Source organism: Parambassis ranga, chromosome 8, assembly GCF_900634625.1.
Source record: "Parambassis ranga chromosome 8, fParRan2.1, whole genome shotgun sequence".
NCBI classification, from domain to species: domain Eukaryota; kingdom Metazoa; phylum Chordata; class Actinopteri; family Ambassidae; genus Parambassis; species Parambassis ranga.
Window position 1 is genome coordinate 17,854,606 of NC_041029.1, and position 135,625 is coordinate 17,990,230.

Sequence of the window (135,625 nt, forward strand, 5' to 3'; positions counted from 1 at the left end):
CATTCCCACCATGTTGTCTGCAGTTCAAGTAAAGGCCACAGGTGTCACTATAAACATACGTTTTCAAACTTCCATCCATCCATCATCTGAACCAGCTTCATCCTGCAGTGCAGGGTCACTGGGGGGCTGTAGCCTCTTCTAGCTAACTACAGGTGAGAGGCAGGGTACACCCTGGACAGGTCCTTTTCAAACTTTCAAACGTAATGCATTGATCAAACACTAGGGGCTGCACCCACGTATTAAGTGTGTCTGCTAAAGTTTCAACAACTCACAAACACACCAATTACCATCACATACGTTCAAACGAGCAGATGTTCAGCACATGTCTGGAATAAACTGCTGAAGCACTGTGAGCTGCTCGAAAACGTTTAAGCGACGTGTTGCATTTAGCAGCGCTGACGAAAAGTTAGAGAAAGCTGGAGGTCAGTAAAAGAGTTCAGAAATAAAAGTCAGAGATCCTTAATACAGATACGACTCAGGGGAAGAAGGAAGTACAGCAGCAGAAGTGGGCTTTAAGTGTCCACAGTGACAGCAGAGGAGTCGGTTTACAGTAAGGGCCTCCCCGCTCCTCCCGCCACTCAATCCTTCTTCCTCTAATCCAAACACCTGGAAGGGGAGGGAGGGAGGAGAGTGAACAGCAGGCCGCATGTGAGCCACTGCTCACATGCAGCCAGGGCTCAACGTGTTACAGTAACACCTTTACTGAGGCCAAGCCGGGCGGTTACATAAAGCAGCTCCACACAAATACATAGAAACTAACTGTGGCGAGGGCATGGGGAAGGACGGGGCGCGGGGTCAGCAGGTGGGTACAGCAGAGAGTTTGGACGGAGCAGATTGGAAACGTCAGCTGTTGTTTGTGTTTGTTCACTGCTTACATGCTGTGTTGGAGGGAGCCACCATAAGCTCTGCCATTGTTAACACACAGTCGGCTGCCAAACACACATAATGTGCGAGTAGTCTGCATTCAACAGGTTCAGAGGAAGTGTGGAGCGAGCAGAGGAGGCGAGAAATCCACACTACAGACGTGAAATAACAAAACACGAGAATGTAGGGGACATATTTTTGGGTCTCCAGGTGAGGTTGTGTTGGCTGTGACTGATGTATGCGTGGACAAAGGGAAAAGTTCAACACAAACAAACCCGGGCTGCATTTCTATAAGGCTTCTGCGAGTGATAAAGACGGGTTAAGCTGGGATTTCACTCCGTCTATGTGGGTCACTGAACCTGTAACGCCAGGTTTTTCCTGCCGATGACAATTAACAGTACAGGCGTATTGTTCAGACACTTGACTGCTGAGCAAATAACAGCAACACAAAAAAAAAGCAAACCCAAGCACGTCTTTGTTAGAGCCCGACCACTCTGGGATCGAATGGAAACATGCAGAGAAGCTGCCGGAGTCGTGCGAGCCTTCCTAAATCTGATTTGACCTCCTATCCTGTCCTCACTCACCCACTTTTTCTGAGAAGCCCTGTCGCTTCCAAAAAAAACTCCGCTGGGATTCGTGGCAAGCTTTTTTTTGTTTTTCCAAGCGCTTAGGCAACTCCTGCACAGACACATCTTTATTAATAGCAGCTACAGCAGGAGCCGTTGGTGCATGTTTACATTTAGGCAGGACAGAAAAAAACTGCAGAAACATGCTGAGCTGAATGTGATTAAAAACAAAAGCTTGCTGCTGGTTTTCAAGTCGGACCAGGTTACCGTCAGGCACTTAAAATAAAAATGGTCGCCATTGTCCGTGAAGCAACAGGCAGAGCTGAGGAAATGGGTGGGTCCTCGGTAAACCAGGAAAAAAAAGGCTCAAAAGAAAGAGTAGGAGGAGAGGACGGGGAGAGAGAGCACGTGAAGGCAGGGAGTGTGTTGTCTGAGAGCCATGTGCTGGGGCCAGGCGTGTGTGAGGGAAGCTGTTCACGTCACCCTGTGACTCACACCGGAGGAGGCTGGAGCTCAGCACACACACACACACCAGCCTCCATTCACACACACACACACCAGCCTCCATTCACACACACGTATACCCGTCTATAAAGGCAACCTGTACGAGTGTGCGTACAGTCTAAATACAGACATACAATAAAACACCTGTGAGTGTACTTTGAACTGCAAAGTATGAGAACGACGGACAACCCCATCCACGTTAGAGGAGCTTATGACCATCATAAGGAAGATGGGTGAAGCGGAAACAGCTGCTCTATGTAAACAACATAAATCTAAGCACGTCATTTCCATTTATCAAAGTCAAAGTATCATTAGGTGTCAACAGGAGAGGAAACAACAGAAAAAAGATCAGACTTTAGTTCCCCGCTCCAACATGGCTGCCACCTGAGCACATTTCACCTCCAGACTGAATGAAAAAGCTGAGAGCTACAGCAGGGTCACCTGTGGTGCAGCGACGCAGGAACTCAAGAGCTCTGTACACACACACGGTTAATACGTCGCTCGATATCGACCCAAACAAGACCTCTGTTCTCATACATCAGCTGTAAAATGATCACAATTTAAACATGAAGACAGAAGCAGCAGCTAAATATTTAAAATACATGTGATTAAAGTCGTCTCAGAACATGGGGCGTGATGTGGGAGCTGCAGCGTGACATTATTACGAACCCAGAAGGTTAACACTCCTGATCTGCATCCTACGTTCATTTCAGAAGTGAGGAGGGAAAACTATGAATAACTCATGTGGGCGGCAAAGCATCTGTATATGACTTCAAATGTGCGTGCAGTGGCATAAACGCCTGGCGTTCAGCACGAAGTCATTTTTAGCCCTTCATGTATATGCATGAGCGTGAGCACATATGGCATGTGCAGCCTGCCAAGAAGAACATGAGCGGGTGCAAACAGGCACGGCTGCCACTCACAGCGATGCAGTGTTTGTACACATGGTGATTTTTTTTTTTTGTCCTGTATGTATTTATTTATATTTTTATGGCGTCAGACTTTTTGCTGTTTTCGACACCCCCCCCTCCACCTCTTCCTCTTCTGAGAATGGGGAACCAGGTTGTGTTTATCATCAGAGTGCAGGGACGGCGAATGCAAACAAAGGCGTCAGGTTGCAGATTTTAAAGCCACCGGCACATGTGTAACATCTACAAACATGACCTCGACCCACACTGGACACACACACACACACACACACACCTCCTGAGCAGCTGCTCTTCAACACAGGTACAGCAGGGGGAGATCAGAAAGAACAAAAACAAAAGTATACCTCAGATAAAGAGCTATGCTGCACTTCCTTCTCGCCCTGCAGAGGCTGTGATGTCATCACATTTTGAGTGTGGAACTACTGAACCATGCAGAAAAAGCAGAACGTACGTTTGTGCAACATCGCCTGAAACGTTTGTGCGACATTTAATCAGAAGTATAACAGTGACCTGAACACAACTGTCTGACCTTTGACCTCTGACACAGGTCATCGTCAAGTCCAAGTGCAAGTTTGTGCCAAAAAGTTGTTTTATTGACCAGACGGGGATGGAAAACATGTCGACACGCCCGGATTGGATGTAGCTCTTAAGATTACAGTAAACAAGCCCCAGGCTGTTACCACACTGCACGCACATATGACCAGAGCCTCCAACTTCCTCAAACACACACACAGGTCAACAGAGGTGAAGATCATTGATTTTATTGACAACTAATCTCCATCAATCCTCATCAGACACCTGCAGCCTTCACAAATCCACATAAGACCTCGATTGTCTCATCTGGCCTCTGCAGCAAGGCCCCAAACACCGACACAACACACAGGGTCTTCTAGGGCTATGTGCAGCTTACACACACACACACACACAGACACACACAGACACACACACACCTGAGCTCACAGCCGGACATCACTGCATACATAATACATGAGAAAGTATGAGATGAGGGGCAGTGTCCTGTTTCTCCTCTAGAACTGCTGACCGATGCATCAACTCCCAACAACACACACACACACACACACACACACACACACACACACACACACACACACACCCCTCTGCTGAGTGTGCATCTACTGCAGCCAAGAGCTCTGAGTGGGCGCAGAACAGACTCTCCTCCTGTGTCCAGGTGAGCCCCGATTTAAAAACCACCTGCATTAGCATCAACAAAGCTAACCGAAGCTAAGCTAACCGAAGCTAAGCTAACCGAAGCTAAGCTTCTGGACAACAACAAACCCCTCCTGACGTGTTTCACCGTCGCAGCACAGGTCTCTGTGGTCTCTGTGGCGCTGGATCTGCACACAGTCAGGACCCGGAGCAGTGCTGCAGCCACGCGGCGCCGCCATGTTGGTGCAGGGGGAACAGCTCCAGGCAACACGGAGCTCTGGCGCCACTCAGCGGCCGCAGCGTCATCAGCATCAGGAGCTTTCTGCTAACTTAGCAAACAACTTGGAACTCAGTCTTACCGTTGCTGTGGTGGAGGTGGTGGTGGAGGAGGTGGAGGAGGTGGTGGTCTTGTGTAGAATCAATTTAATCTGAAATGAAGTGTTTTTTGGTCCCTCTGTGAAAACCTGGCGAATTTCTTCTTCTTGTTCTTTTAGGAGTTTAGCTTCTTCTTCTTCTTCTGCTTCTTTTATGAATTTAGATGACCGCTGGCAACCAATTTAAGGTGCATTTACCGCCACCTACTGGACTGGAGTCAGGCCCGGCAAATTAAAAACGCGTTTAGAAATAATAATGTGATGCACTACGCAGGCGCGTCAGCAGGGGTCAGTGACCACCATTTTTTCCAGGAGGATCAATTGTTTACTTTACTTTTAAGGTCATTTAAAATGTACTTATTTATTTAATTTTATCTTTTTTTTTCTTTTACAGATGACTATTGAATATCTGTATTTTTTTTATTTATTTTTATATATTGACATCTTATATTGTAGTTATTCCCCCCCATTTCTTAGGATCATACGTTTTCCTACAGTTAATTATTATTAGTCATTTATATACATTAAGAAAGGTGCTGTCGATTTAAGGGTTGACAGACAAATACAAAAAAAATAAAATATGATTACAACATTTTTACATATGATTATTATTACTTCATTTTTTCTCGTTTTTTTTTTGTATTTTTGCTCTGTTACATAAAATGACCTCACAAAGTGCTGAAGCATGTTACAACAAATGTTTATTTTTATCAATCACAAAAGTCAACAAAGAGCCCATCAGCCAAGGTACAGTCCCAACCCGCCCAGAGGCTGCGGGGTCACACAGCGTCTACAGGACCAGAGGAGTCTCTCCTTCTTCTCCCAGACAAACATCTCTGCCCTCAGGCCTCCCGACTCCCACATAATCCATCTTATGTTTTCCCCAAGTGTGTTGACGCATTGTTACGTTTCCTTTTAGCAAAACTCCCCGAAGCTTTAACCGTAAAAAAAAGAACATACGATCATTATCAGTGATCTGAGGGCTGACGTCAGCTGACGTCACTGAAATGTTTCAGTCGTTCCATCCAGGCTTCACAGGTCTGAACCGATGAGTTTAATACACGTTCAAAATAAAACAACTGTCAATGTGCACATTTTAAATATTGTCAGAATTCATCCGAAAATAATCTCTAAAATATTTACAACCAAACTTAGAAGCTACAGTTTTAAATTACAGTATGTTTTTTTTCTACCATTTACATCCAGAGGCAGATTAGGACCACAGTACAAAACAAATTCTTTTTCAGAGTCAGAATTAAGACACGTCCCCCCCTCAGAACTCCAAGATTAAATTCACAATATGTAATTAATCTTTTAGAAATTCAGAATTCTGGCTTTAATATCCCCTCTAAGGGTTAAATCCAGGTTTCTGTGATTCGTTTTTGTGATTTCTGTGATTTGTTTTCGTTTTTAAAATCAGAATTCTGGGAAAAAAAATTAGAATCATCATTTTTTTTTCTGCAAAATTTAAAAATAAAGTTAAAAAATGTTGGATTCATATTAGAAAAAAATTAGAACGTCTTTATCCTCAAAAGTTTAAGAAAACACAAATTAACAAAATCAAATGAATCCCAGAATTCTAAGGGGGAACGTGTTCCTGTCATCATGAACATGTGTCAATCACATGAAGGTGCAGTCGGAGTGAACCACGGTGGAACCATCATGAAAATAAATACAAATTATAAAATCTAGTCATCTAACACTGACACTGTCACAGCTATTTGTTATCTCGTCTGCACACGTACATCCCCTCCAGTCCGCCTGTTGCCGCGGTGACTCCGGCTCAGGAATGCCATCCGTCCAGTCGGGGCTGCCGCCAGCTGCTCGCGCCGTGCATCGCAGCAATGCCGGAGGTACGCAGCCATCCCAGCTGAGAGCGCCGCCGCCCACGTCTCAGGTGACACATCAGCACATACACACAGCACGTCGACAGGCAGCCTGCTGCAGGGCCTTCAGGGCTGGACACAGCAGCTGATTCCCTTTTTACCACATGTGTAAATAGGTCACTGGTGTGGGAGGTCCTCCTTTGATCGTGTGCTTATAAAGTTATTAGAACTTATGACCAAGTCAATTTTAACTCGCCTCTTGTCAGAGAAAGCCAAGGAATGGGTTCATCAAAGACTAAGACACCGACAGGAGCGTGTGATCCAGGTGCTTGTAGACTCCATTAGTGTCTGTTGAGGTGAGTGTTCTTCTACATAAAGTGCTTTGGCAACATTAAACTGTTTCTGTCTCCAGCAGCGTCCCGTCACTTCGTGAATCGTCCCAGACTAGACGTGGGTCTGAGCGGTTTCTTCTGTCCTTTGTGATACTGCCGCAGAACAAAGTCAAAGTTGGCTGTGGTGGACATGGCGTAGAACACGTTCGCTTTGTCAGGTATGAGCAGCTCTGAAAACAGAAGGAGAAGCATTTAAAAAGTTGTTTCTTTAAGTGATGCTCTTTAAGCAGCAGTCACTGCGTCCTGACCTCGCTCCTGGGAGATGACCTGCGTCAGGGTGAAGTCCTCCCAGCTCATGTGCTCCAGGTGATGCTTCTCCAGCGCTCTCTGAACCACCTGCGCAGTTTTGTCCTGACTCGTCAGCTGAGAAATAATCAGAGGAGGTGATTAGCTTATCTTTCACACAGCAGTTTGCATATGGCCTTAAACGTGGCATCTGTAGGCAAATAAACACCAACACACACTTTGCATTTTGACTTTCCTCATAATCAGTTACAAGCGGTACAGATGTGACAGATTAACCTCTTCGTCTTTGTAGCCATTAAACACAACAACGACATCACAGAAAGGTTTCCGGCCCCCGCTCACCAGGATGCTCTTGTACATGTTTCCGTTGTTGTGTCCGAGGTCCACGCTCACCCTGACGATGCACGAGTCGGCCACCTGGCGGTTATACATAGGCAGGGACGTCATGGACACGGAGCGCTTATGGTGGGAGGACAGAGGACGCTTTGGGCACGCGCCACCACCACCGCCGCCGCAGGACGAGGCTGCGAGGCAGTCAGAGGAGGAGGAGGAGCTGGAGGGAGACGGGGAGTCTGGAGAGGACGCCGCCGAGGAGCACGGGGAGGATGTGGACGAGGAGGACGAGGACGAGAAGGCCTCGGAGACGTTGTTGCAGGAGCTGTGAAAGGACTGAAGAGGGAAACAGAAAAGCATTGATGATGCAGATGATGACTGTTGTTGTGAATAGCTCACAGCTATGGATTCTTTAAAGAAGATCGTGTTCTAGCTCTTCTCAGAAACGCCTCGGGGGTTTGTCTGGTTAAAAGGAGACGACTGTTTGTGATGTGTAAACACTGATGTAACTCAGCAAGACGCAGCATGATACACACACACTGGGCTGTTTACCTGCAGCCGGATGGAACAGGCCGAGGTGGGAGAGGAGAACTCCTCCATCTCAGATCCACTGGATCCAGAAGAGGAGACGCTGATCTGGTCCGCAGGGACTTTCTTAGATCCATCGCTCATTGTCCTGAGACTGAAATCCAATTTAGCACTCATGTTAATGAATGCAGGTTCATTTAAAATTCAATATATTTCATGTTTCTTTCATGTTTTGTTCCAGCTGTGACTTCAGGGCAGCTCTGTGTGCATAAATAAATGCACCGCTTTACATAACGTTTGAATATGCAAACCCGACCCGAGCCGAGTGTGATACTCACAAGGAGAGTTTCTTTGTTAGAGAGCGGTGCCTCGAGGAAGTCGGAGAACACAAGTCCACTGGAGGCTCCAGCTGGATCGACAGTTCGTAGCTGCAAGAGAACACAGACCAGAAACTGTCAGCACAGAACCTCCTGTCAGGAGGCATGAGGAGCGAGCTGAAGGCCGTTCACACTGCAGAAAAACCCACTAACATCAGGATTTCTGTCCTTTAGTGTGAAAGCTTATGATCCACACTCACACCCAATGACTCCACAGGTGTTTACATATAATGGCTTTTCTTGTAAATACACTATTTATTAGGGATGTCCCGATCCGATCACGTGATCGGAAATATGAAATTACGTGATTTCAGACTCGATCGGAATCGGATGTTGCCTCCCGATCAGGACTCGGATATGTATTTATTAGGGCTCTCTGTGCAGGGTGGCTCTGTGTGCTGTAGTGTAGGGGTACGACAGCTGGTTTTGGTGCGAGAGGTCCTGGGTTCGAGGTCTAGATGAGCTGCTGCGCGTCTGAAATCACTTAGCGTGGCGCTCTGGACACACACACACACGTGACTTGCTATTTGCCGCATTTATAGAGAATCTTGAAAGTATCGGATCGGGACTCGGTATTGGCAGATACTCAAAATCAAATGACTCGGACTCGAGGGCAAAAAAACCTGATCGGGACATCCCTACTATTTATGACGGCTAAAAAAAAAAGAATCTGAATGTAAGGGCAACATGTGATGGACTGTGGTGCATACCTCGCCTAACAATGTGCTCCTAAGTGGAATATTATGAATTATTAGTCCTGCAGATTAAACTCCTTCATGACAGATTAACCATTTCTACGAGCACATTTCAGATTACATGACTCCAGTTATTCAAAGGGCTGAAGCGAGGCAGACAGAGACAGTTATTCTGACGTGTCCTCCTTCGACCTGCCTGCTTGGTGTCTTTGAGGACTCACCTCTCCTGATCAGTGAGCAGCTTGTGTCCCTGCAGCCAGGCGGCGATCCTGGGATGATGCGGGTGGCTGTGCTGGGAACAGGAAGCCTGCAGCGCACGGATCTGCGACAGGACATCAAACTCCTGCACGGAGCGAGAAGTGTGGTGGAATAAACAGGTGCAACACGACATGTCCTGTCCTCTGTGTGGCTGCTTGATATAAAGCGGGCCTGAGATGAGACCTTTCAGCCTAACGTGGACTAAGGAATGTGTCAAAAAATGTTCTCTCTCTGTTGACAGTGCAGATTAGGACGTGCACACCCAGCCAGCATGTCGCGCTGACAGCAGGAGGTGAGGACACCTTTGTACTTGTTTTTACAGAAAGAGCAAATAGACTGGAATGTATAAGAGGAAGCACTCACCCTCCTCCTCTTCTCAAAGTTTATGAGTCCACCCTGTCAAAGCAACAAGATGTTAGATCAATGATTCATTACACCAGAAACACACATTTTGAAGCAGTATATGAACAAAAAAAACAAATATAAGAGACAATCGTGACCCTCCTGGTTTATTCACTTGTTTAGTTAAGTAAAAGCTACTTTATTGGCCGAGCTTGGACCAGGAGTGAGTGAAAACCTCACTTAGCAGCATAACCTGAATTCAATATTTCATTCATAAATGATACCCCCTAAAAATATCATGCAAAATGTTCATCATTTATTTAAGCATCTTAGCATACAGAGCAACTATGATTAGAACTAACGGCTGTATTATTGATTTTCTATTTTGTTTGTGAATGAAAAACATCTTAATAAACTTAGATGTCGTAATGATTTGATGTTTTAAAAAAAGCTTTTCATTCACTGTACACTAGCCAGAGACATGTACCTCCACAGTGTCTGGCAGAGCCGTGTCCAGCATGGTGAGGACGGTCAGGTAGGTGCCCAGGTAAGGAACCACTCCACTGGAGGCGCTCTGAAACACACACAACACGTTGGGCGGTGCAGCCATAGCTTCCAGCCATTAGCTTCTTTATTCTGTGTTTTTTTAATCCCCACAGGGGGGTTTGAAAACATTCACACCGGGCAGGATTGAGCTGGCTGCACCACGGGTTCACATTACAGCCGGGAGAATGTGCATATGAGTCATAAAACACCGCCCTCCAGTCTATTATTACTGTCCTATAATCCTGGTGATCTGAGGCCATTTGAAACTTGTTGAGCATCCAGAGAGGCTAAACATAGGTTTGGGTCCCTGCCATGAGACACTCCACCCACACTCTGGAAATCAGCTCTGCTGTGGCTTTCAGAGTGTGGAATATGTAAAGGAACTTGTGTGCATGTTTTATGAAGCTGTACCCTTCCTTACATAACGACAACAACAAAACCACTGAGACAATGTCACACCGTGTGCTGAGCTTCCATCACACCGTGCGTCTTCCTCCTGAGGGATGGCTTACCATCTGTGTGGGGAGCGGACACCTCTTGGATATCTTTGGAGAAATGTTATCCACGGGCGTTTGGCCTCCATCCTGTCAGACACAGGCAGACAGAGCTATATTCAGTCAAAGGTTACACATGCACCCAGGCTCTGCATGGTGGCTTCGAATGAAGACACACGCTTTCCTTCATAAATCATTTATTTATCTACACATTAACTTGGACTTCCTGTTATAGTTTTGTCTTTGTGCGCCTCAAAGAACAGTACAATATGTGTTTGTGTGGCAGTGTTTACACAGTGAAAACGCTCTCACTGCTCCATTAAAAGGAGGGATTCATCCTCCCGTTACCGTGGAGCAGCTAATGCACTCGGCCGTTGTTGTGTCTTTTCACTGTAACTAGACACAAGGCGCCTGTGACGCAGTCGCCTGAAGGAGCTGACATACATGGAAAACAAGGAACACAATGTTCACATGACCTCTGTAAATATTAACTCAAAATGAATCAGTTCAATAATAATTAAGAGAGAATCAATGCGCACAAGGTGCGAAATAATCTCTGTAATCTGTAAACTGTTCCTTTTAGTTGTAATTTCAGATTTTGAAGATCTAATCTGTGTTTAAAACTGGCCTAATCCATGCTTCTATGATTCATTTAGCCCTGATTACAGGCTAAAGTATAACATCTACACAGGGGGTTGTTTTTGCCTTGTATTAACCCTTACATGCCACGGGTCGGTCAGAAATGTTCTGTCGGTTTTGCAGTGTTTTAGTGGTCAGGCTCACTGACGGTGTTTTCAGATTTGAACAGCTGCTGCGTCATTATATTCATATGCAGAGATGGCTCGAAGCAAACATGCTGACAATACTCAAAACATCTGACGGCATCTCCACAGAGGTGACTCCCCATCATCCACCTGACCACTACATGAGCACAGCAGCAGAGCAGCACATGCAGAGGAAGGCCTCTAATCCAGGTTATTTCTGACCTGATTACAGGCCGGCGACCCGTGCATGTGATGGTTAACACTGTAGACGCCTCTCACCTCCATCAGCAGCTCTCTGTTGGTCAGAACACAGTTCTCATCAGGGAAGGTCTCCCAGAGGTGATCGAACGTCGCCATGCCGTCCCTGCAGAAACACAGTGCACAGCTGTTTCATCCATGTTGTAATGATTAACACAGCGGCCGGTGGTAAAATGTGACATGTTGTTTCTTGCTTGCTCAGCTTGCAATACGGCTGCACCATAAAAATAGAACAACACAGAGTTATGCCTGACTTGTCCTTGAACTTACACCAGCTAACTGCAGGGACTCAGAATGTGGGTCACCCGGGAGCCAGACATTTGCTGACTGGCTCCATCAGTGTCGTTGAATTGCACCTGATGACGGTTCAACGGCCTCATTAAAGTCTGATTATGATGAAAAAAACATAAAAGAAAAACAATCAGAGAAGGACGCAGCCTAGGACACAAACACACCTGCTCACGGCCGCCCAGGTCTTCCTCAGCCTGTACACTGCGTTGGACTGAAGGGCCGACAGGATGGCCTTGAGGGAGGAGAAGTTCTTCAAGCGGCGACACTCCTGTAGGAGAAAGCAGCCGCAGTGAGTAACACGCTGCAGCCTGCGTGCTTTGTGTCGCCGGCTACGCTCCGTCAGACCAACCTGTGCCACTCTGATCCACTTCTCTATGACGCGAGCCCTCTGCTGTGGCGAGCTGGCGGGCAGGCGGGGGGAGGTGGGACTGGCGTCTGCAGGCGGGCTGAGCAGGGACATGATGACCTGGTTGGTGACGGCGTTGAACTGAGCGATGGTGGCTCGGATGGTGGGAGACATGTTTTCTTTCTTGTCTCTTTGGGACCACACGCAGCCCAGACACTGGTACGGAACCACTCTGACAAACAGAGCCTGAACAGAAGCGTCAGCGGTCATCAGTGTGGAATCAGTAAAAAGACATGAATGTTAAACACATCCTCTGACGTACTGAGTCCATCCGCGTCAGCTGCTCGGCGACGGCTGCATGACAGAACTCCATGAGGCCGCCTTGATCAGGACAGTGCTCACAGCCCGAGTCCTCGTCACTCGACCCCTCCTCGTCCTGTTCCAGGTCCACCGAAGCAGAGCTGACACTTGAAGCCATTCCTGGGAATAGAAACAGAACCTGTGAGCAGAACCTGTATGTAACACATGCTCCAATGATGTAGGTGTAGCATGATTGATAAGTCTGTGGCCTAAGGTAAAGGGAGATACAGCTCGATGGTTCTCTTGGTTCTGCTGGTTGATGACCTGAAGAAGGGGCCACACTGTCACAGAATGCTGCTGACCAAAAGGTGGGAGCTCTGTGACCGTTTGACCCCGTTCACACTGGGAAATCAATCCAGCTAGAGCAGGATTCGGGACGTATCTGGATGTATCCGGATAGTTTTGTTTTTTTAAATCTGAACAACACGAATCTGGATATATCTGGACGGATCTAGCCGGACTGGTTTACATCTGGCTCAGCTCTGAACGGAAATGCGGCTAGGGAATCCGGCTAACGACGTGATACTTCCAGTTCACAGGGACAGTGTCCGGGTCGTGTTCAAAAGCCGTATGTAAAGTTTATTTTCCACAGGGCTACAAAGGAATAAACGCATGCGTACACGCGGTTCTACCGCAGCCTGAACGGACTCTGTATATTACGAGGCGCCACCTAGCGGTTTGGAGGACAACAAACAAGCCGGGTTAAGCTGGGTTGAGCGCGGACACGTGTGTGTGATTTTCAAATAGGTCTGAACGTATCCAGCTTGAAGGCGATCTGGATTCAATCCTACTCTAGCTGGACTGACGTTCTCCAGTGTGGACGGGGCCTTTGACAGTGATGATGATGATGCTGTGAATCTCAGAGCTCCACAGCCACTAATATAACTGTCAACATTAGAGAACGTGCTAAAATAATAACTGCTCTTTCTTAAATAAAACTTTGGCCTTGAACTCGTCTCTGATGTGCGGTGAAGGCTTCACCTTCTTTCTGGAACCTCTTGAGCAGAGCCTCGGCTTGTCCGGCCAGCGAGCAGAAGTTGGGTTGGATGCGCATGCGGTCATGCACCGCAGAGCTGATCCTCAAGTGATCCAACAACAGCCTGAGCGCCGAGTGCAGGGGAGGGTCCCTGAAGTCCTCGCTGTACTCGTCCAACCATGTCTGGACAAAGGCCAGCAGCGGGCTGGGAGGAGGCAGCGGAGGAGTCGTTACATTTTAACCACACACTTCAAGCCAGGCTTCACTGACCTTTAACAGTTTGACTCATCAGTCCTACCTCCGGCAGCATTCGCTGTCATCCAGACCTGATGAAGCGAAGTCTCTGTAAGGAAATCACAGACAAACACTTTTAGTTTTCTGTGTGTATATTTCTGGATGATGATGATCAGCCTCTGACCCAGACCTCAAATCCTGCCGGCCGCAGTCCAAGCCTCCCTGTGCATAATTGTTGCTATTGAAAGCCTCCTGATAATGAGCACCTGCTGGGTACTCATTACTACATCAAAGCTGGAAGGAGACGGCTGCTTTGTCAGGAAAAAACCACCAATGAAAACCATCCTTACACAACGCCGTGGCTTTGGCGTGTGCAACAACAAACAAGCTTGTTTTCCCTGAATCACATAGGAAAAAAAAAATGATGGCTCCGCAGCTGCAGCGCTTCGTGTGTCATCTTATCAGGCAGAAAGAACCAGAGAAACAGGCTGAACCAGGGAGCATGGTCAGCACCCAGATAACAGACTGGAGCACTGTGTGGAGACTGTGAGAAACGTCTACACACCAAACACACCGACATACACTGAGCACCAGGCTGACGCAGCGCCTCACTCCTGAACATCTGTGCTTTGTTTACTAGTATTTAGCAAATGTTGAAGCACTAAGCTAAGCATTAGCATGCTAGTTATGTGCTGTGTTAGCATTAAGCTCAATTCAGCTCAGGTTTAGCCTTAAAGGAGCTGCTAGCATGACTGTAGACTTGTACAGACTGTACATGTTTACAAATTTGAAATCTAGAACACTGTAAAAAGTTGCACACTACTAGGAACGTAAATTAGCAACATTTGATTGGCTAATTTACCAAGCTAGCACTAATGGAAATCTGCGATATCAAATCAACGGCTGCTAAATTAATCCAATAAATATACGGATGGCTTCTGTTGGATACTCAGGGGAAATAAAGACTTTTTGTGTAGATGTGTATGAGGCAACATGTGCTAACAGGTGCAGCTTCCACCATTTCCACAACTTTTTATATATAATAATAATAATAATAACTTATATAGCGCTTTTCTAGGACACTTAAAGACGCTTTACAGATGCATTATTCATTCACACAGTAGCAGTGGTAAACTACAGCCACAGGGGGAGACTGACAGAGATGAGAGAGACTAGGGCAGAGCTGGGATCGAACCGCCAACCTTCCGATTATTGGACAACCCTGCTCCACCCCTGAGCCACTGCTGCCCATTTCACAGTAAATAAAAGGCAAACTATGTGCTAGATTTCATAGGTGGAGCTTAGGAAGATCTTCAGACATTGCTAGGCTAGCAGTCTTAATGCTAAGCTAATGCTAAGCTAAGCCAGCAGCTAATGGAACCCACAGAGTGAGAACAACATCTCATGCTAACACTTACAGTGTATTTCCCAGCATGTAAACAGACACAGATGAGCACAGAGTGACTGTACCTATGGAACAGCAGCTCGATGAGCTTCTCTGTGCTGGTGAAGGTTCTGTACGTGGACAGGAAGATCCTGCTGTAGTCCTGCTCCGTGCACCCGGAGGCAAGGAGGTGGTTCACAAGAAGGTCAAGGGTCGCGGCCTTCAGACGTCGCACCTTGCAGGTTCGGTACTGGACGAAAGCGCTGCATGGACTCTTCTCGTCGGGATGTGGCGAGGAGGGGACGGGCTCGCGACGCAGAGTGACGCCATAAACGGCGCCGTCCTCGACCTCCTCACCCCACTCCTGTACCGGGTTCTGTGAACAGCAAAGAGAGCAATGTTTGAGGTCAATACAAAAACACTGAGAGGGCGGCTGCAGAATGTGCTGATACGGGTCATAGAGGCCAAGTGACACACACACACACACACACACTGAGGCTGGCACTGATCCCTCAGGAACCACAACAACATGCTCACAACCAGCATAACTCTGCACAAACAGGTTAGTGTATGATCATAACGTCAGCCATCATCATCATCATTTTTTTATTTCTCTGAATTTTATGGACACATATGAATGTTTATGGACAAAACACAGGATTACCAAAAGGTCAGTGCATCATCACTGGAGACCAAAACAAAAGCAACATGTCAGGAGAGCCTCAGGTTTCCATCCCTGGGATTCATTAACAGGAGCGTCGGTGGTCAGTGCAGCAGCAGCAGCAGGCGTCAGGGTCAGCAGGGCTGGTTTGATCTCAGCCAGAGCCGTCAATCATTCACACAACAGAAACCCCCCCAGGGTCCTCGAAAGGACTCACACACAGGGAACGAGCACCTGTTCAGGTGATTTGTACAGTGTGTTGCATAATTCAATGAGTACACAGACACACACTCGCAGGATGTTTCTGAAGGGAAACGTCACAAAGTCAAAGCACCAGATTCATAAAGTGTTTGTTTCCCTATCATCAGGATGTCGGAGTGTTTATACAACAGCAGACGTACGTGGGGCTTTAGTTTCAGACGTGATCCTTGGAAACTGGAGAGTCCAAGATTTGATGAATCATTGGTCTATGGAGCCTGTCCTAAACTCTGAGGTCGGTACAAGCACTGAAATCAGGAGGTCCTACATTTCCCAAGATGCAACTTGATTGGATCTGATTTTAAACTGATATCTGCAGATTATCACAGTGTTTCAGCAGCTTCACATGTGAACTCTGTCCCTTTAAAACACAATAACCCCGGGCATCAATAACAGCTCTGTGCATGACTCCTACCCGTCCGATCAATCCGGCTTATTACAAATGGAACAATTGATCAAAGTGCCCTTGGATAACATTCAATATGTTTTACAGCCCCACTGGAAAAAAAGGCCTCTCATCATGTAAATGATTATTCTCAGGTCAGCGTGTAAAAAGCAAAGTTCTGTGTGGAGCGCTGCACAAACCTCTATTGTCCTTCAGAAACTGGACCGAACGAACAGAAACAGTGAGCTTTGTGTTCTGCTCGGTGCCGCTGGTGCCAACAAGCACATGTCAATCACAATAAGAACATTTATTTCCAGAGATTTGTGGGTTCTGGAGGTAAGAACGAGGCCTGAGGGGTCAGGCTGCTGACTTTCAGTCTGTGTGTCTGATTCATTCATATTACAAACCATAGCTGCATCAAACATCCAATAAATCATAAACAATAAGTCATTTTTCTTCTTTAGGCCCAATGAATATCCTTATATTGAATGTTTTTACACATCACTGGGATCTTTAATACTAAATACATTAGTTTCTTTTCATAACACATTAATAGATATTATATAAATTATTGTTTTCATACAAAGCAGCAGGTAATCTGCCCTTTAAATCAGATTGTATGAGTTTTTAAAGGACATTTTTGGCTGTTAATCTGGATTATAACAGCATAAACAGGTCTGCTGGGACTCATTGATCAGTGTGTGCTTTAATCTCGTCTCTTACCATTGTTAGCTCCCATTTCCCCATCTCGTTTAGGAAGAGCTGCTCCTCATGCTCACAGGGATTAGACTGAAAATAAAACTTCCACCGACTCGAACACTCCGTCTAAAGCTTCTTCTCATGTAATTTAAGAACAAAGCGTTGTGTTTTTTTAAGTTTAGCACAGACCCTCCGTTATAAGAGCTGCAGGCTGCTTTTAAACCGCACAGAGTTCGCGACATGAACCTCCACAGAACAGAGACCGGCTGCTCCCATGAGCCGCTGCCGGATCCCGCTGCTCTGTGTGCGGGGAAAAGATCCGAGTCCACCGATACCTGCGCGACGTTCTGACCGAAGACCAGCGACTGAAACTCGGATTTATACCGACTCTGTGGAGGGAGGTGTGTCTGTGTGTGTGTCTGTGTGTGTGTGTGTGTCTGTGTGTGTGTGTGTGTCTGTGTGTGTGTGTGTGTGGGGAGGGGAGGGGGAGCTGCCCGGAGAAGAGTGTGTGTGTGTGCGTGTGTGTGTGTGTGTGTGTGTGTGTCACTTTCTTAAAGCAACAATTTATTGAAAATATATCTATTAGCCTTCTTATCAATGATTTACTGCAAAGATAACAGCTTAATGTATAATAAATAAAGTATAAAATAAAGCTAAACAAAGCTAGTTAGCTTAGCTGTAAACAGAGAAAGCAGCTAGCCTAGCTCTGGCTCTGGCCACCTACTAGCATCTAAGATAACACTTCAGGCTACATTACATTACATTATTAGTTTAAACGTTTGTTTAACTGTTTAAAAATATTTAAAAATTACCAACAAAACGTTTACTTTGTCCCTGATAATTAAAATGACCATGCTAACCATGCTAAATACCACAGGACGGGATAGTGTGGTGTTTTTTTATCTTTGTTATGAAAGAAAAGAGAGAACAAGGCAGTTTTACCAAAGTTTGTTTTAGCTTAGCATAGTAGACCTATTACTATCTGTTAATGCTATTTGAAGCTGCAATGCTAACCAGCTAGCTGTGCCGTTGTGTCATACCACTTTGTACCACAAGGTGGGATAGTGAGTCATTTCCGTGACTTTTCTGTTTTCTTTGGATTGTCTGATCAATCATCAGGTGTCTGTATGTAAAGTTATATAAACAAACAAACAAACAAAAATCCCTGTAGCCAAAAATATGCAACATTATGCAAACGCTAGCAACTGCTTAGCTTAGCCTAAAAACTGGAAACCAGAGGGAACAGTTAGCCTGCCTCCAAGAAAAGACGGCAACATGACATCCCCCAGGATCGCAGGTTTGTAATTAGTACAAAAAGTGTATCTTCTGGTAAGACGACCAGCTGAGATGCTATAACAGCTCCCCGCTGGCTCGATCGATCTTTTCATCTTGTAGGTCACTTCAATAAAAGTCCACACATGCTCGTCTAGATCTAGCATTCAGACTAGTTACAATCTCACAGAACAGGTCCGGCTTGATCAAACATATCTTGACCTGAGATCTGAGGTGAGCGGAGAATGCTCAGTCTGCACATACTGTACACCATGCTAATCCATTAGCATTGCAGTAAAGCTCAGACAGTGTCTGTGTGATGATGAAGGGCCACTTAATATACAAGAGCAGAGAGGAGAGGAAAACATACACGGTAGGGTTAGCCTGTCCAGCATCACATGACTGTCCTCTGTAGTGATGTAGCACTGATGAGAGGCCACAGGTCATGTTGAGATCATGGGAACTGCAGCTTTCTATCTGCTACTTGTAGATTTTATATTTATTGTTGCTCTCTTATTAAAGCCCTCAGACCAGGATGGCCCGTAGTGTGAGTGTGTTTGTGTACGTTTCAGGCAATAACCTCTCAAAGTGACGTACTCTGAGCCTTTCCAAGAACGTTTCTGTGGATGGTGGTTCAGCATGTTGTATCTAATCCTCCTGTTCCTTTACAAATGATGTAAAACCATCCCAGGCTTCGCGTCATGGCCGAGCATGCACATGATTGGATTACAAGTAGGCGTGTGTGTCGCCTCACAAGGGGCATGTTCAAATCTTTTGTGGCTACAGAAGCAACTGACACAAGTTGCGTTCAGATTTCCTCTTTGTCTGAAAACATTTGTGCAGATTGAGTTTCCACTTTTTAGCCAGAAGAGATGCAGCTTTACACCCTCTGACGCTTTTGGGTGCGGTTCTTCCACTGAATCCTTTTCATTGTTGGTGTTTTATAAGCCCAAACTGTAAGCATAAATCTGGCCAAATGTAGTCCTACACACGTCATCTCTTTTAATATCTAGTAATACTTAGGATGAAGGACTTTCCTGAAGGAGCTAGCCTTAGCTAGCCTGTCAAATTTACAGTGCCCATAGAAACAATAACACAAGAGTCCACAGCCATGCTAGCAGCAGCTCCCTGAGATGGTACTTTATTGCTCAATTAAACTTAATGCTGACATGCTTCTTGAGTTAAAGTTTAGCAAATCTAATATATGTCATATACACAAACTGTTACCATGTTAGCATGGTAACAGTTGCTAAGCAGCACTAAACCAATGCGCAGAATTATCACAGAATGCTAGTCTGGATGTTTCAATAACATCCAAGCGTTTAACAAAAAAAATCTTACTCGAAGATAAGATAAGATAAGATAAGATCAGATAAAACGTTATTAATCCCAAAGGAAGTTCTTGTGCCAGAGGTATCAAGTTACATTAAATGCAGTTAAGTACAGAGTATAAGTGTCACTATGATCCAAATCAGAGTACAATACACAGTGTGAGCACAATATATAATGCATGATGCAATATGTGATGATATGACGTTGAGTCTGTTGGTGTCGGCCGTCTTCATCCTGCTGTCCCAGCACACTACAGCGTAGAAGATGACGCTGGAGACCACCGAGTGGTAAAACATCTGCAGCATGGTCTGGCAGAGGTTGAAGGACCTGAGTCTCCTCAGTAGATACAGGCGACTCTGTCCCTTCCTGTATATTGCCTCTGCGTTTGTGGACCAGTCCAGTTTGTGGTCAATGTGGACACCCATGTATTTTTAGCTGTCCACAATGTCCACGTTGGTCCCTTTGATGCTGACCGGGTCTGGGAGTGTCTGGTGCTTCCTGAAGTCCACCACCAGCTCTTTTGTCTTAGTGACATTCAGCTGCAGGTGGTTTTGCCCGCACCACTCCACGAAGCTGTCCACCACACTCATGTACTCCGCCTCCCGACCTCTACCCACATGCTTTAACAGTAATGCTAACATTAGCATGCTAACATGCATACAGTGACATTCTTAAAGTATGCCATGTATAATAAGTGTGACCGGTTATTAACCTCTAAACTCAGGATTGGCTGGTGCTAATGGGAATGACGTTCGTTTTGAAGCACAGCAGTTCATGCTTCAGTGTTCATGCTTCAGGGAATGCACGGCATTCCAGTGTTGGCAGAATTCAACCTTAGAGGAAAACAAAACTATAGAAGAAATGTTACAGTAGTTTTATCTGCACCAAACTGAAAGCTGGACTGACTCCTTAGAGCCACACGATCTGGTGTTTCCTTAGTAAAAGCACTACGTCTGCATACCGTCTATGAAGAGCCCTTCAGCTGAAAAATGCCTCATGAGCATCATTCCACTGAATATTTCCATCATGGGATCATCCGTCAAGGTCCATGAGCTTCAGTTATATAAGTGATCAAGTCAAAACAGGAGCATCAAACTTAACCCCAGTTAATTCCTTTATGACATCTCATCACAGTTATAGAAGGACAGAATTGCCCTAGATTCCCCACCTGCATCATAAAGCAGGAAGTTTTAAAGCAGGTCAAGGAGTGAAGAAGGCTGACATACAAAACATTACAGCAGGAGGCAGGAATGCAGACAGACAGCACCGAAGAGAAAAACCTTAAAAAAGTCACAGGACATGTAGCAGTGATGAGGCTCAGACATGATGAGGTGTAACTCTGGAAGCAGGGATGGCAGGATCACTTGTTGACGCACCAGTCGGTCTCAAGCACTATACTCGGCTTCCACGAATGACTCAGGTGTTCACCATGGAGACCGACCACTGAAGGCCTCTGACATAAAACGGCTAAGAAAACAGCATCTTCTGTGACTGCAGGCCTGAGAAATGTGCTCAGTGTTCGATTGTAAACATCATGAAAACAGGTCATATTCCCAGAGGGCGCCGTGGTTACCGAGTACACGGGAGTGCACAGAGAATGAACGGGAGGTACGGCATGGGAACAGAGGTGGAGGAAGCACTGAAGCTTGGTACTTAAGTAAAAGTACAAATACTCAGCAAAATATATACTCAAGTAAAAGTAGAAGTGCTGCATCAACAATCCTACTTAAGTAAAAGTCTTAAGTACTTTTAAATGTACTTAAAGTATTCAAAGTAAAAGTACTCACACACTGAATATATATGATTGATTTCCATTCCAAAGGATCTGAACAGGTTAAAATAATCAAAGTAAAATGGAGCATGTGTAGTTAATGTCCATGTTCAGTCCAGAAGCAGCTATGGACAGGTCTGTGTGTCATGAGGCAGGCTGTGGGCATCAAGTGAACAGAGAGGCTGCTGATAACAAACAGGCATTCAGCATGTTTACTGTGTCAGTGTTCCTGCTGTAGATTCATGTGATGATTCATGTTCATCAGTCATTAATGGATGGACCTGTGTTAGCAGACAGCAGCTAACTAGTTAGCTCACTGAGCCAGAGCACCGGCATCATGACTGAGGCTCATTATAGAAACACAGCTGCAGCGTGACACCACCTCCATGCAGAGTCTGACCTCACATCAGTCCACACTGTGTTCATCACATGGAACAAGGAACTACAGACACTGGAGACATGTAGTGGAGGAGAAAGAACAGGTAACAGCTGCAGCATGGAGTCAGAGGAGAAAGGATGCACTATTATTTTTACTTAAGTAAAGTAGAAATACATAAGTTTTTGAATTCATGTCAAAAACTGTGCTGGTGAAACATTTGTAGTACAGAAGTGTGCATGCTGTTGTCAGCTGATTCTGAGGACGATGTCGATAGTAATCTGAGTTGTGTGCGTTTGTCAGGAGACACTTACATAAAGCCTGAATCAGAGACACACTGTGGAGATAAGAGCTTCCGGACTCACATCCACAGACTGGAACACATTGAACACATCACGTTAGATCACACACTCCCTCTGCTGGTCAAAAGCAGAACAGCAGAATTGTCAGGAAGTGGTGTCTGACTGTTTGACTGTTCATAAAATTAAATAATAATAACTCACGTTGTATAAAACTATGTTTATTCAAAAACAGTCCAGCTCAACATACATCAGCACCAAAATATAGCTCTATACATTAGTTACAGTATACATCTGCCTTTTGATCATATTCCTCATGCTGTGGTCGTCTTCAGGCGCTGCCTGCCTGGCTTGGCCTGGTTTGAATGGCTTTGGTAACAATAAGGTTAAATATTTATTCCAATATAAAATGAGATTACACATTTGAAAAAAGAAATACAACAGTAAAAGACATTAAACAACCTGTACCTTCATGTTAGCACAAAAGCAAACAACATGCTCAAAACAAAAAATCTACAACTGACTAAACACTCTTTGGATGAATGCTGACTTTAACATAGAATCCACCAATATTCAAACAGACTTCAGATTAACCTACTGATGAGGGGCAGTGGACCCACGTTCAGCTCCGACATGCTCATCATTGGGTAGAAACAAAACAACAGCGCCACCTGTGGGCTCCTGGGGACTGAAGGCATTTGGTTCTTGTTGAAGTAACAACAGTTACAATTGTTCCTCACCCCTGGCTCCCATCAGTGGAGGGGGGGGGTTCTACTGGGCCGGCTCGGTCTTGTTTTTCTTATTCAGGATGCTGCGGAGTTTCTCAGGCATCAGGTAGGGTCTCTCTGGACTGCCGTCGTTCCTCTCCAGATCCTCCACTAGAAAAAAAAAGATTGAATGAAGAAGCATGAGATGAGCCGGGATCCAAGACGTGTTGGAGCCTAAACTACAAATATTAATAATAAACTTCACAGAAACCGTCCAGGTCTTTAGAAAAGAAATGCAAAAAGCTTTAATCCAAAGTCTAAACAGTTAATAACATGCGTCCATTTTGTTTCAGTACACTGACAATTTATTTACCCAGCTACACTCTGAGTCTGCTCTGACACCAGAACCCTGCCGTGGTTATTTACACTCAGTGTGGACAGAAATTAAAGTGCTTCACTGTGGACACTGGGTTAATGAGGAAGCACCACAGACCGTGTGGTGGGGACTGCATCGACTGGAAACGACTCGGGTCGTTAAAGAGTTAACACTGTAAATTAGGCACACGATTGGCTTCAAGTTCCTGTTGGCTAGTGGCAGTGGGAGGAACTGTTACATTATAAATGCAACAACTGAGACTAAAAAAACACATAAAACAGGGATTCTAAGCATCGTGCATGAAGAGATGAAACATTTCTGAATAAAATCTAGCAACGTAACCCATGGTTACCAGTAAAACACAGTCGGGTGGAAATGTCCCTAGACTGAATAAACTGTTGTATCTGAATAAGAAGATCTACCTGGCACTGATAGGGTTACTTTATGGGTAAAGGCTGTTCAAGGTCAACCTGTCGCTTCAACACAACCTCCTCGACATTAACCATGCAACACATGACACACACACACTGGATTCTTATGGACAGACGACATATGTTCAGGTAACTTGCTAAGCTTCACAACTGTTTTTCTCCAAATCAGATATTTTGGTGTGATGGAATTAAGGATCAGACCCACTGTGCGTCCCAGTGGCCGTGACGGTGAGCCAGCTCCAGCAGACATCGCCGCTGTGAGTGGAATGCAGCCGTCATTCCAATCAGAGGAATGACGGCTGCATTCCAGACAACTCGGAGGCCAAGATCGTCCCAAAACAGTGTGATGTCATTCCCTGCTACAGCTTTCTACTTCTGAATGGAAGTTGTGGGAGGGGTTAAGCAAGCAGTTAAGTTTTTAGTTCCAGGTTTCCTTGAGGACGTTACCACTGGGACAAATAAAGGTTTTCCTAATCTTAATCTTTCATTTACACCAGAAGCATCACGGAGGAGCCACGAAGCGCCGCAACAGCCGCGGTGAAAGGCTAGTTTAGTCGATGAGAGGATTTACACCAGACGCACTGCTCTGCAAGAGAGATGTGCTGGTTCAGAAGAGGATTCATTCATGGAGTAGGAACATTTTATATGAGATAACATGAGAAAGGCAAAGGCAGGGAGAGAAGCAGCAGCTGTTCTCAGGGTGGAAGCTGCCCTGTGTGCACGTGTGTTGATGGAGACCCAGCCTGACACCTGTACAGAGGACAGGAACCACCACCACGTGACGTTGCTCTGTAGACGCGATAGAAATGCGTTCTGTAACGTTTCTGGTGTAAATCTGCTGAGAGTGATTCGTTCAGTCTGAAGGTTGCATCCACCGGCTGTAACTGACTGAGTCCCGCCACTTTAAGGCATCGTTCGAGTAAATGAGGTGTTGGAGAATTCCCTGGCAACAGCATGTTATGATCATCCTTCAACAGATTTTGCTGTGCCTTTAATTCAGAAAAAAAACTTGGAGTAGTCTTTGCCCCGCCCCCTTTCCCCTAAGCTGCATCCTCCTCCTGTGGTTCTTCATCCTGTGGTTGCTGAGCCGGCGACACAGACGGATCTTCACCCGTGTTCTTCCACAGAATCTCACGAAGAGTTGAAGACATGTAATAAGGCTGTGCAGCAGAGCCGTCATTGCGCTCCAAGTCTTCACCTTATACACGTGTGTGTTTGTAAAACATAAATTAAGGTTAGGAAAGTGTTAAAAGGGAAAGGGGATGGTGGTGAGAGAAGGGGGGAAAAGAGACAAAAAGAGAAAGAAAGTCAAACAGCAAGCAAGCAAAGGCACCGAGTTAAAGTTCATCACCAAGCAGCAACAACGTTCAGGTAAAGCCAGTTATTTTAAAGTGTGGCGCATTATAGTCATGCAATTTAGAATTAGTGGCAGCCCAACACCAACAGCAGAGTGAGGAAGGTCAGCGCGGTACATGTCTCACTTCCTCTGGGTAAGATCCAACACTGGTGGAGACTTCACAGAGTTGGATATGGTGTAAATGAGGAGGCGTCACTTACAGAAGCAGAGGAACAGAGTGTCCACACACATGGCGTACACGCTGAAGAACCCATGGGCGATGAGGTACGAGCCGATCACCACCGTCTGTTCAGGAGAACAAATATACAGCGTTTCACATGTATGTAGTCAAAGAATCCAACAAGAGAAAGCTCATTTGTCCAATAGCGTATCTGTCCCATACAGGGGACATCTGAATCTAAGTTCTTGTCTCTCTGAGACTCACCAGGATGGGAACCCAGTAGTAATGGAGATGTGGAGCTGTATTCTCGAAGGCCTTCACTCTCCCAGAGAAGAAGAAGAAGGCAAAGATCCCTGTGGAAGCAAACACCCAGAAGACCACAGTGCTAAGTCTTTCTTTGTAGACAGCTGCTAAACAGTGTAATTTAAGATATTCAAGAAAAACTCAATGTTTACACACGTTACAGCCATATTACGGATCATTATAAATCATCATTATGGGGTTATAGTAGTGTCAGATCAGGTGCCGCTCTTCTGTGACCCGTGTGGGCTTAATTCAAAGTGTGCTTTATTCATAAATGTGGTCAGATAAAGAGTAAGAAACACACTCACCTACAAGACCAACAATGAGCAGTTTGCCTAAAAATAGGAGAAAATCTGTCACTTTATCCAAGACAGCAACCCTGGGGGACAGAAACCAATGAGTTACTCATCGGCTGTTTAGGTCTGTTTGTAAAGGTCTAATCAATACGCTGAAGGTCCACACTCACCTGATCATGTTTCTCATGAGCAGGAAGAAGGCATCTCTGGCAGAAGTGCAAAAGTTTTTGCCATAAATCGCCACCTACAGGCCAAACATACTCATTACATCCCACATGTTGAACTGTACAGACTGCATCGTTGTCACTCATACACACCATGATGTAGGCGTTTCTGTTAAGGAACTTGATGAATTTCTCCAGACACCAGAAACAGCACTTCAAACAGCACAGCAGGAACTTCGCAAACTTATTTTGGGCACCTGTAACCAGATTAATGGAGAACTGGAAGTTAACCGGTCAGATTTCATTTTACATTTTTGCATTCATTTTATTTAATTAAGGAATCAGAAGAAAAACGGCGCCACTACAGTGCTCCATACCTTTCAGCTTGTGGTCCAGGTACTCCAGCAAAACCCTGATGATCTGGATGATTGAGAGGATGAGGGAGCCGAACGCCAAAGTTCCTGTGTGATACCTGAAACAACATACAAGCAGCTTTGAAGCAAAGATGCTGATAGAAATACACAAACCAATCGGTAGAAGTAATGTCACAGATGAAAAGACTTCCATCACACACACCTGAGAGATCTTCCCAAGGAGGAGAACACTGGGAAGGCCGGGATGTCAGCGGGCTTGTTGAAGGCCCAGTAGTAAGAGGCGAAGGCTCCGGCTAAGGTCATCTGTCCCAGAGCCGTGACGAAGTTGGCACACCAGAAGAAGAGGAAGACGTTGTAGAACTGCAGGCCGATCAGGTATTTGTGGTAAACCGTCTCTCCTCCGTAGAAGGCAAAAAGGCACTGTGAGTCCGGACACTCCTTCTTCATGGGACTCGTCGTGTAGTTCTGAGCATGAGAGAGAGAGAAACCCAAACGAGGTTATATTCAAAATGAGAAACCCCAAACATCACTTATTGAAGCAGAACGAGTAACACAACAAATGAAAACTTACAGCTGGGTCGCAGGTTCTCCTCGAGTGTTCGCATACAGTCTCATTGAACACTTTGTAGACAGGCTCATTGGAGGTAGACAAGAAACTGATTGGCTCCGTCAAGGACTACAATCAACAGGATCAGTTCCATCCAATAAACTACGAGCACATTTCCTGTGCACAACATCAGTCAATCCCCACAGAGCTCCATGTAGAAAGATCCTAGAAATCAGCATGTTTACAGCCGGCTAGGTGGCTGCTGACTCATCTCAAATCCAAAGAACGGTCGTCCATCTTTGTTTACATTTTACAAGTAATAACCCTGCCTCCTAAGGTTGATGTGAACATGTTACTTTTTAAAATGAGATCCTCGCTCAAATATCATACCGCTATTTGTCAAAGCAATACGACTTCGGTGTCACAAGTTGCCTCATATATCAAAGTTAAAAATCAATTTGCAATACAACACGGTGGTTTTTCCCATAATCCCCTGCAGCAGCAGCAGCAGGTGGTTCAGACCGGTTTATGTGCTCCAGTCTCAGAATGTAAATGAAAGGATACACAGCAGTCACTGCCCAGTAGGCGATGACCATGGCCAGGAGGACAAAAGTGAACAGAGGGTAAAAAAGGGAGCACATGACATGTCCAACGGCTCTGTGAACAGTTAATACACAAAAACAATCATTTATCTTCAAGCATGTTTCAGTTTCTGGATCTCTGCCATTATAATCATTTGTATTGATCCGTTTCTCTCTGCTGTGAAACACTGACCTGCTGGCCTCTTTAATGAGAGCGATGGCGAGGAGGATTCTCTTCCTGAGGAAGATGAGGAGAAGGATGATGATGACCTCCACAATCGCCAGGATGATCACTAAAAACCAGACAAAGAGGTCGTATGAGTCATGAAAGGAGTCATGCAGGTAAAGGACTCTGTGGTGTGTGTGCTCACTGAAGGCCAGCCAGGTCTGTCTGATCTGCAGGTAGACTGCGAAGTCTGTCTGGAAGCCAATCTCCTGTAGGGTCACATCAGCGCCCGGCTCTCCCTTCAGGGCAGCATACTCCATGTAGCAGTGGAAGATACCTGAGAGAAACAGGAAGGTAAGCAGCAGAAGTGTGGTGTGCACGATGGTGGGAAGGAAAAATATGACTTCTCATGAAAGTGTAACATTAGAAGCATAAGAAGTGGGTCATCTGCGGGGGAAAACATTAGGAAGTCTTTTCCACAGTTTAACTTTGATGGAAACTATGTGGAAGTTCCTTTGCTTTAGTCGGTCCCTGCATAACTTGCCAGGTTCTCTCCAACTTTCTCCCTCACTCTAAGTGTGCTGGACCTTTAACTGTCCATTCAATTGGAGGTTTTATAAAGCAGGAACCAATGGAACATTCTAGGGCAGCCTGCGCCTTTGTACACGTTCACAAAGGCTGTTGGTACACACCCAGTATCTTAACGCCCTCCCATAGGGTTGGGTGTTTGTTTTGCTCGCTGTGCCTAACAAGTGCTCTTTTTTTACTGTATGTGTAAGTGTTGCTATCAGCAGCAGCAGTTGTGTGAAGCATGTTTGGATGCTTTCACTGATACTGGATCAGGACCTTTCTGGGCCAAACGCTCAAAAGCACAGGTATCAGAGTCAGTACTGGTGAAGCAATATGGGAACATGTGTGTTCCTACCATTTAATCTCTTCATTATGGTTCAACAGACAAATCCAGCAGAAGGAAGTAAATGTTCTATACACACACTGAAACTGAAAACTCCTCCCGTCCCCTCGACTGTGTTTCAATATGTATTTGCATAAATATGCAAAACTAGGCTTTGTCAAGAGATATGCTTCTAAAGAGGTTCAACTGTAAGATGATTTACAGCCAGTGGTGGAATGTAACTAAGTATTTGTACTTTACTTAAGTAAAACTATAGTGCATACTTGATACTTTTACAGCTGTTACCTGTACTTTCTACTCCACTACACTTTTTACGTCTGTAGTTACATTTATGAACACAGCTGTGCTGGACTGATGTGAGGTCAGACATGAAGATGGTGTCGTGCATTAGCTGCATGCTGCTGTACATTTCAAACATTTCTGTACTAAAATGTACATTAACTACACATGGTCCATTTTCATTGATTTCTTTGATTATTTTAACCTGTTCAGATCCTTTGGAAATCAATCATATATATTCAGTGTGTGAGTACTTTGAATACTTTAAGTACATTTAAAAGTACTTAAGACTTTTACTTAAGTAGGATTGTTGCTGTAGCACTTCTACTTCTACTTGAGTATATATTTTGCTGGGTAATTAAGTACCCAGCTTCAGTACTTCCTCCACCTCTGTGTACAGCAGCTGCGCCAATTTTCCATCCAGCCACTCAAAACTACACAATGACTCCAAAAGACCACACACCAAAAGATAAGATTCAGATTTAAGATTAAACTTTACCGTATCCTATCACCACTATCACCATGGCGATCATGACCCAGACCATGATCCCTGCCAGGTAGCGCAGGAGGACGATGAAGAGCAGGCTGGTGAGCATGGCAATGACCAGCCCTCTGAGGAGGAAGCACAGAGTCAGCGAGCCGTGGCACCAAAACAAAGAGTGAAAACATGAAGTGAGAAGGTTTCTAACTTACAACAGGATCCAGTACCAAGACTGCGTGTAATCCTCGAAGATTTTCATCACCACCTGACGGGCCTCAATCACCACGGTGGCATTCCTGTGGAGGGAGACGTGGCAGGTTGGGACAGGCCACAGATGTTTTCCAGCTGTGACACTTTTTTCTTGTACTCACTTTACTCCATTCACAAGATCCTTGGCCTCCCGCATGGTTCCAGTCCCATCGTCGAAGTGAGAATTGTTTCCAACCATTATCACGCCTCCTTTCTGGCCCAAAGCTGGGAAGCACCTACGGGTAACTGAAGGGGGACGGAACAGGATGCAACACAAGCAGATATTTCACAGAACACATTTCTGAGTTTTCTTTGTATTCTGCAAATATACTCACAGGACTTGCTGGGGGTCAGCATGGCAGGACAGAGGCCCAGTTTAAGGATCTCTGGTATCCCCTGAACCACAGCATATCAACACAGACATTAAGGCCTATAGACCCACTTGAATGAACGTTTTTTATTTAGATTCAGCTCACCATCGTGTTGGTCACTCCTTCCTTGCAGAAGCTCTTGTAGTAGTCGAAATCATTTTTGTTAGTGTAGGCTTTGACCAAAGTCATGAACCTGTCCGGGCACTTCTCCACACACATCTGTGGATCAACAGTAGACGAGTTACAGAGGATGAGCAAAAGCCAACAACATGAAGAAGGCAGAAAGGGAAAGGATTACCACACAAAACAACAACAACTGACAAGAAGAGGGTGGAGCAGCTCTCACCTGTGTGGTCGGACACTGGAACTCCAGCAGCACCATGGGACTGGCGCACTTCATGATGTTGAAGTAGAACAACAGTCGTTTCGTCCTGTGGAAGATTGACACACAAAAACGGTCAGAGGAAGAAAATACATCGGGAAAAACCAGCGTTCCACTGAAAGGCTCTGAACGGTGTGTCTGACATGTCAACATACAAGCACTGTAAACATCTGTTGTCTAAAGACATCACAGCCATTTCACTTTAAGAGACGATGAGGCTGTAGCCTTTAGAGCGATTTATCAGCATCATCGGCTGCATGTAAAGCAGTGGGCAGATCGAAACACAAGTTAAAACTGCTCTCTAACTCGCTTTAAAATGAAGGAGTCAAAACTATACTCACTCAAGTGGAGTGCCAGCCTGCCCACAGAACTGGCCACGACTGTCTGTGGGATAGATCGCCTTCCTGGGGTCACCCTGGGACCAGGCTGAGAACAAAGACAGAAAAGGAAAATGGCTACAACTGTGGAGCTAGCTTTTAGTCTGTGACTAAAACTGGTGTTTCCTTACCAAGTATTCCCACGGCAATGTAACCCAATATGGCAACGATGAAGAGGATGCAGCACACGATGTCTGTGCAGCTCCTGGAGTGAGAGAAAGTGAAGTTGAAGGAAGATATTTGCAGCACAGAGCGCTGCAGGCAGGAGTACAAGTCTCACCTATTGTGGATGGGACCCTTGAAGGCTGGATCATACTTTCTCGGCTCTCCTGTGTAAAAGGAAAGAAATGCAGTGAGCTCTTACTGTCGCACTGCTCGCTGTTCATTTATTCATGTTAAAACAGAAGCATGTGGTGCCAGGTTTTTGAAGGGGGATGTTATTTAAAGTTAAGGAGCTGCACGCCCCCCCATCTTCCTCCCATTCTTAAGTCAGATGACTTTCCCCTCAAGGCCGGACACGCCTGGCAACGCAACGAATTCCTCCCTGGTGACTAAGCAGGAGCAAACCCCTGTGAAAGACACCAAATTACAAAGCCACCACGAGGGCACTGAATCATTTATGGTGGTACTTTTACTCTGACAAGCCAAGAACGTCACGTGGACCAGTTGAGATTGTATGAGGCTAAAATTGAGCCTTTTCTCAGTTTGCAGCAGGGTGTCTGAAGAAGGACCTTTATACTGACTGTTACTCTGCACAAAGTGCTTGGACTTAAAAAAACTTCTATGAATGCCACAACATGCAGCATTTAGCATCGGCACCTCGGAGTCTAGACGAACGTATGATACTTCCTATGGCGTCTTTGCATATAAATTATGTATGTGGTCAGTGGGGTAATGCTGCAGCATGCATTTACCAGACCGGCTCTTAGAGAAGTCACTACTTCCTGTCCTGAGCATGGGTGTTGCATTTCATATACAGGGTGTGATCTGGCACAATGTCTCTCTCTATTTAGAGTTTCTTGGTAGACTGATACATAAATACATAATTTTTTATATTAAATACATAAATATAAACAAAAACATGAATATAAAAACATCAACATGCGACTACAGCAACCACACACACACATCTTCAGATATAACTAACCCTGTTCCTTCTGTGTTTATCTACATATGTGCAGGTGAACAAAACACTGATAAAACAGCGCACACACCTGTGTAATCAGCCACACACACACACACAAACACCCTTTTCCAACCTGTGGCATGCTGATACAGCTGCTCCAGTTTCACTCATAACGACTCTCACAGCTCACTTTAAAGCCTGGAGAGAAGGTAATGCCAGAAACTAAAGCAAACAGCGCTGTTACCGTGCTTTCCGTAATACTCTCCATCCTCAGGCATGTTGAAATTCCTTTCTGAGCCCAATACTGAAACGAACACAGAAGCCTTCTTCTCTTTCCACAGCTGTCCTCGTTTTCTCCCTCTCTCCTGGAACAAATGGTTGAGAGCGAGGAAGACACAGGTACTTTGGAGGGAGAAACCCGTCCGACCTGTCCCTGAATAGCCTGTGTGCAGCCAGCACAGCTCCACCTAACCTCACACACTTCCCCCCACTCTGTCGATCCTGAAACAACCATCTCCCTAATCTGCGCTCCACCTGTGCATCTCCCCCCGTCTCCTCCCACTCTCAGGAAATACCACTTTATGTCTGTGTTTTTTTTTCTTCTTCTGTGGTTTCCGTCACAAAAACATCACAACAAATATGCTCGTACTGCAGCAAGGCTGAAAAGAGGTGTGGAGATCTGGGTGGAGGGAAACTCAAGCTGTCTATCAGAAACATGTTTACAGGAAAACAAGGAGGAACCTGCCACCGGTGGTGGTTTGTGTAACTGCAGTGGAGGAGTAATGGTTAGCTTTAAGTGAATGTCTATTATACTTGCAGTAATGTGACACCTTCAAAACGCATGCATCTGTTCGTTCTTGTAGGGTCATGGTGGTATGACACTGGAATAAAATGAAAGACATTCATTCTCGGCATGTTTTCGACCTCTCTCTGTTCTGCGTTCCACTGCCAAAAGCAATCAGAGCATGTAAAACGAATTCATCTAACAAAGAGTCCACAGACGGACAAAATGTTTTTTACAGACATACATGAAGGAAGAACAGGAGCTGGAATGAATGAAAGTTTCCATTCTGTTCCTGTTTTATTAATGTGACTGCATAAAGGGAATTAGTACCACTGTGAGTCCTGTTTCCATTTCATTTCACTGTAACTGATACCAGTAGTTTCGGAGGAATTTGATTTGATGCATGTCAGCAGACCAGCTTGTGTGATATGTGGGACAGGAAGTGAAGTAAAGACACCACATTTTCTTGTGGTGTGCAGCAGTCTGAACCTTTTGAAAGCTCTTAAGTGCCACTAATCAAATTTCCATGAAGCACCACTCTGCAACGAGACAAACTGAAACCAGTAGTGGTGTTTGCCACGTGTGTGGGAGCCTCTGACAATCCTGAGCTTCCCTGCATTTGCAATCTCTGCAAAACATTTCACACAGGAACCACTCTGAGAACCTGCCCAAGACAGCTGACTGCAAACCTTAATCAGTGATAGCTGCCAAGATGGAGGATCATCTGGGTCACTTTAAAGGGAAACTTATTTCAAACCTACACCATATTTTTTTGCATCTTTCTTTTGGTCCGAATGATTAATACGTTTGCAGCCAACAGCTCAGAGGTCTGAGAACATTAGAAGTGTGAACCACAAACAGGAAATTTGTCAGATAATTAACGGTATTGAGTTTCTTCTGTAGTTTTACTGGCAGTGGCAACCTGACATGGCAACAAACAAAGTGGTCTGCAAAGTGCAGCGTACAGGGTCCGTACAGGGTCCGCACAGGGTCCGCACAGGGTCCGCACAGGGTCCGCACAGGGTCCGCACAGGGTCCGCACAGGGTCCCACTGTTATGTGCTCTGCTCTTCTGTTTGAAAGGGACGGTGTGTTTTGTTGAGGGGTGTGTTTGTAGTCCACACTGAATAGACTGCTGTGAAATGGTAACATGGCACAGCAGACAACTGACATCAGACACACCTCTTAAAGCACAACGCAGACATTTAAGGACCAGCTTCGTTTGTGGTTGGTGAGCATAGGAGCAAAAATGGTGTAAGAGAAGGTTTTTATGTCGGCTTCAAAGCATGATCCCTGCTGCTTAACTCATCCCATGAGATTTCAGAGCATCATGGATAGGAGTGGTTTCCATGATGATGTTCAACACTCAGCCTGTCCGTGGCTTTCACAGACACTTTTAGGAGCCACTTGTTTCACCGTGATTAATTCAACCAAATAGATGGGAAAACAGAGCCCAGTTATACTTATCCGTCAGGTCAGCACAGTAGGCTGCCCTCCCTGTGTGCCTCCCACATGTCTTTCATTACAGTAAGAGGGTGTGGAGACAGTTCAGATCTATTTATGGTGTTATAAAGGAAGCAACCACACACAGAACTGCACAAAGTATCCAACACTAAAACCTTTTGGGAAATATACGCACAGAGTTTCATCCATCTGTCTCTGGACATCTGCAACGAAAATGTTGGACATGCAACTTTCTCACACAACAGCTGGAAGACAGGACACATTATCCTTCAGCACAACTATGTGTAATCTCTTGAGAAGTCCTGCTCATAGTTCTAATAAACTTGTAACATCAACCGCTTATCTCTGCACTTAGGACACTGTTGTGACTAACACACATCAAGCCACACCAGGATCTATCCAAGTCCTCCAAGAACAGCAGGTTACATGAGTGAGTCAGGATAAAGACAGGAAATAAACAGTCTGAAGGCTGATCTCCCCCCATATGTGGGCTCAAAATCCCAACTGTGATCTATTATAAAGGGCATTACATGCAGCATTTGAGAGCATTAAGCAGCAAGTACAGTGACACTCGTCCTATGTCAACATCTACATTTTCCCCTGAGTTTGTATTTCTGCCTCTCATTTTGACTTTAACAGCACGCCAGCCTCCTCTAATGCCGCCTCTGTGTTCTGGACTGGAAGCAAGCTGGCGAAGCAACAAGACAAATATGCAGAATCACATGGTCCAGTTTGGTTTGTGGGTATGATCAAGCACACGTTAAGTGGAAACGGATGGCTGCACTGGCTGAGAAACAACTGCACAGTATGGAAACAAACAAAGTAAAGTCTGCAAATGAAGTAAGAACAAAGTCCTACGAACGGTTGGAGAGTCCTGGGATCGGGTTTCAAACCAGCCTTCGACTAAAAATGGCTTATAATTACATCTGATCTGCACCAGGGCACGGCTGCTGCCGATCCTGTCATTGAGGTTTCTTGATGTATCTGCAGCCTGAAATTACTCCAACATGTAAAAACGTCGCAGATCCTGCAGAAATATTCAGTCTGAAGATGCACTAAAAGGTTTTTAGAGGTGTCCATTTGTCAACTGTTTTCTCCATCTGTGTTTAGTCCTGCACATTCTAAAACACCACACCACACACACACAGTATGCTCTTCCTTTCTTGGAGTGCTGGTAAAGTGAGTCAATTAGCAATCATATGCCAGGCAGAGTGGAAATGGGTGTGTGCACGGTCAGATGGAGGAAAACTCCCTGAAAGCCAGCACACATTGTTGTCAGCATCCTGTAAAAGCAAAATGTGTCCAAGAAAAAATACAATTTAAAAACAGAACGAGTCATTTGAGTGTGTGGTTGTGCAGAGAGCGGAATGGTTTCAGCTTCCTTCCAGTAAATTAACCCGTTATTTTGTCCCTCCACTGAGGGAATCCTGCTCAGCAAAGAGCAGCCATAATTACAACAACATTACACATAATTACAACCATACCAGGTACTTGGATACACCACACTGCAGCCTGTGCAGGACAATAACCCTCATGTAAAAAGCCACTTCATCTGATTGAGGTATTTTCTAATAAGCTAAGTTCTATACATAGCTGGGCGTCAGCTGAGCTCCTGCTGCCTTCCATCCATACCAGCCTGAGGAATGTGGCAGCAACTGGACAAGCACCAGATAAACATGGACGATGTTTAGCTGTGGGAGCGTTGATCTACGAGCTAGCTGAGATTCAGGTACATCTGCAAGTTTAAAGGAGAGAAAGTGACACCAGCGAACTCACAGTCATAGAAAGCGCAGAAGAAGAAAGGTCAAAGTCTGAATAATGTCCACTGGAACGACCGTGTTCCGCTCATACGCAGTTATAGGCTGGAACTAAATTAGCATAACACAACTTAACAATGAGAAAGTCTCATGGACACAGGCTGAAGTGAACCAGGCTTTAAATAATTACCATATTTCGGCTTCTCCTCCAGTTCCATGCTTGCGGAGTGTTTCTTTCTGACCCAGAACGCTCACAGGCGACGGCTCACAGCATAGTTCCAGCCTCCAGGCGGATTTTCGTCCAGCGGTTCTGTCAGTTTCACCACTTCGCTCAAGTCCGCTCCAAAATCTGGATCCTGCCAACATTTAAAGGGGTGCCCACACAGACGAGGGCAACGGCCAATCAGAGAGCAGGAGCGCACGATTGACAAGCTGCGCAGCCAATCAGAGCGCGTCAGTGTGTATTCCTGTAGACTGCGGTTCATTTCTAGTACCGTTAACTGACACAGCTGTCCAGTGAGGCGTTATAACGAGCTGATCATCAATCAGAATGCAGCAGATGTAATTGATCTGAACAGGTAAATCAAACAAAGACGATTTGTTTGACTTAGCCCTCCATTGATCATTTTACAGTGGGATAATTGTTCCTTTTTGGTCAAGAATGCTGCAAAGTAATGGCAAAGCACAAGTTTTACATCAGCTGGATGAAATTCAAGACAACATTAATTATAAAAGCAATCTATTCATCCATAATTCAACCTACAGCCTGAACATTGCCTCGTCTGACTGCACTTACTGAGTCACGACAGCTGCTGCTGGGCCGGGCAGCAGTGGACGGATCCTTTATACAAACAGGAGGAATGTGTAGACTGCTGAATATATATAGTGTTGTTTATATTTATGTAAACAATGTAATTTAATAAAAAAAATATAATGGAGATAATGCAGCTCTAGATCGAAGGGACACTCCTCCACCCTTACACACCATGATTCATGAGGTCAGCATGATGTCATCAGGACTTTCAGCTCGAGCTTCTGGTGAAGTTTATGTGAAACTGCAAGTTGGAAATTCCTGGTTTAAGATTTGCCACAACTTTACCTGGGAAAGTTCAGTGTCAGGAAGTCAGATAACCCCATCAATTCCAAGATGGCCGCTCCATGAATCAACATGTTAAATGGACAGCTTAGGTTACACAGACAGTAAACACATATTTTTTGTGTGTTTTATAGCAAAATATTTGCATCTAAAATAATGGTGTGGAAGAACTAAGTTCAAACACAAGTAAAAGACAGGTAACTACAGTAAAATAAACAATGAATCCATGATGTCTGCGGTGGCCAGTGCCATCTTGTTTGCTGTCGTGTGCTGGGGCAGCGGACGCAGACAGACTCATCAGAAGGGCCGGTGGGGGGGTGGAGCTGGACTCTTTGACAGCAGGGTCAGACAGAAGGATGCTGCGGGGGATCCTGGAGAACCGCTTCCATCCTCTCCACAACATGCTGCTGAAGTGTAGGAGGACTTTCAGTGCCAGACTGATCCCTCCTCGATGCACCACTGAGCCCCACAGGAGGTCATTCCTCCCTGTGGCCATCGAACTGGACACCTCCTCCCTCTGAGATCAGACAGTCTGATCTAACACCCTGTCTTATTTATTATAGCCATGTTGGACGTTATTTAATGCTGTTTTATTTTAATTGCTCACAATATTCCAGTTCTATTATATTTGACTACCTTTTTGACTTTATTTGTTTAGAATTCTATTTTTATACTATTTTATTTTACCTTATTTCATATTTTCTCTCTGATAATATTTCTGATCATGCATGAAACATCTGGAATGTATTGGAATTTCCCTCTGGGATTAATAAAGTATACTTGATTCTGAAATATTAGGTTCTTCGTGTGTCTACACTGGAATGGCAGTGTTGTTGGGGAGTCACTCTTCCTTCCTCGATACTTTTTAATTCTGGGAACGGAAACACAAATAAGGCCAACACACACACACACACACACACACACACACACACACACACCCCGCTAATCAGCCAATCAGAGGCCTCCAGGCAGCCATCTTTACTGATGCTGAATGCACACAAACAGAAAGTTAATTGTTTTCATGTGTTAGTCTCAGATTTTATACCTGCTGTGTCCACATAGGCATCATTGTTGATTTCGTACAGGAACTTTCATACAGGAGTTGTTTACAGAGCTCCGCGGTGACGCCACCAGACTACGTGATGACGTGTTCTGTTTTGACGTCGAGTCACACTGCACCGGAGAGGCACCAGGGAAGCTAAGTCGAGGGTTAGCGGTCACATTAACACAGGTATACGCTGCTCGTGTTGTTGTCATTGTCGTTATAACGCTTGTTTTCAACACACACTGCAGACGCTGTACGTTGTTGTTATAGCTGTTCGACAACTATCACGTTTTTACACGCCAAATAAGCAGCTAGCTATCGCAAGCTACGAGAGCTAGCTGAACGTTACCTAACGCCACACAAGTTAGCCGGTTAGCTTAGCTCGGTTACAACAAGTACAACTTTCTGGGCTGGTCGGCTTACTGCAGTAGATTATGTTAGATAGAAATGTCTGACTTTGGCTAAAGACAAGTAGCAAAAAATAAAATTCTATGATCACACATAAATATTAGCTAGTGCTGTGCTACTATTTATATTTTTGTCACAACCATTAAGTCCCATATTCATTTTATTCAATGTACAGCCACTTATGAGCTCCATCACTTTAGTTCCAGTTTAGTGAGATAATAAATACATTGCCATTACTTCCACTATAAGCCACGTTATACTCATTTTACGAATTGAAACCTACTAGTTTAATAGAATCACAGGAGTCTGTTGTGTTTATAATTGTTATATGTTCTCAGACTAGTTTCCATCATGGCTTTGAGAAGCGCTGTGTGCCGTCTGTTGGTCAACCCTCACAGATGTCTCATCGCCTCCAGAGCACAGGGAACGGCAGCACCTGCCAGACACGGTTAGTAATAACAGAGCAACTGCACAGATGTCATTATCTTAAACGGAGAGTTGCACCGCTCACACTGACATGTGGTCATGCAGCCGTCATCTGACAGTACACACTGGTGCTGGCTGCACAGCTTTTACCCTAACCCTAACCCTCAAACAGGAAAAACCATAAAGTTATTACTGATCTAGTGCAGTCAGGAGATTCTAGAATCGGAGGAACTGTTATTTTTTTACTTTACATTTCATTCAATTGCAAATAATCAGTCGCAAATAAAATCCTGCCGCTTTGTGTACAGTGTTGTTATTTTTTTCATATTTTTACAGATGTGGAGAAACGTGAGCAGAAGCCTAAAGCACGTAGGTGTTGACATTGACTAAATTCTTTAATTATAAATAAAATTTTAAAATTCTTGCCAGATCATAATTTTTTTAAATATGTCTGACAGCTAAGGTCGAGTTCAACTGGCGGGATGCCCTGGACCTGGAGGGCCAGCTGACAGAGGAGGAGGTCATGATCAGGGATTCCTTCCGGACATACTGCCAAGAGAAACTCATGCCCCGCATCCTGATGGCAAACAGAAATGAAGGTGAGAGAGTCATTTTTCTGCATTCACATCAAATGTATTGAGTGCAGTTCTTTATCTACCTTCTTCAAATGTTTTTAATGTAAAGAAATAAACTCCTTTAACACACAGCTAATTGTTATTTTTATTTTCAGTGTTCCACAGAGAAATAGTGTCTGAGATGGGAGAGATGGGGGTCCTGGGCCCAACTATTAAAGGTCAGTTAAATCACACCAGCACCACAGATGAGGGTTTATTTTAGCATTGCAATGCTGTAAATATACAACTAAATTTCTTATTGCCATATCATGGACTTTGCACTTTTGTGCACAGCACCTGTGTGTTGATTGTTGTTGAGAAATCACTGTGTGTCTGTGACGAATCACAAAGTCACAAAGGTTTAGACCTACGTTTTGTTGTTTAATGCTTGTACCTGTTGTTAAGGTTATGGCTGTGCTGGAACAAGCTATGTGGCCTACGGTTTGATTGCCAGAGAAGTGGAGAGAGTGGACAGTGGATATCGTTCAGTCATGAGCGTGCAGTCATCCCTGGTCATGCACCCCATTAACGCCTACGGCACAGAGGAGCAGAAACAGAAGTACCTTCCCAGGCTGGGTAAAAGGAGAAACTAACAAAAGACATTTATTAAAACAATCTCTTGCCAGTGACTCACTATAAACTCTCACTCTTAGCTTGTGGAGAGATTCTGGGTTGCTTCGGCTTAACGGAGCCGAACCACGGCAGTGACCCCGGCAGCATGGAAACCAGAGCCAAATATAATCCGTCCAGTCGCACTTACTCTCTCACTGGCTCAAAGACTTGGTGAGTGGTGTTCAGCATATGTAGATGTAATACCATCAGCTGTCCACACAGTGGAGCTCTTCTCAGCTAAGTCCCAGTCTGAAACTTAACACTACGAACTATGACATTGTGTAATGATTCAAAGGGTGTAGCACATGTGTTCGCCTGATAAAAACAGTAAACTATATCGTAGTTCATAACACTTTTGTTTTTTAGAAGTACGAATAACCTTCCCTCTCTTTCCACCTTCAGGATCACCAACTCCCCTGTTGCGGACATTGCTGTGGTCTGGGCTAAATGTGATGATGGGAAGGTCCGGGGCTTCATCTTGGAGCGTGGCATGAAAGGCCTCTCCACACCTAAGATTGAAGGAAAGTTTTCCCTGAGAGCCTCAGCCACTGGAATGATCCTCATGGATGAGGTGGAGGTTCCCGAGGAGAACCTGCTCCCTAACGTCTCCGGCCTGGCGGTAGGTGAAGACAGAAGATAAATGTTGTTATATATACTGATGGAGTAAGGAGAGTTCATCACACCTCTCTCGTTGATCGTAGGGTCCTTTTGGCTGCTTGAATAACGCCCGTTATGGTATTGCATGGGGTGCTCTGGGTGCTGCAGAGTTCTGTTTCCATGCTGCTCGCCAGTACACCTTGGACAGGTCAGATGTCTTTGTAGAAGTTATACAAATATTTTAATTTTCCTTTTATTGTAGTGGAGTTTTTTTGTTTTCATTAAAAAGTGTTGTTCTTGTTTTTTTGTGTTAATCAGAATCCAGTTTGGTGTACCCCTGGCAAGGAATCAGCTGATGCAGAAGAAAATGGCCGACATGCTGACAGAGATCACCATCGGCCTACAGTCCTGTGTGCAGCTGGGCAGACTCATTGATGAGAAAAAGTAAAGGAAACATTATCTCCTAACTGTAGTAGAGATTTATTAGAAATGGGTTAATATGTGACAATGATTTTCTAAGGGACCCTTTTTAAAAAACCACACCCTGATCTCTTTATGTGATATTGAGTTCATCAATCAGTGTCTCTCATGAAGTGCTGTAAGTTTCTAGTCTTGAACCCTATCTGGATGTCCAGCCAAAGAAACATTTTGTTGTCCACACAGAGCAGCCCCAGAGATGATTTCCATGCTGAAGAGAAACAGCTGTGGTAAAGCCCTGGACATTGCCAGACAAGCCAGAGACATGCTGGGAGGAAATGGCATTGCAGACGAATACCACATCATCCGCCACGTCATGAACCTGGAGGCCGTCAACACCTACGAAGGTGAGGATGTGGAGGGGGGCAGCAAACCTGCTCAGTTTGATTTTATGTTCCACACACATTGGGTGGATTGATACAGATGATGTGCATGTTAACTTGCTCCATGCTGGTTGAATAGTTTTGTGAGAGAGTCCATCAATCCTTGGCAGCAGTCAGCTGGGGACCAACTGCACATGAGGTAACCCTGCTCACTTGTCTCTCTCTCTCTCTCTCCCAGGTACTCATGATATCCACGCCCTGATCCTGGGCCGAGCCATCACAGGGCTGCAGTCCTTCACGGTGGGGAAATAGATCCGATCCGCAGCGCAACAGGACTCTGCTGTCAGAAGTCACGAGCAGTTTTCAGATCATTTCTATATGAAGTGTCATCTGTATAATGGAAATGAATGTTTTCATTCATTTCAATAATTTATCACTGAGTCTGGACTGTTGTAGTGTAATGAATACAGAAAAGGGCTATTTTTCTACTCCCAAAGATTATTCCTATGTGACTGTATAGACTTCATGAACCAGGTCAAGATATTGAAATTATATAGCTGCACAGCATAAATTCCCACTGTGTGTTTGAATTGAAGCCTTTTTTTATTGTGCATTTTAAAAAATGTACAATAAAAAACATCCACGACACACAAAGTAGAAGCCTTTTTGTTTTAATGTACAATCGATGTGAGATGATATGTGTACTCTGGTGATTACTTTCAGCACTTTACAGGCTCAAACACTAATATGTGCTAATGTTGCATGGTTTTGCAGAGGTCAAAAATGTTTGTGAGAACTTTTAATAAATGAAAAATGAAATCAGAACGTCTGCAGAACTTAGTGAAGGTGGATTAAGCCACTAATGAACGGTATTGGTGGAAAAGTTCAACTAAATAAAGAATGACAGTTTCAAAACACCATCAAGGATGAGTTGGCACACAGACCAAAATATTATTGTTTTATTATTTGTCATGAAAAGATGTCATTGACGGACATTTCTATATGATGACAGCGTGCCAGGTCATTGTTATAAAGCTGATTTACAGATGGTTGATAGATTAAGATTAAGATTTGCTTTATTAATCCCCTTGGGGAAATTAAGGAAATGTAACGATGTTAAGCTTAAAAACAAATCCAGTGTTTTTTGGGTCAGTACAAGAGGATTCCCTGTGCTGCTCAAACTTCTACTGATTCGTTTTGTTTACATTTACATTACAGGTAAATACTCTGTAAGCTCCGCCCTCTTTTTCCTAATTACGTTCACTTCTGGATCCAAAATGATCCAAGATGGCGACCAGGAAGAAGCTTCAAGACGGGAGTTAACAAACGAATGGGTGACGTCACGACGGATACGTCCGCTACGTGCAGCCTTCACACAAACGCAGCAGCCTGACAGGCCGATCCTGAGCGTGACGTCGACGTTGCCAGCGTGGAACGCACGTCGTCGTGCGGCTGGTCCGGGTCAGGAAGTAAACTGTCCGGTTCAGACTGCGAGCTACAGAAATAAGGCGAGCCGGTGATGTACGTGTGAAGATACAACATTTTTTAAAAAATACGCATATTCGAAGCCTCTCTGAAGCGTCACGCGGCGTTAGTTCGCCATTCATTCTCTGCGTCCGCTTCGCAGAGCCCGGTCCGGTCCGGCTGTCAGTGCAGCGAAGGTAGGTGAACAGAGGGGGATGTTAGCTAGCTCTGGTCTTCACACCGGTGTGTCCGCTGAAGGAAAGACAGCCGGTGACATTGTGCTTGTGTGGGGCGAGGAGACAGCGGACAGACCGGTGTGGGGCGAGGACAGACCGGTGTGGGGCGAGGACAGACCAGTCCTCCCTGTTGACAGCAGCAGTGCACCTGCCAGAGCCACGTAGGACCACAGCCATATCAGACGCAAACATGACATTATGACTGCTGTAATAGAGTAGAAATTACTCATAATAATTCAACAAATATTCATTCATAATAATGTTTGCAAAGATATGAATAAAATAGGAACTAAACTAAATATAACCAAAAAACGTACATAATAATAATAATAATAATAATAATAATAATAATAATAATAATAATAAAGAAAAGAACAAACTAACTATCCATGTCAAAACATCCTGCAGAGGTTTAAGATGCTTTGGATATTTATAATATTTTGCTGGGGCTGGTTTATCCTATGACAACAAACCCACTCCTCTGTGCTCACTATTCATAAATGAGTCTTGGTTAAATGGGTCTGGCTCAGCATCATAGAGTCAGTGTGTGATTAAGAGACAGAGACTAATGAGCCTCGATGCACAGAAAACTGTGACGCTTGGAACAACCTGTGTGATATCTTTTTTTGTACATTACTGCCGCCCCAGACTTCAGAACATTTTCTCATTTATTCACAATATTTACATCAAAATCCCAGCAGAGAAAATGTAACGTGTATCTTAGTGTGTGGCCTCGGTGCAGCAGCTGTCCTTTGGAAACACACAAAGCGAATGTGCAAATGAAGTGTCCACACCTATTTGAATGCTCCATGTGATATAGGAAACGTCTGTACTCTGTAACATGCAATAGGCGTGGTCAGCTTTTATGTAGCGCTGGGATGCAGCAGTTTAGAACGAATACATACATCTGCCAATAGATACATGCATACACTTGCACATCTGCAAGCCAAAACAGATGTGGTGTGGTTTTGAGGGGTGGGGGTAAAGTACATTAGTTCACTCCCCACGACACAGAGATAGCAGTCCACCGTGTGAGCTGTCCCCGGGAAATAAATACAGCTGGAAATGTCCAATTTAATGAGTTTATTTTAGGTCTTTAGGTCCCTGTATCTGTCTTTCTCTCTGTCTTTTAGTGCAAGTAGGGCTGCAACAAACAAGTATTTTGATACTCTGATACTCACCGATTATTTTTGCAATTACTCGAGTACTGGGATCATGCATAAATGTCATAGTTTCTCCATAGATGTGGCTGAATCTAGCAGCGGGTGGATACCTGCTTTGGGCTGCTGCAGTGTCATTGCTTCAGCACGCGACCGCCTCCATGCCCGGCGCCGTGTGTGTGCGGCTCACCTGCGTCTCGAACCCAGGACCTCCTGCACCCCCAAAACACTGATCATCCCGCCACAAGACAATCATCCCCGATGACGCCGCTAAACGAGTCATCGAGTACTAAATTAGTTGTCGATGCATGTTGCCCTTGAATGTTACTCGAGTACTCGTTGCAGCCCTAAGTGCTATGAGTGCTGTTTGTTAGAATCTGTGCAGTGTTGCCCGGCCTACACCTGTAGCAAATCGCTCTTCAATGTTTCTTTTCATAAGACAATGGTGGACTCTGCGTTGGTTCAGGTGGGAAAAAATCTGAGCGATGCCATGAGGATCCTCGGAGATGGACAGAGGTAAGAGGACTGTTGCCCATATTCTTGTTATAAATTATCAATTACTCTCTGATCACCTGAAAAAATCTGTGTATTGGTGTTTAGGGAGCTGCCGCCAGGAGCAGAGAGGCAGTGTTTTAGCAGGAGCAGTATCCCTGGACCCCTGCAGGGAGAGTAAGAGACTTTTACAGACACCTTTACTTAAAGTTTCACCTGAACGCTTCCATCGAGGACCTGCTTAAACAAACAAACTAACCTGTTATGCAGATATGTTCAAGCTAATTTAATCCTGGCGCTGGTTTGCAAGGACAAGATAAACATTAGTTTTATTAAATAACATGTTCTCCTGTGCAGCGGTCAGGATGTTTCCACTATACTGCACCTGGTTCACAACCTCATACACGAAGATGAGGAGGAAGAGGACAAGCCCAGTCAACAGTAAGTTAATCAGCAGTGTTACAAGTTTAGGATTTTCCTTTCAAAGTCTGCATAGAAACCAAAAGTTTCCTATTGAAAACACCATTCAAAGAGTGAATGGACTCAGTATGAAGTGTATGAAGAGGCTGTTGTGTGTCTCCAGTAGGATGCAGAATGTGGGTGAACAGGGTCACATGGCGTTGCTGGGTCACAGCCTGGCAGCCTACATCTCTGTGCTGGACAGAGAGCGACTGCGGAAGCTGACCACCCGGATCCTGTCTGACACCACGCTGTGGCTCTGCAGGCTCTTCAGGTATCAACCCTGTGAAAACCACTGAAGCAGGTCACATGGTGATGTTACAGAGAAAAGCAGCGTCGCAGCTGTTATAGATACACTCCCCAGAGAACTGTGACTCTGTGACTATGAGTACAATAAGCTTCCTGAAAGTGAACCCTTAGATAAACATAACGCCTTCAGTGGCTCTTTGACTTCCTCAAACTGCTCATGAGTGAAGGCTGCATCTGTAAGATAGGACAGGAAGTAAAGTGTGTAGATTGTAGAGTGATTCCAAACGTTGCTCACCTCTACTCGGCCCCTCAGGTATGAAAACGGCTCCGCCTGCTTCCATGAGGACGACAGGGATGGCCTTGTAAAAGTGTGTCGGCTGGTCATCAACACCCGCTATGAAGAATATGCCTCAGAGGGCTACACAGTCCTGAGCTCCAAACAGCCTGTCATCTATCAGAGCGCCTCCTGCAGGCCTGGTCTGGGACAACACCTGTGCTGCCAGGTAGTTGTTAAGTTACAGTGCTCTAGTTATAGAAGTAAATAACAGGACATAGAGCGTGCTTCTCATGTCAGTCTCTGTGCCATCAGCTCGGCCTGCCTCTCTCCAGTTTGTGCACAGTGCCGTGTAACACCGTCTTTGGATCCCAACATCAAATGGTAGGAAAATAAAAAACAGATACATGCCTCACATGTAGCTTAAACGAGTTTGACTCAGAGCCTGTTTGTCCCCGGCAGGATGTCGCCCTGTTAGAGAAACTTATCAAAGAGGACGTTGATGCTGGGAAGCTCCCTTTGCTGCTGATCGCCAACGCAGGTGAATATTGCACCATGTGTGCATGTGGTACAAGAGAAGGGGTTTAGGTTGGTAGATGTATTTAAGTATGTGTGTGTGTTTTTTTTACCACAGGTACCCCTGCAGCAGGTCATACAGACAAGCTGGGTCGTCTGAGGGAGCTGTGTGATCAGTACAGCCTGTGGCTTCATGTGGAGGGGTGAGTCTGTGTGCTTATATTAGCTTTCCTGATCTACTTCAGTGTACAGATCACATCAGGTCATATATGTATGAGTAATCTATACTTTTTTAGGCTTTTCATTTATATATCATGACGTGTTTTTTTCTTTCTACAGTGTCAACCTGGCAACCCTGGTGTTGGGTCAGGTCACCTCTGCTATTGTGGTAATTTCCTTTTTAAATATTGAAATGTCTGTTTAGTTGACATAACCAGTCATCACACAAAAACAGATAGAAGCTGTTATAAGATTGAGATTATATATTATAATAATAAGAGTTAAGCATCAATGTTTCTGACTCCACAGTATCGGCAGCTGTATGTTTTTGAGCCGTTCCTTCAGTGTCATTGTCTCATGCTGCCTTTCTTTTGTAACGTGTGTGTGTTTTTGTGCATGTTGTTCGCTTATATTCTAGGCAGCCACTAAAAGTGACAGCATGACGTTGACCCCAGGCCAGTGGCTGGGTCTGCCTGCTGTGACCGCCGTCACCCTCTACAGACATGAAGACCCAGCACTGGTTGGCTGACTTGTTGTAAATATTTTTTCTGTGACCTTCTCCAGGCTTGTGGCCTGTTTTGATCTACCTGTCTCTCTGTGTGTGTTGTCTCTCAGTCTCTGGCAGCAGGTTTGACATCCAGCCAGCCTGTGGAGAAGCTGCGGGCGCTGCCTCTCTGGCTCTCCCTGCAGTACCTCGGTCAGAATGGAATCGTCCAGAAGATCAGTCATGCTACTGCTCTGGTGAGCACTGCTTTCCTCTTAAACAGCAAACTGTCACCTCTGATACAGTGTTTTACCAGAGATATTTGGACTTCTCAGGAAAAACACACATGTCAGCGACACACATTTGACCTTTTGTATGTCTCCCTTCCAGAGCCAGCAGCTCCTTCAGAAGCTGAAGTCTCTGACCTCCATCAAGACATCGGTAAGCCCTCTCCTAATGTTCTGCCATTAAAAATAACATCTTTATAACCTGCACATTCATATACACTATGATGACCTCATGTAAATCTGGGTCATTCAATATACAAGACGTAAGAAGGTACCGGAAGTAAGTTAACTTCAGGCCATGAAGTCATAAACAAGATGGTTTCTCTCAGGACTCTTTGATCAGATGTCCCACAGTGTAGCTGAGGCTAAATGACCCATGAGACCCAAGAGATCAGTATCACTAGGTAACATGACATGACTCACACATGTTCAAAGACGACACGTTTGTTTTTATAGGATGTGCTTGAGACAGAGCTCTCTCTCATCGAGGCTTTGAGAATGGTAACATCAGAGCTGTGTTGATACTGAAGCAGACGAAGGGCTTGGCTTAAAAGCTTGTTCACTAGCATCCACCAAAGATTTGTGCAGAGTATTAATACGATGGAAATTGAACCTGATGTTGAAGCTGATGCAGTGAACAATCAGATTGTTGTTGGTGAGCCACAGTGGTACTCAAGCTCGACTGAGTATCACTGTGTTCTGAAGATGTGCATGAGTCTTACGGAGTGTGTGTATGTATGTGTGTATAGCTGTAGTTATAGTCAGTGTGGGTTGCCTTGGTTCCAGGGCGTGGTGTCGCCGATCCCGCCCATCTCCGGGGCTTCTCTGCGGGACGTTCTGGGCTCTCTCATGCTCTCTATTGTAGGTGGGACCAAGCCTCTGCCCGTTTCCCCCTCACACCCCAAATCCTCCTGCCCCTCTGTCCCCCTTTTCTTCCCCTTTTCCTTTCTTCCTGTCACTCTTGACCATTTTCCTTCACCTACATCAGCTCAGCGGTGTTTGGGTCTCCATTGGCTGATGGACTGTTCACTTCTTCCTAATTGTTTAGGATGTGGACCACTCAGGCATGTTCTTTGAGGTACTTCAAGGAATGCCTCTCCACCCTCATTATGTTTTTGTTGCCTTTGGAAGAAATGACAAGGGTCATGAATAATTAATCATGTGCTGCTGTTTCACATTATTTGATCCAAATACCTGCAAACGTCATTCAACCAAGATCTATTTTTGAGACCTGCCATGATTTGAATATTGTGACGTAGTGTCAAAAGGACTCATGCTACCGTATAGGTACTGGTATCTTGCAAAAGTGGTCCACGATGACACAACATCATCATCATCACTATCAAAATGGCTGGATGGCAGCCATTGCCGGTGGAGGAACACTCCTGTGTGGAAAAAGTCCACCAGCAGACCAGCTCCCTGCCTGTGGATCTGGAAGATCTATCCGGAAGATGTCAAAAAAATGTGTTAGCCACACTAAAAACTGAAGAAAGGGATGGCCTTTCTACTGATTTACATACCTGGAGACGCTCCACATACTTCAGATTTTTCAGGTTTTCTAACTTGACAACACAACACATGCATGTGGATTATTCATGACCCTCACATCCACACCCCCAGAAACAGTATCCTTCATTTCTGCCCCACCTAGGCATGATGCTTGCCTTAACCTCTCACCTGGATGTTAATGAGAATGGGCTTCACTGTAGATTTTATCTTCTGTCTGATCCATTTGGAAAATAAAGAAATGTTTGGAGGGTCAGCATAGCTCATTTAGGCTCAGATGTTATTATTATAATATATTATTATAATAATCCGGAACATGTAAAAAAAACAAATACAACAGGTGTGTCCAGGTGCTGCGGGTATTAATAACCTGGGTGCCTAACCTGGTTATTAGACGCTTTTAGATGATTAGATGCTTTTGTAAAGTTTTGCAGTGGTAATGGAGTCGATGATTTGTTAAGTGTCAGCTCTCAGGGCTGCTCCATACCCCTAATACTCAGGGCACCACCACCATACAGAGCACAGACTGTATGTGACATAATGTTTCCCAGCGCCATATTGCAGCTTCAAAAGTCATGGACACAAAACAAAAAACGTGTTCATTGCACCATTTCTTTCAGCTGATGATAATCACGTTGCATGTGACAGAGTAGATCACATATGTTTGATAATTAATACCCCCAATGCCTTATGTGTGTTCTGTGTGTCCAACAGGTGGAAGATGAACTGAACTCTCCTGTAGTGCTGTTTAAGTTTTCACAAGAAATGAGTGCTGGTAAGAGGCTCACCCTACAGACACAGCAAAGACTTCTGACCGGCTAGCTTAGGGTTGGTTATTGAAGGATGGACCTCTGGCCTCCTGGCAAACTTTTGCTACTGTACTGAAAGATCCACTGCCACTTCCAGTTTATCTTGGCATAATAACATCCTTGTTCCTCTCCTGTGGTGTTGTTAGCATCCAGCGGGGGTTCGGTGGAGGGCTTCTGTGCTGGAGAGAAGGAGGTCCTTGATGCCTTCAACAGATGGGTGCGTGTGTTTCCCTTCTTCAACATGCACACTGTATTTGTGCCTGTGCAGCAGTCACCGTTGTGTCTGCTCCCCTTTACTCAGGAATCGAAGAGTGGAGGCTGTTACTTTGTGTTTTCAGTGTGCTTTTTTATTCTCGTGTTGGCAGCTTGGTGAACAGCTGTCTCAGCTGGTTCCATCCAGCGGTGTCGACGTGGTGGAGCTTGAAGATGAGGGCACCTGCGTTCGCTTCAGCCCCCTCCTGACTGCTGCAGGTAACATGAAGGCACATTTTATTATTGTTAATGTTAGAGTGATAAACACGAGCAGGAAAGTGTCAAACCTTCTCCCTTCTGTACAGTTCTGGGAACCCAGCAGGAGGACGTGGAGGGCCTGGTGGAGAAGCTGACGGAGCTGGTGCTTATGATGAGCTCCACCATGTGTCTCAGACAAGAGTTCAGAGAGGAGGCCCACCGACATTCGCCTGTGCTCAGATACATAGACGACCTCGGCTGGCCCGGCCTGGGCGTCGTGCGGTAAGCCTGGACAGACGGTGAGCTGAAGGTGGATTCAAACACTGTGATGTGATGCATGTGTTGATGTTCAGGTACGAGCCAGAGACTGAAGGAATGGATGAGAGCAGGAGGAAGCAGGAGCTGGAGAAAATAAACATAGAGTTGTTGAAGAAACTGCAAGAGCTTGATACTGACATCATCTTCTCCACAGGTTAGTGTGTGCATCAGTGTAGGACACCGTGTGAGACACTTTATAATGTTTCTCCTTCCTTTTCTCTCCACCTCACCCCAGGCCCAGAGTTTGACACTGAGGAGGACTGCATCTTTGTGGGCATGGTGACCGAGGATGTCGATGTTTCAGAACTGGTGGATACAATAGCTGCCCTGGGGAGGGACATAGAGGAGAGTGGAAGGGTATAGACCACAGTCCGCACGTATACACCGGTGTTGCAGCTGCGCTGTGTTCCTAAACAGACGTGTTTCTTTGCTGTGTAGCTGTTGGAGAACATGACAGAGGTTGTGCGGAAGGGCATCATGGAGGCGGAGCTGCAGCTGCAAAAGGCCAACGAGGAGAAACTCATGGAAGAGGTCTGTGTCCCGGAGGTGTTGCTGATCTATCTGTCTGTTCAGATGTGACCACTAAAATGATCTGATCTCCTCTGTATCTGTGTTCTAGGGGATGCTGAGGCAGCTTCCTCTGGTCGGCTCCGTGTTAAACTGGTTTTCTCCAGTTGAAAGCGCCATAAAGGGAAGGACCTTCAACCTGGCTGCAGGTACTGTTTGTTGCAGTCTAATGGGACAGATATAGCCATAATGATGCCCAGCACGCAAGAGATCCTTGAAATGGAACATGACGGTTTGTGTCTTCAGGTTCCCTGGATTCCACAGAGATGACATACTCCACCAGGGCCCAAGCAGGCCGGCCGTCCGGGCAGGACACTCCCACTTCCTCGTCAAAGAGACTGCCAGGTAGGAAGCACATGCCAGACACTGACTGACTGTGTGTTTGTCTTTCTGTGGAAATGTTTGCTTTAGCGGTTCCTTAAGAATCTTAAATGTCTTTTTGTCTCACAGGTCAGAGGTTATTCAGGCGCTCGGGGGCAAACTCCGACTCTGTGAGTGAAACCAGCTCCATTGGACAACCTGAGGAGACAACCGGGCAGGAAAGCCCCACCGTGAGCGACAGCATGGAGCCTCCCACCCCTCACACTGCAGACCACATCCTACCAGACACAACCCAGGTGTCACCTGCACAGCCTGAGGCGGCCGTAGAGGAGGAGGAGGAGGAGGAGGAGGAGGAGGAGGAGGAGGAGGAGCCTGAAAGCCAGGAGACGGAGCCGAGTCAGAGATAAGACCATCCCCCCCGCAGGTGCTCCCCAGCCGTCCTCTGAATGGAACCAGCCTAACATGTTTAAAAGAAAGGTGTATGACAATGTGAATCTAACTCTTCCAGTTCTGAAGGGGATGTTTGCCTTATTGTTTCAGGAGAACAAAAAAATCACCCATCAATAGAGTCAGTGGATTAATCTTCATTTAGTAACACTGTGTTTTAATATGTTTTGATTCGCGGAGTGGAGAGCACAGTGACATGCAGCACTGCTTTGTGTTGGATGACACTAATCTGTGTTTGCTGATGACTATAATCCTGCTGGATTATAGAGCAGAAGAACAGCCATATTGCACACAAATATAGCTTTAAAAAAAAAGAGGATTGATTAATATGCTGTTCATTTGAACACATAACTGGAAACCGTGCAGCTCCATATGAAAGTTAAATGTTTAAATTCCTTACTGTAAATACTCAACATAATATATATACTGTACGTAACTCGCCCAGTTCCACACTGAAGTAATTTATATGTATAGACGGATTAGATTATCACTGTGTAATTATTAGAGGAAAATGGCTACTGATACTAACTTCAGACACTCCCTTTGTGTGTGCACTACCCAACCTACTGTACGATGATAGTTCATCAGAGTCACTGCCAGGACAAAATACAACCTTACATAAACGTTAGGTGGGATTCATACAAAAATAAAGTCACAAATTTTAAAGAAAAAAGTCACAATATTAATTTGTATTACTTTTAGATTTGTAAAAAAACCTTTCACAAGCTGGTTATACCAGTAATTTAAGATAAACAGTAATACTGTTGGTTATTAATTAAGACAGACATACAGCTGTAGGCCAGTTTGTTAGAATACACAAAAAAGTCATTGGATTATAATCTAATGATTATAATCTACAAAAAAATGTGTGTTTTTGTAATAGATCACAGACTGTATACATAGTTATTATGTTGCATAACATTTTTGCTCCTATTGCAGTCATCCTAAAATACAGATGTGTCTGTATACATAGATATAAAGAGGCTCTCTTCATTGGTCCTGTGATGCTGTGACTTTTTTACTTAAAATTGTGAATTTATTTTAAATTTAAAATCAAAACATACAAATCCCTGCTATATATAGCTCTGTGAAGCAAAATCAGATTCTTAGAGTATTATTACATTTTCCATTTTTATGAAAGCATTTTTTGTTTTACTTTTGCTATATTATTATTGGCTCTATAAGAGATAGAACATTTCTTTTCTTCTTTCTCTGGTCAGAAATAGTCATAAAAATACATTTAGTGTTGCTGTCCCACCTAATGCAGACAAACAGTTCTATGAATATCATAAACACCCCCAATCACCGTGTAGTCTTGGCCTGTCTGATAATCTATAAAAAAAACTGTAAAGATAAAATTCCAATACCAACATATAAGATTATATTTTTATACCTATAGACACAGTATAGGCGTACAGATAAACTCTGTGTGGCTTTGACTTTGCTCACACATTAAAATATCTTATGGTTCTGCTACATGTGCTGCAGACCGCCCCCTGCTGGACAAACTGTATGATGACACCAACCCTAAATTATCCCACAGCATCATGTTCTGAAGAATAAAAAACAGGTTTTATATATATATCAGCTAACAGTTACACCAGTGCCCATGTATCTGACAGGCCTGTGTAAAATGACCCACAATGCACTGCCCAGGATGACGTAGTAACAGTCTGACACCGGTGTGTCTGGGGTGTCAGATTGTCAGTGTGACAGGAACAAACCTGTATGACCGCTGGTACTGCAGATGTTGTTGGGGCCTTATAGTATCTTGGTGCTGGAACCTTGACGCCCGGAGTTTCTCAAGGTTTCTGCTCACCATGTAGGATCGAAGGCGTGAATGAACATTATGTTTGGGCAGAATGGTTTGAATATGCTACTGTGACGGTGTCTCAATGTAAAAAGAACTGAAAAATGTCTCAGAATGAAGGGGGCCGGATTTGTCCTTAAGTGGACGGACTGTAACATATAGGTTAAATTTGATGGGTGATAAGGATGAAGTAATTGCACTTGTTCTGTAGATAGTTACCACTGTTCTTTTACGGTGTAAATGAAGCAGAGTCTTCTTTAATGATTATTTGTGTTACATGGTTCTAATGCAAAGATAAATCAATACGTTTCTATCTTTCAAATGTTTGATGAAAAACTTGATTTAATACGATGACTTGAGGAGTCTGGATGTTTGATTGTAATTTAATCAGCAGAATCTTTTATTTCGAATGTTTTTTTACAGCCTTTTTGTGTAAAATCTGTCGGCCACGGCTTTGTATGGTTCAGGTAAATTCTATAAGTACCTCTTCATGTGGTTTCTAGTCTTCCTCTTTACAGTAGGGTGTTGGCCATTGAACAATATGAAGAATATTGCCATTTTTCAAGGCTTACTTGGTCAGAATACATTCTTCACTACGTTTGTACCTGCACCTGAGTACAGTTGAAGGTATTTGTGTTAATGCTTCAGCTTATCTGTAACAGAGAAAAAGAAGAAAGTAATCTGTATAAAAACTTATTACATTGACCAGCCATCAGACTTTATATGATCAAACCCATACCAATAAAAATGCTGCAAGTATAATGGCACCAGTGGTGTGGAGTCACATTACAGCATCAAAACAGACTTATTGTACATGCAACAACTTGTAATTGTGCACGTTTGTCAGATTAAATTCATGTGACAACAACCATTCATAACGCACAAGCCCAAAAAATCCATGCAAACCATGCAATGTTGAAAATAATCAGACGTTCTCGATGACAGTTTTAAAGCAATAGCATGATAAAAGAGGGTTTATTCATTTAAATACAAATGAATCACATCTAACTGATGATCTAACAGCAGTGGGTCTCTGTGCCTTGTGTTTGAAGGGTTCATTCAAAACCACAAAATACTCTGAGACGTGTCATTTCATCTGTTTATTGATCTGTTGAGGTTCCTTTAGCCTAGCGTGCATGAATTATTATAAAGCTGTGACACACCGTTTGTGCCCAGAAGGTGACTGAAAATAATTCATGGATGATAAAATGAAAAAGGGAAATATTGAAGATAGTTATCAGTGATTGAAATTGGACTGTTGAAAACATATTTTGTATTAAATCATAAACTCAGCAGGTTTCTGTTGTACTGTCATAATTTACCTCATTAGTGTGGATGACAGCGGAAAAGGTCTGATAATTGAATTAATACAACTGTTTCCATGTGTTTTCTGTAAGAGTTGAGTTCACCTTTGACCTCCAAAATTAACTAATTATATATATATATAAAAGTTTTCCTACAAGATAGTTTTCAGTACAGTTTTTTTCCAAATGTATTTTTTAACTATTTATAACAACGCTTTCCACGCAAAATAATCAATACAAATAAATAATAATGACTTAAACGGGCTTTATTGATCCGCATCTAAAAGTAAATCAAACATTGAATCGAATCTGCGGATGCTAAATAAATGTCACAAACTTCCCGTGTTAACCGCCTCTTCTTGCTTTTTGGGGGATGTAGTTTTCAGCCCCTCTTGAGTGCATTCAAAGGGAACGTCTTCCCCTTTTGAACAAGACTACGTTTCCCAGAAGTCTTCGCGAGGTGTACGTCGGTCGAGGGGACGCATTAGCTCATGCGGGCTGTCTCTGGGAGTGCTGAGTCGAATATCCTCTCTGGCGTCTGGACCGACAGAAACCGGCTGCTGTGTTCCACCTGAACCGGAGTTAAACCGTTTCATTCCGAGTTGGGACGCTCTCGATCACTCCCAGGGGTGACCACAACATCGGGGTTTGGGTGGACACTTACGTGGACCAAGAACTGCGTAGCTCAAATCTCACATTAGTGAAAATCCAAGACCCACGATGGACCCGAGAGACACTGCCCCTGATTCCTGGGAACAAGAGGACGATGTGGAGGCCACAATCGACGGACAACTTGAAGCAGCTTTCACAAACCTAAATGTGAACGCTAAACCGTTTGTGCCCAATGTTAATGCCGCCGAATTTGTTCCGACTTTTGCCGTGAAAGCACAGTCGAGAAATCTGGATTCGCCTGGTAAGTTCACAGTCACGTTGGGGGAGCTACGGTGGCTAGCAGCTAGCTGTAGCCTGGGCTGGGTAGCTGCTAGCACACTAGCGACAGTACAGACACGCGTTCCTTGAAGCGCGACAAACTAGCTAGCTACTTGAAGCAAAAACCATCTCAGGCGAGCTGCAGTGTTCACAACAACACATCTATCGTTTCCATACATCGTAGACATGCGACGGCACGTTTGTATTTAACTTATTAGGCACTAGCGTAACTGTGTAAAAAGTCATCAAGACAACCGGCATTAGCTTGTCGCAAATGTAGCGGTTGCTACCTAGCTAGCATGTTCGTTAGCTGGTGTGGTTTCACAATTGAACGGTGTGTCCCGGAGTGTTCAGCTGACGCGGTGCAGTTAAGTAACGGCTGCTTCTGGAGAGTAAATATAAACAATCAACAGACATTCATGTTTTTTTTTTTCCATCGTTCAACTTTCACCCGGACCATTAAAAAGCTAAAGTCGTCAGTGGAGAGAAATGAGTGTTTGGTGTGACGTGGATGTTCTGACGCACTGCTGGTCAAGAACAGAGCAAAATGTGTCACTGTAAACCACGTGAGGGCCCAGGACTACAGACCTGGACGAGGCAGCAGTCACAGGAAGCGGTCTTCATTTTTCCAGCAGCAGGTTCTGGCCTTCAGCTGTGGGGCAAACACTGCTCAGCTGATATTCATACTGACATAATCCATATAAACTGGTGTGTCCAGTGTATGCAGCTGCTTGACATGTTAAAATCATTACAGTACCTGGCTCAGTGTCCTCTGAAGATAATCTGTTATACCCACAGACGGTTCAGAGGTTCTGCACTGTTCCTTTAACTGTGTGTGTCTGGTGCTGGTGGGCCTGCTGTGTTCCATCCAAACATTAACTCAACCATCACTTCTCTTACAGTTGCTGTTGAAAAAATATCCTCCATGGAGGTGTCGGAATGCACCGGTATGTATAAAGTCTGTGTTTTAAGCTTCCTCTGTTAACCGCTCGCCTCATTGTCCTGACATGTACACACCTTCACTGGACCCCCCTTCTGTAGCCTTGTAGTGGTGTTGGCCTCACCTGGTGTCTTTTCTGCAAGTTCAGTTGTTGTTACCAGGAAGTCGGCTCAGTGCTGTGGTTCTCTTAGAGATGATTATCGGGCTCTTTTGTTTTGTGTCAGCCCTTCTCACCCTGTCACATTCAGAGGGACTGTGGTGTAAAGACAAGGAGACACCACAGTACTACTGAAGTGGTAAAATGATGAAGTGCAAAATATGGTGCAATATATTTAATAGATTGTTAGAAGTTATTGCAAACACAGGCTGAAACATGCGAACCAAGGTGGACTCAGGTTTGTGTTAAAGGTAGGGTAGGAGACTTTTTGGTAAATTAGTGTAACTTCTCTAGGGCTGCAGCAAACGAGTATTTTTGCGATTACTCAAGTACTCGGATCACATGTAAATGTCATAGTTCTCCATAGCTACGGCTGCATCTAGCAGCAGGTGAATACCTGCTCTGGACCGCTGCAGTGTCATTGCTTCAGCCCGCGACTGCCTCCAAAACCGCACATGTGTGTGTCACCAGCGTCTCGAACCCGGGACCTCTTGCGCCCAAAGCGCTGATCATCCCGCTACGCCGCAAGAGAATCATCCCCGATGGCGCCACTAAACGAGTCATCGAGTACTAAATTAGTTGTTGATGCATGTTGCCCTCGAATATTACTCGAGTACTTGTTGCAGCCCTAATGGACAGTGTCTGCCAAAGATTACCGCTTCTACCACTGCTAATAATCAGCATTGTTTTTGTTTTGGTAGCATTTTAGTCCTCCCCAGTCTCTTTTGCAGTACAAACTCTGTGACTAAGTAAGAAAACTGATGCCCCATTAATGCTCAGAATAAAAAGTGTCTTTTTAGGTGACAAAAAGTCAGTGGGACTAAAAACACTGTGTTTGTGTGACTGTACAGCACCCGTGGAGAACGGTGACACAGAGATGACCACAGAGGAGCCATGGGACCAGAAAGAAACAGAACCAAGCGAGGATGAGCCAGGAGGCGGCGACCGGGGGCCAGAGGTGGCAGCAACACCTGAGGCGGCTACACCGGAGACGATGGAGGAGGAGGAGGAAATGCCAGTACCCAAGGTTCAGCCTACACAGCCAGACGCCCCCAAGAAGGAACACATCAACGTTGTGTTCATCGGACACGTAGGTCAGTGCAAACAACACGAGTCCAGCGATGGGCTGTCGCTAGCATTAGCTGTTAGCAAACTGTATGTATGTCACCATATAAGTGACTTTAATATAAACCATCCTGTTTTGGCAACATATTAATGTTTTGACTCTCTCAGTTATCAACAAATGAGGGTACATGAAGTGATTTAGTGCCTGTCTGTGCAGTTAATGTGGAGCCCTGCCCACTGGGTGTATATCAGAAGAGGCTTATGATCAGTTGAGGCTGCAGGTTTAGGATTTTCTGTGTATAAATGTATGTATAGTATTGAGTTCCTTCCTCTCTGACCTTCATTGCAATGTGTACAAAACAACCAAGCTGACACACTTCACCTTCACTCTGTCATCAGCGCTGAAGCCTGAGGTGAACTCACTAACACCCTGTTATTACTCAACGCAGCCATTTTTAAGGTGGTAGCATGGTATCAACTATTAACAACAGATCATTCTCAGTGAGTAGCAGCTTCACCAAAAACAGCCTGTCGGCAGCAGGCTGGACTCCTGACACCTCAGAGGGTTCTTGTGGATCGGTGCACAGGACCAGAGCTGTTTGACATGTTTGATCTTATTTAATCCAACTTGTTGTGTTGCTTTTCCAGATGCTGGCAAATCCACTATTGGTGGACAAATCATGTAAGTACATGTCCCCGTCATGTCTTTTTCCTTGCTCTTTGATAAACTCATTCATTGATAGAGTAGAAGTACTTTATTCATTCCAAGCTGGGGGACTGATGTGAAGTTGATGTGCTGTTAACAGGTATCTAACAGGCATGGTGGACAAGAGGACCTTGGAGAAGTATGAGAGGGAAGCCAAGGAAAAGAACCGAGAAACCTGGTGAGGTCACATTGATGGCTCTGGACCATGGAAACGCTCTGTCCTGGTCTTTATGTGATGTGCTGTTATACAGGATCACAGTAATGTTGTAGTGACGCAGACCTACATGTGACAGTGTGTTTATCCAGGCCTGTGCTGGCCTCTGTGATAGCACAGTTGTTGGTGTATGCACCGACCATTTAAAGATGTCATGTTTTGTCCTCAGGTACCTATCTTGGGCTTTGGACACCAACCAGGAGGAGAGGGACAAAGGCAAGACCGTGGAGGTGGGCCGAGCATACTTTGAAACAGAGAAAAAGCACTTTACCATCCTAGACGCTCCCGGCCACAAAAGTTTTGTGCCTAACATGATCGGAGGTGCATCGCAAGCAGACCTGGCTGTCCTGGTGAGTCGGTGAAATCGAGGAGTGTGAAAGGCTCCGGGTCTCTTTGTCTTGTTCCTCCACATAAATGGATGTGTTGTCTTTCAGGTAATCTCTGCCAGGAAAGGAGAGTTTGAAACTGGGTTTGAGAAGGGCGGACAGACACGAGAGCACGCCATGTTGGCCAAAACAGCCGGCGTGAAGCACCTGATAGTTCTGGTGAATAAAATGGACGATCCTACAGTCAACTGGAGCCTGGAGAGGTGGGTGCTGAGGAAGGATCTGCAGCATGACATGAGGCTTTTCATCTAATAATAACTGTCTTTCTGTCAGGTATGAAGAGTGTAAAGAAAAACTAGTGCCATTTTTGAAGAAGGTGGGCTTCAACCCGAAGAAAGACATTCACTTCATGCCGTGCTCCGGACTGACGGGAGCCAACCTGAAGGAGCCCACTGACCAGTGCACCTGGTATAAGTAAGTGCTTCAGTTTGTCCTCAGCAGCTCCGACTGTGACTGAACATACAGAAACGTTTCTTTACATACGTGTGTCTCTGTTTCTTCTTCCAGCGGTCTACCATTCATTCCACACTTGGACAGTTTGCCAAATTTTAACAGATCAAGTGATGGGCCTGTCAGATTGCCCATTGTAGACAAATACAAGGTGAGAATCTCTGTTTTATTCCCCTGCTTCATTCATATGTATCTGCGAATGCAGCCAGTCACTGTTGAAGGGAACAGAAGCACAGAGCATGACTTCTGTTATCAGTAAACAGACCTAAATTAGCACATTTACTGCCCTGTTGGTTAAAGATTGACTCACTAAGGTCATTGAAAGCCCTAAATCCAGCACTTCCTCCTGGCTCACTGTTTGTGTTTTCATACTGGACTGTGAACTGTGAAGTAGACGTTTGTATACCCTCTGTCTCACTTTGTATACTTGCAGCTTGCTTCATAGAGTCATGTCCACAGGTTGAGGCTTGTTTAGTGGCTGGACTATAAAAAAATCTCTGTCACCTCCTCTCTAACTCTCTTGGTCGATCTGTCTTCTCAGGACATGGGCACTGTGATTCTTGGCAAGTTGGAGTCAGGCTCTATTAGTAAAGCACAGCAGCTGGTCATGATGCCAAACAGGGTAAGAAACGCCAGAAACCTTCGTCAGTAGGCACCAAAAAAAAACAAATATGAAAATCAGCTGTGTACATCTTCACGTCCCTCATGTGTCCTGGTGTCTCCTGTCATGCAGCATGTGGTGGAGGTGTTGAGTCTCCTGTCAGATGACGTGGAGACGGATGACGCAGGGCCAGGCGAAAACCTTAAGCTGCGACTGAAGGGCATCGAGGAAGAGGAGATCCTGCCTGGCTTCATCCTCTGTACCGCTGAGAACCTGTGTCACTCAGGGCGTACCTTTGATGCCCAGGTCAGTTCTGATCCATGGTCGTCTGTGGTGTGCAGTGCTGGTCCCTGGCTGATGGCTGTTACTCTTGTCTCCACAGATCGTCATCATTGAACACAAATCCATCATCTGTCCAGGTTACAACGCAGTCCTTCACATTCACACCTGCATTGAAGAAGTGCAAATTACCGTAAGACTTGCTGCTAACGGTTTAATATGAACCCTCCACAAGCTGCATGTTGTGTAACTCTGTTGTTCCGTCCCCTGCAGGCCTTAATCTGTCTGGTAGACAAGAAGTCAGGAGAGAAGAGTAAGACACGACCACGATTTGTCAAACAGGACCAGGTGTGCATCGCCCGTCTGCGCACAGCAGGAACCATTTGCCTCGAGACCTTTAAAGAGTTTCCTCAGATGGGACGGTTTACCTTACGAGACGAAGGTAGGAGGGGGGCGGGGTTTGGTCAGAGTCGAATTATCTGTTGCTGCTGGGTGGATGGTGTTGGAGGAATAGTGAGGATGGTTTCTTTGTGTTTGTAGGTAAGACCATCGCCATCGGTAAGGTGCTTAAACTGGTTGCTGAGCGGGACTGAGCAGGACGGGGCTGTCTGAACCTCCTGGTGAGCAGGAACGAGCGGGGTTTTGTCATTACCCCGCCCGCACCGGTATCAGCGGCGACGGCGGCACCTCCCCGTCACGCCCTCTCTCCCCTCTTCTTGTGCGTGCCGAAGATCAGCTCCAGATAAAAAAAAAAAACTCATGTGAAAAAGAAACCTGTTTTTAAGCAAATGACAAACAAAGATGATGTCCACACAAGTCAGCTTTCTCATATTGAGAGCTCAGCTATGCCATTCTGGATAAGCCCTCCCTCCACCTCTCCCACCTCCTGACTATGATCTACAGTTTATGACATGATTTATTTTTTCTTTCGAGTTTTTTTTTCTTGCTTTCATAAATGATATTGACAAATGGCAGAAGTTCTATCTGTTAACAGACGTGGACCAGAATTTTGCTCGGAGTTAAAAGAGGAGAAAAAAAAGATTTCCAGAAGTAACTTGCAAAAGAAATAGTTTGAACGAACTTAACCAGTTGAAACCAAATGTTTATCTTGGGTGTACATGTTTCCCTTTGCTTTTACCCAGTTTTTTTTTTTTTTTGGTTTCTCATGTGGCGTTCTGGCAGCGTGCTTGAGCGTGTTCAAATGTTATTAAAGCAAACACCTATGACAATAAAATAATAAATTGGGGAAAATGAAGTGTGTTAAATTATAAAACTCATCCCAGCCTCGTATTACAGCTCAGATTAAAATTTGCTCAGTGAAGTGCTCAAAGAATGGTTTGGGTAGATGGTGGGCGACATGCCGCTGGTGCAGAGAACCTGCATGGTTAACTTGTCCTCTGTTGGGTACGGAGCCCATGTATTGTCAAAAAAATACATAATTCGTGGACACGAAATACTACTTATTAGTATTGTTATTGACAGGGAGCCCCGCTCCCCTGTGCTCTTGGAGCCCGGCCTGGACAAGAGTTAAAGGGACATGGACAGGGAGAGGGACACTGACTGCCCCCTGCTGCCCAGGAAAGGTGCTCCTTGGCTGGGCAGCCCGCTCCCATGCGCCCTGTGAATAAATTTTGTGCGCACGTTACACATATTTCGTGGCCATGATTTATTTATTTACCATGTCATCAGAGGGGCTCCGTAGTTAAACCTTTGAAGCCATAAAACCTCAGAATACAGGAGACATTTACAATTTTGCTCGATTTGAAAGTTGGTCCAAGGGTTCGGGACTATAACCCAACCTGTGCTCATGTCCTGTGGGCCCCTTTTGTTAGCAGAGATCTGCTGCTTCCCCGAATTTGACTTCCTGGGGTGGGGTGGGTGGGTGTATGTCGAAGCCAGATGTGCATTAAAAAATTACCAATAGTTTAAAACTGAGCTCACAACAACTGTTTTTAACCAGGATTATATGATGATCTAGGAGGAAATGGGAGCATGATCGTTTTGAAGTGGTTGTTTTTTTAGTGTATTTCTGTGTAAAGATGCAAACACTGGGTGCATGTAGCTGAAACAGCTGTTGAAACTTCACAGGGACCAGCTGGAGCAGCTACTGACACCCAGTGGCTGTGTGAGTGTAGTGCAGCTGTGAAGAGTTTGTTCAAGTTAACGCCTGAAACCACACACACAACAAAACCAACAGTATCTATATATTTATATTTTTGACGCCTACATGTTTAAATAATACTGGTTTTTCTGAGGTAATTATACATTTAGAGGAATTTCAATGACGAGATTCTGAGAAGGAAATTACAGTAAAGTCTGGAAAAGAGGTGCAGCTGAGTGATCTGTAGGTCACAGCAGTTTGTCTTTATTGTTTATTTATCGCATATCTTTATTGAATCGCATGATCTGCTGCTGCTATCACAGTGAGTGTTTATGGAGTCCATAAAGACCAGGTCCAGTAACTTCCCGGCCAGGTAAGCCCGCTTGGAGCCCCTCCCCGTCCCCGTGAGGACCACGCCCCCTGAGGTGAGCCTCCGCAGGGCGCCCTGCGCGCCTCGCCTCACCTGGCTGCGCGCTCTGAAACCCAATGCCGCGGCACGAAGCCCCGGGCGCATAAGCAGGTTATTGTTGCGACCTCCGCGCCTCCTGTGAGGACATGGAGCCGGCGTACAGGGGTCTGGGTCGGTGCGTGTGCTGCTTCTGGCTCGCCGTAGCCTTTGACATCGTGGGTCTGGTCGTGCTTCTCATCGGGGTGTTTGTGAACGTGTTTTTCTATGACCTGCTCATCTACGCGGGCGCCATCGTCATCTTCCTCAGCCTCATCTGGTGGGTGTTCTGGTACTCCGGGAACATCGAGGTGCCTCCGGCCGAGCTGGAGGATGATGTCGGGTTACTGAAGAACAAGAATAAGGGCGGTCCGGGCGGTATCGGCGGCGCGGTCCGGCGCCTGTCCGGCCGCGTGTCCAGCAGCATCAGGAGCTCCTTCCGCAGGAACGGAGGGCCGTCCGGCGGCCGCGCGCAGAGGGCGGCCGCGGCCCCGCCGGTGACCTCGCACACGAGAGAGCAAGTGGCCGTCGCCATGACAACCAGGACCCCGCAGGAAAACCCTCCGCACGCCGCGGCTGTCTCCTCGGTAGCAAGCTGTGACGTGGAGATGCCGCACACGACCACGGAGACCTCACCCACATGAAGTCCGGCAACAGGTGAGGCCCGGGACACACACCTGGACCGGAAGGACCGACACACACAACACACTGTATTTCTAACTTTTACATGTCATTCAATTAGTTTTAAACTAAATGTTAATTTAATTTAATTGATATATATATATATATATATATATACATTATTACCAGGGCCGGCCCAAGCCTTTATGGGGCCCTAAGCACCACCTCAGCATCTGATGCTTCTTCATCATCCTATAGGCTGCACTGTGTCTAATACACACTACTGAATGTGTAATAGCATCTTGTTTGTATTAATCAATGTTATTTTTTAAAAATATGTATTTTATCATGGACCTTTGGTGCTCCTGGGGGCCCTAAGCGACCGCATGTTTTGCATATGCCTTGGGCCGGCCCTGATTATTACATCTGTATTATAATGGTGTTTTGATATTGTAGCCATATCAACACACAATAAAACCAAGCACCCAAATAATAATCCTGGTTTTTATCCATTCAGCTTCTATCTCCTATAAATTATTTTTGTTTAATATACGGGCATGTAAAAAAAAATGAAGAGAAACTCTTTGTCTGGGTCTGATGTGGTTAAAATGCAGAACTGTACAAACCACTTATCAGTGGACAATCATTAACCTGCTCACTACACGACGAGCCCTTTGTTTAAACAATAGCGAGCGTTCTGAAACTTCCTTGAAAGCCTCACACATCCCGCCCTGTGTGCAGCCTTTAATCATAATGTTTTCTTCATTTTCTTCCCATTGCTCCATCACAGGAACTGACCTGCACAGATCCTGGTCTGCAGAGTCCCGAGGTGTCTTCAGACGGCTCCCACTGATGCTGCTGCAGCATGTAGCTTTGTTTTTTATGCAGAAGAACCCTTAAAATGTTGTGTTTGTGCGACAGACTTGGAGCCGTGGCAGCGTGTGTGAGAGGTTTACATATACTCAACTTTTGTGGCATTTGTGTTTGAAGGTGAATGTCGCGGGTCGCCACCTTGATGTTTACATTCAGCGTTCAGACCATTCCTTTTAAAGGCAGCCATGGCGTCCTCAGGGACCTTGCTTGGGCAATAAACCTCTGGTAGTGACTTGCAATATTCAGCAGAACAGAAATACCACAAAAGGTCGATGAGCTCGAACTTTCTGCATCATCACGCCTGCAGGGGAAACTCCACCCCTTCCACTTGAGGCCACAAATTTATCGACTGATCAATCAGCCAGCTATGTAGAAAATGAACGGACTGTGACTGTACAGTGGAAGCCATCATGGATTCAAATTTCTGACCTTTTGAATTAGTGTGTGTGTGTGTGTGTGTGTGACTTTTTATTCTCAGGTGTTATTATTAAATTCATTGTAAATACATGACTGTGAGTGAAAAACCTCTTCCTGCCTCCTCTCAGGTAATAAACCCACAGCAGTATACGGGTTTATGTATGGGTGCAGCTTCACCTTGACTCAAATGGTCACATGTAAATGACTCTAAGGTCTAATGTGAGGCCTCCAGGGTGTGTTCAGGGTGAACACACCCTTCAGGCAGTAAAGCAGACGAAGCTGTGCTGCGAGCAGTGACTGTGTTTTATGCTGCGACCCTTTCCTCACTGCTTTCTCTTCAGATATTATTATGTCACTTATTAGGCAGGACTTCCTTCCAAGCAGCCGAGCCGTTAAACAGCACAGAATATAATACCGTTCATGGATGTGAGCCTTTCGGTTTTTGGTAAACAGAATGCTGCCGGGGGAAAAACAGGCGTCTGCGGCAGCTGGTGTCCTCGTTCCCACCCATGATGATAATCAGCTTCAGTGTGTAACCTTTGGAACCAGCTGACTTTATGATGCGGCTGTTTCCTCTGACACCAGCTCTGAATGTGTCTGTGCACGTTATCCATTCCCACAGAGTGCCGGGGGTTGATACAGGTTTCAGTCATCTATTATTTTATATATATATAAATTATGGCGTTCCTGGATTCTCACAAACCCTCTTGTTTTTTAAGCCTCATCATGTAAGGTTTACTCTGTTGCCCCCATGTGGTAATATCAAATAATACAACAATGCATGATGCTACCAAAGACTTAATGATACACCTGCTTATAGACACAAAACACACAAGTGGCCAATACTGCAGCAGTTAATCACTGATCAGGCATCTTGACCTCTGACAGGTGAGGTGAATGACTCTGACTATCTCTGATTAGCTCTTCATCATGGCGCCTGTTAGTGGCTGGAATATATTAGACAGCAAGTAACATGGGCTGACTTGGGGGTTGTTCCTCGTCTGCATTGATCAGTGTCTTTTAAAAGTGGTCCAAGGAAGGAACCGTGCTGAACTGGAGACATGTAGGGATCGAAGGCCGGCCTGTGTGGCTTGATCCAACAGACGAGCTACTGCTGCTCAGACTGCTGAAGAAGTTAATGGTGGTTCTGATAGAAAGGGGTCAGAACACACCCAGCATCAGACACACGGCACCAGGATGCACGATAGGAGGAGGCCAACCCAGGGGAGGCAGTGTAATGCAGGGAAACCTTTGGGTCCTGCCGTGCACAGGGATGTTACTTTGACACATAGCAGCTACCGAAGCACTGCTGCAGAGTCAGACCATGTCCTGCAGCCGGTCAGCGGGACGATGTGCTGTGCCACAAAACTAAAGTGCAAGTTTAAGGCATTGACTTGGACCAACACATTCAGTCCATGGAGGCCCTGTCTCTTAACTTACAGGACTTAAAGGTGCTGGTGGGTCTGGTCGAGTCCAAGTTAGGGCTGTTTTATTTCAGCAAAAGAGGAGCAACAAAATATTAGGCAGGTGCCTGATCGATGTCTGTCTGAATTGAAAAAGTCAATGTCTAAAAGCTAAGGTAACGTTGACCTGTTTACAGCTCCAGAGGCCTGCTCACTAGCGCCCCCTAAACTCAGATAGTTTAATGTCTTTCATGGAGATTCTCAGGGTGGTACCATACGGTCTGTGGTGTTGTGTTCTGAGAGACAATACGATCATATCTGCTCGTTGATCGATAGTATTGATTTTATTTGTAGACAGAATGATTTGTACATCATAACCATGTTCATAAAGTGCCACAGAAAAAAAAGCTCAAACAATCCAGCTCTCCTCCTCCTCCTCCTCCTTAAATCCCTCCACTTGTCATAATATCAAAATATTTCACATGACTGCCCCCTGTGGGACACATATACACCTCTAATTAAAGCAGAAAGGACACGTACAGGAACAGCATGTGAAGCTCTTCATCTTCATCACTTACAGCCAGAACACATCTCACCGCTGCTGTATCCACACGTTTTCAGCAAAGTGGTGAGATTTAAGAAACCCTAGAATATATAATGTAAAGAGGACAAAAAACACAAACATGTTCCACTGGCATTCTTCTTTTTGACAGCAAAAACAACCAATCACTTCACAGCATAGATCCGTTACAGCATCACTGCAGTCCATTTCCATTCACAACTTTGGTATTTCAACAAAACAGAGAAGAAAATCTACTAAATCAAACGTGCCAGGAGTCATAATAATAAAATATCCTGTTCACTGACGGGTAAAGATGGAATCACTGCGTTTTTATTTGTATTTGCAGCTTATGCCAATAGCATGTGCTAACAGGGTGACCTGTCTTCTCAGAGTCCTTCAAGTCTTTTTCACTTGTGCAAATAAAAAAACAAAAAACAACAAAATCAGTTTCTTACAAAGGAAAACACTTACACTAACACAGCAGAGCGGGTTCAACCACCACACGATAAGCCTAAAAATACGACGTCCACGGCCTTCAAGCATTCCAAGCAGAAACAAAAGAAACACCTTAAACTATCTCGACTCTGAACTAATGAAGTCAGACAGATGTTCCAGCTATAAGATCTCTGTGGATATTCACACATTTCACACATTCCAGTTAAGAGTTTGGAATGACCTTACTACACACACACACACACACACACACACACACACTCTGCCTGCAGGAGAGTCAGACAGCTGACAAAATAATGTGAGCTGTAAATCTAAAGCGAATCACATGAGCTGACTGCGATGTAACGCTCAAAAGAGGACGTACATTTAATTCACAAACCTATGTTGAAGCCTATGTGCGTTACCATGGTTACCAAATGATGCTGAAACCTGACGTCTCCCTCAGTGACTCTGAGCCAAACACTTCACATCTTTGTTTCCCCCGATTTCTTTTTTTTTTTCGTTTCTACCACAGAAATACAGACGGATGTGTTTGATTAACCGCTGCTGATAAAAAATGATCCCCAATAGAATCAGTCAGCAGTCCTTCAAATGTCATCCAGACACCATCAGCTGACTCTAAACTACGTCAGTCTCTCTAGGAGGAACGCAGAGAATCTTCACTGTGAGAGCCACAAAGTGTGGAAGGAGGATGTCAAGAAGAGCGAATGGTCCCTGTGTCTTTCAAGCTTTTAAGTGCAAACATACTCTGTTCCTCATCTAAAGTCTCGGAGGGGAATGTTGCTTTTAGTGCTCATCTACTCATATACAGCAGGTTCTACGTACAGTCTGGTACTGGGTGCATGAGATCCCTATATACACAACGCATCAGTGATATGGACCCAAAAAACACGAGGCATTGTTCACATATCAGCCTGTAACCCTGGTGTGATCAGAGTGTGGGTGACTTCTTTTTCATATTTAAATAAAACGCGATGTATATTGATCTATATTATCAATAAAAAAAAGGTTTGGAATGTCTGATGTTTGACTAATGATGGGATCAAAGACCTTACAATTAAATACACTAAAATACTTAAATCTAATGTAACAAGCCAATAAATGCTCATTGACACTAAAAGCTAACGTGTTAAAAGGACGTAAACTTTAGGTTCACATCATTTCAACCAAAAGAAAAACCACAGACTCTCCAATAGAAACGAGGAGTGTATGAGCCCTGTGTGTCACAGATCCACTCAGTGTGGGTTTGTTCATTCTCTGACTAGCTATCACCGTGAGCGTGGTGTGGACATCCAGATGTGAGTACTTCATGTTGAATCTGTTTTTCATCACTGGAATCATCAAATGAAAACAACACGGGGCTATGACTGTTTTATAAAATCTGACTTCTGATAATTGTCTTCAAACCAAAACACACCGTGTGCTCACACCTTTAAGAAAAACTACACACAGATTATTTCAGGACCTTCTTCTTTCTTCTTCTTTTAAGACTTGCATGTGACATAAACCTGCCTATGCTGCAGACAGTGGGTGTTTGATGGTCGAGCACAAGATCCCAGAGGCTTTGCTGGAATGTCCCCTTAATCCATATGGACCAATCAGTGGAGAGATGGACAGAAGGAGGAAGATGAAAGGTAGATGAGCAGAAATTAAGTCTTCTTCTCCTCTTCCTTCACCCATCATTCAGGTGTTTCATCTCCTCTTTCCTTCTCCCTCTCCTCTCGTCAGTAGCGGGTCGAGTACCAGTCATTGTCGGTCATCTGGACGAGCTCGTTCACCACGTCCAGCAGGTTGTAGTTGTGTTTCTTCAGGAGCCGCTGGTTCAGCGGTCGATCCCCAAAACCCATCTCCACCAGCACGGCCATCATAGTGTCCTGGGTGGATGCATCCACAGGTGGCTACGTGGTAAGAAAAGAAGATCTTATCAGTCTAGGAACCAAAGCCAGTGATCAACATAAAGCCTGGTTAAACAGAATCCGACCATCAGAACCTCACAAGCTTCAGTACCTGTGTGGGGCCCTGTCCAGTGAACAAGGCTTTGTAGGCAGAGGCAGCTACAGACAGAGCTCCTTTCACCAGGCCACTGGTGATTCCTGGGTGCCTGACGTGAGAAGAGGGAAGACACTTTTACACAACAACATCATTGGGGTAAAAAAAAGTTTTATTTTCTTTTTTTAATTTTCTCTTCATAGCTTCACAGCACACAGGCTGACCTGGGGTCCTCTGGGTTTCCCTCCTCTGTATCCTCAGGAGCTTCAGTATCATCTGTCTGAGTATCGTTCGGACCAGAGGCTGTGAGACAGCACAGTCCAACATTAGCCCTGACTCCATCACATGTGTATCCAGTTTAAAAATAACGACATGTGCCTACCATCCTCGTTCTGGTAGAGTTCAGAGCCCTCTGCTCCCTCCTCAGCATCAGCAGCATCTGCATCTGTTTCTTCACTGAACTCTGGACTGTACAAGATGTTGAAGACATTTTTACCCCATTCTCAGACATTTACAGTTTGTAATACCAAAACCAGTTTTATACTGACCTGGGTGGGACGATGGCTTTAGGTGGAGCCACCACTTCAGGTGTGAGCGGCTCATCGTCCAGCGTCTGAGACGTACAGAGCATGTCGTTGGCACTGCTGGCTCCCGACAGCTCCGTCCCCAGAGCTGCTGCACCTTCGCCAGCCTCACCCTGGTCCCCCTCAGTGGTGCTGCAGCCTGGGTGGTCAGAAGATGGGGTATCTGGGTCTGTGGGGGTCTTGGCTGGGATGTCACCGGGCTGGGACAGAGCAGAGCTGAAACAGGGAAAGGAATGTGGTTGGTTACTCAAATGAAAATACTTTTACTCGACTCCAGAGCTGCCGGGGCTCATACCTGTACATAGACTCCCCCAGCGGCCGACTGGTGTCGAAGCAGTCGGGGAGGATGATGATGTAATCCTCGGAGGAGGTGGAGGATGAGCGGCTCCTCGTCCCTTCTCTCTTCTCCTCTCCCTCCTTCTCCTCTCTCTCCTTCACCTTGGACTCCACACAAATGCTCTCGATGTGGGACTCCTCAACATCACCTGAGAGGACATTCAGAAACATGTCAGGATATCACAAGATCTGCTTATTAGATACAACGCTGCTACCACACTGGCAGTCAGTCAATCTCCATCACCTGTAGTGACCATAGGCGGAGCAGGGAGCAGGGTCGGTGCTGAGCTGGGGCCAGGCACAGGAGACGGTGCCACGGACAGGGGAGCAGGCAGGGAGGCTTTCAGCGGGGAGGGAAGGGAAGCCTTGAGGGTAGCTGGTGGTTTCAGGGGGTTGTTGGAGGTGCTGGGGCTGCTGTCGGAGCTCTCCTCTGGTTTCACGGCTTTGCTCTTCACGCAGGACGTTGAGGAGGAGCAGGAGGAAGAGGAGCAGCCGCCTTGAGCAGCTGGACGGACTACTGAAAGCACACAGGAGGATGTGATGCTTTCCTCACATGCAGAGTCTTGTCCTAACCTTTCCTGGATCTTGACTTACCTTTATCCGTCCCTGGACGGGACCCTCGTAGTGGAGCATGGTCGGGTGCCTCCTCCAGGGTCATTGATCGAATCACGGTCTCGCAAACAAACTGAGTCCCACTGATCTCATCCTCACCTTCCTCCTGAGCTGGAACCCCGCCCCCCTCGGCTCCAGCTGCTGCCCCATGGGACACATCTGAGGATCAGCAACACACAATCAAACGTCACAGTGTACAAGCTGGACCTGCGTGTGCTCATACAGGACAACAGAAAAAGACAAAACTGCATTACCCATAATGCTATTGATGACCTCAGTCTCCTCTTGGATCAGACCCAAAGAGGGACTACCTTTGTCCTGCAGGTGGCCCTCTTGAGGCAAAGGTGAGATGCAGGGAGTCATGTCTGGATGGAGCACAGAGACAGGATTGTAATGTTCTTGTTCCATGGCCAGTTTTTAATCTGCTTAAACTTTACTATTATTATTATTATTATTATTATTATTATTGTCAGAATGCAAATCAAATCTGGAACACAAGCTAGTTTTGAAACCAAATCAGAGAAAAAAGCTTGATCAGTGCTGAATAATTTAGATGAAGTAGAATCATTTATCATTAAAACCGAGTCTCAGGACAACCATCTCCATGCAGTCAGGATTCCAGACCCCAACACTAGTTTCAAGTCCTTTTACCAGCAGGGGTGTTGTTTGGGGCGCTCTCCAACTCTTGCACAATGTTGATGTCCAACAGTTCAAAAGACAGAAGGTCCTGAAAGATTAGAAAAAACAGGTCAGAGCTGGGCAGCAGCAGTGCAAAGCTGCTGACTGCAGGTTACATTACCTGTGCAGTGAGCAGGTCCACAGAGGGGATGTAGTACTCCTCCTGGTCCACTGACATTAATGGCTGCTCCCTAGAAGCTGCACAGGCTTTCCCATCCTTTGCCACTGGGTTCTTACCCTGCAGACAAATGCTTACATGAAAGCACATCCATGCACGTGTTTAATGTCTAAATGTCAGAGGATGCTACCTGCGGTGTGACACAGGGAGACACAAGTATCCCATCAGCCATCATGGGTGCAGGCGCCAGAGGGTCCACCACGATGCTGCACCACACTCTCGGACCGAACTGTTCCCCTGCGTGGGCCAGACGCCAGTGGGAGGTGTAGGAGCCCTCCACGCCGGGCGCACACAGCGCCACGCTCACTATACCGACCTGGACACACAGACAGGATACAGATGGCAGAGATGTTTCTATGTAAATAAACGAATCCAAGAAATATGATCTGGGTGACAAAGTCCGGATGCATTTGCAAGGTAGGTGAAATTTAAAACCTCATCATACCTGTCCTGGCTGGAGGAAGGGAACAGACACTTCTCTCCAGCGATCCCCAGATCCCACTGCCAGGTTTCCCCACATGAACTTCAGCTGCAGGAAGCACAAGACGTGTTGTTAGAGGGAGCAGATCCTTTAAAACTCACTCAAAACAAGCCTCAAGGAAAATATTAAAAATGTAAATGTGTCAGAAAGGAGCAGACTGGACTGCTGTGCAGGGTTTTACCTTAGTATCAGCGCTCCAGCTTATCGTTCCAGTGTTCCTCATTTTCCAGTACTTGATAAACTTGGTCCCAGGACGCAGCCGGGTTCCATCAGGAAGGTTCTCATCCAGAAAAGTAGCCGTCATGGCAGGAACCACCAGAGGGCACGGGCGCTTCGGACGCCTGGGAAAGAAAATTAAATCTTTATTTCCTTAGACTGCTTCCACCTCCGTTGCCTCCATCGTTGTATTTATCGTTTAACCTACTCAGGGCTGTTGTGCTGGGTGGCACGAGGCTGCAGCAGGACAGGAGAGGAGCTTCCGTCTCTGTGGGAGGAGCTCCACTGAATTCCCCGCCTCTCCATCCTCAGCTGTTTGCGGATCTCTTTGACCTCAGCCTTCAGCAGGCGCTTCTCTGCTTTCAGTCGCTGCTTTTCTGCCTTTCGGAAACTACGGTCTCCTCGCCTGTAGAACCTGATGAATACATCATGACAAAAGGTGCTGTTGTAGTTTGTGTTTCTACACTGATACGTAAGCATCCAGTAAACTTGGATCATAGTGGTGCTGTACCTGCTGTGGTCTGGGGCAGGGGATCCGTGCTCCGGGATGGACAGAGGAGTCCTGGCCCTCACCAGATTGTGACTGGGGTCATGAGAGAAGCTGCAGGGCTCGCACAGAGTACAGGAGGTGCACACACTGATGAAGGGCAGGGACAGAGGAAGCACACCTCTGAGCACCATGTCTGAACATGTCTGATACATGGAAGTCTGCCAAAGCACACTGTACCTGCACTGGTAGCCTCCTCCGGTGGTCTGCCCCCTGCAGGAGGAACAGGGTGGAGTGGAAGAGGATGGAGCTCCAGGCAGGGTGGAGGAGGTCACCTCAGGGACCTGCTGGGTATCCGCTCCTCCTACTGCCTCCCCTCTACCTCCGCCCACTCCCCCTGCTCCTCCTCCACCTCCCAGGGGCTTGTGGATGCAGCACTGTCCGGAGAACTCCCGGCAGATCTTCTCCACGGCCTCACGAACCACCTGGTCCTTAAACTGGAAGGACGAGGTGGAGAATGGGACCGTTACCTCATCAACAAGCCTAACTCGTAAAAGTCCCTCCCTCAGATTCTTTTTACCTTCTCCATGTACGAGGTGAACCAGGCCGGAGGAGTCTTGTCCTCTTCTTTGGTCCCTTTCACTTCTTTCAAGATCACCTGCTAAACAAAACACACATTCAGTAGAAACTCTCTCTTTGTTTCTTCGTTTCGCTGCACGTGCTGCTGTCTTACCATGCCCTGCTCTGGCACTGCAGCCTGGACCTTGCGGCTGACCACCTGGGCCAGGGCGGGGCAGTGCTGTGGGGGCCTGAAGCCTCTCTTGGGCTCTGCTCCACTGGCCTTGGTGGTGGAGACCCTGGTGGGCTGCCCGCGAGTCTCATACACGTTCATGTGCAGGCGGTTCCCCTGCCTCGCTGCACTCTGGGATACGAACCAATCAAGTTGTCAATAAAGCTTCATTTTACGAACACAACATGGAGCACGTGTTTTTTTCTCAGCTTACCTTCAAAGCCTCCTCGTACTCCACTGAAATAACAGTTTTAATAAGATGTTAAAATGCAATGACTCATTTTGATCAGGTTGTTTAGCATGCTGGGACGTGTGACTGTTCATGTTCACTTACCCTGACTGTTAATGGACACCTGTGGAGGAGAAAGAAGAGGGTGACGATGATGATGATGCATTAACTTCACAGCCCATTGTAATGTGAGCATAATGTTTTCTGTTTCTCTGGAGGAGCTTCACCAAGTTAGAGGAAACAAAGCTCTGTCTCATTTCATGTGATACAGACTGAAGGTGAGGTAACATGGGAATTTTAGAGCTTGACCGATATCAGGGCTAAGTGACAGATGCACTCGGGCTACAGTTGCTCGACTATGGTCACATTTTTCACTGTGCTCTCCTCCAGCTTTGTGGAAATGTAACAGTCAGTGGAGCGGACCTTTAAATACATAGGAAAGAAAATGATCATTAAAAAAGAGGGAATCTCTCACCTCCTCGTTCTCTTCATCAAAATAGGTCAGCTGAAGGCTGCACAGGCCAAAGGAGCGCTTCACCTGAGAAACACACAAACACAGTGTGGAGTGAGGACAGATGGGCGGCTGTCCTTTACAGATGAGCGACACCCACAGCAGCTATTTCAATTTGAATGAACTCAGTGACTCAGACCGAGTGAGTGTGTGTGTGTGTGTGTGTGTGTGTGTGTGTGTGTGTGTGTGTGTGTGTGTGTGTGTGTGTGTGTGTGTGTGTGTGTGTGTGTGTGTGTGTGTGTGTGTGTGCAGTGTCTTTTAGTTGCCAAGTGACTGAAAAAAGCAGAGGCTGTGTTTTCCATACGTCCAACATCAAAAAGGAGGAGACTCGGGGACAGGTGTCCATCCACACGCCTGCTGGCTGGACCCTGACCTCCACCCCTGTGTGGCGCTCCATCAGCACGAACCAATAAGAGCTCTTATTGTATGTAGTGCTATTAAGCACTTCACATGGACTGTAACAAACAAAAAGCACTTGTACATCAAACCCACTTGCATCCCTCTCACATCTGTGACTCAGCAGCACTCAGACAAATGAACTCCACCAGACTGCTGTGGCCCCGAGAGGCGGAGCATAAATCCAACAACGCAGGGCTCCAGGCCCGTGTTTCACTTTCCTGTTTGACTCAAGGCGTTTTCAATACCACGGATATATTTTCTGTTAGAGGACCAGTTCCCTCTGAACTCCCATCAAGCACCAGTGTGAGGAAACGTCACAGCGTTATACGAGCTGAAAAACACTGCAGCTCCTCCCTGTGTGTTATTTTAATGTATATTAACCCTTCATGTGATGTATCTGGTGTTAGGGGGCAGCTCGGCCTGAGGTGTGATTTATGTTATCCATGATGAGACAGGAGCAGGTAGATTCTGTTGACACTGTTGTGGAAACTTTTCTGCTCTGATTTATTCTTTGCAAAGAAGGTCAATCAAAAACACTCTAGCGGTCAGAATGAATGAAAGACCCCGAACATGGGGAACATGGGGAACATGTCGCAGTTATACCTGCATCAGCCTCCCCCCTCCTAATCAAGTCACACCCTCTTCTATCTGGTCACAGACCCACTGTCTCCTGGTTATACTTTGAAGTTTTAAGTTGGCTTCCTGGAGTGTGAGATGTTAATTCACATCTTAATGATATTTTCCTGGAGTCCCGTAGGTCACGGAGCCATTTGTCTCCTGATCGCACCTTGAGGCTGACCTCCTGGAGTGTGGGATACAGTTCAGGGGTTTGGATACAGTATCTCCTCCTGGAGTCTGTTGTGTGTTGGAAGGGCCTGGCCATCAACATGGAATGGCAAAAGGCAGGGGAAGTGTCACATTGGTGAGAAACAAGAGGTGGGGTGCTGCAGGGGAGTGAACTCAGATTAGGGGAGGCTATGATATACAGGGACAGGCACAGATGTTTCAGGGAATTAATCAACAAGGATTAAAGATTAAAGTAACAACAAATATTTAGGATAGACTGCATATGCAAAGATCAAAATTTCCATCACAACACACACATACACAACCTGCCCGACCTCATCCTCCTTCACAGAGACCTTTCCTGACATGTCACGAGATAATCTGTCATTTGATAGCTGAAAAAAACAAGGTCCCCGCCGCCTCCCTCTGATGTAACACCACTACTTTTTTTACTATTTCGGGACATTTGGGGAAGAAAACCTCCTCAGAAACAGCAAAGCATTAAGGGAGGCTGCCACTATTGATTATTATTTTATGTTTATTATGCTGTTAAATGTTGTAAAATGTTGTTATTTGTGATGATCGCAGCCTCTGCTGTTGTTTTTAATTTTGCTTTCATTTTCCTCCTGAAGGTCCGGGACTTTCAGCCTGGACCATGCAGGCTCATAACATCAGTAATCGTGTATTGACAGAGGTCCGAGCTGTCGATACTTACACAGCTGGACCACCACATGACTCGACTGCTGTGTTGTTGGACTTTGTGCTGTATACATGTTCATTATACTCTAAGTGCTGAGTTGCTTCAACATTAAATCAAAGAGCAGCTACTAATGACTGATGGAAGATCAACCACAACATCAGGACATGTTCACGTGTGCCAAACAAAACCACAAATATTCTATTTAAACACAAAAAAGAGCAAAGGTTAACCATTTGTTTGGTGTGAAAAATAAGGCTCTGATCAGAGGGCCTGTCATACAGACATAAACAGCTCGGTGGTCCCCGTGGTTTAAGGTTCTACCTACATGTGAGGCCTGCTTTATGATGGACTCCTCAGAACACAGCTACCTGACTGCTGCTGCGCAGGATTTGCAAAACATCAATTCATACCTCTCATACCAGCTATGTTGAGCAGGTAAACAGTGTTTCCATGACGACAAACATTATAATAATCCTGTCAGGGCCGTGCTGTCCCTCCCTGTCCTCTGTGGCGACACATTCCATCCGAGTGTTGCCTACTATCTCACAAACAGCCGCTGTGTGAATGCGCTTCCTGTTAACACAACACAACAATCCCACCACCTCCACCACCTCCACCAGCAGCACCACCAGCGGCGGCTGTAAACAGAGGCAGCAGCCGGCTGACGGTGCTCTGTGAGCGGTGATGTTTGAGAGCGGGCCCGGTGATTGTCTCCGTCTTACCATGGCCTCCATCGACTCCCAGCTCTTGGTTTCGGATCCCGACAGGAGGAAATTCTTGGAATTCCCCCTGAAATTCACCTTCAGGTTGATGTAGAAGTCCATGGCGTCGTCTGTCCGGTGTTTTAACGCATATTACGGACACGCAGCGGGTTTTTTCAGCACCGACGACGGTTATTCGGGTTAATCTCACCAATTCAGTCCACTGTGACTTTATCCGACGAGGGATGAGGCGTATTGTGTGTTTACATCAGCGCCCTGGACACGCCCCCTTCAGACCATGTGTCCGGAAGAGCTGCTTTAGTTTCTTCTTCTTTGATTTCTGTTTGATGCCTTCTAGCACGTTCTTCTTCTTCTTCCTCTTTTTCCACCCTCATGATAGATTTAGCCGAATAATGGTAGCGACACCCAGCGGTGATTTTACAGTACTGCATGTGAAAACATGTGAGTCCAAACTTTTGAATTCTGTCCGATTCACACAAACCTTTGATGTGACTGTAGCCGTGATGTCATAAATAAATAAATCAACCTTTTAGCCCAACTCCTGAATTATCTGACACATTTTACACAATCACTCCTGTGAACAGTGAAACACCAACATCAGTAAAATAAACACAATATATTAGAGCTGTGTCTGTTTATTTCATTTTTTTGCCTGCTTTTTTATATTATTTAATTTTTTATTTTTGACTATATAAAAGTTTTAAGGTTAGTTTTCAAGTTAGTCGAATAAACGGACAGAATACGAGTCATAAAATGAAGAAGAACATATTAACGCACAGTGTTTTTATTTCATGGACGCGCTGATGCTCCCAGAATGCACCTGTGCTGCCGGTGCACCTGAGCCACGCGCGCGGGCAGAAGAAGACGCAGCAGGGAGCGCGCGCGGCTGCAGCTTCACACGGACCTGTGCTCAGTCTCTGAGGCGGTTCTGAGTCAGGCTGGACCGAGCCCCCGTCGAACCAGGTGAGTTCTTCCTCAGAACAAACTGCGCGTTAAAGTTTAAAAACTCAAACTGTTTAAAGAGTTTTCTCGTGCAGCACGCGCTAAATGTTCATTTCTCTCATAAACTGAAAAACGTCGCTGGTTCTATCATTTAAAACATTTTAAAACCTTTTAAATGTGACTTTCTTCTTTTATCCGGTGTTGAGTTCTCCGCCTGTTTCCCACGCTGTGTCCTGTTTTCAGGGAGTTCCATCGAACCAAACCTGTTTTGTTTAATCTCAGTCCAGCTGCGTGTGTGGGCCTGTCTCATACATTCAGAGGAAAAACCTGGTGCGGGGTACAGAATCTTATTTCAAAGCCTTTAATAACTCCAAAGTTTTTGAAAGCTCACACAGATTAATAAGAAATAAGAAGATCAGTGAAAGTTTCTTTTAACACATGGATCTGTTGCAGCCAGCCTGAGACCACAGAAACACAGAGAAGACATGAAGATGGTTTAAAGCAAAACTACATTAATAAATGAATCACCTGGGTTCTGTTAAAAAGGCTCAAACAGGAGGGACCTCAGATGTTGAACTCTGGCAGGTGAAAGGTCTTTAAAAGTAAGAGGACTCATGTTGCACAATGTGTGGGGCCTGTTGCTCACACCTAGATTTCTTGGCACTTCAGGAATAAGAATCAGCAGCCAGCTCATGGGACGACCATGTTCTGTTTGTCTGTGCACTGGGAGAAGACTTCCACATGTTTGTCTTCCTAAAGGAGAGTTCTCCTGACCTTACAGCTGCTGGATGCTGTTTTATTCCAGGATTCAGAGGGTTCATCTGCAGTTTATTTATTTACAGTTACACATGTTTTTCCAGATCACAGGTTTATTTGGGGTGATATATTTAGAATTTTATTGACATCCACAAAGTCTCATGAACAGGTTGAAGGCCGTACCTGATTTAAAATGTGTTGAGTAACAATGGCAGCCATGTGGGATAATACGGGAACGTTTTATGGTGTTGACAGTGATGATGATGCAGGAATGCAGTTTTTTTTCGTCCCTACATCATCAACTAATGACACGAGGTCTGACTTGGTTACTATTCTAAGCTGATGGAGAACTGAAGCGTTGGTTCCTGCTGTAAACACAGAGCTGCTGTTAGTCACATGTGGACGCACCGCTCATGCATGTGGTTCTGGCACATTCCTGGACGGAGAAAGAACATGAAGATGGAGGATAAAAAAAGAGAGGAAGGAACCAGTCGGTCCAGGTCTCAGCCCTGACTCAGACGTAGATATGTAATTCATAGAAGAGATTGTTCTGGATGAATCGAACCATATTTGGTCTGCTGTGCTCACTGACTCAACAGGAATATATGGCTGCAGTTAACACACAAACCAATCGATCATGATTTATCATGAATAAATGTGTGTATCTTAATATTAAAGATGAGTTTTCTGGTCTGCTGCGATGACTCTGGCTCCTCACCGCTGCCCAAATTTAGATTTCCTCGTCTCTTTAACTGTCAGAAAAAGCTCCATCAGATTTTCTGGCAGTGATGTCGTCGTGTTTTAACGTCAGCTCGTAGCATGGCAGGGCTGTGAAGCATGCATCCATCCTCACCTTAACTTGGAGACAAATAAAACTAAAGTCTTTTCATTTATTTGGCTTCAAGCTTCCTGATTAGCTCTCAGTAACTGAAGGGGCCACTACAGTTTGAAAAGTGACAGTGTGGTTTGTGCACACGTACGAAGGTGAAGTAGGTCACAGAAAAACCTGTTGCAAGAGTCCCTGAGAATTCAAACTAATCTAACCAACGCTGAGCCTTGTTTTTTTTTTTGTTTTTTACTCCAGGCATCACACAGATGTCCTCAGATCTGTATCTTGGCCCCTCTTTGCTGGTCGGACCACATGCTTGACATAGTTGTTTAGAACATCTTCCTCTGGGCTAGTTTATGAAGATATGTGTGCCATACCTGGGCTATGACATCGATAACAGGAATTTTCTGTGAAGACGTGACGGTGTGGAAGTCCACCACATACTGTGCCCCGCTGTAATCCTGTAGCATGACATTGTGCATGGAGCTGCTATGCTAGGTTAGCGTTCCTTTGTTCATGGTACCGATTTTACACATATACAGCCAGCAAAGCTTTATTAACTTAATCTGATAGATTATGTAGGATTCTAGGTCGAAAAGTACTCGGAATTAAATTTTTGCGTCAAGAAGAAACAAGTATTGTTACAATTTTGTCTTCATTCGGGATTAAGGGATTGTGTTGGGATTAAAAATGAGGATTCTGCAAGTAAAATATCTCAGGTCCTGGAAGATAAATATAAAGATAAAGGATCGTCCTATCATTACCTAAATGTGCACTTAAAGTAATGATGTGCAGTGTAAACAGAGTATGTGTCGTCTCGTCCTGAGCATGTCTCTGTTTCTTTCCGGTCTCTCTGGGGAGTTTTTCCTCCTCCTTCCCAGAACAAACATGGTTACAGGATTTTTATTGGCTACAAGGAAGCAGCTCAGAAACTGTCCTTTGAGTTCTTCTCTTCAAAGGATGAATTCACATGAGAACGTTTTCATCAGTTAATCTTACAAAATGTGACCCTTCTTCTGCTACATTCATGGCCGGACTGATAAATCTCAGTGTCGGAGTATAGAATAAATATGGTTTCTGATGAATGTTTGGTATTTTGACAGGAAACTCTTCAGGCAACGTGACAGGTTAGATTCCTGGCATTATTCAAATATTCCGTCTGTGCAGGATTCAGAAAAACCCACCAAAGTTCCAGAGAACTGAACATGTTTAAAAGTCTTTTATTCTGTAAAGTTTGTTTTGTTAATAGCTTTGGGTGATGTTTTGATGCAGCTGGAGATACTGTGTGTTTCTGCTGCCAGCTGCTCGTCCTCGCAGCGACAGAGCTGGCCGGCCTGTTTGGTCACTTTCAGCTCCGCCCTGAAACTCATTGGCTTTGATAAGCACCGGTCTGACGAGCACTTCCTCACTCAGGTGAAGTGATGTGCTCGTGACAACACAGAGGACAGAAGGGTTTTTTGTGCTGTGACATTTTTATTTTATTTAAAACCTGAAGAGAGTTTTCTCTGGAATCTTTAGTGAGACTAGTGGACTACTGAGGCAGCAGCTTGTTGGAGACAGCAGGCCGACACAGGTGTGTTTAATTTGGCTTTCAGGGGTAACTTTCCATAGATTCTAGTGTTGTTGTGTGAATGCTCTCCATAACCACATTCTCTTCAGTTTGGTATTATAGTTGTTGCTTTCTTAGTGTAGGAGGCAGTGTGCCTAAAAAAACTTTTCTTATCATCTGAATATCGATCAGATCATCTTGGGTTAATTCCTCTGATCAGTTTGCTCATTTCTTCTACAATTTCTTCTATAATTTAATAAATCCGATCATGTGTGGATGAGGATTTGCAGCTGGGGGAAGGCGGGTGGGGTAATTTTGGTGCACACTAAAAACAGAAAACATGCCAGCCTCTTCTCAGCACATGATCATGTGTAATTTGTTGGCTGCCTGCCAGCCAGCAGCTTCCAGAATCTGGTCGGACATCTTGAACCTTCAGACTGGAATTCTAGCAACAAATGCTTCTTTTATGGCACGTTGAATGGAAGGAAACGGAAAGCTAGCAGGAGCAGGGAGAGCGATCTGTTGACTGCGGTTTCGTCCTAATTATGCGTGCTGTTGTCGGCCTGCTGGTCCTAACGGTCCAGTGGGTTTCAGACCTCCTAAGTCACCTTTTGTTGCAGGTTTAAGGTCGTTTTAATGCAAAAATGTGACATAAGCAAGTCACAGATGCCTAGAAGGTGTTGTTTGTTGACTGGGTTCAATCAAACTGTGCATGATTTAAGTGATTTCATAACATTCCTGCCCTCCCTACGCATGTTTATATGATTCAACTCTTACCTCTGCAATAGTAAATCTTTTATGCGCTCTTATGTATTGATGGAGGAAAACAGGAAGTGAAAACATAAAACACATGCAGGGACCTCGAAGACACTTCACTCTAATGAAAGTGAAATCAAAACTTTCCTTTGTGAACAAATGACTTCATCTGTAACGTGTTTGGAGGAAGTGTTTCATGGAATGTTTCTGTCCTCATGATTTATGTCTGTTCGACCTCCACAGTGCCGGGTGATCTGCCATGAGAGACGAGTAGCCCTGAAGACAGCCCCGCTTTCTCAATGCAACACTACTCTCATCACTTGGTGCCAATGGACCCTCAGGTGTGTCCGCCCCCTTTGAGCAGCAGCCAATCGATGATCAGCGGCCTTGACAAATCCCCGGCCAGCACATTCAAACCGGCGCACTCGCGGAACAACAGCTCTGGCTCCTCCAAACATTCAAAACAGGTAGAAACACTTCACGTCTCCAGTGAGGAGATGATGAATGATTCTTTGATGTCAGTGCTTCATCAGTTTTCTCTCTGTTAGTCTCGCCACTGGGAGGTGATGGACGACTTGCAGAATCTGGAAATGTCTTCCATGCCTGGCTCCTCTCTGGACCTCAGTATCCCTGGGATCTGTGAAGGCTACTTGATGAAGAGGAGGAAGTACCCGCTCAAAGGGTGGCACAAGGTGGGCATGGTGCACATGAACCTGAAGGTCATTTTTTACTGTTTGTTTTACACGACTCGAGCACGTTGCTTCGATTGGTTCCTTTCAGAGATACTTCTTGTTGGAGAGAGGAATTCTCAAGTACTCCAAGATGCAGCAAGATGTAAGTAGACGGCAGAAAAACGCTCACACAGCCATGTTACCTTCATGGATTTTGAGTAGATGCTAAAGGATTACTGTGTTTTAGATTCAGAGAGGGAAGCTCCATGGCTCCCTGGACGTTAGCCTGGCTGTCATGTCTGTGAACAAGAAGTCCAAACGCATAGACCTGGATGCTGGAGACGGCCTCTACCACCTCAAGGTACTTGTTGTTCCAACAACATGCTCCTGCACAATTCACTTAAAAGTTGATATTTATATTTTCCCCCCTCTCTCTTTCAGGCAAAGAGCCACGACATTTTCTACATCTGGTTGACCAAGCTGTGCGCTCATCGCGTATACAGGAAAAATGAAGCGCTGAGCGTCCAGCGTGGCGTCCTCCACGCTCTGTCCATGGGCCACAGCACCCTGCCAGTTATGGCAACGTTTGCCCAGCAAAACAGAGCAACGGTCGGTACAGGATTCTGCCCGATCCAATGATCAATAACCACATTAAACTCCGGACAACCTTAGTAAAAGCTTTCCTGTCCTAATTAGCTTTAAATGTGTCCGACAAATGACTGAACAGAACGTTCATACTTTGTTTGTAATCATTGATTGATCAGGGTTTATTCAGATCATTGATTGTTTTTTCCTAACGAAGGCTTGAGCAGTGTGAAGATCTCATCTCACCCTGTTGTTTGACCTTCCAGCCTCCTCACTACGCCAGCTCAGCACCAGTGTATCATGCAGAGGGGGCGACCCCCGCCCCGGCCGTTGCCTCTCACCCAGGGGTCACCAGCAAGGTGTCGGCGTGGCTGCAGCAGACCGACGACATCGACGCGACGTCCGGTGGTGAGAACGTTTTGTAATCCAGGCTCGTCATGAGTCTTTCTGTGTGTTTGCTCCTCCTCTCTGACCTGTGAGATGTAACACATGTTTTTTTTAATCAGACCTCGCTCGCTGTCAGTCAGAACTGACAGAACTGGCTCAGCTCATCCAAAGACTCCACTGGCTGGAGGGAGGCCTGCCAATCACAAACACCGATCTGGAGATGCGTATCAGCATGCAGGTGAGTTTTTTTAAAATTTTATTTACATTTAAAATGTGGTTTAAAGCTTTTACGAACATGGCTGGTCTGTTTTTAGAATCTTTCTCTGGAGAAACCAAAGAAAAAGTCGGGGAAGGTGACGGGTCACGCCAGGACGTTGTCCCGGGTCGAAGCCATGGGAGGAATGGTAAGAATCATGCTGTCATAATCAGCGTGTCCGATGCACTCTCATTAATTTAAGAATCATTCTTACGTCTCTCCTTTTTTTCCAGTTCACTTCCAGCCATCTGAGCACCAACTGCCAGTCTGTTCAGTCCATCCCAGACTATGTCTACTCTCAGCTGTCTAATCCTCAGGTCACCTCACCCGAGGCAAAGAAGCTCCATCAGGACATCTGCGCTGTTTCTCAGAAGGGTGCGGCCTTCCTCATGTAATCTGTCCAAAAATAAAATGTCACTGAGTGCTTGGCTGTGATTTAAATCTTGCTCTTTCGTGCTGTGTTTGCAGTTCACACGTCTCTCAAGTCCATCTATGATGTTTTAACCATGGAGAGGGAGAGACTGAGGCAGGCCTGGACCAGCCCGGATCTGAGGCAGAACACCTCCCATCAGCTGGCGACGCTCTGCAGCACATTGTCGGAGGTAATGCACACCTACAGCTGCGTGAAAAACAAACTCATGCCAAAACTTGAAAAACTTGGAACACAAACAGACTTTTCTGCACAAAATATTAGTATCAACCTTCACAGAACACAATGGAGGCCAGTCCCTCGCCGTCTGTGAGGATCTGTGTGAAACTGTTGAGCCGGTTTGGGCTGTTTCTAGGCAGGAAAGTTACCACAGGTGTGACCTAGTGGAACACACCTCGTCTACTTTCTGTTGCTCTTTCCTCACGCTCGTATACAATAGATCTGCTGTCAAACACTGAAACTGAGCCGTCGTGTTGGTTCCTGCTGTCAGTCTGCTTGTTGCATTGCACGAGGTTTCTTTTTTGCTTGTTTCCTGTCCGTCCTGCATGACAACGCTTGTTTGAAACAACCTGGTTTTTGGCCGTGGTTTTTTTTTTGGGTGCCTGGCAGCTGGTTGTCCCAGATTCACATATGAAGATTACAATAACTCATGTCGACACATTGCTGCCTCTTTGTGTGCAGGCGCCCTCTGGAGTCTATTCATTCATTTATTTTGTGCGTTTCTCTGCTTTTGTCCTGCATGGCTGGTCTGTGTATCCGTGCATGTTCGTGTGTGTGTGTAGTTTGACATTCAGTCCCGTCTGACCAAAGTCCACTCGCTTTCCCTGTCCTCTGACTCTTCTGAAGAATCGTTCTGCACCGTCCGTCCGGACCAGGTGTGTACTGTGTTGTGTGTGGTTTGGTTTTGTTTATGTCTGGCATTAACATGCGTCTCGCCTCCTCTAAAAATCATGGGGAAGTTGATTTGTCACCTCGTGTGGGTAGAATCACATCTCTGGGTGTGTGTCTGTTTCTTACCTGTGTGTCACCTTCGGCTGAATCGCCTTTTCTTCTGCACACCTTGCAGTTAGATTTGCTGCCTTGCTTTGTGAAAACATAGCTTGAACCACACATTGTATTCTGTCTCACAGAGGACGCCATCCCTGGGACGCCACAGTCATCGCGCACCCTCGGTGGCAGAGTCCATGGCGGAGTATTTTGACGCCAGCGAGGTGATTGTGTGCGAGACCTCGTCGGAGGCCGAGGCTTCGGATGAGTCAGGCCTGAGCGACATCACCACCACCAGCAACTCGGAGCCTGAGGAGGGACCCTGTAAGTGTCTGCCCACAGAACTGCAGCATTTTCTGACCGTCCGCACTGAAGAATAAAACTGAATCCTCTCCTCTTCCTCTGCAGCAGCTGCAACCGTCAACTACAGAGCCAGTCTGAACAGTGCACCTGACAGACCCAGCCGTGTGCCCGCTGACACAGGTACCATCACCGCCAGTGTGGCCTCACTGTTTGTTGAAACTTTTCCTTGAATACCTTTGTGTTTCTGCGGATGCAGGTCGCCGCACTACCCTCCCCAGCCCAGGAACAGACAACAGCCACATCGGCATCATGACCATCCTCTACAACAACATTGGGAAGGACCTGTCCAGAGTGTCCATGCCAGTTGCTCTCAATGAGCCGGTGTGTTTGCTGCAGAGGCTCAGTGAAGAGCTGGAGTACACCGAGCTGCTGGACATCGCCAACCACATTGACGATCCATATGAGAGAATGGTGAATGTTTGGGATGCTCAGAGTCGTATCCAGCTACAGTAGAGAAGTAGCTTTAAAGTGACTGAGGGGGGAAATGTGTGTTTCTCTAGGTTTACGTGGCAGCGTTCTCCATCTCTGGTTACGCCTGGGCATCCTGGAGGTATCGCTACAAACCCTTCAACCCTGTCCTGGGAGAAACGTACGAGAGTCACAGAGAAGACAGAGGATTCCACTACGTCAGCGAGCAGGTAACCAGCCGGAGGACGAGCTCCGTCCTGACGAGCGATGAACTCTGGGCTTAGTACGGGCTGTAATATTGTGTTGTTTTCAGGTCAGCCATCACCCACCCGTCTCCGCCTGCCACGCAGAGTCAAAGAACTTCACTTTCTGGCAAGGTAGGAGTGTTACTGTTAAATGCAGGTTCCAGTTCAAGTTCAGGAGTCGAGCCTAACTTTTTTTTTTGTCTCTCAGATCAAAGATGGAAGAACAAGTTTTGGGGGAAGTCGGTGGAGATCATCTCTTCTGGAATGGTCAATGTTACCCTCCCAAAGTGAGTCACCTTTCACCTGCTATCTTTAATGCCTTCAACTTTAAAATGTAAAGAAGAGATGAGCATAAAATGTGCCAAACTTCAGTTTTATTCTTATGTGTACGTAGCTATGGTGATCACTATGAATGGAACAAGGCTGTGACGTGCATCAACAACGTGCTGAGTCAGCAGCGCTGGTTGGAGCACTACGGTGAGGTGGTCATCAAAAACAAAAAGAGCGACGTCTGCACCTGCAAGATGACCTTTGTCAAGGTCAGGGCGCACACACACACACACACACACACACACACACGATTTGTTTTTAGCTACATGGACGTTTCTTCTTCATGTCATGACTTTGTCTGCTCATCATATTCCAGTCTCGCTACTGGAGCTCAGACAGCAGCAAGAACGAGGTGCAGGGTGTGGTTCTGGACCGGGCTGGAGAGGTGGTTCACCGGTTTGGAGGTTTCTGGCATGAAGGCATCTTCTGTGACACTCTGTCTACACCAAAGTGTATCTGGAAGCCCCGTAAGTAGCAGTAAGACATTAAAACCCCTCTCAGAATGTGTGCATTTAAAGTTTAATGATGTGATTTTTCTGTGAAGACGTGCAGCCCGATGACCACTTCCAGTTCTACGGCTTCTCACGTTACGCCAGAGAACTAAACGAACTGACCCCGGACCTGAAGAAAGTCCTCCCACCTACAGACACCCGCTTCAGACCAGACCAGAGGTACAGACAAGAATGTGTGCCTTTACATTTAAATGATTTTTTTTTGTCCTCCAGTTGTTGATTGATGTCCATCTTTGTCTTAATCAGACTCCTGGAGGAGGGAAAAGTAGCAGAGGCCGATAAAAAGAAGGACGAGGTGGAGGAGAAGCAGAGGGAAAGGAGGAAGCAGATGGCTAAGAAAGGGGAGGAGCACATCCCCAGGTTCTTCAGGTGAGACGCTCTGCTTTGGATTATCAGGGAACTAAAAGTGTCAAAGATTTGTCTGCAAACAAATGTCAGAGAGGTTTGAGTTGTACCCGAGCTGTGTCTGCCTCTGTGCTTGGTGAGAGCCTGTATTTGAACTGTTTCTGTCTGTTTCCACAGGAAATCAGTGGATGAGGCCGGCAGAGAGGTGTGGCTGTCCAACGGAACCTACTGGAAGCTCCGCAAAGACCCCGGCTTCTCCAAGACTGAAAACCTGGATCTGTGGTAGAACCTCATGCTGCAATCCTGATGCTGCGGCTGAACGAGGCCAGCCAGGCCCTAAACAACCACCAGGTGACAGGATGAAGAGGAGTAACCCGCTCCTCTGAGTAAAAATGATAAAAACACAAACCTGTGTGTTATGACTCGACCTGGGATGAGGTGAGCTGCTGCCATCATAATATGAGGAAGCAGAAAGGCTGTGTAGAAGCATAAATGAACCTCTGGTTGGGTCTTTCGTGCCATGTAGAGGTGAGGTGCCACTATGGAACACATGACGACTGATGTAGCTGGATGCCTCTCGCCTACCTCTGCCCATAATGGAACCCTTACGTGGAAACTCTAAGATTTATCACTGCTCTTTAGAAAATCGTGGGTTGTTGTCACACTTGTTGCCTCTGTCTATATGTAAAGTGTCTTTTATTTATGGGATAATTATGTGTAATAGTTCGTTTTAGCTCGTCTGTATAATCATTTTTAGTCGGTCTTGTCGACGTTCCTGACAGTTGTGATGAATTCAGAAATGAACAGCTGTCGGAGGGCGTGGGACTCGGGGAGGACTTTTTTCTGGTGCTTGAGGGATGTGTAACGGGTGAACTGGTGCTGTCCTGCTTGCTTTCTCAGTGGGTCTTACTGTGCATCTTTATCCGCTCATGTTTTGACACGTTGGTGTGGCGCAGTTTTTCTTAAAGTGTCCAAAGCCTCTCCCGTTCCTTAGCCGAGCGGTCTTCCTCTCTCACCTGTATTTTCTGACATTTATCTCACAGTTGATGCGATGAAGTATTTTTTTTTATTGATGTTTCAACAATGGATTTTAATAAGGAAAAGAGACTGCTGTTAAATCCATGTAAAATGTTTTTTTTCATAAAGGTTTTGTTTCAAATAAAAGGTAATCAGGACTATTGTGCCCGTTCTTTAACTGCTAGGAAACGACTATAGAGAATTTAGACTATGTTCCATGTGTCAAACCGCCGCAGCCCCACCTCCAATAAATCACACATTTTGATTGGTTTGATTTTTTCTTTTGAATTCCTGTTCATTTACAACACAGAAGCCCATTCACAGTTCTAAAGTGATTTATTAATTGAAGAGCCTTCACTTCGCTCTCCTCTCCTGCTGATGTTGTAAACGGTGAAGTGACCGTGAGGTATTCAGGACAGCAGCGAGGGGAACGAGACAAAGAAACAACCCCTGTCTGATGGCTGCGCTTTAAATCCTCAGTAAATACAACTTAAAAGAATCGAGTGCATAATCAGTTTGTCAGTAGATATCTTGTCTGTGAAGCTGAGAAACAATTACAGTCTAGAATAAAGATACCTGCAAAAAGAGTAAAAAGTTGTGATGAGGTGATGGCGTGTCTCTGCACTGATGTCACCTTTTTAATGCTGCCATCGTCACATGAACCCAGGAGTGCCCTCTCTGACCTCCACGCAGTTTGTGATGCTGATGTGTTGATGAAATCTGTTTACAGATAAAGAGACGGACATAGACGGACACTTGACTCTAAAACACCTTTTGTGGTACATGTTGCCACGACGACACACACATAGACAAACAGACAGAGCGACAGACAGACTCACAAGAAAAACAACAACAAAAAATCCACCTTCTTCCAAAAAGGTTAAAGTGACAAAGATTCCAACATTTCTACCCATAGAATTATTTCTCATGGTTTAGCCCTAACCTAGTATTTTTAAACTGCCTGTACATCACAGCAGTTCATACATGTTTATATACAAGCTGTTCACTCTGCACTCTCATCATTACAATGAACGATAAAAGATGTGATGCTCTCCTGAGGCTTCAGACTTCCCATGCAGGCCACAGGAGGGCAGCATCTCATCCAGCTGCTGTGTGTCTTTGCAGATGTTGTCATTTCCTCCTTCTTCCACCAGGTGGAGCCATTGAACATGTGACTTTCCTGCATTTACACCAGCCTCTAGGTGATGCTGCTCCCATGACCCAAACAGCACTATTTTCTTTTTCTATTTACAAATTATGACGAGAAGAAATCACTATTGATACAAATGTGTTGATACATACTGTGTATGTCCTCGGTGAAGAGATTTACAACCCAGAAATGAAACGATGGAACACCTAAGCTTGAAAGAGTGAAAGGCAGACTTATTGTTTAAGTGGGAAAGGTGGCTGGTTTTGAACTGTCCCACAGGAAGACCTGCAGGACTCATGCACACTCGTCAAACCGTTCCTGAATACAACCACAGTCTCTGGTGAATAATGGGTGTAAAAATGTTTCACTCAAACAAAGAAGGAAAGTCAGATCTTGCTGTTCTCCAAGTGGGAGTCGATGTGTTTGATGAGAGCGTCGTCAGGGTAACCAGTCGGGAAGGTCAGCTGACACAGAGGACAGCTACGAACAGCGCTTTCCTCTGACTCCATCCAAAGCTGCAGACAGCAGAAAAGTCACACTATAATTATTCCATAAAGTTTTTAAAAGTGTCACAACATGGCTTTAAAGGTCAATTTACAGTTAGATTATAACTAAATAAATCTGTTTAAGGATGTTGTGTGTATCCACACTGACTGCAGGAGTTGTGTGATTCCTCACATTAATAGACGGCCATGACTGAGCATGCTCAGTGTTCATGTAGGGAGGCAGATGGCAGGAGAGGGTGGCAGGACCCTCAGGGGCTGAGAAGGAGGGATGGTGGGGTTGTTTCCTTGGAGACGGGAAGGAAGGGTGTAGGGGCTGTTCCGTAGACGATGACGAGCCAATCCCGATGGCTCCGAGCGTCCGTGGCGGGCTGGCAGCCGGCGACAGATACGTGCACACGTCCTGTGAATTACACATCTTCGATATAAATAACACGGCGGACACACAGAGCTACACACATCAGGACTTCTGACATCACCTCTTCATCATCGGAGGACTGTGGGGGCGTCACCAGCGGGGTGGGTTCGGGTGGGTCGTCAAGGTGACAGAAGTGGTGAACCTGGGTGAGTGGAGGGAAAACATCACGATGCTAACATGAAGCTAAAAACACATCAACAACCAGGCTGTGGCTCACCTCAGCAGCCATAGGGAAGCCCAGGTCCAGAGCGCAGTGATGAGGACTGCTGCTCAGACTGCTGCCCCCACCTCTGTCTCCCCTCTCTCCTCCCCCTCCTCCTCTCTCCCCTCCTGCTCCATGAGCCGATGCTGGTCTGACCAGGCCCACCAGGGAGGCCCGGAGTTGAGATTTGCTTTGGCTGTAAGCCTGCATCTCCCCGAGGATGGGCCTGGGCTTGGGGAGGGTGGAGACCGGGTCCCTGATCAGACGAACTGGAGGCCTCTGGATGGCAGACGGGTCAGACACCTTGGAGAGGGGGAGTAAGAAGTGGTCACTGAAGCACTCTGTTTCTCTGAGAGCACAATGTGAGCAGCCTCACCTCGGAGTAACTACGCCGACCCTGGAACTTAGCTCGCAGACGGCTGCTGGTCGGCTGATGGGAGTAGGACGCCGGGCCGTCGTTTGGGGACAGGGGAGGTGAGGGAGTGGGGAGTAGCCTGTCAGGGGAGAGTGAGGGACGCTGGGGGGAGGTAGGGGAGAGTCGCTGAGGAGGTGGGGGAGGACGGGAGACTGGAAGAAGAGGAGAAGATGAATTTAGAATGTGAGACAGACTCAAAGAAAGAAAAAGCCAGAACCTGTCATGTGACCTACAAGACTCCTGGGAGACATGCCGCAGGAGGTCGGTCTGATTCACGGCCAGACTGCGGACATGCCCGAGCTCCTCTGTCAGCTCAGTGTAGGCCAGCGCCAAGTTCACCCTGCAGCACACAGAGAGAAGGACTGAAAACCCTGAGAGACTCCTGTACAGACGTCTTCTACTACAGAAGCAGACTCACTGTTCGTCGCCGGCCTTCTTGATCCACTCCACGTCACAGTGCTCACAGTGAGAGGAGTCCTGTGTCTGAGACAGACGGAGCTCTGTTAGGCCCCGTTCACACTGGAGAAAGTCATTCCAGCTAGAGTAGGATTGAGCCCAGACAGCCTTTAAGCTGGATGCGTTCAGACCTGTTTTCAAATCTGGCTAGCACACAGTTGTGTCCGCACTCAATCCGGCTTCATCCAGCGTGTTTGCTGTCCTAGCCGGATTCGCTAGCCACATTTGCATTCACACCTGAGCCACATTTGAGCCAACTGATTGAAATCAAACTGGATACAGCTGGATTTGAGGTGTTCACACTCAGAAAAAAACATCTGGATACATCTGGATGAGGCCCTAATCCCGCTTTAGCCAGATTTATTTCCCCAGTGTGAACGGGGTATTACAGCTGCAAAGCTTGAACAGAATACTGAGGTGGGACCAGGTCTACCTGTCTCTGTGCTCCCTGCAGCTGGGCCACCTCCTGCTGCAGCCTCTGCAGCTCCACCCTCAGCTCCTTCTCCCTCTGACAGGCGCCCTCGGCCTGGTGGCGCGCCCCCTCCAGCTCGGCCTCCAGCCGCTGCAGCTTCAGGTCCGACAGGGCGTCCAGACTGCGGGAGCTCTGCAGCGTCGGCCCGCGACCTTCTGAGGAACAAACCAGATATATGACAGCTTCATCACTTCTCCTTACAGACCACCTCTCCACCGACGAAGGGGGACCCACCTCTGGGGACGTCCAGGCTGATGTGGAGCTCCTTGCTGTCTTTGCTGCGCAGCTGTGCGCTGAGTTTCTGCAGTGAGCTCTCTCTCTGTCTGAGCACTGACTCCAGGCTGCGGATCCTCTCCACGTGCTGCTCCGCCAGAGTCGTCTGACACACAAACACCTGAAGTTAGAATTCAAACTGCCGCAAACATCTGCAGGAAAAAAACACCATGTTTTACCATCTTGTCCAGGTCTCTCTGCACGTTACTTTTCTCCAAGTGAATCTTCTCGTAAGCCTGGATGACTTCCTCCAACCTCTCCTCTCTTTCCTTGCTCTTCTGGAGCTGAAACAAACAGGAAGGATCTTAAAGGTAGGAGGTTTCCTTCTGATGCACTTTGTGTTAAATTAGTGTAACTTCTCTTTACAATCCGATAGCAACCGATTAGTTCGGCAGTTTCTCATTAAAACGAAGAATATGAATCATCTGAAGCTATAAAACATAAAAACATCATCAATCCTCCGGGTGGACCCTGTAGGAGTATTGGCTGGTTGTCACTCTCTTCCTGCTCTGTGCACCAGAGAGGTACGTGCATGATGGCCGAAGTCACAGACCGCAGCTCGTCTTCAGGTGATGCGTCCATGTGATTGGAGGCGTGGCTTCGGGATGTGATTGGAGGCGTGGCTTCAGGGTGAGCTCCGAGAGAAAGGGGCGTGTGTTTACTTTAAACCTTTAAAATCTCCTCCCCTACCTTTAACTAAGGGAAAATACTTATTAGTCAGGCAGAGTTCTCTGCCCTGAAAAAGTCAAACATGGCCAGGTTGCCAAGAAATGTTTTAAAGAAAAGATCTTGTGGACATATGAACTTTTATCAGACTGCTGCAGGAGCACAGTGTGGAGGAGTGAGGGAAATGATCCGAAGCAGAGCGCCTCGTGTGAGACGCGGCGGTGGGGGTGTTGTGGCCCGGCCTGCCACAGGTGCTGCTTTATCTTCACTGATGATGTAACTGCTGATGATTACACCTCGTCCGATCGCTCAACACGTTGTTTCCAATCCACAGAATGGAAACTTTCTATGTAATATTAAGATCAGGTATTTCCCATAATGCAGTGATTGAGAATGAATACGTATTAAATCATCATTTTTGTATGTTGAAATATTGGGTCTTTGATGGTCTAGGCTGATAGGAAGTGCAGTGAACGATGTGCAGCTGTGCCCTAACTACTCGGCTATCAGGTCAGAAGCGACACACATTCGATGCTTGTGTTTCCTAAATTATGAGGCATCTCTGTGACATACTAAGCTGAACCTCTCTGGGGTTTGTTTGCCTGATTTCGCCCCTCATCCAGCACACAGAGTTGAACTGGTGCAGAAGTTTAAACAAGGATACCAGCCTTTGCTTCACTTTGGTCTGGTTTCATTTTTATGTTCTGCTCTTTCTTTCAGTCCCTGTCTGGGTAGATGTAGGAAAACATCACAGGTCCTGGTTTGGAAGTTAACTGTAGTTCAGTTTCTGGTTTCACCTCTTCTCTGTTTTTCATTCATCCAATCACAGCGTACAGCCTGCTGCTGCCATTCAAACATCTGCCCTCTTGCTCAGGCACCCATCTCCACCCCAACCCCACCTTCCACCAGGGGGCTCAAGACCCTTCACCGGGGGCTGGCTCAGATGCTGCCAGGATCTGCACAGCCCCGGTCTCACATGCATGGCGTCAGTCCCTGCACATCCCTAACATTGAAGGAGCTCTCATTGTTCCTCCCTGGCAGAGCTGTGTACCTCCTGAGTCAGCGAGTTGATCCTCTGCTGCAGGTTGGTGGTCTCTGACTGGATCACGCTGGGATCCTTGATGATGGGCTCGCAGGAACAGCACAGTATCCTCTCCTCTCCAAACTCACTGATCATGGGGAACTGAAAGAGAGGACACAGTTCTGTCATTCAAAACATATCGGCTCGACAGTACCAAGAATCTATTGTATCCTGGTTCTATGTGCGTCGCCCTCCAGCCTGACCTCATAGTGTTTGAGCTTCCTCTTGATGCTGCTGTTCTCCCTCTCCAGACTGGCCAGCCGAGTCTTGATGTCATGGTAGGCGGCAGCCAAGGCCAGTCCCGACGCCGGGTACATGTCGTCTGGCAGCCGACTGGCCGACCAGCTGATACCGGATACCCCGACGTCATCCCTGAGGCCTTCGCCTCCTCCTCCTCCTCCCAGCAGCCCCAGCTCTCCTCTGCCAAACAGATCCATCATCAGTTATCTGCAGGAGGAGGAGAGGGAAACACAGCAGCTGATACCAGGGAAATGAACGGCAAACCACTGGCGTGTAGGCAGACAGACGGAAAGGGGACCAGCCATGTCGGCTCAGCACGCCGCTCTGCACTCTCCACCTCCCACAGCAGGAGGACCAGTGGCAGTAAATCTGCCGAACCCCACGTCCTGGCAGAGGTGACAGTCTGAGCGTGTGTGTGTGTGTGTTTGAATTGCAACCAGGAGCTGAGTGCCAGCCAGCCAAGGTTCGGTGTTTCCCATCTGCTAACAGAGAGTACTTCCTCTCTTTTCTGCCCCCTGCTTCTTACTGGCGGTTTCCATGGTTACAGGGGAAAGCTTATCCTGTTTTAAAAAAAGATGCACATCTAATTTCAGCTACACCTGCGAAAGACTGAGAATTAATAAAATAAGGATTTATGGTCCTATTTTTTTTTGAGAGGCCTCATGATATTTGACCAAAGTCAAATAGTGGAAAATAAAAGCAGAGCAATAAATGACGGAAGTCTCGGTCCAATAAAAGTGTGTTTTACAAAGAGAATTAAGGAAGAGGGCTGACTCTGACCTGATTTCCTCAGGCAGGTCATCATCAGAGCTTCAGGGCTCTGAGTGTAAACACTCAGAGCACATCAACATAATGCACACACACACACACACACACAGAAAACTGTTCTAACGATGTCTGACAGGAGCAGTTTCACACCGGTTACACATGATTAAACCTGGTGAAAACTGCTTAGAAGCAGCTGGTGGCCATGAGCCCATGGGCCAACACCACCCCTGAGTCCAGTGACGTAGACGAGGGAAGAATTTAATACTGTGTGCATGTGTGTGTGGGTGTGTGTGCATGTGTGTGTGTGTGTGTGTGGGTGTGTGTGTGTGTGTGCTTGCATGTACGTGTGTGTATGAGCCTGAAGACATCATCAGTGTAACAGGGGGAGAGGTCAAAACATCTCTGTGCAGATAACTCCCACTCTCACAGCCCACAGATTCTGCCTCTCTCTCTCTCACACACACACACACACACACACACACACACACTCACACACACACACACACACACACACACACACACACACACACACACACACTCAGCCCACGCACTGCCTGTGTCTATTGTCGATCTACCTCTTCTTCTTCATCTCCCTCATAATTTCCATCTCAATTCACTCAGCACAGGAGCACACACACACACACACACACACACACACACACACACACACACAGTGTCAGCCAAGGGCAGATCGGAGCAGGCCCATATGTCTTGATCACATGGCGGTTTCATTTATTAATGGACTAACGGTCTGCGTTACCCACAAACCCCTGCAGTCAAACACGAAGCCCCGTCTCATCTTCATACAGCATCCATGTTGATTCCATAGTGCACAGCACAGCACCACTCACCTTACAGCCAGTTACAGTACGTCCCCTTTATGCAATGGAAACACTGTTCGCATTACAAAACACTGTAATAGAATCAAAACTGCCGACAGTTTGTGTGAGAACAGAATGATCCTGAACTGATCCAACAGGCAGAGAATTAAGAGCTTAACACTGGCAGCAGGCGGGTGTGTTTCTGTCAGTTGTAGACACCATTTAGATTCTGTGCAAGGATTTGTTAAAAACTTGTTTTAGATTCTGAGACTATAAACAAATCAAGATGGAAGCTCCGAGGCTGCGTTCACTGAGTCCCTGTGGATTGATCGACGACACAATACACAATGAAACATACACCGAGGCGTCCTGATGACATGTATCCAGCCTGAACAGAAATGTAAATGTCTACATTAGAATTAGCTTCGTTCTCACTGACGGTGAGAAGGATGAAGATGTGCGACCTTTGAGAGACAAAAGAAACAGACCGGTTCACCACAAAAGGCCGAATAACTTCAATTCAATTAAAAGGAAGGAAAGACTGCTCGATCAGGATGAAGCAGGAGAAACAGGCGAGGGAGAGTCCTCGAGGACATGGCACCATGTCTGTGAGCACAGCTGAGGGCTAATTCAGCGTGTGTGTGTGTGTGTGTGTGTGCAGACAGAGACTAAAAATGAGGGTGACAGATACACAGAAAAATGAGAGAGGAAATTAGAATATTAGAATAACTGAGGGTGACACAGTATGACAAGGAGGGAGAGAGAGAGGGGGAGAGGGGATGGAAACGAGGTCGCTAAGAGAATTGTCTGCACTGCTAATGTAGTCATGTGACCTTTTCTACATGGAACACAAACACACGCAGCGTCCGCAGTGACACGCAACCAAACACACACACACACACACACATCAACAGAAACAGTATCTTCATCAGTCCCTCTTCACCTCAGCAGGTTAAAGTCTTCCTTTAACATGAGCATCTTCCTCTTTGATGAAGTGCACTCGGGGCTGGTTTAGGCGACTTCCCCTCTCACCTTACATGCATTTAAACACCACTAATGCACATCATTAGCTGTGTGTTCTAAAGGTTTCTTTTGAAATTACTAAAAGGTCCTGACCTTTTTTTTTTCTTAGCAAAGTGCCTGAAGGTGACACACACATACACAACTGATGTACTGCTTTACATCCATGAAGCTGCGCTCTGAGCCCCAGCTGCTGCTCACACACTGTGTGGAGATGACTGAACAGACCACCCACCTCCAGCTAGATTTAGGTTTTCAGAGGGAGAGGAAAGTACAGAGAGTGTAAAAAAAAAGAGACAGGTTTCAGTCAGAAGAGAGTGATGAAGGACTCACACACACACACACACACACACACACACACACACACACACACACACACACACACACACACACACACACCTCCTGAAAACACGCCTCCATGAAGAATTTTACATTTTTACATTGAAGTGAATCGACTTCCACAGAAACATCCTGATATAAACAAATCCCATTTAACATACATTACCCCCCCCCCTCCTCTGAACTTGGTCTCATCCTAGTGACATCACAGGTGATGTCACCAGTGCTTAAAGTCAGGAAGTGTTTGGCCGGGGCCTCCTTCAGTCACCTGCAGCTTCATGTGGTAAGTGACAAAAGAAACTTATTGATCACTAATCGGACGCACCGTTATCTTCAGAGTCCTTGTTTTATTCTATCCAGAAATGACATGTGTGTACGAACTGTTACCCAAACTCATATAAACACACGCATGGCTACTGTTGATGAGAAGTAGGCTAATGATGCACTTTTCCTCTTTGGTCCCACAACGTTTGCTACTTCCTGGTGAACAGGGCCGAAAACTATAGGAACAAACAAACTAGCTTAACATGAAGGCTGCAAAACTAGCTTAGCTAAAGATGCTAACCACAAACGTTTACAGGGAAGTGTTTTGTATCTAGCCTGTATAGAAAGTGTAGCCTCACGTCTGTTCTCTGTGTTTCTTTACATATTAAATACTATTAAAACACTAATAGTAAACAAACAAATCAAACCTGCAGCTAGATGCACGTTAGCCTGTTAGCATGAGTGATGTCACTGCTGGTGTAATCTGGTCCAGGATGAAATGCTCAGTGTTCAGTCAGACACGGCCTTCAGTTGTATTAATAACATCAACAAAGCTGCTTCATCTGCAGTGGACATCCAACATGGCTGCCACCGGGGACACGGTGTAACAGCCAAATTGTGGAATGTGTAAAAATATTTGATCCAACACGCAGACCTGGTGGAACTGGCTCGGTAAGATGATTGTATCGTTCACAGCTGTAGGAGAATGTCTGAGCCTGTTAATCGATGTGTGTGCACGGTCCTGTGGGATCTGATCACACTAAATACTGGTGCAGACAGAGACCAGAGGAACCAGATGGGGATAAAGGGGGACAAATGTCCATGTGTCTGGACTAATGCTCATTTAAAATGATCAGAATCTGCCTTTAATGCAGATCACCTCTGTGATGGCTCCACTGGCTTCTGTTCTATCCCTGGCTGTTGGCCTGCCCTCCAGGCAGAGCTGCACACAGCTCCCAGTCAAATGCTTCAGATATTGTCAGAGCTCATTAGTTCAGATGTCTTATCTAAGGGCCGCTGCACCTGACCCCTACCATTCCCCCTGCAGGTGGTGAGCCTCGTAGCTAACTTGGTGCTAATGAGGTCAGACCAAGTCAAGTCTGGTTTAATTCATGACTTTGAAACACAGACCAGAGACATTAGGTTCTCAGCTTATATGTCTGTGTCTCCATATAATGTGGTGAGTGTTATACTCAAAACAGTGACTGTATATAAAGATGCACCCCCATTTAAAAGGGAGGGGTGTGTGTGCTCCATGAGGAAGTAGGAAGCGATGATGAAGCTTCACCTTCCACCGGGCTCCTGCATGTTATTCCACGGCAGCGCCTGTTACTGAGTTCATCTCTGCGTTAGTTCTGAGTGATTTTTTTTCCACTCCATTCACTACAGGGTGGGCTGGTAGAATTAGTTTGCTCATACTAATACATGGGCTTTATATTGGAGGCAGACCTGACTTTAAATCACATGTTTCATGAATCACTCACCAAACTGAGATTAAAGAGAGTTTTTGGTTGAATTTGTGCCTGGTTCAGTTCCAGATTCTGTGTCATTCAAGGACTGGATTGGAAAAGGTTTTTATTTCACAATATGAAGTCAGGACTGACCTCGGTCAACATATCAACCTGTCCCTGTGTTGTAAAATAAAGATTAAAATAAAAGGTATAATATATTATTATAACATAAGTACCATAAATATATGGAGCTACTAAAGCTCTGCTGAATCAGGGTGCGGGATGTTCCATTATCAATAACACTGAGTGAACTAACACCGAGCGTCTCTGTGCAAATATCCGCTGATTCAGGTTTTCCTTCAACAGTTTATAGGCGAATCAGCTGTCAGTGTGTGCATGCACCAATTTCCCCTCAGGGATCAATAAAGTATCTACCGTATTTTCACGCCTAAACGCCTAAAATTTTCAATAATCAGCCGTGCGCCCAATAATCCAGTGCGCCTTATGTATGGGTTGAGTACCTGACTCAGGGATGTAATAGGTACACTACGCGATACGCAGCACGGGGCATGAGAAGTCAAATGAGAGCGTGGCTCAGGGAGCTGTATGTAAAGAGCCCGGAGGGTTTTTTTCATGCATCACCGTCCCTGCTGATCTGCTCCATGTGCGCCCGTCTGACCGCCAGTGTAAAAAACCAGAAACCAGGTGAAGCACATGAATTCAGAGCTTGTCGTAATTCCAGGAGGGTTAACAGAAGAACTCCAACCGCTGGACACTGGTGTAAACAGGGCGTTCAAAGTAAAGTTATGAGCGGCGTGGGAGCGATGGATGGCAGACGGCGAGCGCAGCTTTACTAAGACTGTGAGGTGGCGCCTGATGTGTCTGCATTGACTGGTGTCCGAGCTTTTGCGAAAGCCGGCATCATTTCTGAACAGACAGCCGGCAACGACGGTGACGGGTATCATCGGGCCGGTACTGAGACCAGGTATCAGTACTCGCCCATCCCTATAGTTCTAACCTCAGCCGTCAAGTCTACCATCTTTATACAGTGTACGACCCAAAAGAGCCACAGTTTAACACCATCTTCCTGCTATTCTCATCGCTTGCGTTGGTTTGTTGTAGCTTTTTTGTTTTTAATCGCACGGCATGATAAATGCTGAATAATGTACCACAGCCTCTAAAAGCTGTCGGAGGAAAGAAAACAAGCATTTTACAGAAAAAGTAAAGAAAATCAGACTCCAGGCCTTTAAAAGTGGGGGAATTAGCACCGTGGAAAAAAGAGGTGGTGGTGGTGGTGGGTCATGTCCCCCTCACCCCACCAGTGGCAGGTTCCGCTCCTGTATTAACGGTTGTGTTCCAGAAAACCAACAGCACCTGAATGCAACACGATCAATGTTCTAAATCAGCGTTGTTAAAACGTCACCGCGGGATACAACACGTCCCCTGTGTGTTACATTAATTAAAAAAATCACGCGAAGGTTTCGATGTGGTGTTAAAAAGAATAAAGAATAAAGAATAAAGAATAAAGAATAAAGAAGCCGCTGAGGTCCTCCGGTCTGCGCTCAGGACGCCGCATAGCGCAGCTGTGGGACTGGAGAGAGTTTCCTCCACCTGATCGAGCCTTGTGATATTTTCTTTCATTTCTCAGATATGAGTCTGTTCCTTCTCATGTTCATCAGCGCGTCACTGCTGAGCCGCTTCCCCGGGCAGCATCCACCTCTTCCCGGGCAGCATCCACCTCTTCCCCGGGCAGCATCCACCTCTTCCCGGGCAGCATCCACCGCTCTGCGCCACCAAACATCCCGACCGGAGCCGCTACATGAACCGCTTTTCACCGGTAAACAGAGACGACGGTACATAACATAACACACACACACACACACTTATATATAAATTAATACACACGCACGCACACAGGCGCAGTGAGAAGTTGCAGAACGGACACATCAGGACGCGGGTTTCTTACCTTTGTGAAGGAAAGCCATGAAGATGATGGTGTTGATGGTGCTGAGGAGGGTCGACATGACTGGAGTGTGACATCAGCACTGCCGTGAGTGTGTGTGTGTGTGTGTGTGTGTGTGTGTGTGTGTGTGTGTGTGTACACATCCCCACTCCCCTTTTAACCATATAACACGGAGGGGAGGGTGAGAGGGGAGAGGGATGCTCACAGAGGAGAGAGAGCTCAGTACTTTATTTCTGATGATTAAACTGAGACATCTAAACCAGCCAGATTTGATCTAACAGCACAAAATCTGTATAATATAATATTATAACTTTATTGATCTTTGCTGGAAATTCTCTTGTTTCAGCAGCAGGATCAGCAGAGTGCATTATAATGAATATTATACAGCATGATAGAATCTGTGGAAGTAAGAAGGAAGTGATGAGGCTGGATGTATGTTTTTACAGCATCAACATTTTCATTGGACGTCAGGTGTTGTTGTTGTCTTTTGTGGATGTTTGAGGAAAAGTGGCTGAGACTGTGGAAGTGAGCAGATACAGACACACTCTGATCCTGCTTTGGTTTCTGGCTTCAGACTCTCATGGCCTCCCTGATGGCGTCCTGTCATGGACGTCCTCATGTGGCTTTGTTGACCTTCCTCCAGCGTGCATGCCCCTCATCATGAAGTTCTCTTACCTGGACTAGCTGCAGCACCAGGTCCTCTCCAGGTATTCTCCCTGCTGCCTCCTCTGAGCCTTCACACTGTGAATGTTTGGATGGTGTGTGTGTGCTTTTTTTTCTTAAATTCCAGATTTGTTGCACCATTTAAATGTGTTAGCGGTTATGTAACACACTCCCAATCTCCTGCTGCGTCAGTTGAACACATAAAAGAATGTTCCCTGCCTGACTGATGTGCCGCTGTCCCGCTTTTTGTAGACACAATTTGACTCTTGTGTTTGTGTCGGCGTATAAACAGCACGTCACATCTGCCTCCTCGGTCGCACGCATGCTGACGTCAATAAGGTAATTATGAATGTGAAGAGCCACACACACACACACACACACACACATATAAAGAGACATGTGCCACTGTGCAGCACAGGAGCCCAGTGTGCGGTGTGGCTATTAGCTCACAGTTCTAATGCAGGTTTCTGGAGTGTCGCCTCCACTTCTAAGATGAATGGTTCCTTAGTATTTATAAGCTGTGAGCACCTCATGCATTTATATGCTAATATCTGCATGCTGTTTACTTTCTGCAGCCGTCTCTGCCTCCACCAGCCTGCTCCCTGTTTACTTCTATAGCTGTCCATCATTATGTGTGTCCACTGAGCTGCTGTATAATTAATAGTGTGAACGCTGCATCTCCTTCACTGCTAGTGTTGCTGATCTTGTCCTGCTTTTTCTCCTGAATCCTAGTTGATCATTTTAAAATTTGATTGGAAGGAAATGAGTCTTTTTTATTGTGTGGTTAGAAACACAGGTGTGTGCTGATGCCCTCATGGAGAGCAGCCTCTGTAGATGAGTCCAGTGAACTTGCAGTGAAGCGTTCTGAGCCCAGTCCCCCTTTGGTTGGCTTGTCTTTGTCTCCCCCTTGTCTCGGTGTCTTTGAATGTCTGTCTGATCGTCAGCTCTGCTGCTATCTGTGTCAGCTTCTCGAACATGAGTCACGTTGAATCCACTGGCCTACATTTATAGCTCAGATCCCTGTACAGCACTTCTACTGAACTGCACTGAGTCCGGCACGCAGAGACAGAGATCAGATGAGATGTGAGCACGGAGGCTGCGTGCTGACGGCAGCACTGTGACAGGGCAGCTGCTGTATCCAGCATCCAGAACAGGTTCCAAGCTGTGTCCCAGTCCGGACCCAATGCAGATACTGTCATAGTTTGACATGCGCACAGAGTGGGAAGAGAATGAGCTTTTGGAATCATTTCTTGTTTCTTCTCATGTACAGTTAACCCCGTGTGGTTTTCATGCTGCAGCTTGTCTTTAAGTTTCCCTGAAGGTTTCCTGTGAGGAGCAGATGCAGCGCTTAGCATTTCTTTATTTAAACTGTTAAGACTGAAAAAAGCAGAATTTCTCTGATTTTTGTGCTTTTCTGTTTCAATAGAAAAACATGGTGACATCTGGTGGTTAATCCTCAGTACTGCTTAAGCATGGGTGGATGGATTACTCTGAGACCAATCTGCCACAGTACAAATATGTGTTATTGTTCAGTGCAGTATGAAGCATTGATCATATTTATTTCATGTTGCCTAAAATATCTGTAACAAAAAGGGTCTGATGCCAGTTTCATCATAGCAAATACTGTACATGTCAGATGTTTATCATCACAGTGACACTCCTCACTCCTGACAGCAGTTCTTCCCATCAAGGTGTTAAAGGTCGGGTAGGAGATTTCACTCTGAGCACCAGAGAGGTATACCACAAGGTTAAACAGAAAACTGTGTGTGTGAGAGAGAGAGAGACAGAGAGAGAGAGACAGAGACAGAATCCTGTATGCAGACTAGGAAAGCACTTTATATGCTGTCGGAGCACAGATCAGCAGCGCCATGCTGAGGCTGATGCTTGACGGGGCTCCACAGACGATCCTGGGGTTTTCACCCAGCAGAGTTTTCAGGGCCGCCACGTTGCCACAGAGGTTTCTGGACAAACAGCCGGCGTTCAGCACGTCTCTGGAGTTCAGTGTAGCTGCAGAGGGAGGGGAGGGGAACACAGGGACCATCAGCATGTTCCTCAGCATGCAGTTCAACAAATCACAGGGTAGCAGTTTGTATCAGCTTCTTAAACTCACTGTTGCCGCTGAAACAACTGTCCTCGGCTCCCAAACAGGACGCGGTGGCGTCACAGCTCCCTGCTTGACTTTGAGTTGAGTTTGCACATGAAGGGCACAGCTTGCCGTTCACTGCAGTACTGGGAGCTGGAGGAGACAGAAGGACAAAATCCAGAGATGATAACTCTGATCCGAGATTATAACAGTGATTCTCTCTGAAATATAGTGGCAGAAAATCTATAAAGAAATATATGGACGTGTTTGTTTGATGCTGCTCTTACTGGCCAGTGTCTGCATGTTGCAGTTGTCGGTGACACAGCAGAGCTGGGTGAAGGCTTCGCGCCTGTATCCTCTGTTCACAGACCATTCGGTCTCAAGGGTGAGCGGCGTGGTGCAGTTCTGTACTGAGGAGCAGTTCTTAACGACTGTAACTGTACCTGGAGGACTGGTCACTGGGGAAATATCAGAAGAAAGGAAAGATTGTAAACAAAAATGTTTCCCCAATAGGGTGTTGTCCTGCAGAACTCACCTCTAGTGACAGTCTGACATGCGTTACTCGTGGCAGGGCAGTTAACCGAGGCCGAGCTGGAGCAGATCTCATCGTTGCAAGTATGGCAGCGCAGCGCCTCCGCTGTGTTTTTAAATGGATCAACAGTGAAATTAAACAGCTCTAACACTTCACACCAAATGAAACAGGAGGTCAAAGCTCCAACAAGTGGATGCTGCTCATGTTTTTTAATTCACAGTCTCATTGAAGTTTATCACAGTGAACAATAAATACAGTCAGGGTGATGTCATCATAATTTTACCTGTCCGGAGCAGCGCTGAGGCCAAACAGACAGTCAGCAGCAGCAGCTTCATGGTAGATGGAGTGTGTCCAACAGACACACACCGCAGCTTTTATACAGTTCTGCTGCAGGTACAGCAGCCACTTCCTGTTGGGTTAGAACAAAACAAAATCCTTATCAGGCTTCCTCTAATCTGTGGGATCTAAGTGGGAATGGACAGAAATATTCATAGAAGATCTGAACACACTTGATGTCCACGCTGTCGCCTGGTAAACCGGCTGAGCTGCTGTTTATCTGATCACTTCACAGCTGTCTGCCTCTGAGCTGCTACAGCGGCTCGGAGACGGTCTGAAGTCACGCTGCACTGAGTGAATTAGTTTTAAAGATATGCAAAAGAGACTAAAAGCTGACACACGTGCACATACCCTTCATGCCTTTGACGTCCACGTCTGACGCAGATGTAAAACTCTGCGTTTCAAAATTGAACTGTTCTTCCCTGATGAACAGGATGTACTGATGAGGAGGGGAAATCCATCTGAGCTGATCTAACATCTCATCATTTCCTGGGTGATACGGAGGCGGGCTAAGAAATCAATTAAAAAGTAATTTAACTGGATGAGATGAGCTTCCAACACACGGTTACTCCAGCCCATCGCGTCGTGGTTTTAATGGCTTTTCCTTCATCAAACACTTTCCCTCCGATTTTCCAAATGGTTCTGGCCACCTTCTTGTAAGAGGATCAGTCCATCAGTGGTCCCATCAGGGTGTGACATGCACAGGTCAGAACTGCATCAGCTGCAGAGAGAAGAAGAGAATCACTGTGTGAACCTGACATTAGTTTTGACTTTGTAAAAACTTGTCTTTAAAATGAAATGTTTCAGTAGTAAGTACAAAATATACCATTTAATATTAAATCCTGGACATTAAGCCACGCCCTCTCTGTAGTTATTGCAAAAATATACAAAAACAACAAAACACTTTATGTATATATCTATATATATATATATAATATATATAGATATATATTAATTTGAATATGAATCATTCATGAATCACACACAGTAACTTTCATGTTGGTAGCATTGGGCACAGTGTAACATCAGACAAACATGACAGTAACACTGAGGTTATCACTGCATGCAGCAGATCATTGATACACAGGTGGTGAGACTGCATTCCCCTCCAGCAGCCTGTACGTCATAGAGATTAAACGTTCACTTTTGAGGATGTAGATTTGAACATTTTTTGTTCAGAGATTATTTTTTGTTCCGTCTAAGAAACATGAAGCGAGTGGAACAGACAGTGAGATGGTGTCATCAGTACTGAGGCGACTGCTGGGTGAGAGCTGGTGGTCCATCACTTCCCTGCTTCTTGTTTGAAAGGTGCATGTGTTTAGATGGAGCAGGGAATCATGGGAAACATTCCAAGCATTGCCTCTTAACGAAATCCAAACGCCAAATAAGGTGCTGATGTGGATGATGTTTTTTGTGAGTATGAAGCAAAGAAAAGAAAAAACTCTTCTCAGTCACTTCCAGTGTGTACAGCTGTGTTTTCAGCTGCACTCCACCGCCGGGTCAAACTTTATCCTGTTATTAGAGGGACGACGGGTCGGCACAGTGATGAGAGAGAGAGCGTGTGTGTACGTCTAACACATGTTTCAAATGTCTGACATCTATGGGTGGAGCAAGTTATTTATATTTATGTTAGAGTTTGAGATGTTCAAGCCGTTTTCTGTGGCTGAAGTTTTCTACATTTGAGAGCAGCGCCCTCTTGCGGTTACAGAGGAAATTACAGGCAGATAATCTCAGACCTGCTTCCTGTGATGAGAATTAAAAACAAAACCAGACCAACAGGAATTTTTCCCCAAAATGGATTTGTAGGTGGACCTGGGCTGAAATGTAAATAGTTCTGTGGCCATGAAGCAGCAGCGAGGGGTAGGCGAGGACAAAAGTCCAGTGGAGAAAGACCAGATGCTGCAGCGTGTTCTGTATAAGGGCTGAATGGAGGCGCACAGCTTGTAACACACAGATATAAATCTGCTTCACTCCCGGAGCTCTTTGCAGTGTGAACAGTCTTTGGGTGGTCATCGGTGTAGAGCCAATTATCATCCGCGGAGTTTTCAGCTTTCTCAGTCCATGATTATTATTTAATGAAGAAAATAGTAACAAACTTCAGGCTCACAATCAAAACAGAGATTTAAAATGAGTCATATGACATCCTATAGCAGAGGTCTGGAGTACACTTACAAATGTAAAGTACGGTAATAAAGTGATCATTCATTCTTTAATTATTATAATTATTATATCTTAAATATACTTGATGGAGCAAAAAATGACTCTAAACCTACATGTTGTTCTTTCAGCCACTAAGTCCTGAAGCAGTCCCCTGATTTGGAAAGTCCTGTGCAATCCAGTCCAGAGGCTCAGGTAAGGCATGACTGTTCTGATTCTCATTGGGTGCAGGAAGGGTTAAATTGCGTTGGAATCTCAGGTCCCCACCAATGTCACAAGCAAATCTACACCTAACTGTACAGTCTGACAGCAGCAGGAAGGAAAGGCCTTCAGGATGCCTGCTCCTCACACCGCGGGTGGAGCAGGCTGCTCCTCACACCGCGGGTGGAGCAGGCTCAGCGCTGACAGGGCGTCCTGCAGGTGGGGGTACTTCTGTCACCCGCCTCCTGCACTGAGTCCACAGGACAACATTCCTCCTTTTATCCAGTGTTAATGGACAGAACAGCAGAGGTACGCAGAGACGTTCGAGCACAAAGTTCAAATGTTTCAGAAACAAAGTTAATGGAAAAGTTGATTCAGAGCAGCTGACCTAATCAGTCCGACCTTCTTATACTAAATTTCTGGCTTTGCCAGTTTTACTGCTTTCCTCCACATATTTACTTTTCTCTTAATATTTTCAGTTGATCCTGAACATCTCACATCTGTTATTTTTCATTTATTATTTTCTTTCCTTTAAGGTGTTTTGATTTTGCTAGATTTTTTACTTTTTCTCCTCTCACAACATTTGAATGTCAAATTATATATATATTATGTGTGTATATATTTAGTGTGTGTGTGTCACAGTAGGGCTGGGGGGAGCTGGGAGGGAGCTGAGGTTTGCTTATCATATGAGGAGGGATTTGGGAATCCTAAGAATGAAGTTTGCCTGATTTCTTCCAACTCAGTCATTAATCTATTTTCCATTACAGGAGAAGGAACAGAGTTCATCAGGTGGTCACTGGTCTTCATGGTTCACATTACACCACTTTAACATTATCTGTGCAGAAACATTTGCATTTAAATCTGTTGACCTACAGTCTGACGGTGCAGCCACACTCCTCTGTAACCAATAAATAATTATACTAATACTAATATATGATCATAAATAGGTTTCCCTTTATGAAAATCAATATAATAAAACATCCATTAAGAAGCCCTGGAGCTTCACATGTGTGTGGAAAGCACCGGCAGAGAGCCTCAGCTTCCTCTGAGGGTCAGTTCACATAAACACAGATCAGGACTTTTTAGGATATGTGCAGGCCTGCTAGCTTAAGCAAGGCTAGAATATGCAAGTCTAAATAAATGGGTGAGAATGCAAGAGATACCAAGTATACATGCTGCATTCCAAGCAGATGACTGAACCATCTGGGGCTGAGGCTGGGGGAGGATGTTCAGTACAAAGATGGAATGTATGGACACCACAGGGTCAACCTAAACACTCATTTATAAAGAGTGTGTGTGTGTGTGTCTGTCTGTGTGTGTGTGTGTGTGTGTGTGTGTCTGTGTGTGTGTCTCTGTGTGTGTGTGTGTGTGTCTGTCTGTGTGTGTGTGTGTGTGTGTGTGTGTGTCTGTGTGTGTCTCTGTGTGTGTGTGTGTCTGTGTGTGTCTCTGTGTGTGTGTGTGTGTGTCTGTGTGTGTGTCTCTGTGTGTGTGTGTGTGTGTCTGTCTGTGTGTGTGTGTGTGTGTGTGTGTGTGTCTGTGTGTGTCTCTGTGTGTGTGTGTGTGTGTGTCTGTGTGTGTCTGTGTGTGTGTGTCTGTGTGTGTGTCTGTGTGTGTGTGTGTGTCTGTGTGTGTGTTCGCACGCTGCCGTGTATAAGCAGCGATTAACAGTTAGCCGTGTTTTTTGTTCCGTCAGCATACTTTTAAATATTTACGACGTTCAACCGGAGTTATTCTCATGTCAGCTGTTGTGAAAGGAGCTCTGCCAAGAAGAGTTACATAACAGGAGGGTTTTTGTGGGAAAGAAAGTCACACTCTTACAACATGCTCTTAAATCCACCTTGTGTGGCAACCTTCAGAAAGAAACAGATGTTGAGGAGTTCAGTGGTATTCCTCTGAGCAGTGACTCAGAATGACTTCCTTTTACCGACAGGCTGCCTTGTGTCCTCCCCCAGACTGCATGGAGCTGTGTTTGTGTGCATGTGGAGTACAGCAGAGGGGCTGAGCACGCAACATCCAGCGTCTGAGGAGGAGATGTTTCTGTCCACACGCCCAGGATCCAGGTGCTCCAAGGTTAATGGTCAAATTTAGTCCTAGTGCATGCATAGTCACAGTGTTGGTTTGAGAGGTCACAGAAAATTCGGATTCATTTATCCTTGAGTGGAAGATTGTGCCAGTTTTATAAAAGTTCTTCCTCGGCAGTCCTGAGTTATCAAGTTCACACCAAAAGGAAGGACATGAGATCAGTGGCCCTGATCTTTGGCCACCACAACCTGTTCAGTTCATGATGAGGTCATCATATTACAGCTGTTTTTTTAATCCAAACTTGTTTTTTAAGTTGTTGCTGAACCTTGCAGTTTTACATCTAAAACTCCTCATCATAACTTTGGAGTTGGAGGGAATGCTGGCTACGTGCCTGCAGTCTGGGAAAAAACATTTCCCACCGGGCCAGCAGGAAACACAGCGGGTCCAAAGCACGCCAATTAGGACCGACATCCTTTTTCTGTGTGACCTGGCAGGATCTGGAAGAAACAACAACAGGGTTATCTTCTATTGTTGAAGCTCCAGTGTGTACATCCAGTTTGACTGATACAATTCAGCAATCAGCTAAAAATATTCACTGGACAGATTACACATATCTCATGAAGGGGAAGTTAGAGACAAACAGTTCAATGATCACTGCCAGAATGTGTCAAGCCACAGCAAATCACAGCAGCAGTCTCATTGTCTTCTGATTGATTAATTGACATAATACATGAGACAATGGCCAACACACATTTTTTTGTGTTTATTTTTTCTTTTCCTTTGACTTGTAAATGATTGTGTCTTGGTTATGCTGCACAGAAAATCGCTTCTGTCATTTAAAGATTAATAAACGATTGAACGTCGTGCGTAAAATGCGCAAACTGTGCGTAAAAGTCTTAAAGCAGTTCCATAAGTGCTCTTTCCAAGAATTTGGGAGGGAAATGAGGTTTTGTGGAATCACGCAGAGAGGGGGTGGGAAGGAGGAAGCCTATAAGGGGCGCGCCTCCACTTCCCAGAGTTATATGAGCGATCCCTCCTCACTGAACCGTGCCTCTTCTCCCTGCCCGTGCGTACTGGTAGAGCGGAGGATGAACTCTCTGGTGAAATGGGTGTTCATTCTTTTTGTCCTCGTCTCCTTCATTCTCAACATCGTCTTGATCTGCGTCAACTCCAACAGGGCGACCAAATGCTCTTCTCATCGCGTCCACCCGCTGAGAGGAGACCACGACGAGCGCAGCCTCGTATTCGCTGACCTCACGCACGAGGAGTATGTGCAGGTCCAGCAGTACATGCTGAACGAGAAAGACTTGGACATATCCACCAACCAGGTCACCAAGCCATCACAGAACTTCCTCTTCTTAATAAACCTCTCTCTTCCCAAAAAAGCGGAGGCGCTGGCTTACTTAGACGCGAAGGGTCCCAAGCCGGTGAGAGAGGCGACGGTGGTGGTCTTCTACGGAACCAAAGGCTACATTAAAGAGTACGTAGTTGGACCGCTTCCCAACCCGACATATCACAGAGATGTCACCGTGGAGAGGTACCAGATGGAGCTGCCCATCAACGCGCGTTTGGTCACTGTGGGTGAATACGCGCTGCTCTTCAACTTCCTGCTGACAGAAGTCTTCTCCAAGTTAGAGAAGCTGCTGAAGGAGAGCTTCAACGTGGGTCCGGAGAAGCTCAACGCGTTCGAGCAGATGCCCCGCGGAGTCCGGTCAGGAGACAGGAAGACGTGGGTGTCTTTCTTCAGGGATATGAGTGGCATGTACATCCACCCGGTGGGCTTCGAGGTGCTGGTCAATCACGAGAGCGTAAACGAATCCGAGTGGAGAGTGGAGAGGCTGCTTTACAACGGCAGATACTTCAACAGCACGGAAGACCTCCAGCAGGAATACGACGAGGGTTCTGTTAACAAAATAGTTTACAAACCGTCCCCAGACTATGGGTCTCTGAAACCCACCAACAAGCCCCTGCAGATCGGGCCGCAGCAGTTTTACGCAGAGGGGAAGCGCTTCAGCGTCCGGAACAACCACGTGCTGTACCTGGACTGGAGCTTCGCCTTCGGGCTGAGCTCTCTCACGGGCATGAGAGTGTTCGATGTGCGGTTTAAAGGTGAGAGGATCGTCTATGAGCTGAGCGTGCAGGAAGCCATGTCTGTGTACGGCTCGGTGACACCGGGCATGATTATCACCAAGTTTCTGGACTCCAGCATCGGGATAGGGCGCTTTGCACACGAACTGGTGCGCGGCGTGGACTGCCCATATGAGGCCGCCTACGTGGACACATACCGGTACATCGATGTCCCGGTCCCTGTCCGGTTTAGGAATTCAATCTGCGTCTTTGAGCACAACATGGGCCAGCCTCTGCGGAGGCACTTCTCGGACTTTTTCCACCACAGTTACGGAGGGATGGCGAACAGCGCCCTGGTGTTCAGAACCATCACGGCCATCGGGAACTATGACTACATGTGGGACTTCATCTTCTACCAGAGCGGTTCGATAGAAGCCAAAGTGCACGCCACCGGCTACATCTCCTCCTCTTACATGGTGCACGGTAGCCGTGGATTTGGACACCAGGTAGCAGAAAACGTGCTGGGAAACATCCACACACACTTCATTAACTTCAAGGTTGACCTGGATGTTGTAGGTAAATGTTAAGAGCGCCCTCTGCTGGACGACATCTTCTTGGTGTTTTGTTGCATCACTGTCTTGGACTCCTCGGTCATCCAGCCGTTTAATGAACACCTGATCCACTGAAACATTCACATGTGTCTAACCAAACATTTCTGCATCACTGCTTCTGCAGGTGTGAAGAATGTATTCCAGACCAAAGACATGGAGTTCGTTAACGTGTCCCTGCCTTGGATGCCTGATCACTACTCCATGGTTCCGCGCCTTGTGGAGAAGCAGCTCAAAACAGAAAAGGTCCATTTCAGTCTTTATTCTCACCACTCGATATGTTTCCACACCTCTGTACAGATGTCTGCTCTGTAAACTGAATGATCTTTGAGAAATACATCACTGTCTTCAAGCAGTGTAGTGTGTCCTGAGGAGGAATTCCTTTGGGCAGCAGTCTCTCAGTGGTAGAGCAGGGTTGTCCAATAATCGGAAGGTTGGCAGTTCAATCCCAGCTCTGCCCTAGACATTGTCGTGTGTGCTTAGGCAAGGCACTTGAATGAATAATGCATCTGTAAAGCGTCTCTGAGTGTCCTAGAAAAGCGCTATATAAGTTATTATTATTTTTTTTTTTATTTCTAATGATGCCGTTTGTAACATTTAAATTCTAACCTGGGGACAAATGTCTGTCGTGACTCTAAAAGGATGCTGCCCTGCGTTACGACACCAAGACCCCTCGCTACCTCCACGTTGCCAGTAACAAGACCAACCGATGGGGCCACCAGCGCTCCTACAGGCTGCAGGTGTACAGCTTTGCCGGGGACCACCTCCCGGAGAACCAGGCCGAGGAGAGGTCCATGTCCTGGGCCAGGTAGGACGGGAAAAAGATACAAAAATAAATCAGTACAATAGTACGGCGAGTAGGTAACAATGAGAGGACGAGCCAGGGGGGTTTGTTTATGTTTCTATGCAGATGTTTGTTCTTAATAAAATGATGGAGATTCTTTAATAAAGCGCTTTCTTTTCTAATTCACATGGATCTATTCCAACATTCAAAGCTGTGACTCTCTGCACCTCTGCTGTCTGTCTGCAGGTACAAGGTCGCCATCACCAAGCATAAGGACTCAGAGCAGACCAGCAGCAGCCTCTACTCCCAAAACAACATGTGGGATCCAGCTGTCGACTTCAGCAAATACATTGAAGACAACGAAAGCATCGAAGACGAGGTGAGTAATGTGTGGAACAATCATTTTAAGTTGCATGTTTTTGCTGAAAGAGGCTGCGCGGTGTGTCTGCAGGACCTGGTTGCCTGGGTGACGGCAGGTTTCCTCCATATCCCTCACGCCGAGGACATCCCCAACACCGTAACCGTGGGCAACGGCGGTGGCGTCCTCCTGCGGCCCCACAACTACTTTGACAAGGACCCATCCATTCACTCTGCAGACTCCGTTTACTTCAGCCCAGGTGCAGAGGACAGTTGTGAGAACAACAGGATGGCCTGCCTTGCTCAGGACACCTGCAGCCCCGTGCTGGAACCCTTCACGTACCACGGCTTCGGGGGAGTCATGAGGTTCGAGGACTGGAATTGATTTACTGTACACAGTTAGGTAAACAGCTTCCAAGCTCTGAAGAACTCAGATGTGCTCCTGCTTATTTATCATCATATGAAGACGCTTGTGTGAATGTGTGTATAGACGCTGCTCTTTGGGAAATATGATCATTTGCTTTTTTTGGTTTAATATCTGTGTGTCATTTGAAATGTATCCACTCATTTGTGCAGTTTACAGTAGTTTTATATAAATCAAAAGAAATGCTTTTATCACAGCTGACTGGAGGGGCGTTTGCAAGCTTGTGTTTGATTGGCTAAGCTCCATTTTTTGTCACTTTGAATGCACACTGCAACTGCCTGAAGTAAGCACAAGCACAAGCGTGTTTGTGCTTCGACCCTGTTGGTCACATCTGACACATTTTAAAATCGTTAAAGGTCGGGGGGGAGACTTCATTCTGATGCACTTTTTGTTAAATTAGCGTAACTTCTCTTCAGAAGACCCTGTAGGAGTATTGGCTGGTTGTCACTCTCTTCCTGCTCTGCGTGCACCAGAGAGGTACGTGCATGATGGCCGAAGTCACAGACCGTCCATGTGGTTGGAGGCGTGGCTTCGGGGTGAGCTCCGAGAGAAAAGGGGCGCGTGTTTACTTTTTAAATCTGGCTGACTCTCACTGAGTTTTAAAATCTCCTCTCCTACCTTCAACCATCTGGTTGTTCCTGAATCTCTGAAGACCGTTAGCTGAGTTTGTCAGAGCTCAGTCACATTTATCTGTTACTGTGCTGAGGACACACGACTTCCACATCATACTAACTAGTACAGGGCTGCATTCCAGTCTGCCATACTTAAACAACCTTCATCTATCCAAACATGGTTTGACTCCTGCTTATCTTGAGCTTCTTACTGATGATGCACTGTGATGTAAACTGTGATGTAACCTACACTGTACAGCCAGTGGTGTGTAAATGAATGCACTGACCATCCACAGTGGGGGCGCTCTTTGACGTGGGGCTGGAGGCTGGGACTACTGAACATCTGACTGATGTTTGTGTCTTTTTTTTAGCTGTTTTACATTTTTGATAAATATGTTTGTGTTTCTATTTCAAATAAATGTGTTTTCACTGAAAGCAGTGTTACACACACACATGTGGAGGCTCTTTCAAATGTTTGTACAGGAGGGAGGAAATTGAAACCAGACCAGCAATGTAAGGGGAGCCTCCCTCCACTTTACACACTTCATGGGAACAGGCAGGGATGTGAGTGCCTCTAAGGTTCAGTAATTGTGTGTGTGTGTGTCCCTGGGTGAAGCTGAACCTTCGCTGCTCCGCCTGAGACGTGGACCGAAGTGTTTCTGTTACAGTCTTCACTTTGTTCTGTGGTTTGCACTTGTTTAAGAAAGGCAGTGACAGGATGTGAGTAACAAAGCAGAGCTGCTGGCACTGAAAGCTGGCTCTTTAAAAACGGGGCTTCGAAGCTCAGCGTTGTGGATCTGATGGTCAACATCTTGGACATAGACCACAGTTACTGTGTGTATTTACATTTATCTGCATTTTAAAAACCAAAAAGTTTTTGTGTCCGGCTGGATTTGGCACCAAACCAGCTCATCACTTTCATTCAATTGAAGAAGAACTGCCTGCCAGAAGCTGGCATTTGCATCCAGACAAAACATTTTTAAAGACAAAAAAAACCACACTCACTCACACTCAAAACCTTAAAAGCACCAGACTGTAAAATGGCTGCTAAGTGGCCCCGCTCCGTTTATCACACCGGCATCAGTCGGGGCACTGAGCAGATCTGCCGTGCAGAGGTCATGTGGAGACGTTGTGCTACAGATTTAAAACATCTGGATCTTTTTAGCAAAGTTGGAGACGAGCCGGGGGAGTTATTATTTATTTTTCCTAATTTTACATAAACACGTGAACAGAGATCTGATGAGGGGTTAAAGGTCAAGGTTCATTAAAAATCAACCCAATTTAATGAAATCAGACCACTTTTCTTTTAAGTTAAGGGGTTAATCAATTTTCATGCATGACAAGTTTGTATGAGGACGATCTTTGTCCACATTGTCCCGAGAGTTTTCTATGACCCCTAACTTGCATGTAAACACTTAGTCCAGCTAATGATGGCGTTTATGGAAACAGTTCCGTTCCTCGACAGTTTCCTGAGGAACACGTTCATGAATTCTGTTTAACAGCAGAGACCAAAACAAAGGTAATAACAACAAGCAGACGTGAAACCTGCAGCTGACCTACAACAAGCAGAGGCTTCAAGAGCTTGTTCTGAAGTGGTGGCGTCAGTTTGGACTTTATGCTAAAGGTCTGATCTGTGAAGTCTTCCTCTCTTGCAGACGTGGGGAGAAGCTGCAGAGCTGTGACATGTTGAACAGATCGGAACCATCAGTAGTCGGAACCCTTTTTTTTGCTGGCATTGAAAAGTGAAGCAGGAGGAAGGAAACCGAACACAATGGTCAGTGAATATGAGACTTAAAAGAATTCGCACTGAATGGCCGGGTTGTCAACGCTACTTCAAAACTGTTTGTTTGTCTTTGTGCAAAACTTCCTAATCTCAGCATCTTACAGTCAGATGGGACACAGCAGCAGGTCGCGCAAAATCCAACCCCAGACAGTCTGGAAAAAAAGATAAATAGGTCGTAGATATGAGTGCAACCCTTCAGACTTTGGCCCATTCCCACAACGTTAGGACGCCCCTCCAAGGAAAGCAACTTCCTGCCAGGTGCATGTTGACTGTTTTTAGACATTTGCAGCTGTTTTCTTATTCTTATACAGTTTAATCCCATTATTTCCCTTACAGATGCAAGATGAAACAAAAATCAGAGAAGAAATCAGCATCCAGACCGCAGCTTTACATAGCAGAGACAGGAAGAGCCCATCAGAAGCCTGTGAGCCTCAGTCCCAGAGGGGCAGCGCTGATTTATCGGGATACTTATGGGAAGAAGTCAGAGGTGAAATCCCAGAGCACAAATGAATGTTAGAATGCACGTCGGTGCTCGCAGGGTTAAATCAGAAGCTCACAATGAAGAAGCATCCAAACCTTGGCGTTCCATTTGCTCAATGAGGGCCGCCAACCTGCCGCCATGCTTCATCCACACCTCCAGGGGCTGGGTGTAGGTACTGACAGTTACATTTGAGACGGATGTGCCGAGTCTTTGTCCCACTCAGGGAAATATAACTCCTCCTGAAAGCTTCTGTTTGTTGTCAAGTTAAGACCTCATGTTGCAGCAGCAAAGTCTAGTACTGGAGATAAAACAGTGCCATCTTGAGGCCAAACTGGGAAACACAACAACAACAACAGTAGTCGTGTGTAATGCATCCCAGGTCCACACACAAAGTTTCTACTCATTGACAGTTTAAATTGCATTTACATGAATTGATTGATTATTTAATGATAGTTAATTTGCAGCAGTCTGCAGAAATATACCAGGAAACTACACAGCAGGAAGCAGAGGCTTTTTTCCTTTTAATTCCATATACATACAAATAGAGAGAAATATGTCTCTTGGCCTGGGAACGCCTCGGGGTCCCCCCAGAGCAGCTGGAGGAGGTGTCTGGTGGGAGGGAAGTCTGGGTGTCCCTACTTAGACTGCTGCCCCCGCAACCCGGCCCTGGATGAGCGGTTAAAAAAATGGATGGATGGATACATACAAATACAGAAATGATATCAAGTCAGAAACATTCTTACATATTTTTGGGGAACTGTTTCACATGACAGTTTCTCCAGTCGCTCCTTCAAGTAGTCTGTGTATCTGTTGATGTCCTTGATGTTGATGCGGTTACGCTTCAGTTCGTTGTCTCGAATCTGCACATACCCATAAAGACGATCATTAAACAGGACTGTGGGCCGTCCATATTAAATGTTCTGCAGTGTTTCTTCTAATATAACTTTAGGTCTTTACCTCCTTCATGAGGTTCCCTTGCCAAGCGCTGAGACGTGTGACCAGCTCAGTCTCTCGGTCGTTGATCTTCAGCAGGTGGTTATCATGACCGTGGGTCAGTGCATCCATCACTTGGTGTTTGTCTGAAAACAGCTACACACAGAAAAAGAAATGAATGCAAAGAAAGACTATTAATCAAACATCTGATGACACTGACCATCATGATGTCCTCTGTCTGCATGTCCTCAGGCAGACTGTCCGCCGCTACGTCTTCCAGAATTTCAACAGCAACGGCCTGCACCTTCTGATTATAACTATTCTCCAGGTCCCGACACTGGACAAATGTAGGAATGAGTCAAGGAATTATAAACAGTATACGGAGCCGAAACAGGGAAGCAGCCACCCAGGATAAACACACTCCTGTTTGACGCAGTCAGAAAGGATATATTCCTTGAGCTGTTTCACTGAAGTTGCCGACCGTGTCTGAGATGAGGGTGTCAAACGCTTTGATGTTAGCCTGAAACAAATATTACTGCAGGTAAATGAGACACTAGCACAGCACAGTATCCAAGAAGCTGACATGTAGGAGCAAAGTAATTCATTGCCTGCTACTGAACTATTGATAGAGTGCTACAGCACTGACAGCATTTGATTTCTTACTAAATGTGATGCTTATACAGACACAGCATCATGAGTCTGAGTGTCCTGTCTCCATTATATTGTCTGTATTTGTGTAAGTCTGCTGTACAGTGGATATATGATGGCTGCTTTTTTAATATATGTCATATTATTAGTTTGATTGCTGCTAGGCAATCCAACTCTTGTTCTTCACCCTCTTTCTTCTTCTTCTTCTTCTTCTTCCGTATGTTTTTTGTTGCAGCGTATCTTCATCATACATTGACCGATTTCAGCCATTCAACTATCAAAATGTTCATCTCACAGAGGACATTCTGAGTCAACAACTCAAGTAAGTTCTTTTCAAAAAATTATAATTTTTCAAATATTAAGCAATTTCAGTGTCATTTTTAACATGGGAGTCTATGAGAGAGCCCTTCAACAAGGGTCATCTGCCAAATGTTGTATGTGTCTTAAAACGCTCATTAGATGCTGCTCTATCAAACCTGTATTCAGAATTTTCTAATTCCGAATCGTTTCCGCACGCCAGGTTCTCAAAGTTGGAGTGGTTTTTGAGGTCTCCTCTGCTGTTACCATGGTGACAGGCTGACACACAGAGGCGTACAAAGCTCAGAATCGCTCTGATTCTCCAGCAGGTCAGAGCAATCCTTCACGTCAAAGCCATGCTTCAGCTGCAGCAATCACACTTGCATTTTCTTCAGGAAATGCTTTTCTAGTTTTCAGTCTGATATTTCTGAATAACAGACCATTGCTATATAGAACCAACTGTTGCTATGGAGATGGCGCTAAGTAGTGGGACCATGTGCAGCACTGTAACTGGTTTCAGAAGCCATTAATACACAGTGCAGAAGGTGTCCGCACACATGCACATACCTCCAGCGTGCTGACCAGCTGAAACTCCAGGGTCAGAAGGTTTTGATGGAACTGGTTGATTTCCTCATTACATTGCTGAATCCTGACCTTGAGTGAGTTTGGGTCTGTTAACTTCACAAACTCTCCTATCCACTGTAAAAGAGCAGGGAGAGCCTCGCTCACACCGGATTCATCCATGTTGTGTATTTACATGAGCACGGAACGTACCTCGCTGTATCGCCGATCAAAATGTCTCCGTGTTTTGGAGGCTTTCTGCTGATAGTCTTCCACGGCCTTGTTCTGTCCACTGAAGAACGAACTCACCGCCGCCTCTCTTTGTTCGTGTTCGGACAGGCCCTTTGAAAACAGCTGCATGCACAGCTCCTCCATCTGCTGCTTAAATGTAAAAAATAAGGTCAAGGAAATGTCTTCTAGGATATTATTAATACACACACAGATCGGGAACACAGGTCAACCAAGGATATGTGTGAAGCAGCGTAGCCACTCCTGGGACACTGTGAAGTGTCGCTGCCTCTGGATCACCCTTGAACATGCTGGTAAACAGATGAGACCCGTTGAGGAGTTCCACGAATGCATCCTGTAAGAAGCAGAGCAGAACCACACTGACACATCTGCTTCAACAGCTGCACCAAAGAACTGTGAGCGTTGTGTTACTTTGTGTAGTTGCAGTTCAGCTTCTTGGTCTTCTTGAGTTCTGTCTTTTTTCTGCTTCTCCACCTCTTCAGATTCTATTTTCTGCAGTTCATGGAAATATCTGGCAGATGCTTCCTTTCTCTGCACATAAACAGTTCAGTAGCTTTTTATAAGGACGATATCAAAACAAACTGTTTTAAAGAAGAAGCAGCAGCATTGTTTAAACTCACCGTGTCCTCATCCAGTGGTCTGAAGTCCAGGTAGGTCAGGTTTGGAACAAAGGCAGCAACAAAGTGTTTGTAATCCTCCTCCTGACGGAATGGATTTCCACCGAGCGTCACTGTGACTAGGTTCTTAAACTGCTTGAGGCACAGAACCTTTGAAACACATCAGATTTGTGTTAGGTAAATATTTGACTTTACATTAAATGATTTCTCAAAACATAATTCTCACGTTGTCCAGCCGCCTCAGGAGGTTGTTAGAGATCATGAAATGCGTGAGGTTCTCAAGAGTGTCCATGTTTTCAAGCACAGATATTCTGTTGTTGGACAAATTCAGCACTTGAAGCTTCACCAAAAACTCCAAACCCTCAATTTTCCTGATCTTGTTGAATGAGAGATCTGAAAGACACATTCAGAATGACACAGGTGGTAGCACAAGATGATACCTTAATTATATCATAATTATAAGAAGAAACAAGGTTTCAGCTTACTGAGCCATGTCAGATTAACCAGGTAGTCCAGGCCCTGAATCTTCTTTATGTCATTGTTGTTCAACTCAAGCCGGCTCAAAGACAAGAAGTCCCACAAGTGTTCAATGGTCTGGATGTCTGTTAATGAATCAAATCTATCAGGTCAACTCACATTCGTATGACAGTGAGCAGGCTTCAGGTGTGTTTGTTTATCTCTCACTTCTGTATTCCAGGCGCAGCTGAAGAACTTGATCAAAGTCGGTCTCCTTCACTGTGGACTGTGGTTGTTTCACTTGCTCGCTGATAGCTTTCTGCAGCATATTCCTAGTTATTACAGTGGACATGTTGCTGCTGGTGGAGCCGGCAGCAGGGGGCGCTTCACTGAATAAAGAAGAAGAGGAGATAATAATAAAAACACAAACAAACAGTCTGAGGGTTGGATCTTGTGCAGATGCACCACTTCTGTCTGTGGTACCTTGATAAATTCACCGCTTACCTTGTTTACGGTTACCAAGCAACAGCCACTTGCTACGTCACTTCCGGTCGCTCCGTACATGCACTGCACGGTTTAATCACTGCACACAGTTTGTGCTGGTTTTGTGTTTAAAGGTTAGCAGTTAGCTTCTGCTTCTCCTTCCTGTTGCTTCTAATCATTGACTTTCTGTGACATAGTTCAGTTTGGTGGCAAAGTCAACTCAAAATCATCAAAATCGTAAACAGCATGTCAAACTATGACAAGTAAATGAACCTATTGTGACCTGAATATCAGTAAAAAGACATATTTAAATATCAAATATGATCTAATGATTCATCTTTACTGTTTAAACAGGGACGTTGTAAAACGGGAACTGTGCTAATGTCTTTTGAACATAGCTTGAGTTGATAACTATGATTGACAGTAATTCCAACCATACATCTCGAACATTCTGTTTAGCTCGTCCAATAGAATGCGTTGGTGGGCGTGGCCTGTTAACGCCGCCCCTGGGCCCCAGCCTCTGTCATTCCCGAGCGGATTGTTTGTTGTCAAAATGGAGTTCTTACTCGGAAACCCGTACAGCACTCCCGTGGGCCAATGTATTGGTACGTTAGACTTTAACATTATTCACTAGAGACATGCCGGTCTTTCACTGTAGTGGATTAGATAAACGGGCTAACAGCTAAGGGCTACACGGATCAACGGTAGCACCAGTGTTAATAGCGAGCTAGCGGACAGCATCGTAGCAAACGTCATGTACTTGGAATGAGCTTTCAGCTAGCAAAGCTAACTTATCTTAACTTATTCCCCAAAGTAACTCCACATTTTTCCAGTCTACTCAAAGCTGGTACATTGGGGAACCGTTACAGGCAGTGGTGTCAGGTGGCTAGGAGCGTCCTAGCTAACTTCCCTGGTCCCTGTTAGTTCCCTAACGATAGTTGCCCAGTCTGCTCGGTTCTGTACTGTAAGTGTTATTACACCCTGCAGATGAGAAGAACCAGCATGTGGCCTACGTCTACTACTGGATCATAAGAGTTCGACATTTTCCTTTAACATTTGCAAAAAGCTTCAATTTGTCTCTCTCATCACTCTTTATGTTGTAAACCTACAAACATAAACAGATTATTCTGCATTTGGATGTTTTTCAATCACACTGCAATAAACTAAAGTGACTTTCTAGTTGGCTGAACTTGCAGTAAAGAATGCAATTCAAACTCAATGATGCAACTGGGGACAAACAGTTTGGAGGAATGCAGTTTTCCAGATTGTCCAGATTGTTGGTCATGCATTACGTGGCATGCAGCACATCCTGAATATCCCCATGTAACAGAGATGCTGAATCTCCAGCCGCATCTCTGTGGTTGAGTTGCTGCAGCGTGCAGTGCTGTACAGCATGCGGTCTGTGGAAGTGGTCTGTTCACCCCTGCAGAGGGTCAACTTACACACCAACAAAGAACTGTATTAATTGTGTGCCAAAAAAGGCCAACAAATAACAAACAAGTGGACTAAATGTGGGAGCAGAGGATACATGAGTTTTAGAAGCCTACGTCGTGGAGAGAGGGACTTTGTGCCTTTGTTGGCAAGTGCATGGCACAGCTTGCCACTGTTGGTGTTGAAGCCATGTGATCGACTGGCTTCGCTAGTGTGGTGTCAATTCCCAGGACCGAGGATGGGTGGGGGGGCTTGGGGAGGGATGTAAAACTATCAATGAATGCTCTCAGTAGACTTTTAAATCCATTAGCATCATTTTGAATGTCCATCGTCCTTCTAGCAAACTGTATATAGTGGATTTTTCCCTAGTTTGTTCCCTCCTCTGCCACTCGAGCTCTGCCCTGCCTCGACATGACAATCCCCTTGAGGAGATTACATGGGATATCCTTGGGAAAGTAGCTGGTTAAGTCTTTCAAACTCTTGTTATATGCTGTATAGTCTAATACCCAGAAGCCAGACACAGCAGTGATTGTAAAATGCTTGTCAGGTTGACAGTCATATTAAGCCTGTTTAATGTTATAGCTAAGTGTGTCTGTATACAGAACTTGCCCCCCCCCCCCCCCCCCCCCCCCCCCCCTCTAACAGGACGCAGGTTGCTCCGTGGATGCGTTGTCATTAGGAAGTTGAGAGGCTCAGTGAGAGGTGCTTGGCCTGGGCAAGCCTGCAGTGGCAGCCCATCACTGCAGCCTCTTACAGTCTGGGTCACATATTTTCTGCCTTTAGACAAATGCTATTAGGATGGACGCTGACAGGGAGAGTCCAGCTGAAGTGCAGTGTCATGCTTCCATGTGACTGGCTGAATGGACCAGTAGGTCGCCTATTAAAACTAAATTGAACATTAGTGGAATGTTAGAACCAGTCTGCATTGTCATAGACTTTCTCTTCTTCTCTCTGCGTGGCTTCATTCATCACAGGTCCAAATTACAAAGGCTTATTTAGTTAATTTGACCCTTTGTCGTACACAGAAACAGAGCAGCAGAGCCCCAAAGAGGTACAATGTTAATTAAAGCTGTGGTTAAACTCTTTGTGTTTTCCTCCAGAGAGGGCCACAGACGGAGGCCTACAGAACGAGGACTGGACCCTCAACATGGAGATCTGCGATATCATAAATGAAACGGACGAAGGGTAAGCTGCTGTACCATGATGAAATTCACTATTACTCTGATATAATTTGCTTTATCGCATTTGTAGGATTAGTGGGGGAGTTTTTTTCTCCTCTGGTCCCACAGCGGTTTGTAATAGAACTTTGATTGTTTTTCACACACTGGCTGGCGGAGTGACTCCAGCAAATAATACACTGACGGCTGTTCATTGCCAACGTTAAACAAAGCCTTTTGTTTTCATTAGGTGTCACTGAATGAATCAAATTGAATGATTGAATGAATCGAAATGGTCTACTAGCCTCCTACAGTGAAATAATACCAACATTCGAACCACAAAACCACCTGATCACAAAAATCTGAGTCCACAGACTTCTGTTTCACTGTTCTCCCCCTTTCCTCTGCTTTTCACATTCTTCTTGCCTACAGACACTCATTGTCTTGACATGCAACGTGGAGCCCTCTCTGTTACCTCAACCATGCACACACAGCAGCACAGAGTGAGTTAGAGGGAGTTCAGCTTCACAGAACACGGTATTTATTGTGTTTAGCAAGACAGACAATGTCCGGTTAACCCCAGAGTTGGAGATTCTGCAGCTGAAAACAACTTTTGTGAGAAGTTGTCTTACCCACGTCGGTCTCTGCTCCCTCGTATTGAAACAAATGCACAACCCAATAACAAACTGTAACAAAAAACGCACTAGATAATATTATATTCACCTAACAGGCTTCATTTATTCTATCAGACTTTATGCTCTGTCTTCATATTTTCGGTTTCAGCTCACTTTCTTCTCACGTAGATGTACCACACCCCATGAAGGACTTGATAAAGCTTGTTATGTCTCAGTTGAGACATTCATCAGTGAAGAGCTGGGAGAGGTTAGGCAGAGAGAGCCGTGCTGAACTTAGACTGCATGGACAGCTTTGATCTTGGAGAAGACCTGTCACCCTGCAGAAAGAAAAGAGAGACAGATGGTGTACGGGTACCTCTCTGTGTCAGTCAAGCAGCTACAGACACAGAGTCACATCTGTCATTATGGCACCGAAAAGCCTTTATTCCAACAAACCTAATGATATAAGCGTCACAACCAGCAGGGGCACTGTGTGCTGCTGTAACCTTCCTGTTGTGTTTTTTCCCTAAAGGCCTAAAGATGCTATGCGGGCACTGAAGAAGCGACTGAGCAGCAACAAGAACTACAGAGAAGTTATGCTTGCACTGACGGTAAAAAGCTCATAATGTTAGAAATGTGGCACAGCTTCACACACAGTCATTTTCCTGCATCAGTTTAATCCTTCTTCTTCTTCTTCAGGTGTTGGAGACGTGTGTGAAGAACTGTGGTCACAGGTTTCACGTCCAGGTGGCGAACAGAGATTTTATCGATGGTGTTCTGGTCAAAATCATCTCTCCCAAAACGAATCCTCCAACTATCGTCCAGGACAAAGTGCTGTCTCTCGTACAGGTGCTGCATCGAGCTATTTCTGCCGCCACACTTGCACTTGTGCTTAAGTACATTGTTCTTTAACACCGCACTAGAGCTGTAACACAATCAGCTCTATAAATGTTGTAGAGGACATGAGTGGTTGTTTGTGGGAAGTCAGGTAGGCGTCATATGAAGCACAGGCTTTATCCTTGGATGCTGTTGTCTGGTTACTTGAGGTCACCTCATCCAACAGGTGTCTCTTCCTACTGTACATGAAATATTTATAGGGTTGAATTGGAGGAGATGTGGATGTCTTTGTGTGTTTTGACAGGCCTGGGCTGATGCCTTCAGGAGTAGCCCTGACCTGACCGGGGTGGTCCATATTTATGAGGAACTGAAGAGGAAAGGCATTGAGTTTCCAATGGCAGACCTGGATGCGCTGTCTCCCATTCACACACCACAGAGAGTAAGGAAAATAAAACAAACCCATTCTGTCTGCGCCGCTCAGTGTCCTGTAGATTCACTTCTTTCTTCCAGGGTACGCCAGAGGTCGACCCAGCCATGATCAAGTACCTCGCCCCAACCTCACCTGCTGTTGGGACACCTAAACCTGCCACCACCCCCACTGCCTCCGCCACGCAGGCCTCTCTTGTTCCCAGCCCCATCATAGCAACTCCTGAACAGGTGAGGTGGCCTCCACAGCATCCTCCGATGGATGGAAATAACTTGTTATATCATGACAGTAAATAGCCTGGAGGTGTTTGAGCAGCCTTTGACCTTGTGTGTTTTCAGATTGCCCGACTGCGCAGTGAGCTGGACGTTGTGAGAGGAAACATCAAAGTCATGTCAGAAATGCTAACTGAAATGGTCCCTGGCCAGGAAGAGGCTTCTGACCTAGAACTCCTGCAGGTTGGATGCTGATGTTGTGTCTGTCCTAACATTAAATATGACAATAACGAGAATACTAACAACCTCCATCATACTCACTTTCCAACATAGCATCTAAAATGTAAGGTGCTGTAGTTTTGTGCAGCCACCAGGGGGAGTGATATGTTCAGTTTTCACACCCACACAATAACAAGAGCCACTAAAATCGCTGGACCTTGGCAATGAAGCTGAAAGTTTAATCTCTTAAGGCCAGATCCTCTCAGGTATGGCTCCATGCTGGGACCCGGTGCCAGTCGTAATAGTTACTGTGCTTCTCTGATATTTTGGTCCTTTTCTGACTGACACAGAAAGAAAATCACAAATTTAATTCATACTTGAGCACAATAATATTGTCTATCCGTGGTTGATTGAGTTGCTAGTTGATACACAGTATTTTTCTTTGTCTATTTGTGTGCCTTGTGTCTTATCTTTGATCTTTGTGTTGTTGTGCCCGTCCATTCAGGAGCTGAACAGAACATGCCGGGCCATGCAGCAGAGAGTGGTGGAGCTGATTTCACGAGTCTCTAACGAGGAGGTGACAGAGGAGCTGCTGCACGTCAATGATGACCTCAACAACATTTTCCTTCGATATGAGAGGTTTGTTCGATCAAGGTCTCGTCTAAAGACAAGGCGCGATGTCAAAAAATGAAAATCATGTTTGAGGAAAATGTTGAAATGGATTCAAGTGCAGAGAAAACACACACAAACAGAATTTAACGACTATCACGGCTCTTTCATCATCTTTTTTTGATGATGAATGATGGATGGTGTGTAAGCATTTGAACCTCTCTTTAAAGGATTTTCTCATGTTGCTTGCAGGTATGAGCGGTACAGAACAGGCAGAGCCACTCAGAACAGCGGGGTAAGTACCATCAGCAGAAACACCCAGACTTTTTATTTCTTGTTTTCAGTTTTACATCTTTGGCAATCAGTCTTGACATTGATGATGCTATGAGAGATGTTACCAGCTTTGATAGCACTCACAGTCCACCGCAGCATTAACCCGTGATGCAGTTTAAGCTTTGTAGAAGCTGTAATGAGCGAAGTGCTTTCTGCCTGATATTTACAGTGCACATTTGCCAGTATCAGCTACTTGCCAGCAGACTGGGACATCTCTCACTACATCCCACATAGCTGTTTGTGTTTGCATTTTGTTGATCTTTCTGTTTGCTCTGTCTGTTTGTGTTGTGGCTAGCTGATGGAGGCAAGTATGACACCAGTATCATGTTCAATCTGAGCCAGTGTGCTGGGATGAACAGACTGATGAATGTTAATACGTCTGTGCTGTATGGAGCTAATACATGCATATGACGTAGCAACATCAATACCGCTATGTTACATTAGATACATGTTATTCCTTCCCCTCTTTTAGTGGCTTTGTTTGTCCCTTATCTGTAAACTCATGCAGCTGTATGTTCAACCCTCAAACCTGCAATGTGGCCTCAGACTGTGCGGTCAGTCCTGTAGAACGTCTCTAAGCTACAAAGTGTTTCTTCCTGAGAGATGACCTCTACTCAGCACCTTTGTTCTTCTCTCTATGCCTTTTCAAAGATGTTGAGTGAGGCTGAGGACAACCTGATAGACCTGGGCCCAGGCTCTCCTGCTGTGGTCACACCTAGGATCACATCCAGCCCTCCACCTAAATCCACTGCCACAGGGGCTACAGCATCCCCAGCCCACAACCCTGACACACCTTCCTTATCCACTGCACTAGCTGGTCTGGGTAAGAAGAAGACAGATCTGTTTTTCAGCAGAAATATACTTTTAAATGAATAAAGGCAGCTGCTAATGTGATGATAATATTTTTTATTTATTGCTAGAATGTCTGTACACTGAAGACTCGAGCTTAGATATTAGCACTCTTTTTTTGTATAGTACAGGTACAGGTAGGCTTTCAGTGCAATCAACAATCTCTCATTTTCGTCTTCTTGCCCTTCCATCTGTTCTGCCTCTTCTCACTTCAGATGTAGGTTCTAACAACGTAAGCAGCACCCTGTCGACTCTGTCGGGCCCAAACCAGGATGACTTTGACATGTTTGCTCAGACCAGGAGCAGCTCTCTGGCTGAACAACGCAAGAAGTAGGTCTAGGCTTCATTTAGTTTCTTGGATTGTGTTTATATATAGAGGGTAACAAATTTCTATACTTGAAGTGTTTTGTTTCCGCTGTCTCTTGTTTGATACACTTGCTGATTCTGCCTTTTCTCGATGATTTGAATTCATATTCAAATGGAGGTAATCTGGTATTTAATCTGCCGAGAACTTCTTTCCTTCTACACCAAGTTAGCACTTTATGGCAGAAGTGATGGGAGTAAGAGTTAGGGAGACGAGCTTTCCAAAAGTCTTCGTCAGCTTTTTTGCTTCTTACTGCAGAACCTGTTTAAGCTACCTTATAATGGGAACAGGGTACTTTGCCCTTTTGGAGAAACAGTTTCTGTTTGGACAAATTGCAAAAGGATGAGTGTTGTGTGCGGTCTGCACCATGTGATAGCTGGAGCCTGAAGATATGCCAAAAAATGGTATTTAGAAAATCAGTGTTGCTGGTCACAGAGGCCCAGATTACACTTAAAACTTAAAATAAAACACTCTACCGTTTATCTCATGTATTATTTATGTCATGTTTATAGACTTTATGCACATAAGGAGTGTGTCTTATGTACATGTTTTGTTTTCGTGCACAGTGTAAAATATGAAGAACCGCAGGCTTTGGGTAGCCTGGCATCTGCTTTGGATGTTAGACAACAAAATACAGGAGGGGTAAGTACATGGAAGCATTAATGAACCTTACAGTAAATAGAGCTGTGCTGTATATAACATGTGTTCTCAGTGCACTGCAACAGAAATGTGATGACTTGTACTAGTTTTATATCTAAAACATTGAGCATGCATGGTGTCCATGAGAGTAATCAGCATGTTCTGTATGTGGCCAGGTCTCAGCAGTTTTATCATGTGGGTTCTGTTCCCTTTTCTCAGTTCTCACAGAAACGTTAACTCTAGATTCACGATCATTGTCTCTGAGCACACGTTGCAATGTTCTGGCCTGGTTATCACTAGGTACACAGATGATTCTGAGACCATGTACACAAGCCCACTCACACATGATTACACATAGACCTGTTAGTTATCCTCTACAGTACTTTAAGTTGACAGAGGTTAGAGTCTGTTCCTTTGTTTTCCCTCATTTACATCTTTATGGCCTCTTTTTGTTTTTCCTCCTTTCAATGACGGCCGTCTCTTGCACATTTGACTTCTTCTCTGTCTCTCTCTCTGCACTGTGTGTGCTATGTGGTGGTGGGGCCTTTCTTCTCTTGTGTAAGGTGTTATTCTGTTGTTGATTCAGCTGAGGGTAAAAGGGGATGATAATCCAGCAGATCAGGAGCTGCCCATAGACAGCTGGCTTATTACCCAAGGAATGGTGAGGACTGTATCCACAGTGTGTCCTCCTACCCTTCCCCTCGTGTCCGCCATCACCTTCGTCCAACATTCTCATAAACATCTCCTCAGTTTTTAACTTCACGTCACTGTTCCTACTAAGTTTATCCTCCTAAGAACATCTGCCTCCATTCATCGTACAGAGGTTGTACTCTAGTCTTGGGCAATATCATAAAGCATCATAGCAGCTGAGATTTTTCGGATACTGGCTGTAGAGATTTCTCCTTCTCACCCAGAGCCACCGTATCATTGGGCAGAAGACTGCACCCCTGTCTGGTATTTCCAAAACTCCTGCAGTCATATGAAATGACTTTATCCATATTGCCCAGCTCTATTGTATTGTGTAGGAATGAGCACTAAACACTGTACTTATTACTGACGCTCACCTTCACGGATGGATCAGTAGGATCAGCTCCATCATCTCTTTAACCGTCACTGTGCTCCCGCTATGCAGCAAAATAAAATAACAGCAGTAATCAGTGTTAAACAACACATATCCTAGAATAAAAACATAAATGCCTGCTGTGTAGTGGAGAGTATAATAGTCTCATTTTGGTCTGTGGATCTCACCGGTAGCCTAATTAATAACCTCACACTCTAACCTGGAAATAAGTGTCATGTTTGCTAAAGTTATGTTGATGTTATGATGTTTTGATGTCACATATCTCACTATATTCAAGGTGGTGTTATTGCTAGGAGGCAATCATAGGGACAGACGTCTTTCCTGCATTTATTTCTCCTGTTCATACAACTGCATGTGTTATTTTCTCCTCCCTTGGTGAATGGCTTTCACTGCCCCACTGCTACGTCCTGTCTTTTTAATACACTCCTTCACTAGATACACAAGGAAACCCCACCAGTGTAACATGGGCCTCAGGAAAAGGTTTTTGACTTCTGTAATTACCTGTGATATCGGGACAGACTTGTTTCCCAGAGAAATTCAAACCACACGCTCGTTAGTCTCTGTGATTAAAACAAACACACCTCAGACTCCTCCCACTGTGACATGGCTTTCACCATCTCAGTCACTGCACACCATGCACCATGCTCGCCCTCTGTGGTGTGTGTGTGTGTGTGTGTGTGCCGTGGGATTGCCCTGTCCCTGTGCTTTCAGCTTTTCCCATCCAATCAATCTCTTAATCACGTTCAAGCAATTTGCTAATTAACTAATGATGTAGAATAATTAACGCTGCTGTGACATTAGTCGGCAGCTGTTAAGCCATGTCAGCACTACGGAACTAATGAGAAGAATACACAAAACCAGGTACCCCTGTTCTCACACAGACTGCTGAGTAGCAGATCGCTGCACACGATAACACCATCACAGCACAGAGGCAGAGGCTGAGTGTGTCTTTTGAACAGATCTTCACCTTTTTTATAAGTTTTATTTTGATCATTTTAGTCCCTGAGCCTCTGCTGATTCCCATGGTGACTTTTTGTGTGTGTGAACTTACGTTTTTGTTGTTGGGGTCTGGGTGTCTTTCTGTTGTGTCGCCCCTCGGTTTGTCCATGGCTTTGCTCCATAGATCCCTGTATCGCAGTCCTCTGTCATGGATGACATAGAGGAGTGGCTCTGTACTGACTTGGTGAGACTTCTTTACCTTGATTTACATCTTTTTTCTGATTTCTTTCTCTCTCTTCTCCCCACATTTTTTAAAATTCATCCATCTCAACTACAAACATTTGATTTGAGTTTTTCTTGTTGTCCCTTTCATTCACTGTAACCTAATTTATTCCACCTGACAAGAGTCACAATGAGGCCTGACTCTGCTAACACACTGCTACTGATAATTGAAAAGTGTCAGTGATCTTTCTTAACTGGTGCATGTGGAGGTTGTGGAGGTGCCTCGAGAAGGGTCTTTGTTGTGTCTACTTGGGGCCACTTTATGAAGATTTGTCTCAGTTTGTGTAAACTCTACTGACTGTGTGTTTCTGACAATGCACCGAGGTGTATTTCTGTCTTTTTAAACTGCTGAATTATTGATGCTTTCTGCCAGAAGTATACTTTAACTTATGACTCTCTTTTAATAGAAAGGTGATCCTGCTGAGGAAGGGGTGACCAGTGAAGGTACTATCACAAACACATAATGGTCTGTTTGCACAAATATGTGTCAGCCTTGTTCTTACTGCAGACACAAGATTGACCTTCAACCCTCCATGTTTCTGACAAATCAATTTGTTTGTTTCAGAGTTTGATAAGTTCCTGGAGGAGCGAGCTAAGGCTGCAGACTCTCTGCCGTCTCCCCCCGGAGCTAACCCTGCACACCCTGCTCGTGCCCCCAGTGGCTCCCATAAGAAGGCTGAGCGGACGGAAGATGCCCTCTTTGCCTTGTAGATTGCTCTCAGAGAATCTTTGTATCTCTCTGGAGCATCTAAAGGTCTTTGCCCTCAGTGTTTCCACCCACCCAAACAGTCTTTCTATTCCCTTTTATTGCTGAGTGGCAGTGGTGTAGCAAGTGCATTCCATCTACTTGTTGTTCTCTCGCCTCAGTGTCGCTCTAACCTATAGAGGTCCAACAGAATTGTTTGCACACCACAGTGTTGCATTGTACTTTACAGTATATGGATGTATTAATCTGTTAATGTGGGATGTACTACTTGCAGCCCTGTATCTCATCTGTAACACTCCACCAAAGGAAGACAACCGAACTTGTCTCGTGTGGTTTTAAAATGTGGTATATTACTGCGAGATCAATGGGCTTAATACGCTGCAGGTCTGTGCATTGAGTCGGTATGGATGCATATATATTTAGAGTTATATGAAGTCATTCTACTACAACTAATTGGTAATTTATGCATTTATGTTTTTTTCTGCTATATCTATTTTTTTGATTTCTGCAAGAACTCCACTGTGGAGTTTTAATACTGAGATATGTGTAGAATGGCAACAACACTTTTTTTTTTACCCGGTTTGCCGAAAAGCACTGTAGATGCTAGCAGGCTAATTTTGCTAATGAGGAATATAATAGCAAAATCACATCTAATATTGATTAAGCTGTGTGTGCCAGCATTCCTCTAACCAAAGGGATTTCAAAGAAAAAAACTAAAATGTACTAGGTAGGCTTAAATATATGTCACATAGCTCAGTGGAAGGAACATGCCCATTGAAGTTTTCCTACAAAAACAACTACACTTCTTTAATAACTGTTGACAAGACATTCCAAAGAATATTAACGGCGAACGGTCTGCACTGCGACTGTGTTTCTGTCCAGTCCGAGGACACGCCGACGTGTTGATTGGAAGGCTTTAATGACCAACTCCTGTTTAACCGTCGACGTCAAACAGGTCTGGAGTTATACACATGGAATTATGAGCATTTTCCTTCTCCTGCTATATTAATGTCTGTGCACTTTGAAGCAAAATGTGTATTTTGTCCTGTGTTTACAAGATGGTTACTATTTTTGTAGGGAACGGGAGATGACCTTTAGAATGACTTCACTTTGCACATAACTTTTCTAACTGTAGATGCAGCGCTTGCTTGCATAGAGGTGGGTGAACTGTCAAACTTGATGCAAACATTCAGTATAATATTAGACATTACATAGAAATGGCATTTAAGGTAACAGTATGACTACAGGCACTAGCATTCGGATCAACTAAAGGATAACACATGTAGTTTACAATAAGGCTTTGTTGTAAAAGATGTATTCACATAGGCAAATCCTCACTTACTATTTAATCCATATACCTCAACATACAGAGATGCCCGTTTCTGTATCTAGTTTAAAATGTATTGGCTCGACTGCTGTCTAGAAATCAGAAAGGTTTATGTATAATTGGATCCCCTGATTATATTTTTATAGTTCATGCAGGAAAAAAACACATTTCTCCCCTTTATCTTTTAATGGTTGAAGCTGAAGCATGCCGCACACAAACACGTTGTACAGTTGTCTTTGATTTGTGCAGTCAAAGAACTATTTTCCTTCTGTGTGTGTTTTCATTCATCAGTCATCAGCTTTTAGAGAAGCTGCTCTGACTGGATTTTGTCGTTGGTTTGCACATGTAATGAGGCAAAGGGAATCCGTTCTCTTTATTCCAGCTGTTTTTGTTTTTTTTGTTTTTTATTCTCTCAGAAGCCTTGTTAATCAGAGGCTTCACCCAAGTTGTAAAAGCATATTATGCATCAGACATGACGAACTATCTGTCGTCAGTACAGGCTTTCCCCCAGAGTTGAACATTTGTTAACGTGGACGACACTAAGACATGATTTTGTAATCAATTTGAATAAATATTTAAAAGTATTTTAGGAAGAGAAAAGCTTTAATTTTCTTTAATGCCGTATGTGTGTATTCAGTTGGTTTAATATGGTTTAATACCTTTGCAGTATGAACATAAACAATTACTAAAAAATGTCACAGGGCCTCCTTTAAAAAGGGAACCGAAGCAGCTGTCACGTATCTTTGGATCTGTAACAGAAAATATTGTGCTTCTATGGAACTTAAGTCCTGATTTCAACATGTATTCCTCAAGTCTTTGGCTACTCATATGTGGTTTTTGAATGTCTTTAACATTGGATGGGACAGCTGGATGCAGAGGTGTGGACATGGAATGGAGGCGTGTGTTCTGTCGGTGGGTGCTCCATGTCTGCTGCCATTACTAATGGTCAGATTTCTATTTGACCTAATGCACGTATGTAACTGCCCAATAAAACACTAGCAATGTGTGACCTCTACCTCACAACTGTTTGTCGTGATTTTACAGCGTCTTCATGCTCATGCTGATGTAACCCAGGCACACTGATTATCCATTGTCATACCTGCCTTTCACTCCTTCCATATTGTGAACCATCAGTTCAGATTAGACTGTAAACAGATCCTGTTTTCGTGCATGTCACGCATGCAGCATCATTAGAAAGGGTGTTGCCAAAACATAAGCGAGTCGTGCACCCTCATAACAACAAGCCCCATCACCAACAATGCTGGGGCTTCAATGTTACTGCACTACTGACAGCAGCTATGCAGTGCTATTCTAGGTCACTGACCTATTTACCCTGATGCCTTTGTGCGGCTCTCCCCCTGTGTGTTGTGTAGCACAGTGTTTACATTAGTTTATGCTGATCCATATCCCTGAAAAAAACTTTACATTGTCAATATGTTCTTTGTTTATTATGAGTATAACACACATTTACTATAAAATTCTATATCTATATCTATATTTTCTCTATATAAATAAAAATAAAGTATATAATATAGACTTTGTCCTGTACTTCCTGTTCTGTATGGCCGGGTTATCCCTTCAGTTTATTTCCTGGCTGCTGCCACCAGCTTTCCAGGAGAGAAACACATGATGTAATCACTGGACCCAGCGGCGTGACGTCAGATCACCCCACTCGGTTTCAGCGCTTCTCATTGGTCGATTTCACTGGTTCTACAGGAGGAGTCGCTGCTTCGAGTCACACAAACTTGGCTGTCGGTTGTTCACGCCTGCACCTCTCTGATTGGCTGTTGGGGGCAAGCCCACAATAAACACATCCATGCCGTTTCCCCTCAAATACACAATTCAGTGAAATGTATATTTTATATTTGCACGGCTTTAGGCGACTACAAATCAAACAGGTCGGATAGATGTAAAGCTTATCGGTTTGTGGTCAGTGATTAACCCTTTGTAATGTTTTTAAAACGGGTCCATTTCATAAATTCAGGAACTGTAACATTAATTAACTCTTGTATTAATACTCACATCTTCCCTGTGTGCACTGTCTTGTGTAGTTGTGCTACTATAAACTCTACACGTCATCTTCTTAGTGAAACAATCAAAACAACCGTAGGGAACAGGAACGTGGGAAATTAGTTCACATGCAGTGATTGGCTGACGCGCCTGTCAATCATTGCCGGGTGGCTGGGTTGCACCGACTGCCGCCGTAAACACGTTAGAGTGAATGAGCCTCAGTGTTTGGCTTGGTTTGACAACTTTCCCCCTGGACCACCATGGAGGGTAGGATTGACTAGCTAGTGGACGCTTCGGTAGAAAGTTGCCGTTCGTTTTTGCGTGTTTTACAAGAGGATTCCGACGCTTTTTCAGATGTAGGGACGCGAGAAGTTTCCGTTTTTCTTCTTTCTGAGTGATCCAACGATCCGATAGCCAGTCAAGTCTACACAGAGGATATCCAGACACGAGAGTAAAGATGAACGGTCTGTCTTTTGACGAGCATTCGTTGGATACTCTGGATCCAACCCTGAGTCTTAATGACCCCAGCGGCATTGACACGGCTCTCTTAAACGAAATTGATGGTAAGAACAAATATGGTGTTTGCAGCGACATCAGCAGCACCGCTGGTATTTAACTCCTGCATGCTGTGTGTTGCTAATGATCTAATGTTTAGACTAAGTTGGTCCCAGCACTGGTCAACATCTCACATTTCATCAGCCATCATTACTTTAAGCTAGCTAACCATAAAGCTAGCGAGTGTTGTGTGGAGGCGGGCAGAGCTGCTGTTTGTGGGTTCACGTCGCTGCTGCTTGCAGAAGTTCATGTTACACGTATAATGTGTTATAAAGAATACTAACAGTGAACAGTTGTTAGATATTAGAGCGGGTTAGCCGAGCTAATGGGCGAGAGGCTAACCTGCTGCTAAGTGGTCGTGAGCGCGCCCCGCCCCCCGCGTGCTCCGCAGACAGGTTACTGGAGTTCATTCCTCTTTGTCGGGTTCACGGAGCATCATATTCCCTCCAAGCCGAACCACCAGCTGGAGTAACAGTAACATGTGAATATCTTTGTGCTGTTGGGATGCCTTTACATGTATGTTGCAAACAAACTGTGTAAATGTTTTTATACATGCGTCAGTAGTTAGTGTGTTTCTGCAGATATATTTCAACATGTATATAAAGATTTGGCCAAAGTGGGACAGTCTTCTCTGCACACTTCAAACTGTATTTGGCGACTGCCTGTGTGTGCCACCTTCCAAAATGTGTCCGACAGTAACCCCGGTGATGCTCGATGGTGACCTCACAGACAGCGCTGCTTCCCTCTCTTCCTGTCTTGGGCTGTAGACGCGCTCTGATTGGCCAAGTG

The 135,625-nt window shown here is 45.4% G+C and overlaps 14 protein-coding genes across 28 annotated transcripts in view; 8 read left to right on the forward strand and 6 right to left on the reverse strand.

The window, feature by feature from the left end:
- Nucleotides 1-5,087: 5,087 nt before the first annotated feature.
- On the reverse strand, nt 5,088-17,509 carry LOC114439675 (ral guanine nucleotide dissociation stimulator-like 1). 2 transcript variants are annotated; one of them, XM_028411774.1, is made up of 17 exons: nt 17,082-17,509; nt 15,141-15,430; nt 13,735-13,779; nt 13,442-13,641; nt 12,423-12,580; nt 12,104-12,346; nt 11,919-12,022; nt 11,428-11,569; nt 10,460-10,531; nt 9,889-9,975; nt 9,423-9,455; nt 9,023-9,144; nt 8,068-8,157; nt 7,754-7,883; nt 7,211-7,537; nt 6,871-6,985; nt 5,088-6,792 (listed from the first exon to the last, which is right to left on the reverse strand). In XM_028411774.1, the coding sequence occupies exons 1-17, from the start codon at nt 17,103-17,105 to the stop codon at nt 6,653-6,655; spliced, it is 2,322 nt and encodes a 773-aa protein (XP_028267575.1). In that variant the 5' UTR covers nt 17,106-17,509; the 3' UTR covers nt 5,088-6,652. The 2 variants fall into 2 exon arrangements, with proteins under 2 accessions (XP_028267575.1, XP_028267576.1); XM_028411775.1 differs by having other exon boundaries at nt 11,485-11,569; nt 17,082-17,508.
- Nucleotides 17,510-22,307: 4,798 nt separating this feature from the next.
- LOC114439542 (choline transporter-like protein 2) lies at nt 22,308-36,122 on the reverse strand. 3 transcript variants are annotated; one of them, XM_028411563.1, is made up of 22 exons: nt 35,942-36,122; nt 30,902-30,950; nt 30,753-30,826; nt 30,586-30,670; nt 30,209-30,293; nt 29,968-30,081; nt 29,827-29,887; nt 29,614-29,737; nt 29,455-29,538; nt 29,261-29,373; nt 27,775-27,906; nt 27,597-27,696; nt 27,387-27,479; nt 26,847-26,931; nt 26,478-26,740; nt 26,279-26,373; nt 26,055-26,158; nt 25,908-25,981; nt 25,750-25,820; nt 25,403-25,491; nt 25,179-25,263; nt 22,308-22,985 (listed from the first exon to the last, which is right to left on the reverse strand). In XM_028411563.1, exons 1-22 carry the CDS (start codon nt 35,967-35,969, stop codon nt 22,879-22,881), a joined length of 2,115 nt encoding a protein of 704 aa, XP_028267364.1. In that variant the 5' UTR covers nt 35,970-36,122; the 3' UTR covers nt 22,308-22,878. The 3 variants fall into 3 exon arrangements, with proteins under 3 accessions (XP_028267364.1, XP_028267363.1, XP_028267365.1); XM_028411562.1 differs by lacking the exon at nt 35,942-36,122 and adding an exon at nt 31,992-32,581; XM_028411564.1 differs by lacking the exons at nt 22,308-22,985; nt 35,942-36,122 and adding exons at nt 23,093-24,819; nt 31,992-32,598.
- Nucleotides 36,123-37,832: 1,710 nt separating this feature from the next.
- Nucleotides 37,833-42,174, forward strand: LOC114440587 (glutaryl-CoA dehydrogenase, mitochondrial-like). Its single transcript, XM_028413091.1, has 12 exons — nt 37,833-38,078; nt 38,639-38,748; nt 39,063-39,095; nt 39,185-39,325; nt 39,457-39,519; nt 39,746-39,916; nt 39,994-40,123; nt 40,355-40,571; nt 40,654-40,757; nt 40,868-40,993; nt 41,213-41,373; nt 41,588-42,174. Exons 2-12 carry the CDS (start codon nt 38,652-38,654, stop codon nt 41,659-41,661), a joined length of 1,317 nt encoding a protein of 438 aa, XP_028268892.1. The 5' UTR covers nt 37,833-38,078; nt 38,639-38,651; the 3' UTR covers nt 41,662-42,174.
- A 565-nt stretch (nt 42,175-42,739) lies between these two features.
- pdxdc1 (pyridoxal-dependent decarboxylase domain containing 1) lies at nt 42,740-54,714 on the forward strand. 5 transcript variants are annotated; one of them, XM_028411938.1, is made up of 24 exons: nt 42,740-42,870; nt 44,649-44,725; nt 44,810-44,878; nt 45,059-45,142; nt 45,285-45,434; nt 45,723-45,912; nt 45,999-46,067; nt 46,146-46,224; nt 46,318-46,402; nt 46,539-46,587; nt 46,837-46,938; nt 47,034-47,159; nt 47,293-47,343; nt 47,646-47,690; nt 49,410-49,470; nt 49,651-49,721; nt 49,870-49,975; nt 50,062-50,236; nt 50,308-50,426; nt 50,508-50,629; nt 50,711-50,803; nt 50,892-50,988; nt 51,086-51,184; nt 51,290-54,714. In XM_028411938.1, the coding sequence occupies exons 2-24, from the start codon at nt 44,652-44,654 to the stop codon at nt 51,565-51,567; spliced, it is 2,394 nt and encodes a 797-aa protein (XP_028267739.1). In that variant the 5' UTR covers nt 42,740-42,870; nt 44,649-44,651; the 3' UTR covers nt 51,568-54,714. The 5 variants fall into 5 exon arrangements, with proteins under 5 accessions (XP_028267739.1, XP_028267738.1, XP_028267740.1 ...); XM_028411937.1 differs by having other exon boundaries at nt 42,769-43,010; XM_028411939.1 differs by having other exon boundaries at nt 42,769-43,010; nt 45,288-45,434.
- Nucleotides 54,715-55,185: 471 nt separating this feature from the next.
- On the forward strand, nt 55,186-61,704 carry gspt1l (G1 to S phase transition 1, like). Its single transcript, XM_028412494.1, has 14 exons — nt 55,186-55,634; nt 56,554-56,598; nt 57,600-57,842; nt 58,462-58,495; nt 58,620-58,697; nt 58,903-59,083; nt 59,168-59,322; nt 59,393-59,533; nt 59,627-59,720; nt 60,111-60,191; nt 60,303-60,476; nt 60,553-60,642; nt 60,723-60,891; nt 60,990-61,704. Exons 1-14 carry the CDS (start codon nt 55,442-55,444, stop codon nt 61,040-61,042), a joined length of 1,731 nt encoding a protein of 576 aa, XP_028268295.1. The 5' UTR covers nt 55,186-55,441; the 3' UTR covers nt 61,043-61,704.
- Nucleotides 61,705-62,993: 1,289 nt separating this feature from the next.
- LOC114440207 (transmembrane protein 238) lies at nt 62,994-64,996 on the forward strand. Its single transcript, XM_028412535.1, has 2 exons — nt 62,994-63,652; nt 64,407-64,996. The coding sequence occupies exon 1, from the start codon at nt 63,106-63,108 to the stop codon at nt 63,637-63,639; it is 534 nt and encodes a 177-aa protein (XP_028268336.1). The 5' UTR covers nt 62,994-63,105; the 3' UTR covers nt 63,640-63,652; nt 64,407-64,996.
- A 2,208-nt stretch (nt 64,997-67,204) lies between these two features.
- Nucleotides 67,205-77,308, reverse strand: nbr1b (NBR1 autophagy cargo receptor b). 2 transcript variants are annotated; one of them, XM_028412009.1, is made up of 23 exons: nt 77,023-77,308; nt 74,380-74,442; nt 74,010-74,028; nt 73,890-73,912; nt 73,619-73,807; nt 73,466-73,546; nt 73,126-73,382; nt 72,910-73,035; nt 72,607-72,813; nt 72,364-72,523; nt 72,147-72,230; nt 71,832-72,017; nt 71,645-71,761; nt 71,497-71,572; nt 71,100-71,210; nt 70,828-71,004; nt 70,478-70,750; nt 70,193-70,382; nt 69,862-70,113; nt 69,696-69,781; nt 69,538-69,616; nt 69,332-69,425; nt 67,205-69,222 (listed from the first exon to the last, which is right to left on the reverse strand). In XM_028412009.1, the coding sequence occupies exons 1-23, from the start codon at nt 77,122-77,124 to the stop codon at nt 69,049-69,051; spliced, it is 3,126 nt and encodes a 1,041-aa protein (XP_028267810.1). In that variant the 5' UTR covers nt 77,125-77,308; the 3' UTR covers nt 67,205-69,048. The 2 variants fall into 2 exon arrangements, with proteins under 2 accessions (XP_028267810.1, XP_028267811.1); XM_028412010.1 differs by having other exon boundaries at nt 73,466-73,543; nt 77,023-77,150.
- A 590-nt stretch (nt 77,309-77,898) lies between these two features.
- Nucleotides 77,899-88,143, forward strand: LOC114439945 (oxysterol-binding protein-related protein 3-like). Of its 3 annotated transcripts, none has more exons than XM_028412157.1 (23): nt 77,899-77,985; nt 82,098-82,321; nt 82,403-82,546; nt 82,635-82,688; nt 82,773-82,886; nt 82,967-83,134; nt 83,377-83,518; nt 83,617-83,735; nt 83,812-83,901; nt 83,987-84,128; nt 84,222-84,355; nt 84,966-85,058; nt 85,314-85,494; nt 85,579-85,653; nt 85,730-85,944; nt 86,034-86,171; nt 86,255-86,318; nt 86,395-86,473; nt 86,581-86,725; nt 86,833-86,983; nt 87,061-87,187; nt 87,275-87,397; nt 87,551-88,143. In XM_028412157.1, exons 2-23 carry the CDS (start codon nt 82,154-82,156, stop codon nt 87,657-87,659), a joined length of 2,775 nt encoding a protein of 924 aa, XP_028267958.1. In that variant the 5' UTR covers nt 77,899-77,985; nt 82,098-82,153; the 3' UTR covers nt 87,660-88,143. The 3 variants fall into 3 exon arrangements, with proteins under 3 accessions (XP_028267958.1, XP_028267957.1, XP_028267959.1); XM_028412156.1 differs by lacking the exon at nt 77,899-77,985 and adding an exon at nt 80,974-81,122; XM_028412158.1 differs by lacking the exons at nt 77,899-77,985; nt 84,966-85,058 and adding an exon at nt 80,974-81,122.
- A 1,554-nt stretch (nt 88,144-89,697) lies between these two features.
- LOC114440007 (TANK-binding kinase 1-binding protein 1-like) lies at nt 89,698-101,096 on the reverse strand. The gene is made up of 13 exons (XM_028412225.1): nt 100,896-101,096; nt 94,230-94,473; nt 93,997-94,128; nt 92,459-92,563; nt 92,241-92,385; nt 91,968-92,161; nt 91,497-91,561; nt 91,312-91,418; nt 91,040-91,230; nt 90,679-90,966; nt 90,523-90,603; nt 90,219-90,446; nt 89,698-90,055 (listed from the first exon to the last, which is right to left on the reverse strand). The coding sequence occupies exons 2-13, from the start codon at nt 94,464-94,466 to the stop codon at nt 89,927-89,929; spliced, it is 1,902 nt and encodes a 633-aa protein (XP_028268026.1). The 5' UTR covers nt 94,467-94,473; nt 100,896-101,096; the 3' UTR covers nt 89,698-89,926.
- A 2,082-nt stretch (nt 101,097-103,178) lies between these two features.
- Nucleotides 103,179-104,510, reverse strand: LOC114440466 (uncharacterized). Its single transcript, XM_028412920.1, has 6 exons — nt 104,454-104,510; nt 104,174-104,275; nt 103,926-104,096; nt 103,666-103,791; nt 103,341-103,562; nt 103,179-103,212 (listed from the first exon to the last, which is right to left on the reverse strand). The coding sequence occupies exons 1-5, from the start codon at nt 104,503-104,505 to the stop codon at nt 103,378-103,380; spliced, it is 636 nt and encodes a 211-aa protein (XP_028268721.1). The 5' UTR covers nt 104,506-104,510; the 3' UTR covers nt 103,179-103,212; nt 103,341-103,377.
- Nucleotides 104,511-109,812: 5,302 nt separating this feature from the next.
- Nucleotides 109,813-113,580, forward strand: aoc2 (amine oxidase copper containing 2). The gene is made up of 5 exons (XM_028412832.1): nt 109,813-111,529; nt 111,689-111,807; nt 112,203-112,369; nt 112,592-112,724; nt 112,797-113,580. Exons 1-5 carry the CDS (start codon nt 109,828-109,830, stop codon nt 113,085-113,087), a joined length of 2,412 nt encoding a protein of 803 aa, XP_028268633.1. The 5' UTR covers nt 109,813-109,827; the 3' UTR covers nt 113,088-113,580.
- A 3,044-nt stretch (nt 113,581-116,624) lies between these two features.
- Nucleotides 116,625-120,090, reverse strand: drc3 (dynein regulatory complex subunit 3). Its single transcript, XM_028412612.1, has 13 exons — nt 119,991-120,090; nt 119,792-119,908; nt 119,533-119,699; nt 119,310-119,456; nt 119,101-119,220; nt 118,911-119,023; nt 118,654-118,828; nt 118,447-118,578; nt 117,384-117,454; nt 117,155-117,281; nt 116,959-117,090; nt 116,745-116,861; nt 116,625-116,667 (listed from the first exon to the last, which is right to left on the reverse strand). Exons 1-13 carry the CDS (start codon nt 120,088-120,090, stop codon nt 116,641-116,643), a joined length of 1,545 nt encoding a protein of 514 aa, XP_028268413.1. The 3' UTR covers nt 116,625-116,640.
- Nucleotides 120,091-120,749: 659 nt separating this feature from the next.
- Nucleotides 120,750-133,291, forward strand: tom1l2a (target of myb1 like 2 membrane trafficking protein a). Of its 3 annotated transcripts, XM_028411599.1 has the most exons (16): nt 120,750-120,850; nt 122,777-122,861; nt 123,980-124,058; nt 124,147-124,296; nt 124,589-124,723; nt 124,795-124,941; nt 125,050-125,166; nt 125,648-125,781; nt 126,004-126,046; nt 126,736-126,907; nt 127,149-127,263; nt 127,864-127,939; nt 128,523-128,597; nt 130,141-130,200; nt 130,646-130,682; nt 130,804-133,291. In XM_028411599.1, exons 1-16 carry the CDS (start codon nt 120,799-120,801, stop codon nt 130,947-130,949), a joined length of 1,623 nt encoding a protein of 540 aa, XP_028267400.1. In that variant the 5' UTR covers nt 120,750-120,798; the 3' UTR covers nt 130,950-133,291. The 3 variants fall into 3 exon arrangements, with proteins under 3 accessions (XP_028267400.1, XP_028267398.1, XP_028267399.1); XM_028411597.1 differs by lacking the exon at nt 128,523-128,597; XM_028411598.1 differs by lacking the exons at nt 128,523-128,597; nt 130,141-130,200.
- Nucleotides 133,292-134,452: 1,161 nt separating this feature from the next.
- srebf1 (sterol regulatory element binding transcription factor 1) overlaps nt 134,453-135,625 on the forward strand; it is an 11,643-nt gene continuing 10,470 nt past the window's right edge. For all 3 annotated transcript variants that reach the window (XM_028411584.1, XM_028411585.1, XM_028411586.1), the window contains exon 1: nt 134,453-134,844. In XM_028411584.1, coding sequence (XP_028267385.1) covers nt 134,739-134,844 — 106 coding nt within the window. In that variant the 5' untranslated portion in view covers nt 134,453-134,738. The remainder of the gene's footprint in view (nt 134,845-135,625) is intronic.

Excerpts from the sequence above, each read along its gene's own strand:
- LOC114439675 (XM_028411774.1), bottom strand. The coding sequence starts at position 17,105 with ATGGGGAAATGGGAGCTAACAATG. Across the intron at positions 13,780-15,140 it reads ATCGAGCTGCTGTTCCATAG|AGACTTCGCTTCATCAGGTC; the intron begins GTACAGTCACTC and ends ATTTCCTTACAG. Across the intron at positions 13,642-13,734 it reads GACAGCGAATGCTGCCGGAG|CCCGCTGCTGGCCTTTGTCC; the intron begins GTAGGACTGATG and ends GCCTCCTCCCAG.
- LOC114439542 (XM_028411564.1), bottom strand. The coding sequence starts at position 32,025 with ATGCCTGAGGATGGAGAGTATTACGGAAAGCACG. Across the intron at positions 30,082-30,208 it reads TCCAGTGTCCGACCACACAG|ATGTGTGTGGAGAAGTGCCC; the intron begins GTGAGAGCTGCT and ends GTTGATCCACAG. Across the intron at positions 25,264-25,402 it reads ACTACTGGGTTCCCATCCTG|ACGGTGGTGATCGGCTCGTA; the intron begins GTGAGTCTCAGA and ends TCTCCTGAACAG.
- LOC114440587 (XM_028413091.1), top strand. The coding sequence starts at position 38,652 with ATGGCTTTGAGAAGCGCTGTGTGCCGTCTGTTGGTCAACCCTCACAGA. Across the intron at positions 40,994-41,212 it reads AGACTCATTGATGAGAAAAA|AGCAGCCCCAGAGATGATTT; the intron begins GTAAAGGAAACA and ends TTGTCCACACAG. Across the intron at positions 41,374-41,587 it reads GGCCGTCAACACCTACGAAG|GTACTCATGATATCCACGCC; the intron begins GTGAGGATGTGG and ends TCTCTCTCCCAG.
- pdxdc1 (XM_028411938.1), top strand. The coding sequence starts at position 44,652 with ATGGTGGACTCTGCGTTGGTTCAGGTGGGAAAAAATCTGAGCGATGCC. Across the intron at positions 44,726-44,809 it reads ATCCTCGGAGATGGACAGAG|GGAGCTGCCGCCAGGAGCAG; the intron begins GTAAGAGGACTG and ends ATTGGTGTTTAG. Across the intron at positions 50,989-51,085 it reads GACCTTCAACCTGGCTGCAG|GTTCCCTGGATTCCACAGAG; the intron begins GTACTGTTTGTT and ends TTGTGTCTTCAG.
- gspt1l (XM_028412494.1), top strand. The coding sequence starts at position 55,442 with ATGGACCCGAGAGACACTGCCCCTGATTCCTGGGAACAAGAGGACGAT. Across the intron at positions 59,323-59,392 it reads GTCAACTGGAGCCTGGAGAG|GTATGAAGAGTGTAAAGAAA; the intron begins GTGGGTGCTGAG and ends TCTTTCTGTCAG. Across the intron at positions 60,643-60,722 it reads TTGAAGAAGTGCAAATTACC|GCCTTAATCTGTCTGGTAGA; the intron begins GTAAGACTTGCT and ends CGTCCCCTGCAG.
- LOC114440207 (XM_028412535.1), top strand. The coding sequence starts at position 63,106 with ATGGAGCCGGCGTACAGGGGTCTGGGTCGGTGCGTGTGCTGCTTCTGG.
- nbr1b (XM_028412009.1), bottom strand. The coding sequence starts at position 77,124 with ATGGACTTCTACATCAACCTGAAGGTGAATTTCAGGGGGAATTCCAAG. Across the intron at positions 71,005-71,099 it reads GGTCATCAATAGCATTATGG|ATGTGTCCCATGGGGCAGCA; the intron begins GTAATGCAGTTT and ends GCTGATCCTCAG. Across the intron at positions 69,617-69,695 it reads ACTCTACCAGAACGAGGATG|CCTCTGGTCCGAACGATACT; the intron begins GTAGGCACATGT and ends GCTGTCTCACAG.
- LOC114439945 (XM_028412157.1), top strand. The coding sequence starts at position 82,154 with ATGCAACACTACTCTCATCACTTGGTGCCAATGGACCCTCAGGTGTGT. Across the intron at positions 82,689-82,772 it reads ACTCCAAGATGCAGCAAGAT|ATTCAGAGAGGGAAGCTCCA; the intron begins GTAAGTAGACGG and ends ACTGTGTTTTAG. Across the intron at positions 85,495-85,578 it reads GGAGCCTGAGGAGGGACCCT|CAGCTGCAACCGTCAACTAC; the intron begins GTAAGTGTCTGC and ends CTTCCTCTGCAG.
- LOC114440007 (XM_028412225.1), bottom strand. The coding sequence starts at position 94,466 with ATGATGGATCTGTTTGGCAGAGGAGAGCTGGGGCTGCTGGGAGGAGGA. Across the intron at positions 91,419-91,496 it reads AAGAAGGCCGGCGACGAACA|GGTGAACTTGGCGCTGGCCT; the intron begins GTGAGTCTGCTT and ends TGTGTGCTGCAG. Across the intron at positions 90,967-91,039 it reads GTCGGCGTAGTTACTCCGAG|GTGTCTGACCCGTCTGCCAT; the intron begins GTGAGGCTGCTC and ends CCCCTCTCCAAG.
- LOC114440466 (XM_028412920.1), bottom strand. The coding sequence starts at position 104,505 with ATGAAGCTGCTGCTGCTGACTGTCTGTTTGGCCTCAGCGCTGCTCCGG. Across the intron at positions 104,097-104,173 it reads ATGTCAGACTGTCACTAGAG|TGACCAGTCCTCCAGGTACA; the intron begins GTGAGTTCTGCA and ends ATATTTCCCCAG. Across the intron at positions 103,563-103,665 it reads CAGTTGTTTCAGCGGCAACA|CTACACTGAACTCCAGAGAC; the intron begins GTGAGTTTAAGA and ends CTCCCTCTGCAG.
- aoc2 (XM_028412832.1), top strand. The coding sequence starts at position 109,828 with ATGAGGTTTTGTGGAATCACGCAGAGAGGGGGTGGGAAGGAGGAAGCC. Across the intron at positions 111,808-112,202 it reads AGCAGCTCAAAACAGAAAAG|GATGCTGCCCTGCGTTACGA; the intron begins GTCCATTTCAGT and ends TGACTCTAAAAG. Across the intron at positions 112,725-112,796 it reads ACGAAAGCATCGAAGACGAG|GACCTGGTTGCCTGGGTGAC; the intron begins GTGAGTAATGTG and ends GTGTGTCTGCAG.
- drc3 (XM_028412612.1), bottom strand. The coding sequence starts at position 120,090 with ATGCTGCAGAAAGCTATCAGCGAGCAAGTGAAACAACCACAGTCCACA. Across the intron at positions 119,909-119,990 it reads GCTGCGCCTGGAATACAGAA|ACATCCAGACCATTGAACAC; the intron begins GTGAGAGATAAA and ends ATTCATTAACAG. Across the intron at positions 116,862-116,958 it reads AAGGGAACCTCATGAAGGAG|ATTCGAGACAACGAACTGAA; the intron begins GTAAAGACCTAA and ends GGGTATGTGCAG.
- tom1l2a (XM_028411599.1), top strand. The coding sequence starts at position 120,799 with ATGGAGTTCTTACTCGGAAACCCGTACAGCACTCCCGTGGGCCAATGT. Across the intron at positions 124,297-124,588 it reads AAGTGCTGTCTCTCGTACAG|GCCTGGGCTGATGCCTTCAG; the intron begins GTGCTGCATCGA and ends GTGTTTTGACAG. Across the intron at positions 124,724-124,794 it reads CCATTCACACACCACAGAGA|GGTACGCCAGAGGTCGACCC; the intron begins GTAAGGAAAATA and ends TCTTTCTTCCAG.